Below are 140,426 nucleotides of genomic sequence, written 5' to 3'. Positions count from 1 at the left end.
GTTCACGTATTACCAGCCCTCCCTGCCCCCCAGTCTCCCATGCAGAACAGTCTGTGGGATAGGTACAATTATCTCTGTTTTACAGACAAGGAAACCGGGTCTGGCGGCTCACTACATCCCATACAGCTGGCAGGGGTGGAGCCCATGGCATTTGTGCTGTCACTGTCTGTGCAGAATGAAGAGGGTAGGACAGGGAGGACCCAGGGGCAGGAGAGGGTGGAAGAGACAGGACGGTCAGTCTCTCAGGCTGCAGAAATGTGGTTGCATAAAATCCCACCAGATGTGCTTTCTCGTAGGATTGGGGTGCAGCCAAATGGCACATTTTTCTCTTGACATTATAGAGGACTGTGGGATTTTATTTTTATTTTGAAAGGACAGTTCTTTCGGAAGTAGGAAGGAGTGAAGACTGGAATTTGAGAAAGCATTTTTTTTTTTTTTCCTGAGCCTGCAGAAAGAGATAGAAGAGAATCTAGTTGGGTTCATTTGTGTGTTTTGTTTAAAAGAAGATTTAGCATCCTTCAAGGGAGTAGAGCTGTGGGAATAAAAGAGGTAGCGTTAAGTCTAAGGGGCGGTTTCTGATCAGGTGTGGCTTTGCTCGGTGATCAGCTGGTTTGGGGTTCCCATGGGGTGGGCACCTGGTGGCAGGAGCAGCTGGTGGCACTGTGCCTGTCACTCAGGGGTGAAGCGGCTCGGCACGCCCAGTTTCTGCAAGGAGGCCTACTTTGTGAGTCTGAACGTGTTTTCTAGAGTCGGAAAATAGACTCAGCTAGTATCTCAGTAGCAGGAGGAGTAAATGATTCATTTTAAAAGAACCTCCTTTCCACTCATCTCAGGCAGCCCCTCGTCCCTGCCCATGTTTCAGCCATAACCTACAGGGTTTAGGTTAAACTTAGCCGGCTCTGCGTGACCTATTATTATAAGTATTTTTTTTTTTTTTGATAGAGTCTCACTCTTGCCCAGGCCAGAGTGCCGTGGCATCAGCCTAGCTCACAGCAACCTCAAATTCCTGGGCTCAAGCGATCCTCCTGCCTCAGCTTCCTGAGTAGCTGGGACTACAGGCATGCGCCACCATGCCTGGCTAATTTTTTCTATATATATTTTTAGTTGACCAATTAATTTCTATTTTTTTTTTTTACTTAGAATTTTCTTAACCAGTTGCATGCAGATTAATTTTTTTTTTTTTTTTACTAATTTCTATTTTTAGTAGAGACAGGGTCTTGCTCTTGCTCAGACTGGTCTCAAACTCCTGACCTTGAGCAATCCTCCTGCCTCGGCCTCCCAGCATGCTAGGATTACAGGTGTGAGCCACTGTGCCCGGCCAGCATTTTAATTTTTTTAATTTCCCACCCTATTTTAATTTTTAATTTATTTTTAAAAATGAAGGCTTGAGTTTTTCACCATGAGATGGGATGGGATGGCTCAGGGGCAGGGGACTGGAACCTTTCAAGTTCCTTCCAGCTCTGTGTTTTTTATTTTTTTCCTAGTTTTTCCCACCCTGCACTCTCAGGTGTTTCAAAAGCAGGATTTTGTGCAGGATCAGCTTCAAAGAGGAACCCTAGAGAAAGGTCCTATCTTTGAATAAACACATCTGTGTCCATCTGTGCCTTGCTGATTGAGACAGGAAAACGGATGAAAGTGGACGAGGACACCTCCTTCGGGAAATTTGGGCTCCCCACACTGGCCAGAGAAATGCCAGTCTCCTCTCAGAGTAAGCCACCATACAGCACAGCAGCCCTACTGCCCTCCCTCCCGGGAATGCAACTCACAAATGTCGGTTGCTATGGATACAGGCAACTGAGGCTCCCTTGGGGTGGAGGCGGAGGTGGAGGCTGCTTGTGGCAGTGATGCGGGCCTGGTGTCTAGGAGTTCCATCGTGGGGGCAGGGCCAGCTTTGCCTGAGCCGCGGAGACCCCAGGTGGGCTGGCTGGTGCTGCATCTGTCGAGCCACGCCTGGGGGTGTGTGCACCTGAGCAGGGCCACGCCTGTGCAGAGCCATTGTGCATTAAGTGGCAGGAGGGCGCAGTTCAGGGTAGGGAGGCCTGTCTATTGGTGACGGGTGTGTAGTTTTCTGATTTTAGAGCCTGCCAGGCTAATGCTAGCAGTCCCTCAGCTCCAAGAGCTGATTTTGGGATTGGAGGCACTACTGAGTCTGGCTTTATTGTGAGTGAGGCCCTGTCCTGAAGGCTGAGGGGAAGGTATCAAAAGGCAGGGGACACATAGTTTGTGCCATCAGGGAGCTCCTGGTGTGAGAGGAGAGGCGCAGCCCCTGCCCTCAAGTTCCCCCTCTCATGGGGAAATCAGAGCCACCTGAAGGACACAGGACAGTAGACAAAAGACAGAGGAGGAAAAAACCATCACTTCCTCATTTCTGATAAAGATTCTTTGCTTGACCAAGCTTCAGCCAGGCTCTTGAATCTTCTGCTGGGCCCACCTGGGCACTTCCTTGTAAAATCCAGTGTTAGCAAGAGCCCTGCTAAGTCAGCTGCTTAGCAAGAACCCCCACCCTCGACATCTGAGCATCCTCGGGGATCTGATCAGGTCCCTGTCCTCCACCGTCCCCCAGGTCATGTCTGACCCCCACCCCGGCCTGTTGTCAGCAAGACCCTGTTAGGTGGGTTCAGCCAGAATCCCCCTCACCCCTGCTGCTTCCTCTTAGTAATTTCCATCCAGTGCCCCCAGCCCTGCTCCTTGGCTATCACTTGCCACCTGCCCATACTGTACTGGGAGTTGAGCCCAGTCCAGTCTCCTCCCCCACTGCCAAATCCCAGTCCAGCGGTCTCTGTACCCATCTCGATGGGCCAGAATGAAGTCAGCCTTACCATCTTTAATAAGTGGAGTTGGTGAGTTTTCTCTGTAACATTTCAACACTCCCACCCCCACCCCTGGCCTCTCTTCATGTTTCACATAAAATCAGACTCGTCTCTGCGGCCTGTGGCACGCAGGGTCCTGTATGGCCTGGGCTTTCCCCCCTTCCGGGCTACCCCTGCCTCCTACTGCTCTTCCCCACCCTTTCCCTGCTCTGCGTGGCTGGTCTGTGGGCTTTTCCCAATACCCCAGCTGGCTGCAGCCTCGCCGGAGCTGTTCCTCATCACTTCCTGGCTCTCTCCTTCACTTTTTGTTCTGGTTTCTGCTTTGGTATCATTTCCTAACCCCGCAATGTAAACCCGGCCCTTCTTCCCTCCCGCACTCCTTATTTCTCCTCTTGCTCTGCTCCCCGTTCCTGTGCATCACTTCCCACGACCTGCACCTGTATATGGATTGTTTACGGTTCCACAGCCCGCCTGCCCCACTGGCAGTGCTGGGACAATGTCTTGTTTACCCCTGAACCCCACAGCCAAGGGCATTGCCCAGCACACGTGAGGCGCTCAGCAAATATTTGGTGAATGAGTAGACAAAACTCTGTAGCTCAGTCTCTCATTGAATTCTGGGAGAAAGTTTACAATGTGCTTTTGTATTGCTTTTGTTATAAGGACAAAACTTCTCGCTTGCAATTCTCATTTGCGATTGAAAGATATTTTTTATAAAAGTAGATTTTGGTCTCTTAGGATATTCTCTCTCTCACTGGGGCATATAGATCCCTGGGGAGGTGTCTCGCTATGCTCATAGGAGTTTGGAGATTTTTTCCTTTGGAATATGTCTCCGTATTAGTTGAGTTTGGGAAACCTGGGTGTAGCTGTTGGAAATCAAGTGCCTAAGGGTTAGCTAGCAGTCGGGTGCGTTGGAGGTGGTCTCCAGAGGACTTTCTGGAAAGCAGATCTTGAACAGTAGTTGGAAGGAAGCGTGGGTGCCAGTACAAGGTAGAAGAGCACTGGGCGACTTGCACTGAGGGCCTGGTTTATGGGAATACTGAGAAGCCACCTGGGACCAGCCCTTATGGGCCAGGGAGTGCACAGCTGCCTGGCTGAGGTGGAGTCTGACTTGAATAGAACAAGGTGAAGCCCTTAAGTCGAGGGTGCTTCATGCCCCGAGAGCTTGAGTTTGAGTGACAGCTGCACGGGGCTGGGACTACACTGGAGCGGTGACCCATAAACTCTGCTTTCTGGCCCCTTCCCCATCACTTACGTCTCACTGGAGTCACGTTGGTGTAATGGCCCTCCAGGGAGCACCGGCCCCCCTCCCGTGTGGCGTGCGCAGCTGGAGCGTGGAGTCCGTGTGCGCGGGAGTCAGCTGGCAGGTGGAAGATGACCTTGCCCTCGGGAAGATGGTCCCGGCCCACCAGCTTGCAGCCCTTTGTTTCACTGGGAACCAACCAGGCCAGAGGTCAGCAGTTCTCTTGGAAGACTGTCAGAGCTTGCCTGTGGCCGAGGGGGAGCAGGGTCGGATTCCCAGGGAGTGGGCGGGGATGAGGTCCTATCGCCCCATCAGCTCTGCGCTGTCTGCAGCCCGGCTGCTGCCAGCGGCGTGTGATTGGCAAGGCGGCCTCCACAGCCTGGCCACGGGGCTGCAGACCTGAGCAGCTGGGGGCCCTTTACGGGCCGCGCGGTGACCTCCTTGTTGTAGGGAAGAGGTGCTGAGGTCCAGAGAGTTACTGGAAGATCTGGGACCCAAATCTGGGTGTCCTGACACCTGGCTTGGGGCGCTTTCTGCCGTCTCCTGGGTCAGGACAGGGAGCCCAGGTGGGCAATGAAATACGGGCAACTGCACCTGAGCATGTCATTCTCCTCCTCTGCGTCTCACTCAGGAGTGTTCAGGTCAAGGTTGGGAGGTGGAAATAACTGCATCCTGCTCTCTGCTGGAGTGACAGTCATTCTCCTTGGACACGTGGCTGTGATGTGGCTTCCTCACCCTGTCAGGGCCTTGGGTGCTTTCAAAGGGATAGAAGGCTTAAGCTTCAGGCAGGACTGCGTTTTGGGGACTTTCAGGCCTGAGGGTGGTTGTGTGCAGGGCACCCCATAAGGAGAGGCAGCCGGGCTTTGAGGGGGAGGGGTCTGCGCCACTCAAGCTCCGCCCCTTTCTGCCAGCCTCCTTTTCCTCCACGTCCTGGATCTTCAAGGCCAGAGGTCTCCTTGGAGGTTCCTAAGATCACACCCTTTCTTTTTGTCCCTTTCCCCTTGGAGGTCAGGAAGGGAGGTGGGAGGACGGGGCTGGGATGGGGAACAGCTGAAGTGGAAGGTGAGTTGAGGGTGGTGCTCTAACGTCTTAACTCCGGGAGGAAGTGAGGTCTAATTATCAAGAGCTCTGCTTTTGGAGCCCTTCCTCTTGACCTTGAGTAGGCTACTTAACCTTTATGAGTTTCAGTTTGAAAAGTGGAGTTTCATAGCACCTTGCTGCACTGTTCTGGGGGTTAACTGAGATAACGCGTGTCAGTAGACCACATGCCCGCGTGCCTGGCACACAGTGGGCACACCTGGTAATGCCAGCACCATTGTCATCACCACGTGACAGCCGAGTGCCTACACTGTGCCCACTGCTATGCTGGGTTCTCTGGGAAATAAAGAGATTTCCACACTTCAGCCGGGCAGAAGCTCTGCGTGGCCAGTAGCCCGGGAAAAGAGCCCTTCACCTTCGCCCTCCCCTCCGCCCTGGCGGTGGGGGCTCAGTCCGATGGGCACCTCCTTCCCGAAGATCAGAACGTCGTGTGGCTAAATAGAGAAGGAATCTTCCACCCTCTTCGTTCTCACTGGACCCGGTGGGATGCTAGAAATATTTTTCAACCCACCAACAGAGAAAGAACTGACCAGGGCTGGTGCCAAAATAATTCAGTACATTCAAAAGCGTCTTTTGTTTGGAGAAGGCGCCTGGGCTGGGAGCCGCCTCTTCTGATTTGACATCACAGCCCGGTGGGTGGAGCCTTCCGCTGTCCTGTCCCCACTCCCTGGGTCACAGGGAGTTAGACCTAGTTAGGGTTCTTTAGGAGAGTTAATTTCTGGTTCCACTCTTGAGTTCTGTCACCTTAGGCAGATTCTTCAGCCCCCCTGGCCTTAGAAGCTTCAACTGTGAAAAGATGAGATAGTTCCACTCCCTTTGAAGGGTCAGTTCTTGTTCCCCAAGAACTTTCAGCCTCAGGTCTGAGCTTTGATGGGGAGAGCATTGTCTGTTTCCAGAGGGGCACTCTGCAGTGTCAAACGTGCAACTCTGTCATTATCCAAAACGGGTTTGAGCCATGCTTTGGAAGTCGCCTTTGAGCCTGCAGCACTTTCTTTGAAAACCCTCAATGATGGGTGGTTTTCTTTCTTTTAGAGCGAATTTGATTTCTGGAAGCAGCCTAATCAGGACAGTAAGTCTAGGATCAAGCTGAATGAAGACACTTTTAGTTCTAAACAAATGGAGCTGATTTTGTTCAGCTTCTAGACTGACTCAGCAGTCAGTTCCCAGTTAAAATTTCAAAAATGTTCTGAGCAAGAACTTCATCACTAGAACAATGGGTGGTAGGTGTTACAGCTTTTGAGGACAGCAGTCATTGGGATATGTTAATTTTGGTTTTTAAAAAATTAATTTGCTGGGCCAGGCGTGGTGGCTCACGCCTATACCCCTGGCACTCTGGCAGGTGGAGGTAGGAAGATTGCTTGAGCTTGGGAGTTCGAGACCAGCTTGAGCAAATGTGAGATACCATCTCTACTAAAAATAGAAAAATTATGCCGGTGCCTAGTGTGAACCTGTAGTCCCAGCTACTGGGAGGCCGAGGCAGGAGGATCTCTTGAGCCCAGGAGTTTGAGGTTGCTGAGAGCTATGATGAAGCCACTCCACACTACCTGGGGTGACAGAGTGGGACTCTGTCTCAAAAAAAAAAAAAAAAAAAAAAACACAATTAATTTGCTACTTTGTATTTATACCTCATTAAAAAAAATCAATTATCCTCTTTATTCGTATTCATCTTGGAATGCATTTTTTTATGTGTTTGGATGCTTGTGCTTTTATTTATTATTTCCTTAAAAATGTGGCTTACCCAGATCATTATTAGTTATAAAAACATTAGAATGTCCTGTCTCAGTGGTTCTCAAACCCATCTCAGCTTGTTCAAACCCAGATTGCTGTGTCCACACGCAGAGTTTCTGATTCAGTAATTCTGAGGAAGGGGTCAACAGTTTGCTTTGCTTTGCTTTTTTTTGAGATGGGGTCTTGCTGTCACCCAGGCTGGAGTGTAGTTCACTGCAACCTCCAACTCGTAGACTCAAGCAGTCCTCCTGCCTCAGCCTCCCAAAGTGCTAGAATTAGAGGCTGTTTCCAGGCGCTGCCCCAGGTCTACATTTTAAGGACCCTGGGCCTAGCTGAAAAGGGGCGTTGGTCGTCTAATCCAACCCCTTGTACAGATGGGTAAAATGAGGCCCCGGAAGAAGCAACTTCCTTGTCTAGTGTTATATAACTAGTTAGTGACAAAGCTAGACTAGAACCCAGGGATACTATATACCCATTCTGGTGCTGCTTTTTTTTTTTTATTTATTTAACTTTTTTATTTTTTTATTTTTATTTCAGAATATTATGGGGGTACAATCGTTAAGCTTACATACATTGCCCTTCCCCCCTTGGGGCAGAGCTTCAAATGTGTCCACCCCCCAGACGGTGCACATCACACTCGCTATGTGTCATTCTAGCACTTCTTAAATGGCATTTCTTGGAGACGAGTTCACGTACTACCTACGCGACTCTAGGTTTGTAAGATGTCGCAGGACCTTCTCAATTTCAAATAATCTGGCCTGCTACTATCCCCTTTGGTACCACTGTGTCATGATTTTTATTTCACCACAGGAAAAGCTTGTGTTTGATTTGCTTTTTTTAAAAAAAATTGTGGTAAAATACACATCATATAAAATTTACCTTTGTAATCATTTTAAGTGTACATTTTTATGGCATTAAGTACATTTACCTTGTTGTGCACATTTGCGTTGCCACCATCCATCTCCAGAACTTTCTCATCTTCCCCAAACTGGAACTCTACCCATTACACTGTAACTCCCTCTCCCCTCCTCCCCCCAGCCCCTGGTGGCTGTCATTCTATTTTCTGTCTCTGTGAATTTGACTCCTTTAGGGTCTTCCTATGAGTGAAATCACAGTGCTTGTCCTTTTGTGACTGGCTTTCTCACTTAGCGTGTCTTCGGGGTTCATGCATGTTGCAGCACGTGTCAGAATTTCCTTCTTTTTAAGGCTGAGCACTAGTCCTTCGTATGTGCGTGCCACGTTTTGTTTATCCGTTCATCCGTCAGTGGACATTTGGGTCGTTTCCACCTTTTGGCTGTCGGGAATGATGCTGCTAGGAATGCGGGTGTACCGGTATCTCTTCAAAGTCCCTGCTTTCTCCGTTCTTTTGGTTGTACACCTGGAAATGGAATCGCTGGATGACACGGTAATTCTAGGTGTAATTTTTTTTGCGGAAACTAATTTGCTTTTCATCCTGGGAGCTCGAGGCTGGAAATTCGGACCTGCTGTTAACTAGTGAGTGGGTAAACAGAGCCTGACCTTTGCTGCTCTCTCCCATCTGGCGGTAATGTTGGAAGGTGAATCGCTGCCCTCAGGCCTTGCGATGAAGCGACCCTATTACTCACAGTTCACCCTATTACTCACAGTTCACCCTATTACTCACAGTTCGCTACCAGAGGCTGCAAATGGTCTCTTGGGTTTTCTCTCTTCTACCCCTTGGCTCTCTTTTGATTTCCCTGTCACCGGCCTCCGTTCATGTCTGTCTGCCTCTCTGCCTTGGGCAGCTCTCTGTTTGCGCCCTGCCCACCAAGTCTAGCCAGCCCCCAAGGACTCCCGCTGCGGTACGCGGTGAAGTCTGGACCCCGGGGGTCCAACCTCATCACACCTGCCAAAAGACAGAAAACCTCAGCAGTTTTGATTTAAAGATCACGTTGGCCTTTGTCTGTGATTCTAGAATCATGTAGCACCTCATTCCATAAAGTAGGACATGTTCCCACGAGCTGGGCGGGAAGGGGCTGAAGAAGGCAGACGCTGGGAACAGAAAGCGGATTTCTCATTTCAAAGTTACTGTCCTTACGGGGTTAAAAGAGAGAGGGGACTTCCTCGTTACACCGACTCAGGTCGACTGGAGTCTTCTGGGTTTTGCAGAACTGTCCCATTTCGAAGTTCGGTTTGATCCCGTGGCACTTAGCACAAGTAACTTCCCACAAACCCTGACAGGTCAGCCCTTAAATTCTCCAGATGGAATGGGACTAATCTGCGGGGCAGCGTGCCAGGCGGTGGGGTGGGAAGACGTCACATGTGGTAGAGATTAAAAAATACAGAATTAATGAATGAGTATGACAAGAGGAAGATAAGGCTGTCGGGCAGGGTTCTAGGGCTGGGCATTTAATAAGAAATAACTGATTCTGTGGATTGGTTTTCACTACAACCCGACAGTCCCTGGGACTACGCCACCTCCAGGGCCCCTCCTGCTGCGCTGGAATGGGGGGGCTTGTGGCGATCTGCCTGCTGCTTCGGCTCGAGTGCCGTGTGCGAGTCGCAGCACGTGTCTTCCTTGGGGTCCACGCTCGTTGGGATGTGGGTGCCGTGGGATACGGGGGAGTGACTCTCGGAGACAGCAGTGTGGGGGGCTAAAGGGGAAAGGGACCAGGCTCTGGATTTGTCAACTCGAGATTCCAGCCTCAGTCTGCAGAAACCCAAATATCGTTTCAGCTGACTCCAGGGGACACTACGAAAAACTCCAAAATTATTATGTTTTTTAAGTGTAAGGAAAATGAAGACTACACTGCATTCTCTTCCTGGGTGATTTACAAGACCTTCCTGTCAAGGAAGTCAAACCAGGAGCCGAGGAGTGTGGAACCCTCATGAGGGTTGTATCAGCATCACTGTGTCACCTTTCCCAGGATCCGTTAACCGAATGGAGAGTTATTTTGAAAAAATGTTTTCAAGGCAGCATAATATTCAGCATAAACAAGCAGCATAATATTCAAAGCGCCCAATATTCGTGTCATCAAAAATTACTCTCTTGGTCCAGGGCAAGTGCTCCATTATCCTGGTTAACAGAGAGGAAAAGGGAAGCAGGGGTAGTAATTAATGCGCAGAATTCCTGCTGGGTCGAAACAGTGTCCCGATGGTGGTGTGTGACAACCGATGACACCTTTCTGGGTGGCTTTAGGGTTTGCGGTTCACTTTTACCCGCATTGTCTCCACCTATTGGTAAATGTCTTCTCAGATCAAGGACTCCGAGTTTCTCTTCCTCCGGGCCATTGTCCCCTGCAAGAGGCGTCCCAGACATCGCCCCCAGTGTCTGTGACCCTTGTTTCCTCTCCTCAGGTTAGAAACGAGGCTTCTAAGAGATCCTGGATCCCAGAAACAATCAGGGAAGGCAAATGTCCGGGGTGGTAATGGGTGACATTTATCGGTGGCTGGGAGCTGTCATCGGGTCTTCAGGGCACAAATTTGTAGAATTAACGTCAGTACTTGCTGCCGCTGCTTGTAAGGAGAGTACACCTCATCCCAGCACCGGGCTTCTGCTTCAGAGGCTAATCCCCCTCCGGCAGCGACTTCCCTTTCCCGCTGATTAGTAGGTGAAACCGAGACCACGTTTATTTCCTCAAGGCTGTAAGGGGGTCAGCAGATGAGACAGACAAGTCTTTGCAGGCCACCCCCCCCCCCCGCCCCCGGTCCCTGAGAGCTGCCCTGATGCATCTGCGGAGGGGAGGCGCAGGGCGCAGAGCACGCTGGCTGACTTGTCTGGTGGGAGACCTTCGGGAAGAGCTATGCATCCTTTTCAGTCCCCCGAGATGGAGGCCGTGAGATGCCCCCTTGGTGACACCCGTCCCTTCTTCCCTCCATTCTTCCAGCTCACACTTGCATAGCCCGTGCTCACACTGCAGCAGCCGAGGGGCCAGAGCCGTGTGCGACCTGGCGTGTGCCTTCCCAGAGCCCCCAAACCAGACTGCTCTGCACGGAAATCTTAGGCAGCAAAACAGGGCAGGCCAGGGGGGCAGCCAACCCCATCATTTTGTAGGTGGATAAAGTCAGCGTGTGAAACTCAAGCCCTTGCTCCCAAACTAGGTATGAAGACAAGTCAGGAGACAGGGAGAAGGGGGGAAGCACTTTAAGTAGCGCAAGTAAAGGTAATTGAGAAAAACAACGCCTGTGTCCTTGGAAAGCAGGGGGCACTTTATTAAGGGGACATGGTAGGGAGAGTGACAGTGGCACGGGTCTCCTGGTGCCTGCCTGGTGGACTGGTGCCCGGCTAGTGAGACAGGCCTTCTGGGGCAAGGATAGTGGGATGGGCAGAGAAGGTGTGACTGCAGTTGCCAGGAATTTGGGTCTCTATTGGAGTGGCTAGACGTAAGGTCGCCTGACTTTGTATCTGAGGGCAGAACCTCAAGATCTCTTCCCTGGGAGGGTCCTAAGGTGCTTGACATCTTGGCCTGGAGCCTCTAGAAAGCAGAGCCTCAGGCCAAGGCGTATGAGCTTCAGCTTTATCAAGGAGTATGATCCCTGACAGCAGGAGCGAAGGAAAGGCGAGAGAGGCCGGGGACAGGTGAGCCCAGGTGAGAAGGGACAGCTCGTGGTATCAAGCCCAGACATCGGCCCAGGCTTCCAGGACTGTAAATGGACTGTCCCTCGGGACAGCCCACCAGGACAAGAAGGGCCACCCTTTCCCGTTGGTCAGAGGTTCGTCCCACGGGACACTAGCTCCTCTGCGTTTCTGGTGGTTCATGCCTGGGCTCCCGGAACAGGCCCTTCTTTGACCTTTGCTGAGTTAGCTTCACCCTTCGTTACCTGCTCCAAATAGACCCCTATGACTCTCATGACTTTCAGTAATAAGCCACCCCAAAATTTAGCAGTTTAAAACAACCATTTTATTTATTTATAATTCTCTGAGCCCAATTTAAACTGGGCTCAGTTGGGAAGTTCTTCTGATGGTGACATTAGGAGTCACTCTCGTAGCTACAGTCATCTGGTGGCCCAAACGTGGCCGGACGATCTGAGACAGCCTCGCGTACCTGGCAGGTGCTGCTGTCAGCTGGTGGATCTAGGCTCTGCTGTCCCATGCGGTGGCCACTAGCCACCGTATGTGACTATCGAGCACTTGAAAGGCGCCCAGCCCAAATTGAGATGTGCTGTGAACGTAAACTACACACCGGATCTTTTTTTTTTTTTTTTTTTTTGAGACAGAGTCTCACTTTGTTGCCCAGGCTAGAGTGAGTGCCGTGGCGTCAGCCTGGCTCACAGCAACCTCAGACTCCTGGGCTCAGCGATCCTCCTGCCTCAGCCTCCCGAGTAGCTGGGACTACAGGCATGCGCCACCATGCCCGGCTAATTTTTTGTATATATATTTTTAGTTGGTCAATTAATTTCTTTCTATTTTTGGTAGAGACGGGGTCTCGATCAGGCTGGTTTCGAACTCCCGACCTTGAGCAATCCGCCCGCCTCGGCCTCCCAAAGTGCTAGGATTACAGGCGTGAGCCACCGCGCCCGGCCTACACACCAGATCTTGAAGACTCAATAACTATGTCTAATGCAAACGCCCTCGTGAATCATTTTTATATGCCGATCGCAAGTCGATCATATTTTGAATTTGGGTTAAATCAAATATATCACCAAAGCTGATGTCACCTGTTTCCTTTTCAGTCTTTAATATGACTACTAGAGAATCTTAAATTACATTTGTGTGATTTTTTTTCCAAAACTTCCCCCTGAGATTCTCCAGGGGTGGGGGCTGGGATTGTGGAGACTAAGGACGTCGTTTGAGCAAGACCCTGGGACGTGCCCGTGTTGGGAGTGCAGCAGGGAAAGCAAGCAGAACCTTGGAGGAAGGCCGAGAGGTGACCCGGCAACGGGGCCTCGTGCTCCACAATTGCTGAAGGAAAGCACGGAGGGAGATTCCACAGTGGGCCGTGTGCTGTTCGTCTTTTTATTCCCCAAAGGAGTCTCTCTGTGCTTTCGGTACAGCCGAGCAGAGGATGTGTGCGTCCTTCCTCACTGCCTGTATTCGTTCACTCCCTGATGTTTTGCTGATTGACAATGTGGCTGCAGTGACCATGACAGTGGGCAGTCGGGATTTCAGCTTACAAAGATGGACTTTAAGATGTGGGCTCCAGAGATGTGTCGCCTGTGAACGGGAACATGCGACCTATTCATTTGGCTTTAGACGTTGACTTCATGGCAATATCTCTGATTGATAGTGTTCCCTGGGGCACTGTTTAAATGCCACATCGTTACTTTTCAGTGCTATATTTTCAATATAGCACTGTACTTATAGAGTACTGGTACAATATACCAGTACTTACAGATGTCCTCATTTTTTTAAGTACTTAAGACCCCATGTTTGAATTTGAGCCTCTATTAATACGTTTCCAGCCTCCTTTATGTGAATGACCCCATAATCATCTTATTGGAAGATACAGGATCTTCTGTGACGGGTGTCCTCTCTGGGTTTCCACTTCCTTCCCTAATCTGTGGGAGGTTGAGAATGAAGGGAATGGGTTCTGCAAACGGGATAGGTGCCTAATCTATTGGTTTCCCGAGATTATTTTGTTTAGAAGCTTCTGGACTGCAAACAGCTCTGCCCACTCTCTGGCCTGAAAGAGAGAGCACGGAGTGGGCCAGAAGGAACACTATGGAGGGAGGAAGCGGGCTGGGGGTCATCAGAAGAGCTGAACGCTGAGAACTCGGGTGCGCCGCCTGAAAAGTTGCCCAGTGGGAAGGGGAACATTGCAGCCCCCGCCCGCGGCTGCTGCTCGTTGGGTTTGGTGACTGTGTTCTGAGTAGCATTTAGACTGGCATTTAGACTGGCCTAGAATGTGAATTCTTGCAGGGGAGGCAGCCAGCACAATCCTGCTTTGTTCCAGTTCTTTGAGGACTAAGGAAATAATTTTTAAAACAATAACCCTCCTTCCTGGGCTGTCGCTTGTTTGTTTGCTCTGAGGACTGCTCAGTAACTCTTTGGTCCCTGTTGTTTGTGTTTAAACTCTGTGTCCCTAACCACAAGTAGGAATTGGTAAAAGAGTGAGTTTGGGTTTATGTGAAGGGCTGGTGCTGATCGATGCATATCGTACACTCATAAAGGGCCGTGGGCCAGGGTCTCGCATTCCTTTGTTCCTTTAGTCATTCATTCATCAAACACGTTCCGGGCCTCGGTTTTGTGTCCAGGACCATTCCAGGAACTATTCAAGGTAGAAAAGAGGTAAAAGACATGGTTCTTGCCTCAAGAAGCTAGCATCGGTATATAATAAAATTATTATTAATGGCAGCTGATACTGCTTGTTGAATTCCTTTTACTCTGACCAGAAGCCAAGCTAGAGACATTGTAGATATCGGTCGGTGTCGTCATCAAACATTTCTCGAGTCTCAGCCAGGTGCTCTGCTAGGGGCTGGGATCGGGCAAAGAAGAGTGAGGGGCGCGAGTCTGGCAGGGCAGGCAGATGGCATTAAATGAGGAGTGACGGGTGTGCAAGGGAGCCCTGGCACTCCCACGGGCTCTCCTTCCAGCAGCACCCGATCACCTGGAGTGTGCTGGAGATCCCGAGCACGGGGCCCCACCCAGACGCGCCGAATGGGAACGTGCCGCTTTGTGAGGTCACAGGATGAGTCATTCGTGTGCGCATCAAAGTCGGCGAGCAGACTGGGCTTTAGCTTGGTCTAGGCGAGGGCGTCCGGGAAGGCCTCTTTGCAAGGAAGCGACTTCTCAGCCGAGACGGGATGCATGAGCCGGGCGAGACGCGGCAGGCGGAGGGTGGAGTGGAGCGAACTCCAGGCAGCCTGCGGGCGGGCGGGGACCGTGAAGTCCGGTGCCTCCAGAGCAGAGGCAGGGCCAGCTGGAGGAAGGCCTGGGAACCGGGGGAAAGAATTTAGATCCAGGGATGTCGGCAAGGGGAAGAGAAATACTGTCCCCAATTTATAGATGAGGAAACCGAAGCTCAGACAGGCTGTGTAATTTGCCCAAGGTCCCGCAGCTAGAACTCACTGGTAAGAGCTGGGGATCTTGCTGGTTCTCTAACTCTAAAGCCCATTTTCTGAATCCCTACATCGAGGTCTTTAAGAAGACCGACTATCCACATGCTATGATTTTTTTCAATACATTTCTGCATTATTTAGGATTGGAGGAATCCTATGATAAAATGCCTTAAATGAAACAAGATGATTAAATTTGGAATAAAATAATAAAACCCACGAACCAAGAGGCGATACGAGTTCCGTTTGAGCACAGATTTTCCCCAATAAGTTTCTTAGGAGACATGGTATGAAAGGAGACACTCTAAGTTATGTAGATAGCTCTTATTATCTGAAAAAATAAAGTAGTCTTCTCTCCCAGGGAGAGCCTTTTCATTTTTCCTGCCACGGAGCTGTAAGAGGATTAATTGTGAGGGCAGAGCACTGCGTTGCTCATCCAGGGCCGCTAAGCCAGCCCCGCGCCCTGTCCCGCTGGTGCGGGCGGCAGTGCTTGTGGGGCCAGGAGGGGTAGAGAGTCGCGGCAGGGAGGGGCAGGGCCAGCTGCGCTGCACGGCCAAGGCCCGTGGCACCAACAGGAATCACACGAGCCGGTTCCTGCCTCAGGAGAACAGCCGTGCCTTCCAGCTGATATTCCAGAGCACTGTCTGCGTGGCACGCGGTGTATTTGTCTGCCCTTGGCGAAAATGGAACCCTTCCTTCCCAACACCTCCCCTGGCAATGGGGAGTCTAAGGAGTTTTCTTGTAAAGGGAAGAGAAATAGGGCAGTGGCCTGAGGGGAGGGTGGGGGCCAGGGAAGGCTCTTTAGGTTGGGGTGCATCTGAGCATGTGTATAAAGGAAGAAAAGAGACAGAACGTATAGAATGAAAGAGGCGTAGGCCGGGCGTGGTGGCTCGAGCCTGTAATCCTAGCACTCTGGGAGGCCGAGGTGGGCGGATTGCTCGAGGTCAGAGGTTGAGACCAGCCTGAGCAAGAGCGAGACCCGATCTCTACTAAAAATAGAAAGAAATTAATTGGCCAACTAATATAGAGAAAATTAGCCGGGCATGGTGGCGCATGCCTGTAGTCCCAGCTACTCGGGAGGCTGAGGCAGGAGGATTGCTTGAGCCCAGGAGTTGGAGGTTGCTGTGAGCTAGGCTGATGCCACAGCACTCACTCTAGCCTGGGCAACAAAGCGAGACTCTGTCTCAAAAAAAAAAAAAAAAAAGAGGCATAATACACATACCAGCTAATGTGTGGACCTTATTTGGATTCTGATTCCAACAAACAGCAAAAAAAATAAGACATTTATGAGACAGTTGGAAATTTGGACACTGGATACATGTCCAAATGACTAATTTTGGAGGTGTGATGATGTTGAGGTTATGTTTTCTAAAGGGCCATTGTTATTTAGACGTAGATGCTGAAATAGCTACAGATGAAATTAGACAATGACATGGATTTGCTTCACAGTAATCCAGTGGAGGGGTGGGGGGAAGGGGGGCGTGTAGATCATGCGTCATTGGCTTTGGGTCTATAATTATTGACGTTGGCTGATGTGCCTACATGTAGAAGAGTCATGATACTTTTTCTACTTCTGTGATAAAAAATAAAGGAAAAAAGAAGAAGGTAGGAGATGTCGTAGGCTTCAGAGGAAAGGAATGCATGGCGGTCTGGGGGAATTCACGAGGGAGAGATGCAGCCGATTGTCAGATGCCATGAAGGGTCCGCTGGAGATTCGAGACCATGCATTTAAAGTGAGGCCAGACAGCACGGAGGTTATGTATTTCCCCAGCCGTGTCCAGCTGCACCTGCGTAGGCACAGAGTGGGTAGAGAGGCAGATTTAACCAGAGTTCTGGGTTTAGCCAACCAAATACAAGGAATTAAGAATACCATCCTCCCATGATACTGATAATGTCTTTGAGGACCACAGTGATGTCTTCGCTTCAGTGATTTCAGGCTGATTTAACTAGTTGGTCCCCAAAGTCCCTCCACAAATTTTGACCAAATTTAATGCTCTACCCCAGTACTTAAAAATGGCTTATTTGGTTGCATGAGCAAGGAGAAGGTGTTGGGGGAGGGGATTTCTTGCCAGGTCCTACTCACAGGGCTGGGAGCCAGTTGCTATGGCGTTCCTCCTTCAGCTTCCGTAGAGATGTGTCAGTTTATGAAACGTCTCTAGCTAGGTCATGTTGACCGGTACCAATTTGTCTCTGCTTCATGGTATATTTTAAAACAAAGATGCATTGAATATGCAAACTAAGTATAGCCAGTATGGTTTTCACACTTCTTTTTCCCTTGGGAATAATAACAATTTTCTAAGATAATCACAAAGGGGACTTTTAAAAGATAACCCTGTGTCATTCTCTCATCTTTGTGTCTTCACGAGGCCTTTCACCAGGTATTGATTGACCCATATATGGGTCATATATGTTGACCATGTTGCTGTATTGCTGTGTGACCCAGGTTTCAGCATGTCGTAAAGGACTCTGGAAGTGGGGGCAGCAAACCTGGGTTTGAGTTTTGGCTCTGCCACTCACTGGCTGAGAAACCCTGGGCAAGCTATTAATAACACCACTGGGCTTCAGATTTCTAAATCCTGTGACATCAGGATGGTACTGTTTCCTATACAGGGAGGTTGTAAGGATTAAAGGGATGGTTAGTGTAGGAATGGATGCCTGTTTTCACTTTCCTTCAGTGGTGCTTCCTTTTCTGAAAGATATGGCTGGGAAAGGATTAGAATGCAGGTAGCAATGTGACCTTAGACCTCTGGACGTCCCTGAGCTTCACTGACGTTGCTCATCTATCTGTGCATCCCTTTGCACGTGGCATGGAATGATGGCATTCAGTGAGAGGTTGCTGAGGTCCGTTTCGGCTTGGATAATCTAGAATTCCTTTGACCTATTGGAACAGTTGTTCTTGTATTTTTGGCCCTCAGGTGCACAGCATTGGATTAATCATAATCCTGGGGTTATGACTCACTCTCATCACGGGTCCATGCTTGTCCGGCATTTTGTCTTTCTCTTGCATTGCTGTTCCCTCCCTCCATTTCCCTTTCTGTCCCTCCCTCCCTTCCCATCTATCTATACATTTACTTATTTATTTATAATAAGTACCTGCAAACCTGCCACCCACAACAAAGCTAGGACCTTGATAATCAGCAAATATCTAATCTTATGTTTTTCCCACTGCCAGCACCCCCGAGCTTTCCTCCCTGCCTCCCCCACTGCCAGAAGTAATTATCATCTTTTTATCTTTTATTTTTTTAGTTTTTAATTGTGGTAAAACATGCAGAATGTTAAACTTACCATCTTAACCATTTTAAAGTACACAGTTCAGTGATATTAAGTATATTCACGTTGTGTGACCATCACCACCTTCCATCTGCAAAACTCTTTTCACCTTGCAAAATTGGAACTCTGTACCCATTAAACAACTCCAACATTCTCCCTTCCCTCCACCCCTAGCAACCTCTGTCTCTGTTCTACTTTCTTTCTTTCTTTTTATTTTGAGACACAGTCTCGCTTTGTTGCACAGGCTAGAGTGAGTGCCATGGTGTCAGCCTAGTTCACAGCAACCTCAAACTCCTGGGCTCATGCAATCCTCTTGCCTCAGCCTCCCAAGTAGCTGGGACTACAGGTGCTTGCCACCACGCCTAGCTAAGTTTTCTATTTTTAGTAGAGACGGCATCTCGCTCTTGCTCAGGCAGGTCTAGAACTCCTGAGCTCAAACCATCTTCCCGCCTCTGCCTCCCAGAGTGCTAGGGTTACAGGCATGAGACACCTCACCACGCTCTCTTCTAGGTTTTAACTTGACTCTTCATATGCCTCAAGGCTTTTTCCCCCCAAGTCAGGTTTATTGAGTTACAAATTACATAAAATGAATTTCACCTTTGTTGGATGTACAGTGCTATGTATTTTGCCAAACACATGCAGTGATGCAACCGCCAGCATAAGCAAGATACAGAACATTTCCCTCATTCCGAAAAGTTCTCATGTGCCCTTTTTTAGTTAATCCTTTCCCCTCAATCCCAGCCACTCACCTTGACTCTGTCCCTCGAGTTTGCATATTCTAGAATGTCATGTAGCCGAGGCTAAAGTCACATCTCGACACGGCTCTTGTCCTGGTGTGCTAGAGTCCTCGGAGAGAATCTGCTGGTCCTGATTCACTGGTGGGGGCTGTCAGTGTCCCCGCCAGTGCCTAGATCAGTAACACACCCTACCTGCAAACTCAAAAAAGAAGAGAATGTCATATAAGTGAAATCATCCAGTACATAGCCTTTTGAGACTGGCTTCTTTTGCTTAACATGATGCACGTGAGATGCCTCTACCTTGCTCCATGTATCAGTATGATCATTCTTTTCATCGCTGAATAGTATTCCACTGTATTATGTACAGCAGTTTATCTGCTCACCTGTTGACAGACATTTGGCTTGTTTCCAATTTTTGGCAATTATAAATAAACCTGTTACAAACATTCGCATGTCGGTTTTGGTAGGGATGCATATTTTCATTTCTCTTGGGTAAATACTAGGAGTGGGAATCCTGGGTCATTTGGTTAAGCGTATATGCAGCTTTCCAAGAAACGGGCAAAGTGCTTTCCAAAGTGGAGGTAACGTTTTTTATTCCCACCAGCAATATATACACCACCTTCCGGTTGCTCCACATCCTCGCTAGGACTTGGTCTTTTCAAGTTTTTTTGTTTGTTTTTATTGTGGTGTAGCTATTCTAACAGATGTGTAATGGTACCTCCTTGGGGTTTTGATTTGCATTTCCCCAATGATCAGTGATGTTGAGCATCTTTTTGTGTCCCAATTTGCCATACATACATCATCTCTGACGAAGTGTCTGTTTGAATCGTTTGCTTGTTTTTTATTAGATTGTTTTCCTATTATCCAGCTGAGGGTTTTCTATATATTCTGAGACAAGCCCTTTGTTTAGGTTTTCAAATATTCTCTCCCAGTGTAGGGCTTGTCTTTTCATTCACTTAACAGTGTCTTTCAAACAGCTATCTTGGGGTCTCCCAGCCTGTACCAGTCCTTCGTCCCCATCTAACTGTGTGGCAGGGATACCTGCAGGTGCACACTTGAGCCTGGGTGTACCAGCGTCACCAACATTGTGACGATATTGTTTTTCACGCTGTTCACTGTCCTGTTTGATGCAAGTGCTTACACCTGTTTTGAACTTTCCAGAGAGACCCGCCCGACTTCCTTGTGTTGAGAGAACCTCTTTCTCCTCCCGCTCATGGCTTCAGAATGCAAGTCCGATCGTATTGAAATAACAGTGTCCTGTTTTAGCTGAAAGTTTTGACACATTTGGAATGTGAGGGTCCACTTAGTAAAACAAGTTATCCAGGAAGCTTAATGCGTCTGCTTTCTTGGAAATGTCATTATTGAGCACTCATAATGCTCTTAGCATTGGGCGATTTATTCTAAGGAGAAATAGCTTTAAATATACGTGGGAATGTGTTATAGTTTTTAGAATCTGCAATTCATGCTTAGCCCATAATGAGAATGTATTTTAAAATTTTTTCATCTAGGCTGGGCGCGGTGGCTCACGCCTGCAATCCTAGCACTCTGGGAGGCTGAGGCGGGTGGATGGCTCTAGGTCAGGAGTTTGAAACCAGCCTGAGCAAGGGCGAGACCCTGTCTCTACTATAAATAGAAAGAAATTAATTGGCCAACTAATATATATAGAAAAAATTAGCTGGGCATGGTGGTGAATGCCTGTAGTCCCAGCTACTTGGGAGGCTGAGGCAGGAGGATTGCTTGAGCCCAGGAGTTTGAGGTTGCGGTGAGCTAGGCTGACGCCATGGCACTCACTCTAGCCTGGACAACAAAGCGAGACTCTGTTTAAAAAAAAAAAAAAAAAAATTTTTTTTTTCCATCTAATTTGTATTACTTTATGTGGTAGCAGGTTTTTCTTCCTAATAATTCATTTTTTTGTTTTATTTTGTTATAGACAGGGTCTTGCTCTGTCACCCAGGCTGGAGTGCAGTGGCATGGTCCTAGCTCACTGTAACCTCAAACTCCTGGGCTCAAGAGATCCTCCTGCCTGAGACTCACAAGTAGCTGGGACCACAGGTGTGTGTCACTGTACCCTGCCTGTTAAGAATTTTATTTCTTTATTCATGAGAGAGAATATTGATCTTTAATTTTCTTTTGTTTCATCTTCTTTTTTAAATTTTGGACTGTCTTTGTCTGGTTTTGGTATCAGGGTAACACTAACTTCCTATAATGAATTGGAAAGTGTTCCTCCTCTTCTATAAAAGAGATTTCACAGAATTGGTGTTAATTCTTCTTTAATAATTTGGTAGAAGTCTCCAGTGAAACTCTCTGGGCCTGAAGGTTTCCTATTCTGGGAGTTTTAAAACTATGAATTTAATTTCCCTTAATATTTATAAGGCGATTCGAATGATGTATTACATATTGGAGTTGTAGTAGTTTGTGTTTTTTGGGAACTTGGGCCATTTTATCTATGTTTTAAAATGTATGTGTTTAGAGTTGTTCACGGTATTTCCTTATTAAGCTTTTGTCATTTGCAGAGTCTGTGGCAACAGCCCCTTTTCATTCCTGATATTGACAATTCTGTCGTCTCTCTTTTTCTATTTCGGTTTTGCTAGAGGTTGTATTAGTCTTTTCAAAGAACCAGCTTGTTGTTTCATTGATCTTTCTCTATCGTGTTTGTCCTCTATTTTATTGATTTCTGCTCTTTATTATCTCTTTCCTTCCACTTGCTTTTAGTTTATCTTGCCCCTCTTTCTCTAGTTTCCTGAGATGGGACCTTAGATTTTGAGGCTTTTCCTGGTTTCTAATATATGGATTTATGCCATAAATTTCTCTCCAAGCAGTGTTTCAGTTGTGTCCCTCAGATTTGGATATGTTGTATTTTCATTTTTATTCAGTTCAATACATATGATTTATTTCCCTTGAAACTTTCTCTTTGAATCATGGATTATTTAGAAAAATAACATTCGGTATAGTGGGACTCAAAATTGATATGCAACAATCATTTAAAATAGCTTAGTGAAAGATCAAAGGCACAGTAATAAACATAACAAACATGTGCATAATCTGTATGAGAAAACCTTAAAATGCAATTGAAAGATTCCAAAGAGAATTTGAATTAAAATGTCTGTCAATATTCTTAAATAGGGAGATTCAACATCATAAATGTATCAATTCTAAGTTAATTTGTAATTTTAGTATGACTCCAATGTACCATTGGATTTTCTTTAAAGGACTAGAAAATCTGATTCTGGAGTTCATGTGAAAAAATAAACAAGCAAGAATAAACAGGAAAATTCTTAAAAAGAACACAGAATTGATTAAAATGTAATTAAAATGATTCGGCACCAGCACATGAAGGGAGAAACAGATGAGTGAAAGTCCAGAAGCAGATGCAAACACATAGGAGAATTTAGTGCTGTGTATGATAAAGATGACATTTCAAACTGGAGGGTAAAAGGTGAATTCTTCAATAAATGGTGTTGGGGCTGGGCGCAGTGGCTCTCACCTGCAATCCTAGCACTTTGGGAGGCTGAGGAGAGAGGATGGCCTGAGCTCAGGAGTTTGAGACCAGCCTGAGCAAGAGCGAGACCCCGTCTCTACAGAAAAAAAAGGATAACCTGGTGCCATGGCATGCACCTGTGGTCTCAGCTACTCAGGAGGCTGAGGCAGGAGGATCGCTTAAGCCCAGGAGTTTCAGGTTGCAGTGAGCTATAATGATGCCACCACTCTACCGGGAGATACAGAACAAGACTCTGTCTATAAAAAAAACAAAACAAAATGGGATCATCACCATCTTATATATAGTTAGATCCCTTCTTCACATGATTTCAAAATAAGTTCCAGATGGATAAAAGATTGAAACATAAACCATAGAAATGCTAAAAAAAAAATCCATGGAAACATAAAAATAATCTTGAAAGAAGAAGGCCTAAGTATGACACAGAATACAATGATAAAAGAAAAGATCCATTCAACTGCGAAAAACCATTTTCTGCATAGCAAAAACACCATAAAGTCAGGATAAAAATGATATGGATGATTTGCAGCTCCTCTTACAGATAACGAGGTGTACCTTCCCTAATAAATAAAGAGTTCCTTTAAACTAATAAGAAAAAAACCAACTACCCAGTAGAGAAATGGGCAAAGAATAGGAATAATTTCAAAGAAAATGAAAATATTCAACCTCACTTCATAGCAAGAGAACCACAACACAGATACCAGTTTCTGTGCATCAGATTGTCAGAGTTCAAAAAAACTAATAACATGTTGAAGAAGGAATGGGAGACGGGCACTCTCGTGCATTCGGGTGGGAGTATAATTGTCACTTCGTTCATGGAGAGCAATTTGGCTTCGTTCTCTTTGACCTAGAAATTCCGCATCCAAGAATTTATTCTAAAAGTAGTCTTGCAAGTGCAATAAATCACATTTACCCAAAGGGAGGCATTGCAGCATTTCCATGTGAAATGATTACCAACAACCGAATTGTCTGTCAGTAGAGGATGGAGTATATCAATTATGATACATTTATGCAGTAGAATCCTGTGCAAGTGTTAAAATAGCAAGGCAGTTTTATACGAACTAATATGGGAAAATTTCTAAGATACTTGTTAATGGCAAAAAGCAAAGTAGGAGAAAATATGTATAGTATGCTATATTTTAAAAAAAAATGTGTGTCTCTGTATGTACAGCCTGTCTCTGGGAAGAAACTGCTAACAGTGACTGGGCAGAGCCAGGGGCTGCGTGGAACGTGGAGCGCTGGGAGACAGGGTTGGGAAGGAGATTTACTTACAAACATACTCTGACTGTGTGCTCTTTGGTGTCTTTGGAGGTTCATAGCATAGGAAGGAATTAGCTATTCAAAAAGCAAGTAAAATAATTTTCTTTAAATGTTGGAGAATCCTGAGAGAGAGAGGGACAGAGAGACGGAGACAGGATGATGTTTGTTCTCTGAGAACAGACTAAATATTCAGGGGGAGGAGCCGCGTGAACCGGGAGTCCAGAGAATGTTGATTTTTGTATTTCTTCAGAACTATGCACTTACAGAATTCCAAGGTGAGAGAGAGTTAGAAATCACCCAGAGCGACTTTTATTCTGTAGCACCAGGAAGGACAAATCTGAGAATACACGTTTGCTGAGCAGAGATCTGTAAAGAATCCTCAGGCAAATGTTAAGCTAAGAAGGCCGAGAGAGAGACACACACAGAGAGAGAGAGACACACAGACAGAGAGACACAGACAGAGAGACACAGACAGAGAGACACAGACAGAGAGACACAGACAGAGAGACACAGACAGAGAGACACAGACAGAGAGACACAGACAGACACAGAGAGAGAGAGACACAGAGAGAGAGAGACACAGAGAGAGAGACACAGAGAGAGAGACACAGAGAGAGAGACAGAGAGAGAGAGACAGAGAGAGAGAGACACAGAGAGAGAGAGACACAGAGAGAGAGAGACACAGAGAGAGAGAGAGACAGAGAAAGGGACAGACAGAGAGAGACAGAGACAGAGAGAGACAGAGAGAGACAGAGAGAGACAGAGAGAGAGAGAGACAGAGAGAGAGAGAGAGAGAGACAGAGACAGAGAGAGAGAGAGAGAGAGACAGAGACAGAGAGAGAGAGACAGAGAGAGAGAGAGACAGACAGAGAGAGAGAGAGACAGAGAGAGAGAGACAGAGAGAGAGAGAGACAGAGAGAGAGAGAGACAGAGAGAGAGAGAGACAGAGAGAGAGAGAGAGACAGAGAGAGAGACAGAGAGAGAGAGAGAGACAGAGAGAGAGAGAGAGACAGAGAGAGAGAGAGACAGAGAGAGAGAGAGAGACAGACAGACAGACAGACAGAGAGATGTTGGAGCTGGTCAGCTCCCCAGACACTCCTTCCTGTCCCTGGTCTCAGATGCTTGGTCCTCCTCTTGGTGCTGGGAGCATCTGTCCCAACTGTGATGTCCCCTTCCGGCCCAGACGTCACTCAGAGGAAGCCAGCAAGTGTCTGCTGCCTGGACGCCGCGTCTGACCCCCGGGCATCTGGGAGCAGCGCCCGGCACACTGGCCTCGAGCTCCACCCTTCTGTGACCCAGGGCCTCTCTCCTTGCAGCCTTGGGGTATCAGGTGTCTTCTTGGTCCCTGTTCTTCCCCAGAGTGTCAGATGTCCTTCCTGGAACCTTCCTATCCATCCCTGAGTCAGGTGGAAAGTCTGTTTTTTTCCTGGATGCAAGTTTCACTTCTCATTTAACCCTGAAGTCCTGTGATGATAAAAGCATCGGTGGCAATGGTAGTCTTGCTCGTCTGTAAGGATTCTCTGTCTGCCTGTCCATCTAACTTCAAATCACAGCCCTCATTTGATCCTCACAGCAGCAAGCCTGTGGGGCAGATCTGATCTCCAGTCTTCAACTGGCAGTAAAATTTGTGTGCAAAGGTTTATTTTCCAAGTAATTTCCTATACATCATGTCACTGCAGCCCCCTGGTGCCCTCACAGGGGTAAGGAAAGTTTTATTAGCCCAGATACATAAGTGAGGATATTGAAGAGGCAACTACAGAGTAGTTGGGCCTTTGGGATATGTGGGTTCAAATCCTTACTCAGTGGATTCTTGTTTTTGTTTTTTTTTTCCCTAAGGAAAGAGTCTTGTTCTGTCACCCAGGCTGGAGTGCAGTGGCATCATTATAACTCACTGCAGCCTTGAACTCCTGGGCTCAAATGACCCTTCCACCCTAGCCTCCAGAGTAGCTGTGACTATAGGCACATGTCACCACTCCTGGCTTATTGTTTTTCTTTTTCTTTCTTTCTTTCTTTTTTTTTAGAGATGGGGGTCTCATTGTGTTATACAGACTGGTCTCAAACTCCTGGCCTCAAGCAATCCTCTCACTTTGTCCTCCCAAAGTGCTGGGATTACAGGTCTGAGCCACTGTGCCCGGCCTCAATGGATTCTTTACATCTATTTCCTCAAGTGTAAAACGGGGATAATAATATCTGTATCATCTGTCATAGTGCATTGTTGTTAGGATTAAATGACTGTGGTTCAGAAGAGTTTCAAGAATTAACATTCTAATTGTTTCCTGTTTCTTGGCCTGTTTTATCATTTAAAACCTTTTTATTTTGAAAATGTTTTACAATAGAGGAGAGAATAATAGAATGAACCTGATATATCCGTCATCCTCTTCAATTATTAATATAAGGCCAATCTGGTATCAGCTATACCCCTACCCATTTCCCCCCTTTTTTTCTTAAATAGTTTTCAAAATAGCTATTTCCCTGACATCCTCCAAAGGTTATGTAGGATTGTTTTAAAATATTATTAGCAATTCATAGATTTAAACATTTGTTGCCTGGCCACAGTGGCTACCACACCTGTAATCCTAGCACTCTGGGAGGCAGAGATAGGAAGATTGTTTGAGCTCAGGAGTTCGAGACCAGCTCGAGCAAGAGGAAGATCTGGTCTCTACTAAAAGTAGAAAAATTAGCCAGGCGTGGTGGCACACACCTGTAGTCCCAGATACTTGGGAGGCTGAGGCAAGAGAATTGCTTGAGCCCAGGAGTTGGAGGTTGCAGTGAGCTATGATGACACCATGGCACTCTAGCCAGGGCAACAGAGCGAGACTCGATCTCAAAAAACCCCCCAAAAAGCACATTTGTTATGCATGTATTATACAGTATATACTATATATTGTATTATACATTATATACTACACTATATTATATATTTGTTATATGCCAATCTATTATAATTATTATTATCCTTATTGATGTTCAGCTTGACCAGGGAAACCTTATTCTGGTTGGCTTCTGATTCCTTCTGGCATGACTCCTAGTAGTCTTTGACACTGTTTGCGTTTTTGGTATGATGAGATATTCTAGGCTCATTTTGTATATTTGCTGCATCGTATTTGGAATCAGTCATTTGTGCAAGGAAGACTGACTCCTCTGGAAGGAATGATGTTTAGAGTTCATAATCTGATTGCTAGGGGTACGCATTGCTACTAGGATGGTCGCTGTTTCTAGGCCTGACAGTGAACAGAGCTAGGAAGTGTGTGTGTGTGTGTGTATGTGTGTGACAAAACATAAGGAGTTTGTACTGATATTCCCAGTTCACTGTCAGAGCTACAGAATTTTTACCTAATCTCATTAATCTTACATTTGCATCTCCTGTTAACCAGAAAATCTTGTTTATCAGGGACATCAATACTATTATCCATTTGATTTATCCTACAATGAACATAAAAAAGTCTCATCATGATCATAATAATATAGTACCATCAATAATATGATTCTTGATAACAGTTTAGGATTTCTTGGACAGGATGGGACAGTTCTTTTTATCCTTAGGGTACATCCATCTAAAAATATACAGTCAAATTGTTATGTTTTAATTTCTCTCTGTGCAGTATGCCAACCAGCTGGACTAATAGGTTCATGTGTTTCATTTTATTTTCATTTTTTAGAGGCTTTTAAAATTTTTAATTATTTTGTAATTAGGCCAAATGTTTACATATTCCACAGCAAATCCACACAAGAAGGTCTACGCCAAGTCCAGCTTCTATCCCTGTCTCCTGGACCTCATTCTTCCCTTTCCCTAGTGATGTAAATATATTTTATGCTTTATCCTTTTATTGACTTTTTAAAAATATAAGCAATTGCATGTATGTTTTTGCTTAAGTAAATGGTAGTGTGTTAAACACTTTAAGTAAATGGTAGTGTGTTAAACACTTTTTTAATTATGTGTTTTTCACTTAATGAGAATCTTGGAGATCACAACATCGGCATGTAGGATATATTTCGAATAGATTCCTAGGTCTAGGATTTTGGGGTCAAAGTGTAAGTACTGATTTTGATAGATATTGCCACATTCTCCTCTACAAGGGTGAATTTTACCATTTTCTGCAGGCATATTTTAATGTTAAATAAATAAGAGATATTATCTCTACTGAGAAAGGTTAAGTGATTGCTCAGAAGAACTGGACTTGAACCTCCGAAATGCTAACTAGCGACCCAGTGGTCTGACCCACTCTATCATACCCTCTCCCCATTTTACAGATGAAGTTGAGACACAAATAGGGCAGTGACCCACCCTAAATGACATAACAAGCTGGAACTTAAAACCCACATCTCCTGACCCTAAAATTGAATCTCCTTCCAATACGTTAGGAATTTACTTACGGTGAACTTGCTTCGCTTAACTGTAAATAGGGAAGAAAAAGACAGCAGTTCTAGGAAGCTAAAAAATTCACAAGATAATTGGGGAAAGAAAATTCCAAGATATGGCCTAACTTCTTTAGGCGAACAGGGACTTGGCAATTACACTGTAGTGTCAGGGCACTGAAATGATCTTACGGATGAGAGAGACAGTCGCCCCTGCTTGGAGAAGCTGTCCCATTTCTCGCAGAGTGCTTTGAACTTCTTTGAACAAAGCTGCCGTTATGTTATGCAAAACTTTACAAATGAATTTAGACAAAGATGTAATTTTCCCAGTGAATGAACAAGCTGCAAGCCACAAAGCCGGTTTTTTTTTTTTCTTAGAGTAACCCTGGGGTTCTCCTTTGTGCTTGCTTTGAGACAGGTTGATTGACTTATGTGCGATTTGGGAGGCTGGAGTTTTCCTTCCCTCTGCGGACTGGGACGGAGCTGCCTCCGGTGTTGCAGGGAGGAGGCTGAATGAGGCAGAGAAGGTGAGTGGGGCTTGGGCCTGGGCACAAGTCGAAGCAGGTGGGGGGTGGGGGGGACTCTTGCGTCCTGTCTCTTCGATGAGAGAAGGCTCTTCGCCTGACCCTAACAATCTTCCGAGGGGTGTTTCCTTTCTTCTCCCCAGAGGTAGAAGCCCAGAGTCGGCCACAGAGCAGGGTCCCAAGGCTCCCCCGGCAAGGAGGCTGGTGTGGAGGGCGCTTGTGTCTTCCCAGCAGGTGCAGTCGGCCAGCATTAACATGGGCCTTGTAAGCATTAACATGGGCCTTGTCCCCACCGTCCGCCTTAACTGGAAACTTGGGAAACAGCTTTGTTTGTGGCCCATACCCTCCCTTAGCCTGGGCCTCCACAACCTGAGCCTCCTGAGTGACAGCCCTGGCATATGGGGGGCAGTCCGAGGACCCTCCTCTGGGCGGGGCGTTGGGCCCTGGCAGATGGACAGCTGTCCGGGGCGCAGTAAGCGGCCGGGGCCCACAGCTCCGAAGCCACACCCCACGTCTGCATTGTTCCCTTCTGGGTTAGAGTTTCCTGCTGCTCCCGGCAGCTCTTGTTCTACTCTCTTAGGCCAGGGTGGCAGAGGAGGACTGTGGACCATAATGTCAGCGGAGCAGTAATTGGCAGTGGATGACAGGCTGGCCTCCTGGAGGCTGCTGGGCTGGGCGAGGCTGACCTGGAGGCCTGAGCCCGGAAGTTCTTTGTGTTTGGGCGTCTCTGCCTCATTGCGTCTCTCTGTCCAGCTCCCTCTCCAGCTGTCTTCTGTCCTCCTAGAAGGAGTTGGGGGTGGGGCCTGGGGGAGGTGGGAAAGAGTTTGAAAGTTGAAAGGTAGAAGCAGAGCAGGCTGATGCCATGACGTGGGATCGGGACAAATCTGATGGACATCCGGCCCCGCTGGCTTTGAACTTCGGGAAGTTTCCTAACTGCTCTAAAGCCTCAGTTTCCTGGTTTATACAGTGGGGATAATACTGAACGTTTTGTTGTAAAGATTAAATTAAAAAGTAAACATATAGGCCGGGCGCGGTGGCTCACGCCTGTAATCCTAGCACTCTGGGAGGCCAAGGTGGGCGGATTGCTCGAGGTCAGGAGTTCGAGACCAGCCTGAGCAAGAGCGAGACCCCCGTCTCTACTATAAATAGAAAGAAATTAATTGGCCAACTAATATATATACAAAAAATTAGCCGGGCATGGTGGCGAATGCCCGTAGTCCCAGCTACTTGGGAGGCTGAGGCAGGAGGATTGCTTGAGCCAGGAGTTTGAGGTTGCCATGAGCTAGGCTGATGCCACGGCACTCACTCTAGCCTGGGCAACAAAGTGAGACTCTGTCTCAAAAAAAAAAAAAAAAAAAAAAGTAAACATATAAAGAGCCCTGCATTGGTGCCTGGCCTATAGTAGGTGTTCATTGAATGAAGTTATTATTAATTTCTCATATCAGCAGCAATTCCAATACACTTGCTTTTCATCAAGGTAGTTTCTACGTGAGCCCTTTTAGGGCTACAGTGTCAGGTCCCAGGGACCACCTGGGAAACGCACCTGACCGCAGGGCTTTTTTACCCGGATCATTGTTTGTTACTAAACGCTGAACTTGGTCTTACTGACTGGTGGTGGGGGAGGGGAGCACACCGTTCTTTTGTGTTGCCGTGTGTGGAGGACTCTGGTCCCAAAAGTGGTGTACTAGTTTATTTAAATGGGCACGTAATATATGCAAAGCTGCACGGGAACAGATGCCCAGCCTGGTGACAGATCCAGGGAGCTTGTCCAGCTTTGTGTCACCACGTCCGCTCTCTTGGCACGGTTTCACGCAGCCTCCCTGCTCTGTGATCCCTTCCCCCCAGAGTCCCTCCCTGGGCACGGGCATTCAGAGTAGCCCAATCCCCGCGTCCTGCCTGGGCAGACTCCTCCTGGCTTGCACTTCTGCACCCTTCCGGTCTAGTCGGCAATCTCGTGTACCGGTTCGGAGCTTTTTCCTTTTTGACGGTGTGTCCTCTTACCTTCATCGTGTTATTGGACTCTCACCACCATTCCGTGATGGGAGCAAAGCTGGTGTCATCTCTCCCATTTGATTGACACGTCAACTGAGGCTCCAGGAAGCAGTCCGCCCCAAGGGTCACAAAACTGATTCCTACGTAGAAGAGCCCCTAATAGAATTCCGATGCCCTGAATAGTGGGCTGTTTTTCTTGCCATGACCTCACGCTGCCTGCTCCGCTCTGAAGCACCTGCAAAGCATAAAGGGGGACCCATCAAAGGCCGTTCAGATACACAGGGCAGCCTGGAACACAGAAGGAGGGCAGAAAAGTCACTCTGGCAGGGACATATGGCTATTGAGGGGAAATAAGTTCAGAGAGAGGAGGAGCTGATCCCAGTGTCTTTGGATGGTGATAAGAGTCATGATGATGATGATGATCAGCATGGAGTACTCCCCACGCTCCAGGCACTGTGCTCCCCCTCACAGCGGCCCTGTGAGGTTGGCCCATTACTGCCCACCTTTTCCTGGTGACAGAAGAGAAGTACACAAGGGTTAAGGCGCTTACTTGCTCAAAGCCCCCTAGCTAAGAAAGCGCCAGGGCCTGGATTCGGATCTCATAGTGCAGCTCTGGGACCTGCGCGGTTGGCCATTTGGGTTTGGGCTGCAGTGTGCTTTTAGGGTGCCTTTTCGCTGGAGACGGTGCACGGCTCTTTCTGAGCAGGTGTCCCACCAGGCCCCAGATGTGGATGGGGTCTTGCAGCTCCAGCTCGGAAGCCTCGTAAGAAGCAAGCGTTCCTTCCTCTGTCCCCCTCCCTCTGGCCCTTCTCCCTGTGTTCCCAGGCCACTGCCATCTGCAGCTGCCCCAGGCCTCTGCTCCTGAGCCCACGCTACTCCTCCCACCCCAGCGTTGGCACCTTCCTGCCCCTCTCCCCTCTTCCTTCACCCCTAGTGCTCCTTTTCAGCTCAGGTCACTGGGAGCAGCCCCGGCCCTCTGACGCAAGGCAGAGAAGCCACGCAGCTTCCCCAGGCCTTGAACTTCCCCAGTGGGTCCATGTGGTTAGTTGCACTCAGACTCCTAAGCCCCTCTGCCTGTCAGTGAGAAGCTGGGCCTCCTCTCTCCAGAAACACTGCAACAGGCCACGCCAGACAACATGGGCTCAGGACACAGGCTATGAGTCGATGGGGGTGGGCCGTGGAGCTTCCTTAGGGATTGTCTTCTTTGCTTCTCCACTCTCTACCTCTGGGGCAGCCCCCATGCTCAGCCCCCTTTTCCCGTGGGCACTGAGACCTGTAAGGTAGCTGAGGGGACCTGGGTGACGACAGTGGAAGCCACGCCCCTTCATAGCTTTTGCCCTCTGCCTCCTTTCTGCCGAAGCGATGCGATCTTGTCTAGACCCCTCTCAGCCCTTCCTGCTGCCCCTCAGCCCACCTTTCCTCCAACGGGTGCTGGGCTGGAGACAGCGTGTCACCCGTGAGTCTCTGATGCACTATTACAGAGGGCCACAGATTTGGGCAGAGGCAGGCCCTTCCGGGGCGTAAGACATGGAGCTTTCCTCTGTACCACTGAAGCCAACAGGCCACTTGGCACTGAGAGCTGCCAGCACTTTGCAAGCAGACTCCTAGACATGTGGGGCATCTCATAACTTAAGAAAAACCTCACTCTCTCTTGCCTCCCCCTTTCTGCTCCCACCTCCCCTCCTCCAGGCCTCGGAAGCCTGCCGGGGTAGCAGTTGGATCCAGACTGATGTCTGTGTTGGATGTAAATGCAGAAGGCTGCAGGGAGGGAGGGCAGGAACAGATGCTGCTCCCTCCTGCTGTCTCAGTCCTTTCCTCCCTCTGCCTTGCTTATCACGTCAGACGGAATTTTTAAAATGCAACTGGGGATGTGCTATCCTCGGAATATCAGCAGCTAAACCGATATCGACAGCCGAATGGATGTCACTTGGGAAGAACTGACCCAGCTCTCTCTCTCTCCCTGGGGTTGCGTGCAGCTGTCTCGTTGACATCATAGGTCATAGGTCATGGGGGCATTGGTGGAGGAAGCTGGTGTGGAATGTTTTGATGAAGGACACCGTGGCAGAGGCAGGAGAGAGGGGGAGCCCAGAGGGACTTTGGCTGTTCTGGGATCTCCCAAGAACCTCCATCTCCCTCTGGTCCAAAGTAGACCATGCTGTGCAAATAACCGTATGTTGGCTGTGAGACAACACAGAGACAAGGTGTGGCTATCTGCCCGGCATCGCCTACTCTGTAGGTCTACAAAGCGGATTTGAAAGCCCAGCTTGTCCAAAGCCATGCAGCAAAGCAGCGCACCAGCTGTAATGTCGGGGGAAGGAGAAAGGACCGGTGGTTTTTGAGTGCCAAGTATGTGCCAAGCCTTGGGTTAGATGCTATACGTATACATTAGCTCATGAATTCATTTAGTCATTGTCACAGCAACCTTGAAAAGTAAGTGCAGTTATCCCATTCTTAAAGGCAAGAAAACATGCTCTAAGACAGAATAAACAAACTGCAGAGACCACGCAGCAGGTAGATGGCTGGGTAGGACTGAGACTCAGATGTGTGTGGCTCCAAATCCATGCCCTTCCCATCTGCCAGCAGGGTTTTACGTCACTTCCTCCTGGAGCCGAACCTCTGAATCCGTGTCTCGTGTGTTTCCCATGGTTTCCTAGGTGGTTGGCCATTCACCACTCTTTATGAAGCCCAGTCCTGTTCTGCTTTGAGCCGACCCTCCTTCCACATAGAACCGGGGAAAAAGTAGAAGACTCTTTCCTTGCCCTCGAGAAGCTCATACTCTGGTTACGGGGCTGACGGCCACCTCTCTTTGCCCCACCCCAATTTCACCTGTAGTCTCACCCTTCTTTTTTTCTCTGAGCTTAGTCTACGGTTTTCAAATGGCTATGGAAACATGCATGGTCTGTTGCAACTAAGCTCGGAATCCCCCTAATAGAGAGGGCACAATAAGCGGCTTGATGAGAGTGATCTCGCCATAAAAAAATTAATTACCTTTTGCATGAATTACCTTTTGAATTAATACCTTTTGCAACAATCTGGATGGAGCGGGAGACCATTCTCCTAAGTGAAGTATCTCAAGGATGGGAAAACAAGCACCACCTGTACTCGCTATTAAATTCATTCACTGGAAATAGCCAGTGAGCACACATGCACACAGAGGGAAGTAAAACTCAGTGGAAATCAATGCTGGGGGAGGGGCAGAACCCACCTAATGGGTACAAAGAGTGATGTCATGAGCAGATGTGTCCGGATGGTAGGTCTCAGAGGGACAGCCCTGGGGTGAGGAAGCTGGGGTTTGAAATAAGGATGGTGGGGGGGGGATTTGTACAACTGTCTTCCTTTAGGAAGGCTGCTCACAGACAGGGGTTTCCAGCTGTTCCAGAGCCCCCCTCCCTTTGTATAGCATTTTATAGTTTACTGTGGAGACAGAGACTACTCTAGGCAGTTTGTGACTTGCTCTTAGCCCTGGGTCCTTTTTCCCTAATTAACCAATATTCAATGTATTCAAATTATAAATCTTGAAACCTACTTCTTCCTTAAACTTTTTATTTCAGTTGACAGATTTGACAATTCTTTTGTAAAGAATCTCATGAAGTTTAATAATCACTTTTTAGGTCCCATTAATAAACTTAGTTGATTTGATTCCTTGGGACATTGGAAACTGAATTTGTAAATTGAATCGTTCACTTTCCTTCTTGAAGTATCAGTTTTTTTTTTTCCCCTAACAAAGTCTTCCAAATCCTTCTGTAATTCTTTTTTTCTTAATAGTTTTAAATAACAGCTTTATTAAGATATAATTCATAGAGTATGGAATTTACCCATATAAATTATATAACTCAGTCATTTTTAGTGTATTTTTAGTGCCTGCGGAGTTGGGCAGCCACCATCACGGTGTGAGCTTTAGGACATGTTCATCAGCACTTCCAGAGCCCCCAAAACCCGTACCGTTAGCGATCACTCCCCACCCCCAGCCCTAGGCAGCCACTGATCTACTTTCTGCCTCTCCAGACTTGCCTATTCTGGACATTTCATATAAATGGAAGCAAGATGGTTTCAAGGTTCATCGTGTGTAGCTTCCCCTTTATGCCTGCGTGGCACTCCACTCTGTGGCTATCCCACGTTTTGTCTATCCACTCACCTGCCAGAACCACCTGCCATGGTAACCCTTTGAAGAGCTCGGGTCTTCTATTACTAATTGCGAGGCCCCCTCCCCGGCCTTCTACCTCAGTCTCCTCCGTCTTCCCTCCCGCCCAGGTCCCTCCTTCTTACTCTTCCCAAATCTCGGGCCCCCACCCTCGGGGACTGTCACACAGGATTCTTGTCACCTCCCCCTCCACGGCCTCCTCTGAGCAGTCCTCTTCCCCCACAGGCCCTGGGGAGATAGCTGCTGCCTGGCGCCCTGATACCCCCAGTGCCTTCTCCACCAGCTTGGAGAGGGGGCTGGGAACTTCACAAGCCTCCCCCCAGCTGCGAAGAAAGATGTGGGTCTAATTGCTGTGAAAACTTTCTCCCCCGGGGGAAGAGAGAGCGCCAAGGCAAGTGAGAAGCCAGGTTCTTGGGTTGCCGGGAGGTGCTGGTGGCAGAATTCCTTGCTAGACCAGGGAGTGTGTTTCTCGCTCTTCCTTCCCTTCAGGCGCCTTCCCTGCCGCAGGCTGAGCTGCGTTACTTCTCTTTCCTTTTCGACCTCTGCTGATCCGGAAGGAGACTGGCGAGAGCTCGGTCCCTCGCAGGGCCGGCGAGTGGGGCCCGAGTCACAGTGTGTGAGGCAGCTAAGCAGGAGGGGCTGTGATGACAACGGAGAGTCTCTTCCGGCCCAGGCGTGTTTCCTAGTCCTGCCCTCGAGGATGGAGGAGGAGGAGGCAGCAATGAGAAAATGCACAGCCTCAAGGAAGCTTGGAAAGATGGCTGGGCTGCAGCATGGGGACATCCTTCCCAGCGTCCCTGGTGACCTCAGCCCGCGTGCTGGGGCTGTCAGCAAGGCCACTGTGCACCCTGGGCCTCCCTGCTGTGCCAGGCTGGGATGTGCCGAGCTCCCGTTGGCCCTGGGTCAAAGAGAGACAGCAGGAGGCTGCAACCCTCTCCCTCCATGTAGAGGGAAATACCGTGTTTCCCCGAAAATAAGACAGGGTCTTATACTTACTTGTCCTCAAGAAGACACCCCAGGGCTTATTTTTAGGGGATATGTTATTTTTTTTTAAGTACGGTACAACCATCTACATTCATTCAAATATAGTTAAGTCGTCGTCTTCTGGAACATCATCATCACTCTCCAAACCCCCAATTCCATCCAGAATCTCTTGTGACTGTATTTCCTTTAGAACCACTGGCCCCATCTCTCATGTTGAGCAATAGAGCTCTCACGGGGCGGATAAGAAGGGCTGCTCGTCGTCTTTCCCGCTCCGCGACGAAATGCATGGGTTGTGCAGATGTGCTGCGCAGCCACGCCCATCACTAGGGCTGATTTTCGGGGTAGGGCTTGTATTGCGCAAATGCTTAGAAATCCTGCTAGGGCTTATTTTATGGGTAGGTCTTATTTTGGGGGAAACACGGTACATACAATGCAAAGATGTGCATTGCAATGCTGTTGTAATGGGGGGAAAAGAAAGAAAGAGGATCTCAACAAGCAGGCGGTTAAAAGGTTGGTAGTAGACCCACAGAGTAGTTACAACAAAGAGCGCAGGGGTCTCTGTGTCCACGCTATGTGGCTCAATAGCCCAGGCAGCGATGGCCGGGCAGTGAGCCAGGCACCGCCCACCCTACAAGTGGCTGCACTTTGCTGGTGGGGCTCTGGTCCCGCTGCGGCTTCTGAATAACACAGTGCCCCATAAAGAGCGTTTTGCCCCTAGAGAGCCCAGTGTGAACGCTGGAGATTCCCTACATCTTCAAGTCGGTCACCTGGAGGAAAGGGTGTCTTCCCCCTTCATCTTCCCCATCCCTTCCTGCTCCCCAACTTAATCAACAGCCAAGCAGTTCAGGTTTCAACCTATGGATTAGTTCTGGGTGTTGAGCAGGAAGCAGCTGGTTTTCAGCCCAGTCCCTAATCCCAAGCCCAGGTGTCCCCTCCACCTGCTCCCCAGGAGGGAGTCAGGACCACCTGATACCGTTTCTGTCCTCCTGCCCTCTGTGAACTCAGCGGAGGCAGGAGAGGAGGGCGTGCCCCCCCAGTGTTGTCGGTGGTTAAACACAGCCCCCTCCCCTCCCAGAGCTCTCCCTCCCCCCACAGCAAAAGAGAGCCAAGCGTGAAACAGAGCCACAGAGCAGATGGAGACCACCCCCTCCAGCCCTGAGAAAGGGAGGGGGAAGGGAGAGTGGAATCCCATACACAAGGCTCCTTGGCTATTCAAAAATCCTAGATGACGACTGGTTGCCCCTGGTTGCCCCGCAGGCAAGGAAGCTGGGTCTGTCCCCCAGGTATGGGGAGAGCGGCCCTGGAGCAGGCTGGTGAGTGCTTCCGCCACCCACCGAGTCCTCACCCCCGCCCCCAGAGAGCTGGGTGGAGTTACCGCCCTGCCAGGTGGGGGGAGGATAGTGTGAGCAGACTGGCTTTCTTAGAAGGTGCTGAGACATGGGTCATTTTGTTTGGGGCAACGAGGGAGAGAGAGATGGTGCGGTGTGGCTCTGCGGCAGGTGCCCTCTGAGGGGTGGGAGCCAGGAGTTCCCCCCTGCACCTTTCCCTGCTCACCCTGTCTTCTTTCAAGGACCCCTCTGTCTTCCTCCTCCTCACCTGGCATTCTGTCTCCTTGGGGCAGGCCAGCGATCATCACTGGGCGATGTCCTGAGTTTCCTGGGAGACCCACCGCCCTGGCGTCAGATGCCTGTGAACCCTGAGGAACGGAGGGCTGGGGTCGCCAATTGCCGCGTTGTTTCTTGCTTGGCAGGAGAGAGGTGGAAGGGAGGTGGCAATGGGGATAGGAGGGCGGGAGGGGGACCGGGCCCTCCTCGGTGCCCAGGTCGCCCCTCTGCTGGAGGCAGATCCCAGCACCCAGTGCCGCCAAGCCGGGGCCTCAGGGCGAGGTGGGCGGGCTGGGCGTGGAGGGGATGGCAGTTCTCAGGCTGGCGGTGGAGAAAATAGGGTGGCATTGAGAGTGGCCACCTGCCCGAGGTCAGACAGAAGGTCTGAGAGTCGGTGGGGAAAGGATTATCAGAGAAACAGGTGTGTCTGCTGAGCAGGGACAGGCTGCCAAGCGGATCTTATGGTTAGGTTATTGCTGTCGGTTTCATCGCTCAGGCTTTGCCATAACGCAGATCTCTCACATGTTACATCAGCCAGGATTGATCCTACTGACTTGTTGATAGGCTAAGTATCTCCTGTTGATAGGAAGTGTCTGATAAGATGGTCGTTCCCTTATCCCACAATTGTTTATTTATTTGTTTTTGAGACAGAGTCTCACTCTGTTGCCCGGGCTACAGTGCCCTGGCGTCAGCCTAGCTCACAGCAACCTCCATCTCCTGGGCTCAAGCGATCCTCCTGCCTCAGCCTCCCGAAGTAGCTGGGACTACAGGCACGTGCCACCATGCCCAGATAATTTTTTCTATTTTTAGTTGTTTGGCTAATTTCTTTCTATTTATAGTAGAGATGGGGTCTTGCTCTTGCTCAGGCTGGTTTTGAACTCCTGAGCTCAAGCAATCCTCCCACCTCGGCCTCCCAGAGTGCTAGGATTACAGGCGTGAGCCACCGCGCCCGGCCCCCATGGATTATTTATTGCACCGTCTCACCGCAGAGGGAGACCGGACGTGGACTCTGAGCTCGGGAAGTTCAGAGTCTGGTGCAGGAGACAGCTGTGGGAACAGCCAGTCCCCTGGGGCGGGAGGCAGTGGCCACTGGAACAGAGCACGTGGCGCGCTGCACAGCGTAAGGGAATGGCCCTCTACTTCCCGTGGGAAAGCAGGGACGGCTCCGTGGAGGAGTGGCCCGCAGAGGTCTCGGGGTGAAGAAGGGAATGGCACCGCTGAGAAGAAGGGGAACAGCAGTTCTGGCTTCGGCAAAGAGGGAACAGAGATGACGTGAGGGGCAGCCTGTGCTGGCAGCTGAGGCCTGGGGCCAGGCTGGGACACGTGGGTGCAGGTGCCCGGGGAGCAGAGGTGCCCAGGGCAGGAGCCGGGTCATTCAGGGGCTCGAGTGCCGTGCTGAGAATGTGGGTTTTTTCCCTTCGGCTCCTTGACTACTTTTTCTGCCAAGACAGAAGTGATGGAGGCTAGTCACAGGCAGGACACGCACTGGCCCTTTCTCTGTTCTTGAAGAAAAACAAACAGAATATGAGTGGGAATGTGGTTACTGTACCCATAACCTGGGCTGCTCTGATCTGTTGGTTTGTACAAGCCATTTACAAACATCATTGGTTTGTTTTAGGAACACAATTTACTTGAGAAACTACATCCACGTCCTTAGCTCCAGCTAAGGGGGACAGGCCTGCCTGCTCACATGGAACCTTCCAGCCCAGCGTGGGGTAAATCTGAGCCCTTTTCGGATCTCCCGTGTACCCACGTGCGAGCCCCTTGTTCTCATGTGCCTCAGTTTCCACCTGTCTCAGCTTCTCTCTCTGATTCCTGAACAGGTTGCTTCCAGGCAGCTATAGTAATAAACCCTGCTTTATTGTTTTTTTTAATTCCAAAATGTTAAAGAGATACAGATATTTTTGTTGCATGGATACACTGTATAATGCGGAAGGCAGGGCTTTCAGTGTGCCTGTCTCCAGGACAGTATTCATTATACCAGGTCGGTAAGTTTTTAACCCTCACTCCCCTCACATCCCCTTTTCTTGGTTTCCAGTGATCTTTACATCTCTTTGTGCCTGTGTGTACCCATCGTTTAGCTCCCACTTGTTAGTGAGGACACGTAGCGTTTGTTTTTCCATTCCTGAGATACTTCACTTAGGATAATGGTCTCCCGTTCCATTCAAGTTGCTGCGAAAGACATTATTTCATTCCTTTTTATGGCTGAGTAGTATTCCGTGCTATATATAGCCCACATTTTCTTTATTCCCTCATGAATTGATGGCACTTACATTGATTTGATATATTTGCAATTGTGAATTGTGCTGCAGTAAACATTCAAGTGCAGGCATCTTTGATAAAATGATTTCTTTCCCTGTGGGTAAATACCTCGTAGTGGGATTGCTGGATTTAATGGTAGGTCTACTTTTAGTTCTTTGAGGAATCTCCATACTGTTTTCCATAGGGGTTGTACCTGTTTGCAGTCCTACCAACAGTGTATAAATGTTCCTTTTTCTCTGCATCCACACCAGCATCTATTGTTTAAGTTTTTTAATAATGACCATTCTGACAACGGTAAGGTGATATCTCATCGTGGTTTAATTTCCCTCATGATTAATGATGTTGAACATTTTTTCCATGTTTGTTGATCATTTATCTATCTTTTGAAAAGATTCTCTTCATGTCTTTTTTCCATTTTTTGATGAAATTGTTTGTTTCTTTCTTGTTGATTTGTTTGAGTTCTTTGTAGATTCTGGATATTGGTCCTTTGTCAGATGTATAGTTTGCAAGTATTTTCTCCCATTCTGTAGGTTGCCTGTTTACTCTGTTATTTCCTTTGCCATGCAGAAGCTTTATAATTTAAGTAAGTCCCATTTATATATTTTTGTTGCTGTATTTGCCTTTGGGGTCTTAGTCATAAATTCTTTGCCTATGCCTATGTCTGGAAGAGTTTTTCCTATGTTTTCTTCTAGAGATTTTATGATCTTATGCCTTACATGAGCCTTTTATCCATCTTAAATTAATTTTCGTGTATGGCAAGAGATAGAAGTCCTGTTTCATTCCTCTGCATGTGGCTATCCAATTTTCCCCACACTTGTTGAATAGGGCTTCTTTTGCCCAGTGTATGCTGTTGTCTGCTTTGTTTAAAGATCAGTAGTTATATGGTTTTATTTCTGTGTTCTCTATTCTGTTCCATTGATCTGTCTCTACTTTTATACCAGTACTAGGCTGTTTTGGTTACTATAGCCTTGTAGTATTATTTGAAGTCAGGTAATGTGATGCCTCCTGATTTGTACTTTTAGCTTAAGATTGCTTTTGCAATTTGGGCTCTTTGGTTCCAAATGAAGCTTAGGCTTATTTTTTCTAGATCTGTGAAGTTAAATACTGGTATTTTGATGGGGATTGCATTGAATCTGTAAATCACTTTGGGCAGTATGGACATTTTAATGGTGTTGATTCTACCAATCCATGAGCATGAGATGTTTTTCCATTTTCTTGTGTCATTTACAATTTCTTTCCTCAGTGTTTTATAGTTCTCCTTATAGAGATCTTACACCTCCTTGGTTAAGTATATTCTTAAGAATTTTATTTTTGTTGTAGCTATTGTAAATGGTATGGTATGATTTGACTCTCAGCTTGACTATTATTAGTATATAGAAATGCTACTTATGTGTGTGCATTGATATTATAACCTGAGGCTTTGCTGAATTTATCAATTCTAGGAGTCTTTTTGTGGAGTCTTTAGGGTTTTCTAGACACAAGATTATATCATCAGCAAGCAGAGATAATTTGACCTCCTGTTTCCTGATTTGGATAGCCTTTATTTTTTTTTCTCTTGCCTAATTGCTCTGGCTAGAACTTCCAATACTATGTTGAATAGAAATGGTGACAGTGGGCATCCTGTCTTGTTGTTATTGTTCTTAGTGGGAATGCTTTCAACTTTTCCCCATTCAGTATGATGTTGGCTGTGGGTTTGTCGTACATGGCTTTTATAATTTTGAGGTATGTTCCTTCTGTGCCTAGTTTGTTGAGGATTTTTATCATGAAAGCATGCTGGCTGCATTTTTTTAATCCAACGCAGAAATGCTGAGTTTTTTGTTGGCTCTGTTGGGCTTTTATTATCTCTCCATTCCCCCACAATTTCCTGTGACAGTAATGTGTGACTGTATTCCTTAGTCAGTTCTTGTAGTACTATTCTAGTCATTTGATTAGTTTATTCCAAGAACTAATTGCTGGCATGTAGCCTTGGTAGCACTAATCTGTTGGTGTATCCTTAGGCATTAATTCAGGAGCACAGCCTTGGAATACCTGCACAATGATTTTATTCATGGCTCTTAGGCATTTCAAACTGAACATACTGGGTTCCACGCTATTGATCTCCTTGCACCCCAGTGACTACCAGACTTGCTTTGCCATCTTTATTCCTGATGCCAATTATTAGCTTCATCCTAGTCCAGTTTCCCAGCCTAGAAATCTTGACACCATCCTTCTCCTCACATCTGCCACCAATCAGTCATCAGATCCTATCTAACCCCGAAACAGTCCTCAAATCTCAGGGAGGCTCAGAGACCATTAACCATTCTTCTGTTATGTGGGCACTCTCCTTCTCTCTCACTCTGCCTGGAGGCACCTGTGGGATCTGAAGTCTGGGAGAAGGTAAGTGGAGTAAGGGGGAGAGGAGTGTCATGGTCTAAGCAACCTCGACCCTTGGGCTTCACTCCCAGAACAGGGGGATGGTATAGGCGGCAGAGCATGGTCTGTGGCTAAGCCCCAAACCAGCCACCCTGTGATGGGCAGATCACAGGACTCTCTTGGATTAGGTTTGCCCTATTTTCATAGAAAACATAAAGATCTTGCTTTTAGTGGAGTCACTTGAGCTCATCGGGAAGAAATGCAGTTAAGAAAGTAAAAGCAGCTTACATTTGTATTATGCGTCATGTTCCTATGCATTCTCTCATTTATTTCTCACAATGGGTGGAAGAGGAGAGGGCTGCTAACTGACTTAAACCAGTCAGAGCCCAACCCTAGAATAGGGTAGGCTCACCCTAAGCAAGGGTGAAGAGGAATTCTCCAGAGAAAACTACGGCGCTGTGGTTGGGAGGAGGATGGTATAGGTGCTAGATAAGAAGCATTGGGCAAATGTGCACCAGGTTCTCTGTGTGCTTATACTGTGCAGGTTGGTTAAGACACTGCCTCGGCCTCAAGGAACTCATGATGCAGTTGGGGAGGTGGGCAGTTCATTGGCACCAAGGTCTAGCACTCATGACGGTGAGCGGATCTCAGAATACTCTGGGGGACACACAGGACGAGGATCTGATCCAGCCTTGGTGGGCAGGGGTGGGGGTTTCCCCTTGGTGGGGAAACCAAGGGAGGCTTCCCAGAGGAGGCATCACTGGACCTGAGCCTGGAAGATGACCAAGAGTTGGGAGAGAGAAGGAGGGCAGTAAAGGCAGGTGAGGAGAGTAAGGGAAAGATAGCACGGAAGTGAACAAAAGCCACCTGAACGAGAACAGGCAGAGCTATCTCTTCAAAGCTCGCTACAGCAAGGGGGTCAGCTGCCATCATGTGCCTTTGACAGAGACTCACAGACAGGGGAGTGGGGAGGCGTTGTCTTGAAGGGAAGGACGGCTTCAGGCACGGGAAGGTGGAGGTGGGCTAACCAGCACGGCAGGAGGCGAGCCGTGTGCAAGCAGAGTTTCATCTGTATTTACAGCCGCTCCCCCAGCCGGCATCACCCCCTGAGCTCCGCCTCCCCCCACCCCCGCCCCAGGTCCAGGGAAAAAGGATCTTCCATGACAGCAGCCCCGGTGCCAAAAAGGCTGGGGACCGCTGCTCTAGATCGTTCCCACCCCCAGCTCTGCTACGTGAATGAATCCCACCCCTGTGGCCCCGGAGCCCCAGGAGGCAAAGATCTGCCAGCTGAGCTGTGGCTCGGCGCTGCCAGTCTTCTCTCCCCGCCACCTCCGATGTGCTGTGACCTCGGGGACAGCCTGCCCAGCATGGGGCTGCGGGAACGCGAGGCGCTCCCTGTGGCGACAGCTTGCGGAGCCGTGGGCATCCCGTCTGCCTGCCAGGGACAGCTGGTGGCATCAACACCAGGGGCCCCCAGTATGGGGAAAGAAAGCAAACCAGGCCCCAGAAAAGAGGGGAAGACAGACAAGCAGGCTGCGATCGCGTATGCGTGATTATCGCGACTGCTTGCTATTCGCGTTGACGATGCCGTGCGTGGAGCCGGAGCGCTTCCCTGGTCTCCGCTCCGTGGCAGCTCAGACATTCACTGAGCCTTGCCACGTGCTTTATGTAGGAACCGCGTGATATTGATAAATCCTCGCAGCAGCCCTCTAGAGTGGGTGCTGGTCCCCGTTTTTCAGATGACACATACAAAGCCCCGAAGGTTCAGTACTTGCCCAAGGTCCCCCCCCACCCCCCGCCTTATAGGTGGGGAGGGCCTCAAGCCCAGGTGGTCTGACTGCACGCCTGTGCTCTCGCCAAACTGGACCAAGACGCTGTCACGTCTGGCGGTGTCCCCTGGCGGCTGATCAGGACTGGATTCACACATGCCCCGTCTCTGACGTTTTGAATCGGAATCTCTCACAAGCCTCGCGGATTGAAAGGCCTTGCGTTCCGACAGGTTGCCCACGGACGTGGACCAGCACTATGTAAGACAACAGGTCCTGAGGGGGTGCAGATTCCAAAAGGTTTTTTTAAAAAAAACCTGCAACCTGATTTGGTCCCTGCTAGAAGCTTGAGGGTCCAGGAATCTGCACGTGTAAGTAGTGCCCAGGTGATTCCGAAAAGCGTTCAGCTTTCTTCCTCCTCCGTGGGGATGTCGTCAGTAACACACTTGGCCAAAGGCCATTTGGTTGTACACCACAGTAGCGGGACATCTCACGTTCCGGCGGCTCTATTCCTCTCCTTTCCATGTGTATATGTGTGCACGTGTGTGTGTGCATGCGTGTGTGTGTGTGCATGCGTGTGTGTGTGTGTGTGTGTGTGTGTGTGTGTGTGTGTGTGTGTGTAGGGCATGGGGTGGGTCTCAGATATCCAAGAGCTAAATCACGTTCCCCAGTACGTAGCACACCATCCGTCCGCACAGGATTTCTCTCCTGGTTGTGTTTATTTTTGTTCTTTTCCTCACTCTCCCCCACCACCTCCACCCCAGCCGTGGGGCTCCTGTACTGCATTTCATATCCTCACAGTCTACCTCTTACCTATTTGATTAGATCTGTTAGTAAAAGGATCCTTCAAACAACATTGCATCTGTAGCATGTTTAATTCCCCTGAATGGAGTGTGGGACCACCCTTCCCCATGTCTCAGGGCAGCACACGCCTCTGAAATGTCCTATTTGGTGCTGGTTTCGCCCCCGTGGAGTTAAACAGGACAATTCTACGCTCTCCTGCGGCACGTGAAGACGGGCACGGTGGCCCTTCTCCTTCGGCCCTGCCTCTCTCCCCTCCACGTTCCCCCGTAGGACGTGGCAGGTTCCTCACCCTCCCCAGGGTGGTCTCACCAGAGCCCGCCACCCCACCCCCCACCTGAGCGTTGTATTAACACTTTTCTCGGCCTCAGTGGTCACCTCTTGTGTTGAGGGAAGGGCTGGCAGAGGACCCTGAGCCAGGGCGTGGCTGGGCTGCAGAGCAGGACCTCGAGGTCACTGTGAGCTTGACCGGCACAGGCGAGCGACCCCTGCCCTTTGCCCCCTTACCCTGGCTATTGGGGAGGGGGACTGCAAGCCTTGCCGGCATGGGCCGCCCACCCTCACCCACACTGGGCCCTTCGAGCTCAGCGCTAGAACCCCCTTGCCCGGGCGGATGGTGGACTCTCCCTTTCCTTTGACTTGGATGGGAATTTCATCGGGATGTGCAGGACGGTGGCAAACTGCACTCCAGTCTTCCAAGCTGAGCGAGCCTGGCCCGGGGAGCGGAGGCCCCTGTGTGCTCGTGTGGAATACCCTGCCCCCCTCATCTCTGCTCTTTTACCTTTATGAGCCTATTGCAGACACCAACATGACACCTTTTTTATTGACGTGAAACTCACATGACATAAACTAAACCATTTTAAAGTGCACCATTCAGTAGCATTTAGGACAGGCACAATGTGTGCAGCCACCACCTCTATCTTGCTCCAAAACATTTGCATCATCCCCAAGGGAAAAACCCCACACTCAGCACACGGTTACTCCCCATTCGCCCTTTCCCTCTGCCTCCGGTCACCACCAATCTGTGTTGTCCACATATATCTACTATTTCCAGACATTTATTTTATTTTATTTTTTTGAGACAGAGTCTCACTCTGTCACCTGGGCTAGAGTGCAGTGGCATCATCATAGTTCACAGCAACCTCGAACTCTGGGCTCAAGCAATCCTCCTGCCTCAGCCTCCCGAGTAGCTGGGACTACCGGCACTCGCCACTGCACCTGGCTAATTGTTCTATTTTTTGTAGAGACAGAGTCATGCTCTTGCTAAGGCTGGTCTCAAACTCCTGGCCTCAAGTGATCCTCCCACTTCAGCCTCCCAGAGTGCTAGGAGTACAGGTGTGAGCCACCTCTCCTGGCCTTGGACATTTCTTACATGAAGTTTATCTACGGGATCGTTCAACACGTGACCTTTTGTGTGTATGAGTTCTTTCACTGAGCATAATTTTGGGGGTTCATCCTCATTGTAGCATGTATCAGTGTTTCTTTCATTCTTATGACTGAATAGCATTTCATGGTGTGTAGATACTAAAATCTGTTTATGGACGTTTGGGCTGCTACCACCTTTTGGCTACTGTGAATGATGCTGCCATGAACACGTGTGCCCATGCACTTGTTTGAGTACCTGTTTTTAATTCTCCTGGACATATACCTAGGAGTAGAATTGCAGAGTAATATGGCAATTTTATGTTTAACTTTTTTGAGGAACTGCCAAATTACACATTTATTTTAAAAATAGCAACCTCGCTCTGGTACTTTCCTGTATATAAAAAGGCAAGGGAAGTGGGTGGAGAAGCCCTGGGCTTAGGAGTCAAGAAACCTGGGTTTGTTTTCTAGCTTTGCCACCAACCAGCCCGGTAACCTTGAGCAAGTCCTCGCTTCCCCTTCTCTGGGCTTTTGTTTCCTCATCTCAAATGAAAGGAGATTATATAAAGCTAAGTGATCTTTAAATTCTTCTTCTAAGATTTTGTTGGAAAATACTGGGTTCCAGAGAGTACAGGAGGGAGAGCATTGTTAGACAGCTAAACGTGATTATCTCAATATTCTTTTTCTGCTGTGTTGTTAAATTGTGGGTTTAAAAATGTCCCAAACGATCGGGGTTTTTTTCTTGCCAGTGTGTTCCTGGTTTAATGAATCGCTTCTGGCTTCCTAGTTCCGTCAAGATTCCCCAAATTAAATATTTCTTCCCTTTCGCATTGCTTCCTACGGCTTGGCAGCTCATAAACCAGACACGGTGGTCACAGAGCCAAGATGGAGCCGTCACCGTTGGAGGGACGCTGAGCCTTCCCCTAGCACAGTTCCCTCCAACTTTTGGCTGGATGGTCGGAGTCTGGTCCCTGGAGGCGTATGAGCCAAGGAGCGGGCATTGCCTGGCTCTTTTCGGAACAGTGTGAGGACCGTCTCAGAGAGTTAGGAAGAAGAACCAAAGCCCTCCTGTGATGCCTTCTAGCCAAAGGGTCCCTGCTTGGGAGACTTTCTACTCTCTTAACCCTCTTCCAACTGGTCGGTTTCCTAGCCAGAATGCAGCATCTGTGTAGGACGGGAGTTTTGTCCTTCTACTAATTAGTAGCCCTGGCAGTATGCAACCCCGGTCCACAGCAGGTGCTCTCCTGCGCCTCCTGGTGGTTTTCTGGGGAAACGTGAGTTTTTAAAAACATAATCCAATTGTCTTCTTACTTTGTTCATTCAGGCATTGACAGGCATTGACTCTTTGCACTCTGATGTCGAGTGTGGATAATGTTGAGTGGATGATGAGAAAAGAGCAAGCCAGTGCAAAGCCAGTGCCTTAACTTGTTCATTTTTTTCCATCCATCCGTACATCCACCCATCACATATTTTTGAGGGCCTGCTATGCTTTAGGTACTGTGATAGTATTCTAGGAGTAGAATAATAAGACAGGGCACTTCCCATTATAGAGTCTTTGTTTTTATAGGGGAGACAGACAGACAAGTGGCTTTTGGAGTAAATACAAAGTGAAAAGCGTCGGGATGGGGAGAGTAAGGCTGTGCAGGAGCGCAGACCAGGGACGTGTGAGTCAAGTCCTAACGAGAGAGGGCAGACTCGGAGCTCTCTAGGCAGAGGTTGATCTGTGCAGAAGTCAGAGCGTGGTGCATGGACGGACCTGGGAGAAGAGCAGGGTTGCTGGAACACAGGGCACGAGGGGGCGGTGAGAGCCGAGATGGCACAGGGGGCACACCCTGCAGGGCCTCTGAGCCACGCGAGGACGCTGCCTCTAACTCCTAAGCAGCAGGGAGCTATGGAGGGTTGGACTAAGGGGACTGACATGTCTACGTTCGCCCCTGAGAGATAACAGGCTCTGGTCCTGGGTGAAGAGGGAGTCACAGGGGCAAGAGTGGATGCAGAAAATATCACACGGCGCTCCTTAACATGCAGGATTATTATGTATTAATTAAAAATAATAAAAGCAAAAAAGAATACTGCAGGGGGGAGAAAGAATGGGAGCAGAGAGACCACTCAGGAAGCTGTCGCAGTCGCTCTGGCGTGAAACGATGGCCACCAAAACCAAAGTGGTGCCAGCGGGAAGGGAGGAGGCAAGTGGATGGAGCCCAGAGATACACACGAGGCTGGGGGCAGATCCAGGGAGAAACACTGCTAAGACGTGAATCAGAACGTCCTTTACCTTGCCCCGTACCCTGGCCACTCATGCTTCACAGTGATCAGTGGGTGACCTGCATTTTGCTCCAGGTCTCCAGATAGGCGGCTTTGGATCTGTTGCCCTCCCATACTACTGCAAGCCCCGCGGCCCCGTCCCTGCCCTCTGCACCCTCAGTGAGAGTGGAGGGGAGGTGGCGGGTGTGCCCAGCTGAGAGTCAGCTTCAAGTGGCTGCCAGATACAACTGCAGAATGGTATGTCCATTGGATAGGTAGCTGTCTAGTCCAGGGAAGCTGGAGGAGTTCAAGGGCAGCTCCTCCTGCCTTTCTCTTTGGCTGGGCACCAAGGTGGAACAGCAAACTGGACCAATTTTTAAGACTCCATGTTTCAGAGCCTTGGGTCATCTTGAAGCTCAGTATTTGAGTCTCAGCTGCAGGCGCTTCTTGCTCTTCTCTCTGGGGAGAGGGGGAAGAAGAAGGATTTGTCTCTTAAGGATCCATTCCAGGCTTCTTAACCCCATCCCTGTAAGCCCTGGGTTGATTTCTTGTGCTTTAGCATGTGCGCTTTGGGCTGTCATAACTGCTGCTCATTCTGCCGACCACCTGAGGCCCGCTTCTTCTGGGTCTCTGTCTCACCACTGCCATTGTCTATAAAGGGGCAACGTCAGGGGCCACTGCACCTTAGGTGTACAACATAGTTGCAAAAGTCGTTAATAAAAAATAAAGTCCTTTGGGCAGCCAAGTTTTTACCTCGCTTACCCATGATCCCCAGGGCTGGCAACATCACCCTGCCCCCGTCACCCTGGGACCCAAGGACATGGGTGTGATCTCTCTGTGCCCCTGCCCCAAACACGCTCGGCCCCAGGCACGCTCTACACACGTGTTTCAGAGAGGCTGTGAGACTGGCACATGTCTTACCCGCTCAGCTCATGGCATCTTCCGGATGCTGGCCCTGCAGGCCAGCGGGCCAGTGTTTGACTGTTCTATGCAGAGCTGCCCTTTCTGCTGTGACAGTGGCTCTCAACTGAGGGTGGTTTTGCCTAACAGGGGACAGTTGGCAACCTCTAGAGACATTTTTGATTGGTGGTGGCAGAGGGGTGAGCTCCACTAGCATCTAGCGGGTACAGGCTAGGGACGCTGCTAACCGTCCTACCATGCATAAGACAGTTTCCCATGCCGAGAATTGCTCAGTCCCAAATGTCAATAGTGTTGGGGTTAAGAAACCCCATTCTAGAACGTTCTTCTGTGACCGAGGGGACCCTTGCATCCCCTAAGGCCCTGTAGGATTGCGAGAGCAATGTTCAAGCCCAACTCACTTGCTGTTGTGTTTCTTTCCCCAGCTGAGCTCTGTCCCCAAGGCCCCGAGGCCCTGTTAAAGCGGCTGGCGGCAGCAAGACCCCGAGGGCTGGGCAGCCGGGAGCGGGGCCCGGCGCTGAGGATGGCCAGGCAGCAGCCGCCGCCCTGGGTGCACCCAGCCTTCCTCCTCTGCCTCCTCGGCCTCGGCGGAGCCATCGAGATTCCTATGGATCGTGAGTCCTGCTCCATCCTCTTCTCTTTCACTCCTGGTTTTGGGCAGAGGAGGGGGAGGGGAGCTGGGGAGAGTTAAGATCCTCCAGAGAAGGTTGGGGAGGGGCAGCAGTGGATTCTGAGATCCACAACAGGGTTTCTTTCTGGAGAACTGGTGCAGGCTCGTGTTTGGCAAGCTGAGCCGACACGCCACAGGGCTGGGCTCTCGGCTGTGGCTGAGCCGGTGCTGGGCAGGACCAGAGGTGGCAGGGCTTGGAATTCTGAGTGCCACTTGGACTTTGTCCCTCTGCCCCCACCGTCCATAGAAGCAGCTTCCAGGGTCAGGTGTGGTGGGCTGTTCTTACTTACCTTTCTAACATCTGATCTATCTAAAACTGCACCCTCCGGCCCTCCCCGCTGGATTAATCGGGAGGAATGATGGCCTGGGAAGGGCTGGGAGGGGAATCATCCTTGCAAAAGACATGGCTGAAGGAGACATTGAAGCACTACCCCATTATGATGCCTCCATGGGAGAACCAGGCACGGATTCCTTCTGTTCATTTTCGACTCTCCCATAATAAAGATGAAAAGTAAAAGCCCTGTCAATCTGTTTCCCATGGCTGGGGCGTTATCTGGCCATCAGAATCATAAAGTAAGGGGCTCACAATGCTGAGCTGTCAGCCGTGTCTCCACCAGCCGTCTCTGTTGCCAGGTCACAGACGGCCCGTGGGTTGGCAGCCGTGTTGCTTGGCCACCTTTGCCGTGGTCCTGACACTGCTGCCGGGCAGTCCTGGCATCCCGGTGCTAAGAGGTGGGCTCATTACCTCCGGCCCCTGTTCCCTGCATCAGGGAATAGATGGGACCCACGTGATGCCAGCATTGGCTTGGGCCCTCTCGGTTGACGGATGTCTGGGGGGGCGGGGCGGCTGGGAGGGTAATGCAGACTCCACAAAGTCCCCACTGAGCTCTCCAAAGCCAGGCCCGTGGTGCTGGAGTCAGCGTGGTTGGGAAAAGAGTCACAGGTGTCTCAGCCCTCCTCGCACGCCACTTCGCCAATAGCGGCCGCCCCAGAGGAGGCCTGTAGCAACTGTCCGTCACACCCAGAGGCAAGGTGGGCGGGCCCTGCCGCCCCACTGACCGCTCCAGGTATGGGGGCTTGCGTGTGTGCGCATGCACCGCGTGTGCGCGTGTACCAGGAGGAAGGCGAGGCGAGTGGTGAAAGGAACTGTTCCCATGGCTACCGTCTGCTGGTCTGGCTCAAGGAGAGTTTCTCATTAACAGTCCCAGGCAGACGCTCTAATAAGGAGCGTAGTAAGGCCGAGTCCCCGGAGAGGAGGCGGGCGCAGAGGAAATTGGGTTATCAGGGAAGTGGCGAAGGCTCATTTCTCTTCTGCCGCTTACGCTCCCTCACTCAGCCGCCACTTGGATCCCCGGGCCAGCGAGTAAGGGGCTCCCGCACAGTGGGCCCATGAATAGATGGCTTTGGCGTCCGGGTTCAGCATTGGGATTTCTAAACCTGCTGGACACAGGGACACGGCAGGACCCGGAGCAGTCGGGCTCTCCAGGGTACCACCAAGGTGCAGCGAGCCGAGAGTCCCCTGACCTCACTGCCACCCTCCCCCCTTTCCAGTGTCCCTTAGGAGGGCCGGGAGGACCCACCTCCAGCCCGTCCACGCTGTACTCACGGAAACCCAAGCCTTTGCCAGCTCAGGGTCACGCTGCAAGCGGGTGATGGAGTCAGAGAGAACCCAGGTCTCTTAACGCCCCCAGTTTGGCAGCTGACGTGCCCCGCGCCTCCCTCCTCGTCCCACTGCCTTTAGTCCTTCTTGGAACTCACTGGGATTGCAGCCGACGAGTGCCGGGCAGAGCGCGAAGTGCCGCACGTGTCTCGTTGCTCGTGTTTGTCACGGCTGATCCACGGGGGAGGTGTTGCCCTTAGCTTACGGATTAGAAAACAGGTAAGTGGCAGAGCCAGGATGTGACCACAGCACCTCTCTGATGGGGAGGCGAGTCCTTCTGCGACACCAGTCCGAGTCGGGGCAGGAGGCCCAGGCTGCCGGGAGCGAGCCGCACACACTGCACCTCCCTGGTGGCTGCAGACACGGTGGCCACAGCAACGTGTCCCAAAGTCTGCAGAAGCCGAACACAGGACAGCAGAGAGGCAAGCCCTGCAGAGAGGCCCCAGTCGCCCTGGGAGGAGGTTCTTTTCAACAGGTCTCTTCCTCCTGCCGGGACCAGCATGACAGACCTCTGTGTCACCCCAGGCCGGGGACAGATCAGGCATTCTCGGTGTTGGCTGGGAGGTCAGGCCTGCCAGGCGTGGCTTCTGCTCACTTGCCCTTGGGGCGTTATTGGTGCCTCGAGGGCAGGGGCGTCGTTGCTGCCTGGGTAGTGTGGGACAGCAGGCTCCCTAGGACAGAGCCTGGGCTCCTGCACAATCCCTCCCGGCAGGCCCGGCCTCAGCTCCCGCCGCTTTGCCAACGGAGGGAGTTGCACACACCCCTCCCTCCCGGCCCAAGGAGAACAGGACCTTTGAAAAAAGCAAAGGGTCGCCACCGCATCCGCCAGAGTGGGTTTGCCAGACAGCGAGTCTGCCGGTCTCTGTCCTCCCGGCATTGAGGAGACTCAGCAGTTTTCTCCCAGAGACCCGCAGAGGAGAGCAGGGGAGCGGAGAGACACTTGCTCCCCACCTCCCTCCTGAATACTGCTGCCCAGTGGCCTCAGCTCGCAGGCACTCCTCTGAGGGGCGGGACAGGTGCCAGAGGTCGTGAGTGTCAGAGCAGGGACAGAAAAGAGGCGTGTGAGTGAAGACACCTGGCGGCGGGGCAGGCCGCTGCCTCACGCCTGCAGAGCCTGGTCGGGGCCTTTTCCTGCCCCTTGGAAGCCAGAAGAGCACATGCATCCTCCGCTGGACAGCGTCACACTGCAAGTTCCAAAGGGGGAGACAAGGCAGGTGGTGTGACGCTGGGTGGGAGCTTGGTCGTCCTCGTCCCTAGACAGGCTGCCCCCACCGACGTCTCCCTGTGGCGGCTGGTCTCCTGGGCTGATCCTGCCCCTTGGTGGCACAGTGGTGGCCGCAGATGCCGTTACTCCTTTAGACAGGCACGTTCTCCTGGCGGTCAGAGTGGGGCTGGGCACAGCACCCAGCCAGCTCTGCCTGCCCTGAGTCTCCGGCACCCACCGCCTTACCTCTCGCTCACCTTTGTGCAACACGTCAAGGAGAACAGAGGCCTGAGGCCCCGCCCGGCTCTGGCCAAGGACGCATTTGTAAGAAGGGCTCCGGCCCAGGCGCCGGGAGAGCTGGTTCCCACGCCAGCTCTGCAGCGCACCGCCTGTGCGATCTTAGCCGCGCGACTTCCTTCCTTTGGGTTTGAGGCTCCCCGGGCGATGTCCAGGCTCTTTGCATTGGACCAGCCTCTGACTCTATAAGAGAGAGGCTTGACGGCCACGTGGGCTCCAAGGAGTCTGTTGTCAGCCTCCCCAGCTGGGGTGAGACCCCGAAGGTAGCAACTGTGTCCTGAACGAAGAAACCAGGGGCCTGGACTCGGGGTTCCAAGGAGCAGGCTCCAGTGTCGGCCCCGCCTCTCCGGAGAACGGCGCTTTCTTTGCACCCCACCCCACCCCTGTGCCCAGCCGCGCTGGCTTTGTCTCTCCAGGATTATCTTTCTTGGAGCTCTGCTGGAAAATCACATGTGGACAAAGATGCCACAGTGGCAGCTCCAGGGGTTTGTGTTCAGAAGCCATCGGTTTTTGCTTTTTCGCTGGACTTCTCACTCTTTTGGGTTTCTTGCCCAGGCAGCCCTGGGCAGACGGTGAAGCAAAGCATCTCTCCCGTGCTCTGGGGCCCGCTTGAGTGAAGTATTTTGGACCTTTTCCGGGTCTCCCTCTCGAGACTTCCCTTTACTGACGGCGTGTATGGCCGGGCGCACGTCCTGCTACCCTGCACCCTCCTCTCTGTCCCTCTTCCGCATCTCCTGGTCCTGGTTAACGCTGCTGTTCCCAGCTGTCCTCTCTGAGCCCCTGCGTCCTCCTCCGCCTCTCACTGCAGTGAGGTTGGAAGCCGTCGGGGTCGCCGCGCCCTGCCCTGATGCTGGCAGCCCCCCGCTCCCTGCAGGACGCCCTCACTCTGAGGAGTCAGCCTGCGGAGCCCTCACACCCGCTGTGCCGGCCTGAAATGAGGGCGCCACGCTGCTTCCTGACGTGATCGGGAAAGACGTTTTTAAAAGTTACGGCAACACGTGTTCTCTTTTCTGCAGACAGATTTTAGCAAAGACCTTCTCCCCTCTAAGAACTCGCCACCCAGAACCCCGTTATCATCCCGAGCACGGTGCACGCACCACCAGCGCCGGCAGCACCCAGGCGCTTGTCAGAAATGCAGAATCCGCCGGGCGCGGTGGCTCACGCCTGTCATCTTAGCGCTCTGGGAGGCCGAGGCGGGCGGATCACTCGAGGTCAGGAGTTCGAAACCAGCCTGAGCAAGAGCAAGACCCCGTCTCTACTATAAATAGAAAGAAATTAATTGGCCAACTAAAAATACATCTAGAAAATATCAGCTTGGCATGGTGGCGCATGCCTGTAGTCCCAGCTACTCGGGAGGCTGAGGCAGGAGGATTACTTGAGCCCAGGAGTTTGAGGTTGCTGTGAGCTAGGCTGACGCCATGGCACTCTAGCCTGGGCAACAAAGAGAGACTCTGTCTCAAAAAAAAAAAAAAGAAAAGAAATGCAGAATTCCAGACCCACTGAGTCAGAACCTGCGTCTTACCCAGATTCCGGGCTGTGCATGGGCTTGTTACAGCTTGAAAAGCTCTGACCCCAAACGCGTGCGCACACCTGCACAGGTGCACACCTGTGAGCACATGCACGTTTCAGCTGAACGCTGGACAGTATATGTGCCGCCCACCTCCTCCCCCCTTCGTGAAAAGCGCAGAAAGCGGCAGTCGGCTGTGCTCCTTCCCCGGAGTCTCGCGTTGAGGAGTGGGATTCCCGTACGCAGTGTACCCTGAATAGGGCAACACCAGTTCACCTCTCCCTAGAGCCTTCCAAAGGACGGAAGGGAGGAGATGGTGAGGAGCGAGGGAGCTTTCGTGTGTGGCAGGGAAGGAGGTGTAGTGGGGGAAGTGAGGCCTGGGAGCTCTGCCTTGCAGCAGGGCTCAGATCTGCCCCTGCCTGGCACCCCGGTCTTGCCCTCAGCCTCCCCTTTGCACCAAGCCCGTTTCCTCCATGGCGTCAGGTGGCAGGAAGCGCCTTCACACCCTCCTTTGCGCAGCACTGTCACTTTGCACACGTGGACTTCCCCGGCGATACCTTCCTTTGGTCGGAAGCTGCTCTTTCTGCTCCACTGTTGAGTGTTGGTCTCCCGGGGGAGGCGTCACCTCCTCCACTAAGCACTTGCGGGGTCTGTTCCCCGACCCTGCTAGGCCCTCTCACTGAGCCGTGCAGCGGGGAGGGGAACCCTGCACGGCACCGTGCGATAACCGTGTTCTTCTTCTCTCCCCCACAATGCTAACCCATCGCGGAACTAACAGCAAGCATTCAGAATGAGCGTAAGTGCCCCACGCGCCTCTCCGCACCTGTGCCTCTGGGAGGCGGGAGGGAGGAGGAGGGGTGAGGAGATGCCTGGGCGTCAGTGGCCTCTCTGCCGTGCCTGCTGGGACTCCTGCTGGGCTTGCTGGACGCCAGCGCCCTGGAGCAGGGTTGCTTACGACACAGGAAGGGAAGAGGCTTCCCACAGCGCCCCACTACTGGGGAGGAGCAGGTGGTGAGAGAGGAGGGTGTTAGAATGGAAGCTGGGGTGCCCCACAGCTGCTGCTGCCGCTGCCCCATCCTTGGGTGGCAGGCGCAGGGCCCAGGGTGGAACGCCGGAGCTCAGGACCTGGAATGAGGGGATCTGGCTCCTTGACCTGCAGACGAGTCCCTGGGAAGTTCTCAGGGGCTAAAGCCTCTCTCTGCCCTGGCCTCCCCAAAGTCTGGCCATCTCTGGAGCCTCTAGGGCTCTGAACCACCATGACCCCTAAGTTCTGGAAATGTAGCTGCTTTTGTTCCCCTATTCATTCAACAAACATGTATCAAGGACTGCTGTGCGTTGTGCTAAGCAATGGAATGTAAGAATGGGCAAAACAAAAGCCTGGCCTTCCATCTCTCCTAGGGAGAGTGTGGGATCTTCCTAAGGGATCCTTCTTATGCCTAGCCTTTGACACCCTCCTCCTCTCCTGTGGCCCCATTTAAGAAGCGGGGTCTCTGGACCGGGGCCCTGTTCAGCCCCGCTTGCCTGCTCGCGTGCACGGCCCCTGAAGCTCTCAAGCTCGGCCATTCCCCAAGCAGGGCCGGGCGGGGCCCGCAGCGCTGACCCACGTGTCACTGTTGCAGTGACCCAGCCGCCGACCATCACCAAGCAGTCGGTGAAGGACCACATCGTGGACCCCCGCGATAACATCCTGATCGAGTGTGAAGCCAAGGGGAACCCTGCCCCCAGGTGAGTGGAGGGAAAGGGGCCTCCAAAGAGGCCATGGGAGGCCCCAGCCCTCGCCCCTGGGGTCTGGTGGTGGATAAGGCAGCTGAGAAATCAGATTCATCCATTCGGCCAGCACCCACTAGGCACCCACTAGGCGGAAGGTACAATTTAGGTAACGAGGAAATTTAGCCGATAAGGAAAGCGAGGGCCAAAAACTTAAGTGGCTTAGGTTCACGCCAAGAGCCAGGACTTGATATCAAGTTTCCTGGCTTGCAGTGTAACGTTCTTTGCCCTGCCCATGTTCCCACCACCCGCCCCGTGGTTAGCTTGCAGGAAGTTCTTCTTCCCAGCCAGCTCGGGTCTGTACGCTCGTCGAGGCTAAATGACATATCAGCGGACGTGGGTCAGAAGCTGCTCTGTCCAGGCTGGTGTGAGGAGCTGTCACTGACATTGTCGTGTTCAGCCACCCACCTGCCCTCTGGGGAAGAACCGATGTCCTCGTGAAGAAGGGGTGAAACAGAGCGCAGAGGTTTTAAGTCCCTTTTCCAAAGTCCCCTGGCTTGAAAGGGGGCAGAACCCAGACTGAAACCCAGGCCTGCAAGGCCAAGTTTGTGTCTGCCAAATGATAAGCATTGGAGCTACTGCAGGTGTCACCTGTCCCCATCCTCAAAGTAGCACCCAAAGACCGGCCCTTTCAGGAGCCTCATGCAGGATTCAAACCCAGACGTGACATGCCATAAAGGGCTGATAACTAGAATCTGTATAGAACCCAGGAAAATCAGTAAGAAAAAAAATCAAACGACCCTATCAAAAAGCGGGCAAAGGACGTGAACAGAAATTTTTCAAAAGAAGATAGACTAATGGCCAGCAAATGTATGAACAAATGGTCAACGTCTCTCATTATCAGGGAAATGCAAATCAAAACCACAATGAGATACCACTTATCTCCAGTGAGAATGGCCTTTATCAAAAAGTCCCAAAACAATGAATGGCTGGCATGGAAGCAGGGAGATCGGAACACTCATACATTGCTGGTGGGAATGCAAACTAGTTCAACCTCTGTGGAAAGCACTATGGAGATACCTTAAAGCGATACAAGTAGAACTACCGTTTGATCCAGTAATCCCATTACTGGGCATCTACCCAAAGGAAAAAAAGACACTCTATAAAAAAGACATCTGCAGTAGAATGTTTATAGCAGCACAATTGCAAAGATGTGGAAACAACCCAAGTGCCCATCAATACATGAGTGGATTAATAAAATGTGGTATATGTATACCATGGAGTTCTACTCAGCCACAAAAAGCAATGGTGATCTAGCACCTCTTGTATTATCCTGGACAGAGCTGCAGCCCATTCTACTAAGTGAAGTATCCCAAGAATGGAAAAACAAGCACTACATGTACTCACCATCAAATTGGTATTAACTGATCGACACTATGTGCACATATAGTAGTAACAGTCGGGCAGATGGGAGGGGAGGAGGGCATGGGTATATTCACACCTAATGGGTGCGGTGCGCACCGTCTGGGGGATGGGCACGCTTGAAGCTCTGACTAGTGTGGGGCAAAAGCAATGTACATAACCTAAACATTTGCCCATACTATGCTGAAATTTAAGAAATAAAGTAAATCAAACCCAGACGTGACAGTGCCCCATCTGGGGTGTGTCTGTCAGCAGGAGAAGTGAGCAGGTAGGTGGCAGCCTCACTCTGGCTGTGAGCTCGGGAGCCAGCAGGGACCCCGCCCGCAGGTGGAGTCAGCATGAAGGGCCGGTCAGGGCCCCAGGGACCTTGCGTCCAAAGTTGGCTCCTTTCTCCCGTGGCTCCTTTGCAGGACAATGATTCTGTGACACCCAACAGCTACTGCTGCTCTTGCTTTTTCCTTTTTGTACCAGTTACATCACGGGCAGCTGAGGACGTGAGGCTCTGGTTGTAGCAAAAACACACACGCCCTCACACACCCTCCCGGGAGCAGCGGAGGGGCGTTCTAGCGCACTTCACCCAGGGCTCTGTTTTAGCGGGATGATTTTCCTTTAAGAGCTGCCCCTGCCGCAGGCTATGCTTTACGATCTGCACTGGCTGAGCAGGGGCACGGACAACCTACGCCACTTCACTTTGGCTGCGGAGTGGACTATAAAATGCAGGGAGCAGGAGAAGCAGAGCTAGGCTCCCTGATGGGTGAAACACGGATTTGCGTTCACATCCCCAGTAGGAGGTTGGTATTATCCTGGGGTGGAAAGGAGCAGCTGGATTTTAAAAATCGAAATCTCTGCCAAGGCCTCGAGTACGTGCTTAGAGAACATAGTCCCACAGTGGCCACTTGAGTGTCTACCCCGTGGGGCCTTGGCTGGAGGTTCGCCTGGGTGGGGCCTGGACTTTGCGTGTTGCCAAGCTCCGCAGATGGTCCTTGTGCTGAGCCAGGCGGGGACCCGTTGGCGTGGGGGTGTGGCGGTGGGGCCGAGAGCGGGAATCGCGCCCATTGGTCTCGGTGGCCCCTGCCCCTGCCGTCCACAGCTTCCACTGGACGAGAAACAGCAGGTTCTTCAACATCGCCAAGGACCCCCGGGTGTCCATGAGGAGGCGGTCCGGGACCCTGGTGATCGACTTCCGCAGTGGCGGGCGGCCGGAGGAGTACGAGGGCGAGTACCAGTGCTTCGCCCGCAACAAATTCGGCACGGCCCTGTCCAACAGGATCCGCCTGCAGGTGTCTAGTGAGTAGATGAGCTGGGGCCCACACGACCTGCTCCTGGGTAGATGGGGGGCCGTGGTAGATCATTCCAGAAGGGCCTCCCCAGCCCTTGCCGGCAGGTGCTTCGATGCTCTGCATGCATCTGCCCCGACTCGGAACGTTTTCTGGGAAGGGAAACTTCCGAAGCAGAGCCTGCGGTGACGACCCTGCCCACTCTGGGCACAGGAGAAAGGGACAGGAGGAGGCACCTGTGCAGGTGCGAATCCGCCTGACAAAAGGCCCTCCTGCTGCCGCCTCTGCAGGGCTGCCCTCGAGTGGGCTCACGTGCCCGTCACCCCCCACTCCTTGCACGCCTGCCTCGGGCCCTGCTCCTCGCCCCGGCCCAGCGGCTCCCTCACCCCATCCCCCCTGTCTGCCTCTCCCCAGAATCTCCCCTGTGGCCCAAGGAAAACCTGGACCCTGTCGTGGTCCAAGAAGGCGCCCCCTTGACGCTGCAGTGCAACCCGCCGCCCGGACTTCCGTCCCCGGTCATCTTCTGGATGAGCAGCTGTGAGTCTGGGGACCTGGCGGTTTATTTGTAGTTTAATCTCAGGGAGAGGGGACAAGTGTGTTGAATGGGGGGGGGGGTTGCCCAGGCTGGAAGACCTTGACTTGTAAGAAGCAGGTGCACAGTGGCCGTGAGTGTCGTTCAGCCTCTCTGGACCTCAGTTTCCCCTCACATTTCCAACTAAAATAAAAGGAGAGGCGTGATGGAGGTAAACAGAGGCCTGCTGCCTGCCTCTCTGCGTGTCAGTCTCTATGTGCCCCTGCCTGTCACCGTCACGCTGTCCCTCCCTGAGTGCTCACCAGCCTGCTTCCCGGAGAGGCTGCCCTGTCCGTGGGGCGGCGTCATGAGCCGTCCTGCTGTTCTGAGGGTGGCTTTGTGCTCGGTCACGGTGCACGTGGTGGGGAAGGCTGCCCGGCTGCCGGCCGGCGGCTCAGTGTGCCAGTTCACGGTTCAGACTCCCTCTCCCATGCCACGTCACACTCGACACCAAGTTGCATCCACGCTCCCTAGCAGATCTCAGACCCTCTTCCTCTTTCCATCCTCCCTGACATCTCCCCAGCCCAGGCCACCGTCATTATTTCCTTCAGTTACAGCAGTGGTCCACAACAGGCCTCCCTGGTCTTTCTGAAAACGTGAATCTGATAGTTCCACTCATCTGCTTAAAGTCCTTCATGGGCTCCTCCATCACCTTAAAAGAAGTCCAGACCCCTTTCCCTGGCATATAGTCCCCCTCCTGATCTGGTCCCCCTGCTTCTCCCAGCCTTCCCCCAGACCCCTGAACGGACTCTGTGCTCTTAGCCCTGAGCACACACTCTTCCTGCTGCTTGCAAGCCTCTTGGCTCCCGTCTCTCCTGCCTGCACAAGACATGCAGCCTTCAAGCCTCAGGTTAAGAAAAGTGTGGCCTGCTGGGCACTGTGGCTCACACCTGTAACCCTAGCACGCTGGGAGGCTGAGGCAGGAGGATCGCTTTAGCTCAGGTGTTTGAGACCAGCCTGAGCAAGAGCGAGACCCCATCTCTAGAAGAAAGAAAAGAAAAGAAAGGGAAAGGAAAGGAAGAAGGAAGGAAGGAAGGGAAGGGGGGAGGGGAGGAGGAAAGAGAGAGAGAGGGAGGGAAGGGAAAGGAAGGAAGGAAGGAAGAAAAGAAAGAAAGGGAAGGAAATCAGGGAAAAAAAAGTGTGGTTGCGGCATGCTGAGCAGGCAGGTCTGCAACTAAAATCCTGCTCTCCCCGCGCTGCCTTGGCAACCCCGGACACCTTACATCCTCTGCTTTCTTACCTGTAAAATGGGAATAAGCCCGACTTCAGAGTTGAGAGGATGGGACTAAAAAATGTCAAGTCCCTGGCCGCCACCCGGCCTGCTGCGAGTGCTCAGTCGGCCGAGCATGGTGGCGACTGCGACCGTTGTCACTGCCGCTAACCTCCCCGCGCACCTCTGCTTCCTCGCAGCCATGGAGCCCATCACCCAAGACAAGCGCGTCTCCCAGGGCCACAGCGGAGACCTGTACTTCTCCAACGTGATGCTGCAGGACATGCAGACCGACTACAGCTGTAACGCCCGCTTCCACTTCACCCACACCATCCAGCAGAAGAACCCCTTCACCCTCAAGGTCCTCACCAGTAAGTGCGGGCCCCTGCCCGGGGCTGGGCGCCAGGGGGAGGAAGCCCACTGAGCCCAAGCAGCCCCGGGGACGTGAGTCTGGGGGGGAGGGGACACTTGTCCCTGAGGCTGACCTCAAACTTGGTCCAGTTGTCAGTGCCTCTCAAACAGTGGCGACAGTCAGACTCACACTGGAACTCGGCAGACACACCCAGGCCTGGCTGTCTTACCTGGGCAGCCCTAGTCCTCTTCCTTCCTGGTTAGCTGTCCAGGTGATTCCGATGCACAGCAGAGTCTGAGGGCCACTCACGTGCGTGCTCATCTGGCATTCCGAGCAGGACTCGGCTCGATGATCTCTTTTGTTCCCAGCCATTGCTTGGCTGCCTTTATTTCTAGCAGCAAGCCATAGCGGCAAATATCCAGCTGCGTGGCTACCTCACAATACGGTTCGGTTCTGTAGGACGTTAGATGCCGAACCATATGGAATCACTGTGTTTGTAAGTTGCAGACTTATGTTTTAGTTTCGTTTGCTTTCGTTTCCATTCCCCGATTCTGTGTGGCTGGCATAAGAGCAAATCGGCATTTCCCGGCCCATTGTCATTGCCGGCCCTCCACGGAGGGGGGAGAGGCTTAGCCAGAGACACGCGTCTTGGCGGGGACGAGCCAGCCTGGAGCTGGCGCCGTGAACCCGCAGCCCACTCGGCACGTTGCGAGTTGTCTGTGTTGTGTGCACCGTGGACTGGTGCCGTGGATTGGTAGTGTGTCTTCCGCAGAGGAGCCCCCAAAAGAGATCTTAATCCGTCTGACTCGGGCTGCGAGTGTTGTTTTCGATGCTGCGGACAGTGAGGATGGGGGCGGGGCAGGCAGAGAGCACCAGGTGGGTGCTGGAAGTTTCTACGGGTTGGAGAAAAGAGGCTGATCCCCACCTTCTGGGAGCCCCCCTGGGTGGGTGTGGTCAGGAGAGGCTTGGGGGAGTCACTCCTCACTCAGGACAAGCGGGGGCCCACACCCCTCGGCGTTCTTTTCCTCCTCCATCAATCCCTGCTGAGGATGGAGGCGGGGGTCCCGGCCCCCACACTCCGTTCCCAGCACGGCACAGAGGCGGGTCCTCGAGGAAGCAGCTTCCTTTTTCATTCCCCTTCTCACGTTTTCTTTTTCCTTCCTATTTTTCCTTTCTCTCTGTATTTCTTCCTTTTTCTGTTTCCCTTCCTTCCTCTCTATTCCCCTCTCGGTTTCTTTCTTCTTTTCTCTCTCTCTACTCTTCTTTCCTTCTTTGAACTCCATTCTTGCCCTCCTCTGACCACCTCCCTCCTTCCTCTGCTCTGTCCCCACGCACTGTTCCGAGTCGGTGTTGAGCTGCCCCTAAGGTGACAGCCGACAGGATTGCCCAAAACCTGCCCGAGCCCCACGTGCTCCTGGCAGGGTGACCCAGCCTGTCGCTGCCCGCTCCCCGTCCCTGGCTGCCTTAGTCCTGACCCAGGCCCGGGGAGGCGCCCAGGAGAAGGAAGTTGCTTGCCTGCAGGGTCCCCATGGAGCACATCAGGTGACCGCCTGCCAACTGGCCGCGCTGGGGAGGACACTGTGCTCTGCCCAGGACCTCGGTGGCCTCAGCAGCCAAGACAGGGCTGGCAGGGCTGGCCGCAGGAGGAACAGAGACGTGAAGAGCGAGGTGCTCGCTGAGCTGACCCTGGACGCCCCTCGCTGTCCTCGCCTGGGCCCCTCTCTCCTCGCCTGCACGAGGCCAGAAGGCAGCCTGCTGCTTCTGGAATTGAGTCAGTGACCTTCTGCCGTGCTGGGCAGAGGCCATCACTCGGGTGGAGCAGAGGCCAGGAGATCGAGGTGGGGGGAGAGTCTTCCTCTGTAGAATTAAGCAGCTGGAGATTTAAGCAACATTTAGGAGCTGGACTTTTCCAGAAACATTTTTTCCCCAACCAGAGGCTGTAGGAGATGGTTGTTTCCACTTCATTTCTGCATTCCCTGTTATTGAAAACTTTCCTCCAAATGCCGAGAAACCGTCTAGGCGATCGAAACAGACCCCTGGCAGCTTCCTGACGTTCTCCCAGGGGCAGCTTTGGCTGGGAGCAAGTGCTGGGCATCTGACCCAGCCCAGAATTGGGCACAGTTGCTTAAAATAGCACAGTTGTGCTCTGTCTGCTTTCCTGTCTGGAAGGACACGGCTTTCTCTTGAACCTTCAGAACCAGGCCTGGTGGCAGGAGGCAAAGCAGTCAAGCGGGGACAGCTTCAAAAGCCCTGTTCTCGCCAGGGGCTCCTGCTGCGGTTTGCTCGTTGGGGAAGAAATAGATCTCATCACGCCCAATTTTTTATTACCTGCATTAAAGGAAAGGGATAAAGGTATATAGTATAAAATACTGCATAATCTGGAATCATTTTTAAGATCTGTTTGGGATGCAGTCAGAGATAAACAGTGGAGTCAGACTAGCAAAGAGGTACCTGTCCCATTTCGCCCTCAGGTACCGGGTGGGTCCTCCCTGGTGCCTCCTGGCAAGAGGCAGGTGAGAGAGGAGGGCTCTCCCCGAGGCAGACAGGGGAGCACAGCCCCTGCTTCCTTCTGGTGTCTAAGCGCTAGTCTTAGAGGAGTCAGAGCGTCTCCCTGAACGTCTCGTCTGTGCTCCAGAGCCCACGAGCAGGGAGGTCGGTTCTGAGCACGGGTCACTTCTCTGGAAGGAAACGGGCTCCGTTTCACCTTGGCGGCGTGGGGGCATGAAAGAAGGGCCCTGTCACCTGTGCATGCCACCATGCATCCCCAGGAGAGGAGCAGAATGTTGCCGCACAAGCCCAGCTGCACTCCCCACCCCACCCCCCAGGCCACCACCCTGCGTCCTCACTCCGTGATGGATCCGCCCCCACCTTTAGCTCCAGACGGACCCAAGCAGACTCCCAAACAGGCCAGGTCTTTCACCATAAACCCCCTCTTAAGAGCGAGTTCTGAATGAGGAAAACTTCCCACCAGGTGTCGGGCAGACTTAGGATGCAGCGCACTGCCAGTCCCAGAAAGGAACCCACATACTCTCTTGCAATTAATTAGTTGTGCCAGGAATGGGTCTGTCTTCAAATATGCAAATGCTTTGGCAAAGCACCTCTCCTCCCTCACGCAGTCGGGCCGTGGTCTGGGCTTCTGGGACTGTCTGCTTGGCTTCCAGTCAACAGCACCCCCCCCCCAGCCCTTGTTGGTGTGTCAAAACTTGAACCCAGTAGCTGGAAGGGCCGGTGGTAGACAGCGAAAAGCTACTTAAGGATGCTGGCATGATCATGTGTCCTATTCCAGAATGTCTCCCTCGCTAAGGATGGAATGCCCAAGGGTTTTAATTGCCTGACATTGGCACTGTAGCCACTGAGCTCGCTCCTGATGCCGGAATGTCTTCATCCCCACACGGGCTAGGGAGCTCGAGTCTCCAGCGCAGCCAGCAGAGCTTTCCTGGCCCAGAGTGTAGAACACATGGCTCATGCTTTCTTTCTCCTGTCCCAGGCTCCCTTTCCAAATCCCAAAACCTGAACTTCAGCCGAGCTCTCCCTGCCTCGCCGGACCACTCCCAGCCTCCTCCACCTGGTCAGATCAGAGGGGTGCTTGACCCTGCGTCCCACTCTCTTTGTTGACGACTGGCTTCCCCCACTCATCGTCTCCCTCCAGCCCCCCACCCGCAGCTTAGCTTCTGCCCAGGCAGGACTTTGCTGTTCCCCAGCGCTCACTAACGCTCCTTTCTCTTTAGCTGTCCCAAGAGCTGGCCTGACCCAGGGTCCTGGAAACCGAGGACTTTGATGAGAAGGAGTTGTTCAAAAGAAGCCTACAGGATACCACTAATCCTTATCTCATTTGTTTGAACATATAGTACTAGGAGCAAGCAATTAAAGTTCAAGCCTAATTTCTTTAATTTTCAAAGAAACTTACTTTGTTATTGCCTTCTTTTGCAGGATTTAACCTTTTTCTTCCCTCTCGTGGGCTTTGTGTTGCTTGTTCTTCACCAAGCGTATTTCCTTCCCCAAAACGCCACTTGTTTCCTTTGCAAGAGACCGCTGGTGCGCTCCTCGGCTGTTTTTTTGTGGCTTTGCAATTTCTGTTTTTTCTGTCCCCGTTTATGCCTCTGTGACTTCTCCATGGCCTCCTGTTCGCTCACCCTCTTTTGTTTATTGCAGACAACCCCTATAATGACTCGTCCTTAAGAAACCACCCTGACATGTACAGTGGTGAGTTGCCGCGGTAACCTTGGGAGTCACCTGCCTGTCCTAACCCCAGTTTGCCTAACCCGACTGACACCGTGTCATTAACTCCTGCTTGGGGGCAGGTCCGACAGCTGGCCTGGCCAGGGTGCCCCGCTGACACCCCCACAAGGCTGCCAGAAGTGTGGGGGCTGGAGGGCTCTCATCGGTGGTGTGGTCTCCTCCAACGTGCGCGCCCCAAGGTGGCGAATCCTCCACAAGTTCTTTGACCCAGGGTAGGACTCCAAAAGAGCTTCTTGAAAAGTAGAAGCTTAGGGATTCGTGGTGGATGGGTGGAGAATAGGTGAGTTCCCACAGTGAGGAGGAAACAGGAAGTGTGGTTCCTATTGGAAGAGGAAACACAGAAAGCGGTTAAGCGTGTGTTTAGTTAGCTCTTAAGTGTCTGGATAGGAACTGCCTGCTTTGTAATCTAGCCTTAGTTACCGGGAATACCTGAGTATCACATTTCACAGTGATGTCCCGTGTCTCTTTAAAACCCATTTAGGGGGCCAGGCATGGTGGCTCATACCTGTAACCCCAGCACTTTGAGAGGTTGAGGAAGGGAGGATTGCTTGAGGCCAGGAGCTCGAGACCAGCCTGGCAACATAGCAAGACCTCATCTCTACAAAAAATTTAAAAGCTAGCCGGGCATGGTGGCGCATGCCTGTAGTCCCAGGTACTCGGGAGGCTGAGGCAGGAGGATCGCTTGAGCCCAGGAGTTCGAGGTTACAGGCAGCTATGATCGTGCCACTGCACTCCAGCCTTGGGCCACAAAGTGAGACCCTGTCTCTAACAAAATAAATTCATCTTGGAAATAAGGGTGAGGGTCCAGCCCTGAGTTGTCTTTGAAGGTAAGTGTAAGTGAAGGTGGACTCTCGCCTGTGCCTCCTCTCTCCTCTGGTAGCACGTGCAGACCCAGCGCCCAGCAGGCCCTGCCTGCCAGGTGGGGGAGCAGTTACAGCGAGGCATATTCATAACTCACCGCACAACTGGCTGCTCAGTCTGATTAATAGGGTAATTGGCTGTTTCCGCACCTGAGTCACCCGTCGCCGCAGCTCAAGAATGTCTTACTTTCCCTCAGCAGCCAGAAGAGTCACCATGTGCTGGCTTTGGCGCGGCAGCCGGCCCCGCCATTAGTTATGCCTCGGCAGCGGAGGCTGCAGGTCCCCAAGGGCGTCACTGTGGGCCCGCGTAGCTAGGAAGCAGCTGTGCTGTGATGTGTGATATGAACGATGATCGGTGACGGGGGGACGGGATGAGGGGGCGCCAGAGCCAGGGAGAAGAGGCAGAGGCTCTAACTCGGCTCCAAGCAGCTAGAACCACACTGAGATTCTGCAAAGAGATTTACTGCCCCAGGAAGGCAGGGGACTTTTGTTGGATTCTGCGCGTCGTTTTCAAGATAATGGGCCAACCACTGTTGTGTCAAAAGCCCCAGAGCACTGGTGGCAGAATGTGCCTTTTTCTAAACTGGGTTCCAGGTAACCTAGGGTAGGAAGTGTTCTGAAAGCTGGAGTGTATCTGAGCCAGAAGGTCCCTTCTGGTCCAAGCTGCTCACTTTATGTAAGATAAACGACACAGGGGAGCATGCACATACAGCGGTTTTATCAGTGGAGTGAGTGTGCACGATTCTAGCCACTTAAACCACTCTGTGACCTGTGGTGGATATGATTATAAGAGAACAGGTGGGAGTTATGGGAACCACCCAGGTTCCCAGCAGCCAAGCAAAGCTTACAAGAGCTCACGTGGAAGATCCCTTGTCTTCAATCCAAGGTAGAGCAGGGCTGACCCAAGCATGAAGCTACTGGAAAATATACAAAAGCCAAAGTGAGGCAAGAAATAGAGAGTAAAAAGGAAGGAAGGAGGATGTCTTCCCTCCTAAATGCAAAGAGCTGGACAGAGAGACACCGTCGATGAAAAATGCCCAGTGCTTCTCTCTGGCTTTGAAATACGGCATGTCTCTTTTGTGGCAGTAGGACCACCCCATGCTTGTATTTTGTTCTGGTGATTTCTGGAGTGGGTTGGTGTCCTCGGAACATATGCCCGGTGCCCCCCAACCTGCTAAGTGGCTGGGGAGGCTGGTCCGAGAGTGTGACTTTGCCACTTAGGACTCACCCAGGCAAGGAGACCAGGCGGTCAAGAGTGTGCTCCCTAAGGTAGACTGCCTGGAGTTAAATCCAGCGTGCAGGACACACCATTGAGGGATGTGTTGGGCAAGTCATTTAGTGTCTCAGAGCTTTAATTTTCTCATCTGCCAAATGGGTATATTATTGTGAAGATTAAACAACAGTATGTGGTTCCCGGTACGGTGTTTGACACAGTATCGGTGCTTCATAGATGTCACTCATTATCCGTTTGAATGGGGATGGTTCACTTCGTACCATGGATAGTTCGCACGTGCTTCTGAAATGAAGAGAAGCCAAGGGAAGGAAGGTAGGCCCAATTATAGGGAGAAAGTACTCTGGAGGGAGAAATTTTAAGGCAGACTAGAGAAACAAAAGCTGCCCAGATCCTCAGCTAGGCTGAGAACTGGGTAAGAAGAAAAAACTCCAACTACTGCACAGGGGATTTTGGTTAGACTTACAGAAGAAATTTCCTGGCAGGGAAAGGTATCAAATGCTGCTAGACAAAGAGTGTTTCTCAAATTCTGGGGTGGTTCGCTCAGCCGTTCCCAGAGCCAGAGAGGTGGACGAGATGCCACCAATAATCAGCCCCCATGAGTCTCTGGTTCTCAATTCTGAGAATCAAAAGCAGCAAAGTGTAGGGTTCAGCTGCCCCTAAAAGCTGTCTTTGGCAAAGGTCCTCGCATACATCTGATTCATTAAATTCTGTCTGCTAACATGCAGCACGTGACAGAGGGGAGGGACGGGGGTCGTCAGCTACCTTGACCTATCCTCCGGCAGGAGATTGTCAACAGGCATTTTTGGCCAGGCGCAGTGGCTCACGCTTATAATCCTAGCTCTCTGGGAGGCCGAGACGGGAGGATTGCTCATGGTCAGGAGTTCAAAACCAGCCTGAGCAAGAGCGAGACCCCATCTCTACTAAAAATAGAAAGAAAGTAATTGGCCAACTAAAAATATATAGAAAAAATTAGCTGGGCATGGTGGCACATGCCTGTAGTCCTAGTTACTCAGGAGGCTGAGGCAGGAGGATTGCTTGAGCCCAGGAGTTTGAGGTTGCTGTGAGCTAGGCTGACACCATGGCACTCTAGCCTGGGCAACAAAGTAAGACTCTGTCTCAAAAAAAAAAAAAGGCATTTTTTTATTGGACCCTTAAAGCCGGTGTGGCTGAGTCAGTGTCATCTCCTGATGTCCCCTAGCTGGCCATGTTCCCCTGGAAACCCATGAGCCCCCTCTGGCTCACGAGCGCAGGAGAAGACCAGCTGTCCTCGGGCTGTCAGATGTGTCCACGTGGCAAGCTCTTCCCGAGTCCACGCAGACGTGAGCTTTGGCGTCAGGATTCTGAGTTCGATCAGGCGTTAGGTCAGACCCCGCCCCGAAGATCAGAGACAGAAACCTCGTTGGGGAGGCCAGGCTCTCCAGGGATCCTGCCTCCACGGCAAAGGGGAGGGTGTCCTGTGACGTCCACAAAGAGATGGTCACCTTCCACCATTTAGAATCTCATATAGGAATCACCTTTGTCTCAGAGAGTCTCCCTGTGTCTAACTTCTCCAGGGTAGGAAATTAGGCACCGTGCCCTGCGAACAGTGGCTCCCAAAGCCACCAGCTGGATCCCCCCTCCTGAATTCTCATAGAAATTCCTCCTGCTGCACCTGACCACGTTTGGTCAAACCTCCCCGTTCCTTGAGAACAGCGTGTGTCCCCCAGCTCTTCTCGCTTCCCATGCCTCTAACAATCCGGTCGAGAGCGGCCTTTGGAGCTGCTTCATCCCCTCTCCAGCTCCTTCCTCTCCAGCTGGGGTCTGGGTTTATTCAGTAGCTGCCGAGCAGAGATGGAATCTTTGCTGAGACGGTGAGAATAGCAGAACACAGTGGAACGGTTTCACCAGCACAGCTCACTCAGACAAAAATATCTTTCTCCCTCACCTCCTCTGCCCTTGAATCTTCTTTGGCTTGAATGACAGAGAGAGTCCCGAAGCTGACAGCCGGAAGCAGGGGCAGGTAGGATGGGCGTGGAGCAAAAGTTTTTGATGCGAAGTGGTCCAGAGTCCAAAGCAGACCTAGCTGATGACCTTGGGCGGCGAGTCTGTTGACATCACTGAGCCTCGGTTTCCTCTGCTGAAAATGGGGATAAGCCACCCCCCAGGGTTTGTCTCAAGGATTCGACAGGACGAGGATGTAGCTAGCGCCGTCAGCACAGTGCTTGGTGCGTCATAAACGCTCACCAAACGGCGGTCCTGATGGTTACCTCTGACTTTTTGTCTTAGGAAACAAACTTTGGCTTGTTTCCCAGTAGCTTCTCCGTCCCTCCGCGGCTGCCAGCCCACAGCCTACAGATGCAGCGTTGCCGCGACCTTCTCATGGTCACAGCCGCGGCGCGTCACGGCACCCACAGCGGGGCTCTGTGCTGACGTCCTCCTCCCTCCCGCCCTTCGTTGCTTTGCTGGCCGTGTGCACTTGTGGCGTTGCATGCTGTGGTGTGAATTAAATGTCCACGGGGTCACAGGCTGGCATCTGCAGATCTCGTCCCCTCTCGGAGGGAGCAGGACAGCTGAGCTGGGACCTCTTCCATAGGGTCCCGGGGTTCCCAGCTCTTGGCAGATTCACCAACCCGACGCCAGAGCCTCCTGCCCGAGAACCGCCCTCTCCCCGTAGCACCCTTGACCTTGTGCCGCCCTGTGTCGGCGGTTCTCTGACAGTGGCTGGGAGGAAGCTGGCGTCCGGCTTCCTGGGTGCTGGGAGTTGGGCGCAGCAGGAGCTGTAGGTAGAGATGGTGACCAATTAACCACGTAATGGATTAACCCCTCCCTAGCCGCTGTTGTGTGTGTGTGTGCTGGTGGGACAGATGAGGACCTCTACAGAGAGAGACATAGCACGCGGGGTGAACGGCTGCCTGCCTGCTTCTTCTCCCTGTTCAGTCCACGTATCCCACACACACTCTCGAGCGCTCGCTGTGTGCTGTGTACTGCGCCAGCAGCCCGATTACCTCTGTGTGGGGTCCATCCTTTCTTCCCCCGACAAATAGGTAAAATAGGTGCAGACTCTATGACAGGCGCTTTGCCGGTGGCCAGTGGGGGGAAACTGAGTCCCCCTAAAACAAGAGCCTTGATGTGGCCCAGCCAGGCCCCATTGAACCCAGCAAGCTCTTTCAGGAAACACCAGTGGCGCGGTGACAAGAGCCCCCCATGACGCCGTCCTCGCTCTGCCAGCGCCAGTTAGGCCCCAGGAGAAGTGCCTTTGTCCTCAGCCCGGGCAGCTCTGCCGTCCCTCCACCTCTCACTGCCCAGCTGAGTCCAAGGCCCGTGAATGTCACTCGGGGGCCCAGCTTACATTTTTGTTTTTGAACCCTCCGTGTGTCTTTTGGGCAGGAGGTGCCTCCTCCGGCTTCCCTTTCGCCTTGAGGTTGCTGGGTGGAAGATCCTTCTCCCTTCCACCGCCCCCATTTCCGTAGACTGTAGGAAGAGCTCTGGGGGAGAGGCGAGGCTCAGGTTAGGCAGGGTCCCCTCTGCTCTGGGTGGACCTGGAGTGGCATGACCCCTTCCACGGGGAGACAGCCACCCTGAAAATGCCAATCTCACCGAGCCGCCTGGCCTTTCAACCTGCGAGAATTCCATCCATCTCACGTCCGGGACGGCTCCAGCCTCGTTAAACTGTAGATCCCCGGCCCCAACGTGGCTGACCCTTCCTCTCCCCCCCTCCCCCGTTTCTCGCATGAAATCACCACCTGCCTTCCCAGACCCCTTCCAAAGTCATTAGCAAGGAGGCAGAGTGGCCTTGGCTCACAGAGTGATTTCCTGTCATCTCTGCTCGTTAATTCTCACTGTGTCTTTGCTAAACCATTAATAACTCCCGCTGCATCTTTGACTCTGTGGGGCTTTGTGGCTCCACCCCAGCTGCTTGTCTTCAGGGTCCCAAAGAGCAGGCTGTCTGTCCCATGGCCCTAACACATGCCCCCACCCCCACTGTCTTCCACATCCCTATCTGGGGGGAGGACTGCTGCTGAGATGTCCTGCCCCGGGGGGCCACCACGAGGGCCTCTGGGATCCCTACACAAAATCCTCGGGGACTAGACCTCTCACTGCTCTGATAGCCCCTGCCCTGTTGCAGGGCAGGGGAGGTTTCCTGAGCTCTGAGGGGAGCCAGGCTCCTCCCGGCAGATCCTCTCGGAACCTCGAGCCGCTCACACTCACACTCGGGAGCCCCGAGCTTCCTAACACTCTTCGTTTAATGACGCCCAGGTCCTCGGGGGCGGTTTCAGTGGGGCGGGTCCGGCAGGAGGCGTGTGATGGCGTTTCTCTCTAGCCCGACAGCGTCGGCCCGGCTGGGTCAGCCCTCTGGAAGGGGCTCACGGGAGTCCGTTCTGTCCTGTTTCAGCCCGAGGAGTTGCAGAAAGAACACCCAGCTTCATGTATCCCCAGGGCACGGCGAGCAGTCAGATGGTGCTCCGCGGCATGGACCTCCTGCTGGAGTGCATCGCCTCCGGGGTGTACGTACTGTTCGCCCCAGCCACCCCACCACCCTCCCTGCTCCACGGTGGCCACCACGTCTGGGGGTGTGTTGTTAGGACAGCAGGAAGAGAAGCCAGTGGTCCTGAGCGGGCAGGACTTTGAGTTCATAGTCCTCTCCACCCCATCCATCCTGGCCCTCTCCGTTCTGGACGATGAGAAGGGAGGTGGTCGGGCAACCTGTGTGTATGCTAGAATCTCACGGGCTTCTCCAAGTCCCCCGGCTCTCTGGCCAAGCGTGCTCTGGAGAAAGATCAGCTCCTAGAGGGCAGCGTCCTCCTGGGCCCAGGAATGCTTCTAGGACACCTGGGCGTCCCAGGCTCTGTAGAAGAAGAGAAGGGCCGCGTTCCGTGATGAGTCCTTCGTTTCCCACCAGCCCGACACCAGACATCGCGTGGTACAAGAAAGGTGGGGACCTCCCATCCGACAAGGCCAAGTTTGAGAACTTCAACAAGGCCCTGCGCATCACCAACGTCTCCGAGGAAGACTCCGGGGAGTACTTCTGCCTGGCCTCCAACAAGATGGGCAGCATCCGGCACACGATCTCGGTGAGAGTAAAGGGTACGTTGTGTGTATTTCTCATTATGATTATTTTGCCAACCCTAAACACCATGACCGCCCTCCCCTCTGAGGGTGGTTGGGGCCAGAGCAAGTGGGGTCAACTTCCAACGCACAGGTGGGTGGCCACAGTGACCTGCCATGGACGGTGCCACCCTGGAGGTGAGAGTGTGTGTGCATGCACGAGTGTGGGGGGGGGAGGGAGAGGGAGACCCACCCTGACCCTCCTCCAGCTCCGCTCGGTGCCCTCAGCAGGTGAATTTCCTCCCGTGGTCCCTTCGGGTCATACCCAGAGCCTTTCCTGTCTTTCGTTCTGCATTCCCGTCCGTGACGTGTCGTCTGAGCCCCGTGCTGTCTGTGTACTTGTGCATGGTGCTGTGCTTCTTTTTTAAAGATGGGGAGTCATCATGACCAAAGTTACTTTTTTAAATCACTTCCCTCCCCCAAAAGCAAGGGGGAGGGGGGGCCCACCTGAGCTGTCGCAGGCAATAGACACCTGTCTGTAGGGCCCCGGCCACGCATGGTGGGCTACGCCGGTCACTTCTCAGCCCGGGGCTGCTCGGATGACTGGGATGATGAAGTCTAAGACTAGCGTACGGGAACCTTCTTAGCACACGGCCGATCCATCCCGTGACCTTGGCTTCAGCACCACACACAAACTGGGGGTGTTCTTAGCCTTTGGGGGGGAATATCAAAAAGATCAGATTCTCGGTGAAAATCCACATTTCCACATATTCACAAAATTATCCAAACAACTGGAAAGGGTGGCCGGCTAAGAACGGCTCTAATCAAAGTCCACTGCCTAAAGGAACGGGTACGAGGCCTTTGCCAAGTGGTCTGATGCTACGACAACGGAAATCCAGAGGGACCAGCCCAGTGCCTGCCTCGCCACCTTCCCTGGCCGTGGAGCCCCTGGGCACACGTCAGAAACTCCTGTTGCCTCTGAAAGCGTTGGCCACGCAGGCCACCCCTGGGTTCTGATTTAGTTGGCCTCGTCCAGGCCCTCGCATCCCTGTTTTTTAAAAGCTCTTCAGGGGATTCTAATGAGCAGCCCCAGTTTGGAAGTATTGTTCTGTGGACTCGAAATAGGTCCGCATCTGTGCAGCCAACCGGCCCGGTGCAGGTGCAGGCTGGACCGAGCCACCCCAGGAGGGTGGGCCCTGGGGCAGGTGGTGGCGAGGGCCTCATGCTGAGACCCGGGGGCTCCTGCCATCCCACAGGGAGCCTGTCCGGTTCCTTCTGCCTGCCCCATGCCGTCTAATTCCCCTGCCCGTGCCTGTCCTTGTCTTCCAGCTGCTCCCTACTGGCTGGACGAACCCAAGAACCTTATCCTGGCTCCTGGCGAGGATGGGAGACTGGTGTGTCGAGCCAATGGGAACCCCAAACCCACCGTCCAGTGGATGGTGAACGGGGAGCCTTTGCAGTGTAAGTAACAAGCCGCCGCCGTCCCACCTGACTCTCCTCCGTCTCCTGTCGGAGGCTCCAGATCCCGTCCCTGTGGCCGGCGCTGGTCTCACGGGAAGTGAAGGAAAGGAGTAGCCTGCCGGCAGCTGCTGCTTGGCAGCTCCGGACGTCTCAAGAGACAGGAACCTAGCTCGTCCTTGTGCGAGAGAGAGCAGGGGGCCGGGGGCCAGCCTGTGGTCATGTTCCCGTGGTTAGGGGAGTTCTGCTCCCTCGGGATTTTCTTAACTCTCTGCTTTCTGCCCCTTAACCATTACAGAGCCCTGGGTCAGGGTCTGGGGGCCTGTGGCTGCATCTCCGCGGGTTTGGGCTCTGAGTGATAGCTGGGGCCTGGAAGGGAGAGCAGAGCTCAGCAACCCGTCGTTGCTGGTTACCCGAGTCCCACTCTCTGCGGAGAGCAAAGGAAGAAGCAGAGTTGTATGATAATGATAGTGAAAGATTATGGTTGGCTACGAGGAAGAACTTCCCCACGAGAGCAGGTGCACAGGTGTGGTTTATGGAGTATGCATAGACTTTTGGGAAATTTCATCCGGCCCGGATGGATGGAGTGGGTAACTCCAGGGCCCCCTCCAGCCAGTGGTCTTGGTCCGGTTTTCATATCATATTCCCTCCCAGTTGCATTTACTCTTAAATGTCCTGTCATTACTTTCTCTAAGGGTCAGAGGGAACGTAAACAATGGCGTTGACCAAATGGGACAAAAGAGAGATGGAGAGAAGTCAGAATCGAACTCAAGATCAGCAGCTGGAGGGGCAGGGCAGACAGGTAGAGGAGAGGGTGAGGACTTAGCTTTTTAGACATTTATCGTGCGCCAGGCACTGTGCTGGGGGCTACCTCCCCCCCCCCCCCCGTTATTGCTTTAACCTTGAACATGAAAGGCAAGGAAACAAGGCTCTGGTTGGTGCAGCGAATTAATCGCCCGAGATCAGATGGCCGGTGAGTGGTGAAGCTGCGGGTTCCTGTGAGTCTGCAACACCCCTCTGCCAGCTAGCACGGAGCCTGGTTGTCCCCAGGAAGTACTATTGCCCTGGCTACGAGCGGGGATATATGGGCACTGCCGGCCTGCTGGGCTGGTCTCCGTCCCGGCAGCACTCTGGGGCTGAGGCAGGCAGTGGTGCTGACCTCCACAGCACCACTAAGTAAGTGCAGCCCAGGACTCGCAGCTCAGCCTTGGCCCTGGGAAGGTCCCCTGGGAACTGCCAGGCAAGGGAGGTGTTCAGGCTGCTGGCGTTGCCTGCCCGGTGCCTTGTTGCTGAGTGGGGACCCGGGGACCGATGATAAGGACGCTGCCCTCGTCTCCGTTTACCGTGGGCTGACACCCCAGTTCCGGGAGCAGACTCGCTGTCTGCGGAGTGGCGCCCGCAAGCCCGACTCCTCCGTCCCACTCTACCGACCCCCCTTTGTAGGGCTGAGTGATGCTGAGCCAGTTCGTGGACTCTGCACGCCAAATCTCCTGCTTCCTAGTCCGGAAATCTTATGGAGGGAAACACCTAGCGGTTAAAGATGAGGAAAGTGGCAGTTGTTCACGTTTCTAGAAATTTTTTTCATTTTGCAGCTCATTATCATTCTCTTATCTCAGCCTTCCTCAGAGTAGGGGAAAGATGGAAATCATTCTTCTCTGTTTTTCAGATGAAAGAAATGAGGTTCAGAAAGATTTACTGACTTGCCCCAGATTCCGGAGTGATGGGTGGACGGAACCAAGACCCCCCCCAGCCCGTCCCCAGCCCCTGCTCTCTGCTCCCCCGGAGCCAGCAGTACTGGGAGAACCATGGGGGGAAATGTCCCTCTCAGCTTAGGGATACGTATTTTGGGAAGACCTGGGAGTTTGGGCAAATATAAGGGCTCTTTCAGTTTTCAGCAGGCGTTGGCTCTCGAGTTTACCTTCGTGAATGTTTGGAGAAGGTTCTGCTCGGAGGATGGGAAGGTGGCAGGCCCGTCTGTCTGTATATTGCCTCATCCTTTTCAAAACACGTTTATGTATACATGTATTGGATGATGATGACAATAATCAGTGTGTGCTAGGCCTTCTGCGAATCGGTTTATACGTGCGTAAAATCTCAGGCGTCATCACGGCATTGCCACGAGGCGGTATGTTCTTCCCATTCTGCAGACAAGGAGATGGAACTGGTAGGGGATTGAGTGGGGCTGTAGGTGATGTGGTCGGGATTCAAACCCCTCTCCGTTTCCAGACTGTACATTCTCAGCCACACCTGCCCGGCTGTTACGTAGGTCGAGCGGGAATTCGTATTCCCAATATGCTAGACTAGAGATAAACTCCAGCGGGTTCGGCAGAGGGCCAAGATCACACAGGCCGGCAGGGGTGAGGCCAGAAGCCGGGCCGTCTGGGACCTCCCCCCCCTCCCCCCGTGCCCTGCACAGCACCCCAGTCGTCCTCGGGAGCCGTGGCCTGAGCCCTAAGCGCCCCTCGCCCGACACAGGGAGTGTCTCTTTCTCATCTGTAGCGGCACCACCCAACCCAAACCGCGAGGTGGCCGGGGACACCATCATCTTCCGGGACACGCAGATCAGCAGCAGGGCGGTGTACCAGTGCAACACCTCCAACGAGCACGGCTACCTGCTGGCCAACGCCTTCGTCAGCGTGCTGGGTGAGTGCACCCCTCCTCGCTGCCTGCTCTCCTGCCGTGGGGCCGCCCCGGGCTTGGTTGTGTCATGGGGCACAGTTTCTTCTCCAGAGACTGGCCAGGCCGGGCGAGGTCAGAGGATGTGGGGTTGGGGAAGAGCCCACTGAAGGTGAGCTTTGTAGGAAGCGTGCAGCACTTAAAATGCACGGAGCTTGGCTCACGCCTGTAATCCCAGCACTCTGGGAGGCCGAGGCGGGCGGATTGCTTGAGGTCAGGAGTTCGAAACCAGCCTGAGCAAGAGCAAGACCCCGTCTCTACTATAAATAGAAATTAATTGGCCAACTAATATATATAGAAAAATTAGCCAGGCATGGTGGCGCATGCCTGTAGTCCCAGCTACTCAGGAGGCTGAGGCAGGAGGATCACTTGAGCCCAGGAGTCTGAGGTTGCTGTGAGCGAGGCTGACGCCACGGCACTCACTCTAGCCTGGGCAACAAAGCGAGACTCTGTCTCAAAAAAAAAAAAAGAAATGCCCAGAGCTGGATGAGCAGACAGACTCAATTCCACCGGAGTCAGTCTTCATCCTTGCCTTCCCTGGGGATCGAGAGTGGGTCTGTCCCATGTCCTTGCCGCATCCATGGTGACTTTGCCCAGCTTCTCAGTTGGATCCCAGGGTGGGAAATGGTTCTGAGTGTGTGCACTGCACCCCCTGAGCAGGGAGACAGTGGTGGAAAGGGAGCCAGGAGATGTCTTAGGGCTGTGCAGGGGCAGCCACAGAACCTGCTGGGCAGTGCGGGGAAAGTTTTTGCAAAAGCTGGATGGGATGTTGTAGGGTAGGTTGAGGACGGATGGACAAACTCACCCTTCCTCACCTAATGCCTAGAGCCTTCTTGATGGTGGGGAGGTTGGTGGGAGAGGAGTCTTGGTGCGTGGAGAGCCGCTGTAAGGAGAAAACTAGGCAAGACCGAAGGGGAAGATATGGAAGAATTAGACTCCGCACCCAAGATCGGTTTCCTGGGAATTTCAGATGTGCCTCCTCGGATGCTGTCGCCACGGAACCAGCTCATCAGGGTGATCCTTTACAACCGGACACGGCTGGACTGCCCGTTCTTTGGGTCTCCCATCCCCACGCTCCGATGGTAAGTTCCAGAAGGCCAGGCTGTCCCCAGCGAAGGGTCACCTGTCTCACGTTCTAGCTCCCTCCTGGCCCATGATAGCTGTTCAGCAAGACCTGGGAACCTTAAAGGGTTGAAGCTGGGAGGAACTGGCAGGTCACCTTGGTCAACCCCCTTATTGTCCAGAAAGGGAAACCAAGGTCCAGAAAGGGGCAGAGACTTGCCAGGGCCACCTAGTGGTTGGAGGCAGGCCTACAAGGCTCAGGGCTCCAGACTCCAAACTTGGAGCTGTTTCCACTGCCCCTCCGCCCCCCGAGGTCCCTCTTGATTGGTTACTCGGCCGGCCCCTTCTCAGTATGCTGTGTGTCCTGCTGCTCTGTTGTGAGGTTTAAGAATGGGCAAGGAAGCAACCTGGATGGTGGCAACTACCATGTTTACGAGAACGGCAGTCTGGAAATCAAGATGATCCGCAAAGAGGACCAAGGCATCTACACCTGTGTCGCCACCAACATCCTGGGCAAAGCTGAAAACCAAGTCCGCCTGGAGGTCAAAGGTACAGGAGAGGTTTGAGGGTGGGAGTCCAGACTGTGGCAGGGAAGCCCTGCTTGCCGTGACCCCCATGCGGTGTCACTTTGAAAATGCACCACACGCCTGATGTTTAATCCTGTGTGGGCTCCTCAGTGTGTGCATGTGTGCGTGCATGCATGCTTATGTGTGTGTGCGTGTGTGTGTGTGTGTGCATGTGTGCGTGTCTGTGTGTCTTCCTTGCTGACGCAGGTGCTGGGACCACCAAGGCATTTTATTATCAGCCTGGTCTCGAGGGAATTAGGAAGGGAAACCTGCTACCCACGCCAACTCCTCATGACTGCCCCAGAAATTGCATCATATGTTCCCAAGGGGATTTGTGGGATTCATAGCTATTGGGGGGCTACCCAGCCCGAGACTCCCCTCCATTTGTACAGCTGCATTCTACTTATGCCACCTTCCGTGGCTGGTCCGGCGTGTCCCACTGTGTGGGGGATGGGGAGCCGGGCAGAGAACGGGTCGGTGACAAGCTCCCTGGGCTTCTCCACAGACCCCACCAGGATCTACCGGATGCCTGAGGACCAGACTGCCAAGAGGGGCACCACGGTGCAGCTGGAGTGCCGCGTGAAGCACGACCCGTCCCTGAAACTCACCGTCTCCTGGCTGAAGGATGACGAGCCACTCTACATTGGAAACAGGTTCCTCTGCCTCCCCTCCCTCTCTCTCCCTGGTGCTAGCTCGAGGGACGTTCTCCTTTCCCCTTGCTCTTGGTGACACACTGAAGAGCCCAGAGTCAGGGAACCCGTGCCTTGCATGTCACCGATGAGCCGCGAGGATGTCCTGGGTGACTCCTCCAACTCAGGGGCCACCTCCCCCCTGCGTCCCTCTCCCTCCCTGCCTCCAGCTCCCTGCTTCTCTCACCTTTGTCTGTGTTCTTCCCCTTCTCTCTTCCCCAGTCCTGTCTCTCTTCACTTCCTCCCTCTCACTCTGCCCTCACTTCTCCCTTCTCTTTTTTCTGCCCCATCCCAGTCTCCTGTCCTCTTTTACTTCCTCCTCTGCTACGTCACAGCCCCCACCTGCGGCCCTGCCTGCAGTACCGCTGTCCTCCATCAGAGGGCAGGGCTGGCCCGAGCCGACTGTGTTCATTGCACGATGGTTAGCGGGGTCCTCCGTCCTTCCTGCACCTGGACCCCCACGCCTGCCCCTCCCCTCGCCCCGGATTCTGATAATATCACTGTGGTAGGGCCTTGGTAGCGCTTAAAAGCCCCCCTGGGGGTTTCTAATGTGCAGCCTTGGTGGAGAACCGCTAGTTGGAGCCTCTGTCCCTGCAACTGTCTCTGCTGTACCTGCTCCATCCCGGGGGCTAGGCAGGACAGGGCCCTGCAGCTGGACATAGGACCAGCTGTTTCCAGCCATCTCCTGACATTTGCAGGGGGTGCAGGTGGGCACAGGCCTTCCAGCGCTCGCCCAGCTGGTGCTGACAGCACTACAGCCCATCCTGCTCGGGGCGCCCTCCTCCCGCTGTGGGAGACAGTTCCAGGCAGCCCTGGGGCGGGCCGGCCTAAGCCTGGGCGCAGAGAAGATGAGTCTGAGTTGAGGATGCACGAGCTGTAAGAAGAGGAGCACTGATCTGCATTTTAGGGGGGGTCAGCCTAGCAGTGCCCTAATTTGGGAGGGGGGCACAGAACAACAGAAGAAGACACAAGGTGGAATTGGAAGGCACCAAACACGGTTCAGGGCCACCTAAGTTTCGCCCGCTTTCTTTTCCCCTCCGTCGAGTACTGGAAGTGCTCCCAGTGACTGAGAAGATGCCTCATGGAGCTGGGACCTCACATTCCCCTGGGAGGCGCTGAGCCTTCCGAGCCCAGCCTGTGACACGCCCCTCTTCCTTCTGACTGGAGAGTCCCCCTCTAGGGAGCACGCAGTGGGCAGAGCCCAGCACCCACCCCCACACGCTCCTAAGCCCTCTGCGGTCCCCTTGCAGGATGAAGAAAGAGGACGACTCCCTGACCATCTTTGGCGTGGCAGAGCGGGACCAGGGCAGCTACACGTGTGTCGCCAGCACTGAGCTGGACCAGGACCTGGCCAAGGCCTCCCTCACCGTGCTAGGTAACTGTCGCTGCTCGCCCTGGCGCTGACCGCCCCGGCCGGCCTCCCAGCAGCCAGAGCAGCAGTGGCCCCGGACAGTCCCGAGGGCCCTGCCTGCGCCCAGAGGGCCGGCTAGGCATGGTGACCTCCCGCCTTTTGATCTCAGGATTTAGGGAGCCACCGCTTCCAGAGCAAGCTTGGGGGGGCACAGCTTACAGCCCAGGTGGAATCACTAACTCCCCCAGGTCTTAGCTGGAGGGTGCCTGAGTGACAGAGAGTGGAAAGGAGTTGCTTGTTGTGATCATTTCTACCTTTCTTACAGCTAACTCTAAACCACTAAGTCGATTAAAACGATCCATCATTAAAACAAGACTGAGTTTGGTGTTTGTGCTTCCAACGACCTCCGCCAGCTTTCCTCCCCCTCCCACCCTGTTCCCGGTTTTTGGTGGCATTTCACGGTGCGCTGTGCCCTGAACAAGATGAGGCTGTCTCTTCCTGTCCTTGTGTCCAGACTGGACTGTGATCACTCAGCTGTCCCAAACCAAGGGGAAGGAGGCCTCTCCCTTCCGGGGAAGCAGGCCCCTGCTGTCTGTCCCCTGTCACCTCCGTCCTCCCGCTGGGTGCCCTGCTGCCATTAGCATTGGTGCAGTGGAGAGGCACAACTGCTGGAAGGGGGGGGCGCAGTATCGGGGTGGGGAGGAAACAGAGGTTCCGCCCCAGCCCATGGAGGAAACACAAGATGGCCTCTGTAAGGTGGGGGTTCTCCGTGGAAGGGAGAGCGAAGCCATGCCTGGAACACCTTGGCCCAGGGGCAGCTGCTCAGGCCTCGGCTACCTATTTGCATCCTTCTAGAACACCTTTAACCCTGGCTAACCTGCTAACCTGGATAACCCGTCTTACTTTTGCAGCTGAGCAGACCACTACAACTAACGGTTTGGCTGCCCTGCCCAAAGGTAATTCGTACTAATCCCGGGCCCTCGCCAGCACCTCCCCGGCTGCTTATGGGAGGGGACTAGGAGGAGGAGGTCCCTTCAAAAGACGATTGCAGCCCACGGGCTCCTGGGCGACACCCCCAACTCCCCGCCATGTTTCACTTCCTTTCCACCTCCCCGAGCCCATGGCTCAGCCCTGCCCTGGTCTTCCTGCTCCTGGTACACACTGAGCTCCCAGGTCCTGGGCTGCCCCACCCCATCCCTTACCCCTAGCCACGCTCACCACTCCCGTGGGGTGGCCTGTTCTCCCCAGAGTGTTTAGGGGCCAGGCAGAAGAGCCCACCCCCTTCAGATCGTCTGTAGGCCCCTCATGCTGCAGCCTCCCGCGTCTGTTACGATGTGTCTCTTGCAATCTGCACGCACGTGGCGCGCACACGTGAATGGGTTCGTGGGACTCCCCTTCTGGGTCCTTCCAGAGCCCAGCTGAAAAACAAGCACAGCTGGACTCAGGGAGTCACTCTCAGGGAGAACAAATCTTACCTGCCCCACCCCCGTCAGTGCCAGGATGGCTGCATCCCAGGCCGGGATGGCACCCACTAAAGCACACCCAGTGAGGTGAGCGCCCCAAAGAGGCGCTGCCCTCCCCCCTGCTTGCAAGCCTGCTGGGGCCGCCTCCGTCCATCACTGAAACTTCTAGACCCAGCCTCCTCCTGCCTGGCCTGGTCCTCTGTCTTTGTTGCCCCCTTCCCAGAACCTGTCTGCCCGGTTCAGCTCTCCAAACCCCTCCCTGGGCTCCGGTCCCCTCGGAGCCTTGGCACACAGAGTAGAGGATAACTATCATGAGAAAATGGGACCAAATGGCTCACCTCCCCATCACCTTCCTAAACGTAGTGAGCACGGGTCTCAGGAGAAAGGCAGCGATTCCAAACTCGCTCGCTCTTGACCCACAGAGCTGGGTGGCCGCGCCCTGTCCCCTGGGACCCACGGAGTCTGCTTCATTCTCTTGCTCTGCGCCCTTTGATACCCCTTCGGTGGGGGGTTGGAATTTGGAGGTTCCCCTTTGTTCTTCCTCCGCCTCCCCTGAGGGAAGGGGGTGGTCCCTGTGCTCGCCCCTCTGGGCGGGCTGGGGTTGGGTCCCGCTGGGAGTGAAGACCTGAGCCCCTCGGGGACCTGTCATGGGGCAAGGGCCCGCACAAGGCCGGGCCAGCTTGACTCAGGAGCCCTGCGTGGTGTCTCCTCCCTCTGCCGCCAGGACGGCCAGACCGGCCCCGGGACCTGGAGCTCACCGACCTGGCCGAGAGGAGCGTGAGGCTGACCTGGATCCCGGGGGACGCCAACAACAGCCCCATCACAGGTCAGCTCGGGGGCCCTGCGCTCCACAGCCGGAAGAGAGGGATGGTGACATCCGTGAACCCGAGACCTGCCTCGGTTTCTGGTCCTGCCTCCGCATCACTCGACGTGCGTCCTGGGCTCTAGTCTCAGGATGCACGAAGCCTGGGCTATGCCCCAGAATGCTCAGAATGCACTGATTCCCCCTCCCCTGTCCCGGGACGACTTCTCCCCGCGCCTTTGGCTCCATCAGGGAGACGCGTGGCAGGCAGGGAAGAGGTGCTTTTAAAGAAGAGCACCGCTAACTCGGCTCCCGAAACCGCTCTGTCTTCCCTGCCCACTCAGACTACGTCGTCCAGTTTGAAGAGGACCAGTTCCAACCCGGGGTCTGGCACGACCATTCCAAGTTCCCGGGCAGCGTCAACTCGGCCGTCCTCCGGCTGTCCCCGTATGTCAACTACCAGTTCCGGGTCATTGCCATCAACGAGGTTGGGAGCAGCCACCCCAGCCTCCCATCCGAGCGCTACCGGACCAGTGGAGCACGTGAGTACTTGAGGGCCACCAGAGAAGGTTCTAGAACCAGGCGTCCGCACTCAAACCGGGTTCCCCCAGTTCCCAGCCATGTGAGCTGAGGCAGGTTAAGTGACTTCCCCATAGCTCAGCCTCCTCGTCTGCAAAGCAGAGGACAGTAACAACACCTACGTCACGGAGCCTTTGTGACAACTTGAAAATGTGTGTCAGGCGCTTAACCACGATGCCTGGCACACAGCAAGTACACAGTAAACGCTAACTGCCATCTTTAGTGCTGCTAAAATTATTAATAATTCCTGATGGTCTGCTTTAAAGGGAAGAGCTACAACAAAGACACGCAGCAGAAATGTATAATCCGGTGTTACGATCGGATTTCTTTTCCTGACGCACTTGGGTGGCGTTTAGATTTCTGAAATCACACCAGCTCATAGAAGATGCTCCCCAGATGCTAAATGCCAGGGGTGAACCCGTCTGGCAGGAAACATATTGAGCGGATAACCCACAAAGGGGATGATCCCCAGAGAGTTGGCTTACTGACCACCCACGGTGTGCAAGCCCGACGACAAATGCTGCCTGGTGAGGGATTAAAACTCAAAAGAAATGAGCCCTGCTCTGGGGGGTTAAAGCTTGGCTAGCAAGACACACCACGCACACGAGAACAAGGCAGGGTGGGCCCAGCCGCACGTGGGGCGTGGTGTGGATACAGAGGCCGAGAAAGCACAGAGAAGGAACCCACTGCGCGGGAGGAGAAGGGCTGCTTACCGTGCCCTGGCGAGGCACAGATTGGACTTGAACTTGAGCTTTGCGTCTCTTTGGGTTTCAGCCCCCGAGTCCAATCCCGGCGACGTGAGGGGAGAGGGGACCAGGAAGAACAACATGGAGATCACCTGGACGGTAAGAGCCCGCCCGGCCCCCCCCCTGCCGTGGGTCTGCTCACCTGGCACCTGGGAGCCGTCCCTGCATACCTGAGTCACCCCCGAGGCCGCCGTGTGCTTCAGACTCTCTGGCTGGTCTTGGTGGCCACCCTTCTGTAAGAAACCAAGCTCCTCTCTGCGCTGGGCACCAACCAGGACAAATGTCTAAGAGCACGATAGCAGAGAAGAGACAGGAGCAGAGGTGACCCAGTTGTGCACAGACTGCCGGCCAGGCAAAATTCATAGAGCATGCAGCAAAATCCAATGGACTTTTGCTGAAGAAGGAGGGATTCAGGTTAGACTTTAGGAAAGATCTAGCAAAACACCATGCCAAGAAGGTGTGGTGTGTCCTGGGGCACTTTCGTTGGAGGGCGTTGGGAGGGAGCAGAGACCAGCTTCTGAGATGTGTCCGGTGGGGACCTTTCTTTCGTTCAGGGAATGGACTCAATGACTATAAAAGCCACCACCACCAGGTTAGGATTGTAAGATCCCATCTTCATCTTGGCTCACTGAGTAGACTTGCTAAACCAAAATTGGGGTATGTGGTCTCAAAATGGCACTTTTTCCCAACCACTTCCAACCCTGAGAGATGCAAATGCAGCTGCTAAAATATTAACATTTCTGAGCTGCTGCCCCAGGAATGGCAATGGGAGACGCGCTGTGTGGAAGCAGAGCCACCCCGTCTCTCCGAGGGCCTGGTCTCACGACACAGCCGGGGCCAACAGAGCAACAGCAACAGGCCAAGCCCAGACCCAAGGCAGCTGGTCTCGGGCTCTGCAGGGCAGCTCCCAGGGGACTGACCCAGAGCCAGGACAAAAACAGAATTAGACCCACCTTTAAAGAACTCTGGTCCAGGCTGGGTGTGGTAGCTCATGCCTGTAATCCTAGCACTCTTGGAGCCTGAGGCAGGGGGATATCGCTCAAGGTCAGGAGTTTAAGACCAGCCTGAGCAAGAGCGAGACCCCATCTCTACTAAAAAAAAAAAAAATAGAAACTAATTGGCCAATTAAAAATATATAGAAAAAAGTAGCCGGGCATGGTGGCGCATGCCTGTAGTCCCAGCCACTCGGGAGGCTGAGGCAGGAGGATCACTTGAGCCCAGGAGTTTGAGGTTGCTGTGAGCAAAGCTGACGCCACGGCACTCTAGCCCGGGCAGCAGAGGTGAGACTCTGTCTCAAAAATAAAGAAAGTAAGAAAGAACTCTGGCCTGTGGGAAGGTCAGGACAGACACGTAGGATTCGGCGGTAGAAGTCAAGTCAGTTCTGGAATTTGAGTTCATCGGCAGGAGGAGCGCTGCGGTTAACCAGAACCCATCCTTTCTGACTTTGGAGATTTTATTGTGTTTTGTTGTTGCTCCTGGCATGGGACGGAGTTCTGCTGGAAATACAGCTTGGCACCTGCGAATGTGGGTGGCTCTCAGAGCCAAAGGAACGAGGTCTTGGGTGAAGCCTTCATTACAGAAAACCTTCATGCTGCTGGGGTCATGGGACTCTGGGCTTTGGGGACCCATCGGGGAAGGGGGTGTGCTGTCCCCTCCCCTGCACGGGGCCGGCTGGTGTCGGGCGGACCTGGAAGGGGGGGTGCCTGGCTCGGAGAGAGGGCAAGCTCTGGGCGGATCCGCACGCCTCCCCTGCAGCCTCTCCACCCCGTCTGTCTGTCTCTCTGCCCAGCCCATGAACGCCACGTCTGCCTTCGGCCCCAACCTGCGCTACATTGTCAAGTGGCGGCGGAGAGAGACCCGAGAGGCCTGGAACAACGCCACGGTGTGGGGCTCTCGCTATGTGGTGGGGCAGACCCCCGTCTACGTGCCCTATGAGATCCGAGTCCAGGCCGAAAATGACTTTGGGAAGGGCCCTGAGCCAGACACTGTCATTGGTTACTCCGGAGAAGATTGTGAGTAACCTCCTCCCCGTCCCCCATGCAGGACCCTCCCGGCTAGGCCGGATAAGGCCACTCTCACAGGCCAGGAACCTTGGGGTGGGTTGTGAGGGGACAGCCACGTCCCAGGAAAGAGAAGTCCCCCTGTGGTGACCTGGAGTGGACAGGCACCTGATGACGTCAGGAGTGGAAATGTTACCATCCTAAACTGGTTAGGAATCCTGACAGCGTCACCTAGCCTGGCACTGTCATTGTCCAGATGTGCAAACGGGGGCCCTGGAAGGGAGACCCGGTGGCCGCGCTAGGTGACAGTAAGCAGAGCCCAGGCCTTCACACCCCCGGGGCTGGCTGCCTTACTGCCGAGCCATGCCCGTGCCAAGAAAGGCCTCGGGACTACCCGTCCCAAACAGCTATAACTGGACGCCTCCACGGGAAGGAGGGCCACAGGCCAGAGTCCCCGACGGGCTTCCAGGGACAGCCTTGAGGGGTGTAGCAGGTCCCCAGGGCACCAGCCACTGCCAGCGTTCCCACCGCTGCTCCCAGCCCTTGGACTTGAGCCTAAGAAGAGAAGGTGTTTGGAGGCTGGGGCCGGGAAAGCAATGGGATTCCGGGCTTGTGTGTGGAAGCGTGCGCCTGGCTGCCCAGACGGTGGTGGCCTCTTTGTCCCCAGCACGTGAGTCCCACAGGCGGCTGAGCCTAGCAGGAGGGTCCGTGGAGTCCCCTCCTGGCTCAGGATGATCCGTGCCCTGTCGGGTCTGGGTGTGATCTAAGTGGCGATCGTGTAGGTGGATGCAGTGAGCAGAGGAAAGGAGGAGGGACAGAATTGGGGACGAGGGGACTCAGAAGGGCAGTGCTGGGGTCAAGAGCAGAGACACCGTGTCCACAATGGTGAGATGGGAGGAGCGAGGGCTGGGCCCTCCTTCCCGGAGGTGATTATGACTGGACTCCCGAGGGAGATGAGCAGGAGTCTGTCCCGCTCCTCCCCTCCACGGTGCCGGCACTTGCAGGTAGGAGCCCGGTGGGGACCACGGGGTTGTGAGTGGAAAGGCAGCATCCAGCTTTGTGGACCCCCCCAGTTTCTGTCGCGGGGTCTGCCCCTGGGGCTGTGCTCCGATGGATCAGAGAGTGTGCCGAGCTGCCCTGCAGCGGAGTGTGGCAAACGGGGGCAGGAGTCAGTTATGGGGGACGGCATGGGCTGCCTTCTCCAGGCAGCCGGGCTCAGAATCGCTTCCTGATCTCGGCGAGGGTGCCTTCGATCTGTGGGTAAGGTTCCTGCCAGGTGCTGGCAGGAAACAGATGCACTCTCGAAAGGGACTCCTCGTGATGTGTGGGCGGGGCTAGAGGGAACACAGCGAGGTGCGTGGACCGTCTGAGGGTTCCAGCAGCAGCAGCAGGAGCCACTGTACCCCTCGAGCCTTGAAGGAGCGGGGCATGGAGGAGTCACCACAACCCACAAGGACCACCTTCAGGAGCCGTGGCCTTGGGTGCAAGGGTGCAAAAAAGCTGTCAACCTTGGCCCAGCAAAGAGGAAGCCAGGGGAACCGACACCCCCTTGCCCTCGGCTCCTGCTCCGGGGTCTCCTCTTGGTGCCTCCTATTGGCCAAACCCTCTGGAGGCCTGAGAACAGGGAGTGCAGCTGATACGGTCCACAGAGGGCAGCCTCCCAGGACATGGAGCAGGTGGGGAAGGGCGGAGGATGGCATGGAAGGGCAGATGGAAACTGCAGCACAGGTGGGTAGCAAGCAGGTCCTTGCCCTTTAAACGCATAGGCAGAGTCCCTCCCACCTGGACTGGCTGGCACCCTTTTGTCCTGAGCCTCCCCCCGACTCTTTCAAGTACAGTATGATGGAGGAGGCACAGCCCCTGCCCTCGTGGAGTGCTGAGTGCAGTGGGGGTCCAGGCCAGCAGAGAACAAGGCAGGAAGGGCCCCTAGAGTCCTGGGGCCAGCTCTGCCCGGGTAACCGGCTCTCTGTCCCAACACCTTGCAGATCCCAGGGCTGCACCCACTGAAGTTAAAGTCCGGGTCACGAACAGCACAGCCATCAGCCTTCAGTGGAACCGCGTCTACCCCGACACGGTCCAGGGCCAGCTCAGAGAGTACCGAGTGAGGAAGCCAGCCCCCAGCCCCACCTAACCACCCCGCTCACTAACCAGGGCAAGGGGTAGCATAGTTGGAAGGGATCCTAAGGGGGTATGTTGGATCCAGAGTTGGTTCAAGAAGGTGACATCTAGGGTGAGCTATTCAAAAATGTGCCCAGAAAAACAAACAAAAAAATATGTAAATCTAGATGTGTCCCACCACAGATATGCTGAGAGATTCTGCTCAGCAAAAAAATCCCATGAAGGGTGGTGGGTTTGGGCTGGTCGCACAGCAGGTGGTGTTTGCAATGCACGCGGGAGTGGACACAGCTGGATGTTCAGAAGCCGAGTCGAGGCAGCGCTGGGCTGCACCCCGCCCCTCTCCCGGTGGCCCCTCCTGGGCTGCTTGCCTCACCCAGTCTGGTTTCACAAAGCCACGGGTGACAGGCAAGGCCACTGAACGGGTGCAGACACCCTCCCTGTTGCCACAGCCAACTCTGGATTGTGCGGGATGTGAATTTCGAGGCCCTTGACTTCTCTCGCTCCCCCTGCCTGTGGGCAGTTCCTGCTCAGCCATCTCTCCTCTTTGAAAGGGTGGGCTGAGATGGGAAGGGGGCAGAGAAAACTCAGGGTCCACAAGGCCGTCCCTTGGGAGTAGCCTTAGAGGTTGGCGGGGAAGTGGGGCAGGCTGCAACTGTGACTGACGCCGGCCGCGTGGCCTCAGAGGTCGCCAGGAGTTGGCTGATAGACAGCTGGGGGCAGAGCAGAAGAGGCCAGTCTCTTCTTGGGAAGTGAATGTGGCAAGCTTGGGGAGGCCAGGCGATGTGTCCTCTTGCCCAGCGGTTGACTTACGCCCTTAACCTGCCCGCTTGGAGAGTGTTCTGGCTAAAGCTTCCACTGGGTCCCCCTGTAAGTCTGGACTCCCCCTTGCCTTGCGGGGGAGCCTGGGTGACACTGGTGGGGCAGCCTGACCCGTGGCTTTGTCCCCACTGCTAATTTGACCTCCTGTGGCAAACTCACTCCGCCGTCCCGTGCACCACACCACCTTCCTTAGCCGACCTGTCCCATCCACGCTCCGCCAGCACCCCCTCACCTGGGCCTGTGACTGTCTCTCGGACGTGAACCTGTCTCATCCCTAAATGTCTTCAAACCACGTGAAAAGAAACCATTTAACTTCCAAGGATTAAATCAACCCTTTCCCATATTCAGACTTCTGGGGGGGCAACCCGCTACTTTTCAACGCCTGCCTGCTGCCCGTCTAAACCGTACTAATCCAGCTCCAGTGACGCGGTCTGTGAGCGCCGAGCGGAGCTCTCCATGCCTGGACCCTTGGCCCGCGTGCGGTCCTGGCACGGACTCCCCGAGCAACCCGCCACCCACCCTGGAGATGAGCCTGGTGATGGAGCAGCAGCTCAGATGTCAGTTGGGCCGCCGCGCCGTCCCCCAGAGAGGTGGCACGGGTCAGGAACGATTGGAACCAAACAGCCTATTTCTCGTTTGCCGTAAATTCGTATTCACTAGTGACCAAGGAGTGGGGACGGCGGGGCTGCTCCCCCAGCCCTGTGTGGGACCCACGGGGTCATCTGGGACTTGGAGCCCGTATCGAGCGGAGGGAAGGCCAGTCACCGCCAGCAGCACTAACAACTAACCCGGCCCCGCCCGCCCGCCCGCCCGCCCGCGCTCACCAGCCTGCTCTGTCCCCAAGGCCTACTACTGGCGGGAGAGCAGCTTGCTGAAGAACCTGTGGGTGTCTCAGAAGAGACAGCAAGCCAGCTTCCCTGGTGACCGCCTCCGGGGCGTGGTGTCCCGCCTCTTCCCCTACAGCAACTACAAGCTGGAGATGGTTGTGGTCAATGGCAGAGGCGATGGGCCTCGCAGTGAGACCAAGGAGTTCACCACCCCGGAAGGAGGTAGGTCTGGCCGCAGCTCTTCAGGGTGGGGCAGGACGAGGCTAGCACTCAGGCGGGCCCGGAGCAGCCCCCGCGTGGCTCGGCACGGACGACCCAGGTGACCTCTTCAAGGCCCCGAGGAGCCGAGGACCTGCAAGCTGAGCAGCTGCCACCATCCCAACAGAGCACCGTTGCCTCGGTGACCTGCCCAGACGGGAGGTTGTGTCTCAAGAGAAGACCTGCATGGTCTGGTGACATAATTGCAGACAGGCTATGCAGACTGACCCCTGAGGGCACTGCCCCTCCACCGCCCGAGGCAGAGCGCAGCACGGCCAGCCTGCCCACTGGAGCCGTCCGATTTGTCCGCCGTGTCCACCCAAGACCCTCACAGTCCTCACCCCACGTCGCCAAGGAGCTTTTGTTGAGATGTTCGGCCCGTGGGTGAGGGGTGGCTCTGCAGAGGGTGCCCGGATGTAGCCCCTGCCTTCTGCAGGTGCATGGCTGGAGGTCCCAGGTACAGGCGCCTGCAGAGTTCCTGGTCCTCCTGTCCGCTGTCACAGCCATTTTTTTTTTTTTCTGAGACAGAGTCTCACTCTGTTGCCCGGGCTAGAGTGCCGTGGCGTCAGCCTAGCTCACAGCAACCTCCATCTCCTGGGCTCAAGCGATCCTCCTGCCTCAGCCTCCTGAGTAGCTGGGACTAAGGCATGTGCCACCATGCCTGGCTAATTTTTTCTATATATTTTAAGTTGGCCAATTAATTTCTTTCTATTTTTAGTAGAGACAGGGTCTTGCTCTTGCTCAAACTGGTTTCGAACTCCTGACCTTGAGCGATTGTCCCGCCTCGGCCTCCCAGAATGCTAGGATTACAGGCGTGAGCCACCGCGCCCGGCCTCTTGCCAGCCTTGTATCTGCTTTGCCTTTGCTTGGCCCTTTCTGTTTCTCCCCCTCCCTTCTTAACTGTTATTTTCCCCATTTCTCTTCTTCTTCCTTTCTCCTCTCCTTTGTTCTTCCCTCTTGTTTTCTTTATTCCTGTCTTTCCCTCCCCCTCCGTTTGGTTTTCCTCATCAGCCTCTCCCCATCACTCCTGCCCGCGCCCCCTTCCCAAGTGTTCCATCCTGGGTTTCTTTCCGCCCAGCCCTGAGCCCGCACTCTCAGCTCGGCAGCCCGGGCCGGCGGTGAGCATCCTCGACTGGGCGCTGCACCCTCCATACAAAACAGCCACCAGTGGTTCCCTGCCTAGGACGGCTCTGCCCCATTGGGAGGTCTCTGTGCAGGCTCAGAGCCTAACGTGTGCTGAATCCAGAGTGGTTGCTAAAGAAGAGTTTCATCTACGTCTTCCCCATCTAAACAGTAGACTCTGAGCCAGTCTCGTCCTCACACCTGGGGGAATCGACATCCTGGATGGGGCCGTGAGCTCTGGCCACCTCAGGTCCTCCCGGGCCCGAGTGTGGCAGTGTCCGGCATGGGGCGCCCGAGGTCAATGCCTTCATACTGTGCTTTGTTTTTGTGTTTTCCTCATCCTCCCCACTCCGCTCCCCTCCTTCCCCCCTCATCTCCCCTGCTCTCTCCTCCTTCCCCAAGTACCCAGCGCCCCCAGGCGTCTCCGAGTCCGGCAGCCCAACCTGGAGACAATCAACCTCGAGTGGGATCATCCGGAACACCCCAACGGGATCCTGACCGGATACACTCTCAGATACGTCGCCTGTGCGTTCCTTCCGCCCTTCTCCCTCTCTCTCTCCCTTAGGTAGTCTGAGAGCAGGGAACCCCATTCTCACCACTTTTCCTAAGACTCATGGTAGGAAGCCCGTGGGTGCAGAGAGCACTGCGAGGGCATGGAGGGGCGGAGGAAGGAGTTCCCCACTGGACTGGGGGAGGCAGACGAGATCCAAGCCCTGTTCTTACTCAGCTCTGCCAGCAGGGAGCTTTCTAGTCTGATAGGTGAGACGACCACGGCCTTTAGGGATCTTATGGTCTCCAGCAACCACAGTCTAGGAGGGATAGTTCCTCACCAATAGAGCTTCCATCCAGTGGGGTCAACAGTATACTCACAGGAGTCCCTGGACAGTTGGGGGACACCTTAACAAGATGTCATTTATGACAAGTAACTGGAGTGACATGAATCAGAAGCCTGGGTTAGGAGGACCTAGGTCCCCATTCAGGGAGTGCCACCACATCTGAAAAGCTTTAAGCCACTAAAGCAGGTGGTGTACCTCACTGGGACCCTCAAAGGGCCAGGCGTTGTGTCGTTAATAATTCTAATAGCCAGCCGTGTGCCTGCTTGCGGTTCTGAATCCATCTCTGGGCCTGACCCTTTCACCCTTCGAGGTTTACTAAATAGGCCTTATACAAAGAAGGTGTCAACAGTCAAAAGCCCTCGTGGTGTTTCCCTAGTTCTGTTTGAAAGGGAGAAAGGAACTCAAAAGTTTTGTTGTTGAAAGGGCTTGGGAATTATAAGCTAAATCTTTTCAGCATGGCACGTAACTTTGCAGGGAGCTAGGGACAAACAGGATCGGTGAGGAAGCATTAACCCTGCAGGATCATCAAAGAGCTGGGAGAGTTTTCAGATCACCAGGCAGGCGCCACCGTCTCTCTTCCCAGCAAAGTCAGGAAGGTGTTCTCCTTCCAGCTGCAGATTATATAACTCGTCGCTATAAATGTCGCTGATGTTCAATCCCGCTTAACTCTCTCTCCCCAGTTAATGGAACCAAAGTAGGAAAGCAGATAGTGGAAAACTTCTCTCCCAATCAGACCAAGTTCACGGTGCAGAGAACGGACCCTGTGTCTCGCTACCGCTTCACCCTCAGCGCCAGGACGCAGGTGGGCTCTGGGGAAACGGTCACGGAGGAGTCCCCGGCGCCCCCGAACGAAGGTAGGTGCCTGGCGGCGGACCCCGGGGCGAAAGGGCCTGGCCAGTTCAGATGCCCAGAGAAGCACCCTGAGCACGCGGCTCCCTGGGCGGGAGAGGGAATGAGGCTGCGCGGCCTCGGGCGCTCCCCAGGAGAGAGCCCGCCTTGCGTGCTCAGAGGTAGGTGCTGGCACTGCGTCCAGAAAACCCAGATCTCCTTAGGCTGCTGCTGTCCGACCTGGTTCCCCTTTGCTCTTGATTTGCTGAGCTACTTAACGTCCATCCACTCTCCTTCTTGGAGAGGAATAAGGGAGGGAGCATGGGAACCATGTGGTCGTAAATATGCTAATGAAGCCGGAGAACAGTGAAAAGGTTCCCCTATCATCGCAGGAGGCAGGGATGTGACTGAGGGTGCCCCAAGCCCCTCTTTCCCCAAGGCCTTGTGGGTTCATGGCGGTAGGGGAGCCGCCGGGATTAGAGCTGCTTGCTGAGCCCAGGAGGACAGCAGGGAGCGTGGTCCCTCCTTGCAGCCTGAAGTGGAATGGCTGTCAGGCTGTGCAGAGGAGAGGGGGAGCTGGGAAATGGTTTGACAAGCCAGCTTCGCAAAGAGCAAATGAGTTCACGTCCCTCCCGCCCACCCGGGGCCTGGCATCCTCCCACTGGCCGAGTTTCCCCTCGCACCGGCCCGCACCTGCCCGGGGGCTCCACGAGAGGGCGCCCGCGCTCGCCCGCGCAGGCCCCGCGGGGAAGTGAGACTGCAAACCTCGACGTTGGCAGACCCCTGTGAACAGCTGGGGGTCTCTCTCTGCCTCTCTGGGGGTGCAGTGGTTTATTCAGCCATTTCTTGAGCACCCACAAAACAAGGGATACACAGGCGATAAGAAGCTCACGCTGTCTAGAAGGGGAGACGGCCATAAGAATATCTAACTCTGCCAGAATGGGGGAAGACTCCGCAGAAAAGGGGTGCTAGGAGCCGCATCCTTGAGGCTGGCCGTGAGATACCAAGGCTAGTGCCTTCCCCAGAAGCCTCAGGCCCCGTGGCCTGGCCCTGGCCCAGGTGGGGTCTCCTGCGCACCCCCTCACCCCCACCCAGGAGAGCGCCAGCGCGTCCTTTGCCTCTGCCGCCCCACCCCAGGCTCCCGCTGTAGCTGCCTAAGCAGCCCTGGCCAGCGCCGGGGCAGGGGCCACACAGAAGCTGGAGAAAGGCTGACAGTCCTCCCTGTGTCCCTCTCCGGTCTCCTACACCAGGAGTCACACAGCAGGCCCTCCTCCTGGTGCCCCCTTCCGATGCCCCGGGCTCTCGGGACGTTTATTAGGGCTGGGGCACTTTGGGTAAGTGACTAATGTATGCCGGTTACCAAAGGCCTGGCCAGGATGTGATGCACTGTCTTGATCACTCAGTTCTGTTGATGTAGGGAGATGTGTGGAGAGCCTCTTCTCCCTCCCCACCTCTACCCGGGACAGAACACCAGAAGAACAAAGCCCCGTTGTCCAGCCCTGGTGACCACCACAGGGCAAGTTCTGCAGCCGCAGGGAACAAGAGGACAAAGAGAGACTTTCTTCTTAGGGATTCACAGAAAATTCAGGAATTCCATTTCGGGCTGTCAGTCCATAGAAACTGGGTTTCTAATTCCATAACGTTTCTAACTGGGACCGCAGAATGCCGGGACAGGGGCTTCGGGGCTCCAGTCCTTGCGAGTTTCCAGGACTTCCAAGGCCGAGATGGTGTGGGGCGGCTTCAGCTGAGCACGCTCCCCCCCACACACACCAGCGCTGTGCGACCCCACCCCCAAAGATAGAGGAGACACCCTTTTGACTGGGGTGCTGGGATCCTCCTACACCCCATACCCTCAGCTCCTGGCACCATGGAGGTCACCCAACCGGCTTAGTGGTCATGCAGCCCAGCCAGGGCAGGGCAGGCCATCAGGGAAAGAACCGGGAACATAGCACCCCGTGTGGACTGTCCCTGCGGCCACCTCTTAGGTGACTAGTCCTTGAATAGAGGTGGTAGAAACTGTGTTTATTTAAAAAGGTCTCCGAGACCGGGGTGGCAAGTCTGCCTTAGGAACATGCCCCACTCCAGCGGAGTTGGCTGTGAACCCCCAAGTGCCAGCTGGCGTCCTCAGGGCGGCGGCCAGCACCTGGCCACGCCGTCTGCATCGGGTCCCAGCCAGAGCCCTCTCTGCTCGCTTGTCCCATGGTTTCACTTGTGCTCTGTTTTCTCTTCCCTCTCTCATCCTTTCTTCCCCTCTGTGGCCAACTTGGGCGCCGCGTTCTGAAGCTACTCCAACCGCAGGTACCGTACCGGCAGCGGAGGTAACGGGCTCGCTCTTTCGGGGGTGGCAAGCCGGACTGTTGGGGGGGCTGTGTGCGGAGGATGGGACCGGAGGACACCACGCACGTTATCTGCCCCCTGCTGAGCAGCAGGGTGGCCTAGAAGGGTCCCCCACACACACAGCCTCCTGACCTGCTCGCTGGAGCTGCAGTTTTCTGTGACACCGAGGAGATTACTTCCCGTGAACCACCTGAGCCCTTGCCTGGGCTTGACGTCCCGGAGCACAGAGAGGGCGACCACAGCCTTCGGGCGGCCAGCTGTGGCCCTGGAAGGCATGCTGCAGCAGGAGCAGGGACAGCCGGCTCTTGGCTCCCGGCCGGGCTGCCGTCCCTGGAAAGGGCGGGCGCGCGGTGCATGTGGTCGTGCATGCTGCATGGGGGGCCGCCGCCAGCTCTGCCGCTGCCGTGGGTTCTGGTCGGCGCGGACGAGCACGCATGTCCTTGGGCAGGGCCAGGTGCCCCAGGACCGGAGTCTCAGCGGGTGCCGTGGGCCGGTTGTGCCCTCACCCCTCAAAAATGCAGCTCCTCAAAGTCTTCAGCATTAAGAAAACAGTCTCCACTCTCGGGGGGCCGGGAGGGAGGTGCACGGGCAGCAGTGGGAAGCCGGGCAGGCAGGTCCCGGCCTAGGGGGTGACCCGCTCACCACGTCCCTCCTCTCCGGTCCTCTTGTCATGGGTTTGAGGCCTACCAAAGGGCTGTGCACCGCAGAAGGCCTGGCCCCAAACTGGAGAATCAAGGCAGGGACCCCAGGGTTCTTTTCCTGGGCCTCTTCTGAGCCTGAGTTACATCAGGTGGGAATGAGAGCAGGGCTCACCTCTGGCAGAGCAAAGGCAAGTCTTTGAGCAAGGTCAAGCTCCGGGCAGCTGGGGGCCTGGGGACAGGCGAGAGGCAACTGAGGGCGGGCTTAGGGAGACAATGCCACCTTGCCCCGTTTGGTTTCCTCCCCACCTTCGCTCATTTCTCTCCCATGCCATCCTAGGTTGATTCTATTTCTGTTGCACGCCCTGCTTCCTTCAGTTTGCGTTATGTTTTGCCAGCCAGAGCTGTGGGTGCCGCCACCGTCCTTCCCTACCCCCTGTCCTCCCCACTCCCCCCACCCCCAAGAACTCGAGCTGGCCGGGCCCAGGTCCTCTCCCACGGGGCCTGAACTCCCCGGCTAGGGTGTAGGGGGGGAGAGGTCATCCTGGGCCTGGGGACAGGGAGAGAGCCATCCTTGCCACGCTGCAGCTTTCCCTGACTTCCTGGCTCAAGTTTACATAAGAGCCTCTCCTGGGGCCGTTATGGCAGGTGCTGGGGTGGCCTAAGGGGAGACGCAGGGAGGGCACAGGTGCATCAGCTGGAAGCTCACTGGCAAAGTGGCTCCCCACCCGCCTTGTACCCCATCCTGGCACTCTGGGACCTAGGGCAGGTGGCTCTGGTGGCAGGGAGTCTGCCTTGATCCGTGGGCATCCGTGCCAGCCTGTGCTGCCCCTCTCCTGAGCGGGTGAGAGGTGTTCCTTTCAAGCACCCCACTTCCTATTTCCTTCCCGTTTAGAAAAGCCCCAAACCCGTCGTGTCCTGCAGAATGAGCTCAGGGTCTCGGCCATCAGTCAAATGTGCTTGCTAGGCTGCTGCTGCCACGTGACACGGTGGTGTGGGCAGGTCACACTGTTTGTGCAATGAGACGCGCTGATCACATCTCCTGTCCTCAGCTCTAAATGCACACGAACCTTCTGCATGCCCTGCGGGAGCCAGGGAGCTCAGGTTCCACGTTTTTGACGTGAGCCCAGCCTCCAGCCCTCGTCCCTCTCATCCTCTCCAAACCTGGACGCTTTCCCCCACCACACTGGTCTGTTTCTGTCTCACCCAGCGCAGATAATCCCTGTCCTCCACCTGTATCTGCAGTCTCCCAGGACTGCGGCCCATCTGCCCGGCAATCTGTGGTTTGGCCCGTGAGTCCACGCGCCACGCGGGCGGTTTTGGACTGAACCTCCCACCTTGGAATGTACGGAAACTGCCGTCCTCCTCTTCCACTCGGCTTTGCTCTGCTAATGTTTGGTGCCCAGCGCCTTAGGGACAGAGAGACGAAGGCCACTCTAGGTCATCTCTCTTCAGTGTTCCCCGTCTCGTAGGTGGGGCTCCCTGAGATGTTGGTGGAAACCCTTGGCCCAGGCTAGAGGGCCTTCTAGTGTCCTGCATTTTAGTGGGGGCCCTGTGTTCCCAGCTCTGGCCCCCCCGGGACCCCCGTTAGGTAATGGAGAGGTCCCCATCCCCTCCTCTCAGGCGCCGGGCTGGTGGTCTCCACGAAGCACTGACCAGCGTTGTTCCCAAACCCGTGGTTCCTGTTGTGGCTGGGAGTTACGTCCTAGCCCAGGAAAGTGTCTGCCTAGCCTGTGGTCACTCTGCTGGTGAGCTCCACTTCTGGACTTCACAGCCCTTCTGTCCTCTCCCCCAGCTCCAAACGATCTGAATCTCCTTTGACCCGAGCGGTGGACGGTTTCCCCCACGGACAACCCCTGCTCTATTCCTCTGACCCTTCCACACCTTCCTCCGTTGGAGCCTTTTATTCTTTCCTCTGCCCAACCTGTCTCGCTGGTGGCCCTGCCTCGCCTGGGGACAATAGACGCAGCTAATGGGCAGGTCGGAGACAGCGCTGATTGGCTAACGGCGACTTCAGCCAGCCGAGGTCTCGTTCCCCCCATGGTCACTCTGATGGCAGGCGCCCTGGGGAGTCCTCCTGGGAAGGAGCTCCTTTCCGCGCTCTCCTCTTGCTCCCCGTTGCTAACCCTGAGCCAGAGAAAGCAGCGAGGTAGCCGCCATCAGCGAGAAACGCTTCCTTCCTGCCACGCTGGGCAGAAGTGGCCGTCAGAGGGAGGGGACGGTGCAGGGTGGAAGTATCCTCAGGGCCGTTTCCGGTCCTCGCCTCTGACCGGCGGGGCGGGTGAGGAGAACGCTGCCACCTGGCCTCTCTGGGCATCTCTGTCCCCGGGGCTACTCGCTGGAGCACCCTGGGGAGCACGCGGGCCTGGCCGTGGCCGTGTGGGAGTGTGAGTGTGTGTTTCCGCATGTGCGAGAACCGTGGGGCCACAGGGCAGCGTGTCTGGCTGTGGGGAGACTGACTTGAATTCCGGGGGCCTGGGGAAGGCGACAGCCACCGCACCTGCAGGGAGACAAGCCCGGGCCCCTGCACTACACGCTGTGTGATGACTCACGTTAAAAGGGAGTATTTTCTAATGACACCTTGTAGGCAGTCATGGGAAAGGGGCGCCCTGTGAACATTTCACTTGCCAGGAATTATCCGAAAATAGACTAAAGACAAGGAACTAACTTGAAGCAGCCCCGCCCGGGTGGACAGGATGATCTCTCCGGTTCCTTCCAGCAGCGCAGAGCGGTGTGGCCGTGGCAGCTGCAGAGACCAGGCCGGGACGGAACTGGCCGTTGCCTCCTGGGTCTCTCGGGCTGTGCCGTGTGTGTGTGTGTGTGTGTGCGTGTGTGTGTGAGCACGTGTGTGCGCGCGCACACGTCTTGGTGGTTGAGGATAAGCGAATCCCTTTGTGTTGAGCATTTACAGCACGGAGCTGACATTCTAGGCCTGGGGCCGCTTGGACTGGGCGCATCCCTGCATAGAGAATATGAGACAGGGCCGTTCCCACCCCCCACCCCTCCCCACGCCTTCCCGATGTCTGTGGGTCGATAGGGCTTGGGGAATACAGCACTGTCGGCTTCGAACTTGCCCAGGACTCTCTGGCACGTAGGAGGCATAGCCAGTGCCCGGCGTGACTTCTGTGCATAGCACCCTCAGCACCTCTGACCTTCCAAGTAGGGAAGTGGCCGGAACCCCAGGAACATTCCCTGCTTCTCTACGGGGGCTGGGGGTGGGGTTGTGATATTGGAGAGCCAGGGAAACGAAAGGGCTTTGGTTGTCAGGCTCTGGTTGAGAAGGCTCAGGATATCACTCCATCCCGCCCTGAGAAAAGCTCTCGGGCAGTTCCCTCTCTGATGCCCCTCCCTGCCCCAGCCCGCTTCTGCGCTGGGGGGGGGGGGGTTTGGGGCGCCAGGCAAGGAAGGTGATTTGCTTTAACTTCTGCTGGAGACTTGAGGCAGGGTGGGATTGCTTGGGAGTGTGGTTGCCTGCTTATGTCTCAAGGTCCCTCCTTACTCCCCGATTAGCATCGACCCTATGGAGTGGGCCTTGGTCAGATCACAGGAGATGGGGTTCAAGGAGGAGAAGTGGCTGTGTCTCTCTGACTTATCCCATCATTTTCCCACCCTCAGCTTTAGCAAATAATGGAGCTGCAGAGTAAGGGTAGCGCAGCCCTTTGCTAGCTTCCACGGACCCTTCTATAGAAGGAAAGAGGGCCTGTGAAAAAATTGTCGCGTATGTAGACTTAGTCCCCCAGGGATGACGGATGTCAAAGGGTAGCTTTGGATGGGGGACAGGGAGGACATGAGAGGGTTAGCTCAGATCTGAACCGCTCAAAAGAAGCCCAGCAGGTTCCTCGCTCTCAGCCTGGGACTTCTCTGTGTGCCGGGGCAGGGAGCTGGTGCTGCCGGGCACAGCCATGCTGGATCCCATCAGTGCCCTTTGCCCACGTCCTAAATGAGACAGACAGGCCTTGGGGCGCCTGGACCCTAGATTTCCTAGAGAGGCAGGCCGTTACTAGAAGTCAGGGTGGGTTGGGGTAATTGCAGGCAGAGCCACCATTGGGCAGGGAAGAGAGGAGAGGCAGGGGGAGAGGCAGGAGGGGAAGAAGAAGGGTGGTGGATAGGCAGCGGGGGAGAGGGAATGAGCAAGAAGGGCGGAGACTGGGGAGTGTGAGCACAGGCAGAGAGACGCGTGGGGCTTGGCATGGAGAGTGGAGATTGTCCCCCTTCTGTTGGGTCTGGGTGGCTGTCTGGGCTCAAGCAGGTGTGACGGGGTGACTCTGGAGGGAATGGTTGGGAATGGCAGGCTGCCCTGTGCCCCATGGGGCAGGGTCCAGCCGCCTGCCCACCTCTAGGCCGGGGCTCCAGGGCTGGACCCAGCTGGTGCCCTTGGTCTATGTCTGGGCGGCGTTGGGCCTGGGACTCCACCCCCGGGGTCCGAGCCACCAGCGCGCGCCCCCTTCCCATCCTCACCCTCACCCCCGGCTGGGTGCATGCTGGGCGCTTCGAGCCACACAGACCATGAGAAGAAAATGAAACGCGCGCAGGGCTTCATTCTCTTCGGGTCCCATGGTTGTGTCTCCGACGCTGGGACCCGCCTGCCCCAGAACGCGGTGCTTGGGGAGGCTTCTGACGCCCAGGCCACACCTCCGCGCGGCTGCCAGCCTCGCACGCACGTGGGGCCGCGTCCAGGCAGGGCGCAGACAAACCAACCGGCCTCGGCTGTTTTGCGTTTCCCTCTCAGCTCCGCCCACGTTGCCCCCGACTACCATGGGTGCGACAGGCGCTGTGAGCAGTACCGATGCTACTGCCATTGCTGCCACCGCCGAAGCCACAGCAGTCCCCACCATCCCAACTGTCGCTCCTACCACCATCGCCACCACCACCACCGTCGCCACGACTACCACAACCACTGCCGCCACCACCACCACGGAGAGCCCTCCCACCACCTCCTCCGGGACTAAGATACACGGATCCGGTACTGCGCACTGCCCACGCTGCCCCGCCCCTCCCGGCCTGCTCCCCAGCGGTGTCCACACACGCACACGCGGGCCCCCCAGATGGGAGGTGGGGTCTGGGCTGGTGTTTGCCAACACCTCCCTTTGTTTCTCCTTCCGGGAGAGTCACACGCGGCTACACTGCCAGTCCAGTGGCCTGGAGGCTCAGAGCAGCCCGCGTGTCCTGCCCACATCCGCGCCTCGGGTGGCCCTGCGCCACTTGGCACCTTCGTTGCGGCCCCGGGTCCCCGTTCTTCAGCAGACAGCTGACTCCTTGGGCGGGACCCCCGGTCCCAAATGTGGAGGCTGCCTCCAGCGACGTGTGGGCCAGCCCGCTAGCTCAGGGCCGAGCACACGGGAAGGGAGACAGTGTGAGGGAGGAACGAGCACCTGGCACCGTGCAGCCGGCCACGTCCGCGTCCCTCCTGGCAGGGGAGAGGCTGACAGCGGGGGTGGCTGCCCGTGCCTGGCCGCTGTGTCTCCAGGACCCCTGCCCCTCTTCCCCCGAGGAACCACTTACAGGCTTTTCTTTTAAAAAGAGCTTCAAGGAAACAGTATTGCCAAGGAGTCCCCCAACGCCCAGAGTGCTCCATCGGTCTTCCCTCTCTCAGTCCCCGGGCCCCTAAATGCGGGCGTGGGGGGACCGCGGCATGCCCAGGGCTGGCCAGGAGGATGTGCCGTTTCTACGCCACGCAACCCAGGCCAGGGTGGCTGTGTTCTCCCAGCCTGAGGACCTCCTGGGGAATTCAGGGACACTTCTAAGCGCTGAGCATCGGTCTTTTATTACCCAGGTCTTTTATTCCTGAGCCCACAGGCCAGCGGGCAGGTGAGCGTGAGGCAGCCGGCAGGGCTGGCAGGAAGCACCTGGCGCTCTCCTCCGGCAGTTGTAGAGTGGTAGGCCCCTGCCCGTCACTGCCCCTTGGGACAGTCCCTCCACCTTCGGGGGCCTCACTGTCGCCCGCCCTGCCCCACCTTTCTCGGCCACCTGAGTGAGGATGGAGGCTTAGCGTACACGTGAGGGTTTTGTTAGGCTCAGTGTCGTGGAGTTAAGTGGCCATGCGAGGAGACAGGTGGCGCACAGCGGACATGGCGCTCCTCAGGCCCCGGAAGCGCGGCCCTGCTTCACAGTGAGATCCAGAACTTACTCGGCCTGCGCTTTGGGAACGAGCTGGCTGCAGGGAGACCCGGTAGGCTGTTAGAAGCCGCCGCCACCGGTGGTTTGGTGATTGCTGTTCTTTGGGGCCACCCGGAGGCATCTTTTCCATGAAAGTGGGGCTTCTTGTCCTTATAAGTACTTTCTGAGTTCACAGAAGAGATGCACCAAAAAAATTAAGAAAGGGAGCTGCTTCCCAGCAAAGAGTTGTCTGTCTGCTGGAAGGGTCCACCTTGCTGCCACGTAGAGCCGGCCCCGCGGACTCTCACGCCAGGTTCGCACTGTGCCTGAGGCGCTGCGGGGGGCCTGGCCGTGGCCTCGGTCTCATCTAGACCCTGGGGACACCCCTCGAACATCCTGGCCTCCCTAATGCAACTGAATTGCTCTGCCACCCAGGATTTTAAAGACGAATTTTCATCTTTATTGTTCCTTACATCTTGGGGGAAAAATTTTCACAAGTTTACTTCTGTCGGGGTGAGCGAGGCCCTTTTATATCTGTTCTTAACTTGTCCTTTTCAGATTTCGAGGGATACTCCCTAATCCTTACACTGCAGGAGTCGGGGGAACATTCCACATTTTCCCTCAAGGACCCTTTTTGCGTTTCCAGGTGTTGACAGCTCACATTCTGGGTCCTTTTTGAACATCTCAGCTCACTCGGGTCTTGATATGTCTCTCCACGGCAGTGCCTTCCTCCGATTCCCACCTCTGAAATCGTTTTGGCTTCGCATTGCTTGACCTTTTTGCTAAAAGCGCCCCAATCTTCATTTCCTTTAAGACAGCCAGATTTGGGTCAGTATCGTCCTGGCGGCCAAATGGTTTTAAACACAGATTCTCTAGCTGTTGACAGGGCTCAGAGGCAAGGAGGAAGAAACTCAGGTCTCCACATCATGACTAATCATAATTGATTCCCACTGGCGAGAGGCATGAAATTCCAAGGCACTGGGGTTTGCGGCGGCCTAAAGCAGCCCGCACAATTGAAGCATCTGGCGGATGAGTAAGGAAGCCTACCTTCTGCCCTCCCCGCGGTGCCATCAGTGGGACCCCTCACTTCACGTGAACGTACCTGGGGCAGCCAGCACCTGACAAGGCTGTAGTGGAGCAGGCACTTCTTTGAAGTGAAAACCAGGGGATCTTTTATCCCTTCCCCAGCCCTGCAGACTCAGTCACATGTCAAGCAGATAATGAATAAATGCATCGCCCATGTACTCTATTCATTTATTTTTGACAAGTGAGTTGGTGACAGTGCCCCTTTGCATGCTGATAAAATATACAGGAGCCACAGTTGTAAAGTCTTTGAAATACAAGGCTTCATGCTAGTACTCCACTATTAAACCTTTGCTGGAAAATGGGGTAATCAGACTGCCGGGACTCCTGAAAAATGATTACGTTTGAAGATCAGTGCCATCCTCCCGCACGCGGGCTGTGGCTTCAGACAGCGCCACGGCTTTGATAAAGTAGCTCCCAGCTCCTAGGAACTAGATAATTAATGTCTTCTGTGTTGCCTGGCCATCAAGCCTCAAACACTCGGTGGTGGTTGAGAGGCCAACAGAATAGGATTTTTCTGGAACCTGGACCACTGAGGGCTGGTTGTCGAGGAGTTATCTTCTCTTGGTCCTGCCTGCCTGTGACAGGGAGGGGAAGGGTCCACCCTGTCTTTACTGGGGACCCTGAGGTTCTAGGCCCCAAGTCACCTTGGACGATCTGAGGCTGTTTTACGGTTCGTCCAGGCTCACCAAGGACAAGGACAGGGGCTCCTTAGACCAGAGTCACCTGTCTGGATTTCCTTTCTTCTCCAGCTTCAAAAGCCCATTAAGGTTTTCTCACATTTGGTGCTGTCCTTTCGGCAACTTGGATCACGACTCTTGCTTGGCTTTTAAAGATAACACTCTCCTTCCCATAGAACTTCGTGGTGGAGGGGAAAGGAGCTGGCACATGTCCCCATCTGTCTGCGTCCTGGCCACAGGACCTTTTCCCGGGCCCATTTCCTTACACTATTCAAATCCATGACAAGGGATCTGAAAAAGGGAACAAGCCCAGGTTTAGAGCCTCTTACGGCGTGGATCGAAACCCACTCTTTTGTTCTTAACCCCACGTGTGCAGACATGCAGTTCCCAGCTCTCCTTCACAGCCGAGTCCTGACCGCACACGCCCATCCCTGGACGGCGGCCCCTGGCCTGGCCACCAAGGCTGCAGCTTGGAGTCCTGGCGGCCCCGTGCACAGCCACTCCTGACTCTGCCCATCCCCGCGGTGACCGTGTGTGCGCGTGGGCTCGTGTGCATGTGTGTGTGCGTCTCCGTGTCTCCGGTGCTGCCCCCTCCCCGCCACTAACTCCTCTTCTAACCCGTCCACCAGCCCCCGACGAGCAGTCCATATGGAACGTCACGGTGCTCCCCAACAGTAAATGGGCCAACATCACCTGGAAGCACAATTTCGGGCCCGGAACTGACTTTGTGGTTGAGTACATCGACAGTAAGCATTGCTGTGCGGGGTGGCGGCGGGTAGTGGTAGATGCCATTAAAGAGAATCCGTGAACTCCCCGGGGCCCAGAGAGGCCTTTTAGCCCGGCTTAATTATGGCCTAACGAAATCGACACGCGCGGGCGGGCGGCAGCGAGGGGGGCGGAGCAGCTCTCGGGGAAGGAAGGGGCTTCCGCAGCCATTAGTGCAGGGCCAGGGCTGCGTGTCGGTGAGGACCACTGCCTGCCCAGGACGAGGGCTCTGAACAGCCCCACACGCGCGGAATCTCACCTGGCATTGGTCTCCTTAACCACTTTGGTCCGGCGCTCCCGCTCCGCACGGTAGCTCGTGCTGTGCATGGACGACGCGTCCGTTTTGCTCATGTGATGAGGAAAGCTTGAAAGCACTGAAGGCTGGTTTTACTTTACAGGCAGCTTTCCTTGTAATGTAAATCAGAATACGTAACATATACATCTATGTTTTTACAATGTTATTTTTAAACGTTCACAATTTTATTTTGATAAGTGAAAAATTAGAAAAGTCACATCACAGCCGTCGGCTAAAGTCGACGCTCGGCTGTGCACGTTCATCTGTGGCTGCCAACTATAGTCGACGCTCGGACCGAAGTGGTTAACTCAGGTTGCACGTGGGCTGGTGTCTCCACTGGACAGACGGGGCCAGGTCACAGGCTTGGGCTTCAACTGTGCTTTGCTCCCGGGGGGGGGGGGGCCAGTGGGCCACGGTCAGAGGCAAGACCGGAGCCACTTGAGCTCTGGCTCTGGCTTCAGCTGAGCTGTGCACCCTTCCCTGGATCTTGGGACCAAGGGTACAGACTGGGTGGACTGCAGAGCGCGGTCAGGATAGCTCCCTTCCCCTCTGGGTGAAGGTCCCTGCTCCTGCAGGCTCAAACCCCGCATCTTGGCCTCTTTTGCACGTGCTCTAAGCGATTTAACTAACTAACCCAGCCAGGAAATCTCCCCGGGCCAGGTCCACAAAGTCACCTCTTGGGAAAGAGCAAAGCCAGCCAGAAGTTCTCAGTGGTTGGAGGAGTCCACATCCACAGCGCCCGGACTCCCCGACGGGGTCCACACTTTGGGCTGAGAGTTTAAAGAAGTAGGTCGTCATCTGTTTGGGGTGAAGACCGGTGGAGGACAGGGAACTTCAGGGGGAGGAGCAGTGTCCTCCACCGAAGGGTCCCCGTTTAAGAGCGTGTTGCGTGGACAGGCGCGGGGGAGCTGCTGGGAAACCTGGGCCGTGCGGTGAACTAGACCCGCGGTCCCCTGGTCCCTCCGTCGGACAGGTGACCAGGAACCCAAGCAAGCACGGTCTCTCTAGCTCCTGGCGCCTGGCTCTAGGCTGACTGAGGTTTCTGTTCCCCAGGCAACCATACGAAAAAAACTGTCCCTGTTAAGGGCCAGGCTCAGCCTATACAGCTGACAGACCTCTATCCCGGGATGACATACACGTTGCGGGTTTATTCCCGGGACAACGAGGGCATCAGCAGTACCGTCATCACCTTTATGACCAGTACAGGTGAGAGGGGATCCGGCCTGGCCGTCCCCTGCGAGCATGGGGCGTTTCATTCTCATCCTCGGCTGCCTGCTTGCCTCTCCTCCTCGGGAAGAAGACTCGCCCCGCCCCGCCCCCCCTTGCATGGCGTGTCTCGGCCCTCACCGTGCGCCGGCCTCGGGCTCCCGGGAAGCCAAGAGGAGCCCAGTGTGGGCGCACAGTGGAGAGGAAGCAGCGATTCTGACCCGTGGGGCTGAGTAGTGGGGGTCAGAAGGAAACAAAGGATTGGGTAATGAGGACAGAAAACGCTCGGCCCTGCTTGGTATCTGTGCAGGCTCGGCCACTGCGGCGGGTCTGGGGGCTGCTGGAGGGCAGTGCGGCCCGCCCTGTGTGCACAGGGTCTTGCCGCCTGCACGTGGGACTAGGGCACGGGGCCATCCCCGGGTCTGGATCCAGAAAATCTCCCCAGGAACCAAACCGAGGGTCAGTACGTATGGGACAAACTTGCTACCGTTACCTATTGTTAAAAATTCCGAAGCGAGTGACACGACTTATTTAGGGCTTTGTTTTTGTTCCAAGTTTGTCTTGGCCTAAAAAAAAAAAAAAATAGGTGCCTTTTTGTCATACAGGGAGAGAGGGGAAGTCGCTCTCCCATCCCAGAGTGGTTCTGGCTCTGTCTTGCTTGGGCTGTGGGCGCAGAAGCGTCTTCATCACGCCCATGAACAGGACAACTGGGGCTCGGGGCAGGGCAGGAGGTTCAGAAGCGTCTCTGCCGTCGGGGTGGCTGGCGGGCTGGAGACGGGGGGCTTTTGCTCGTCTGAGTGTTTGGATGGAGCCTTAGTCGGCCAGGCAGGCTGCCAAGTGGCCTGTGTGCTAAGCCCTGGGGCTAAGGGCAAGGGTGGGGGAAAGAGATTAAGAGAAAAAAGGATCGGTCCCTACCCCAAGGGATAGCCTAATTAGATGCAGGTCATTAGACACACAGGATTGGGGGGTGGGACCCGCAATAATTTATATGAACTTCTGGACGTTGGCTTAAATATTCATTACTCTTCCTGCGCCTGGCCTGGCGAGCCCGATCCTGGTGGCTCACATCTCGGGAGTCTCTGCCCTTCTGTGTCAGGGTCTCACCCACCCCCTCTGGCCGAGTCCCTCCTTGTATGGCGTCCTTTCCTCCTCCCTGTGTCTCCTCCTGTCCTGCACGTTTCATGCCGCCAAGTCTGGCCGCCTTCTTGCCTTGCGGCTCGCCAGGCCAGCTCAGGCAGGGCATCTGGGTGGTGGCCAGGCCGTCCTGCTCCAAGGGGAGCCGGGCAGGGAACTGGACAGTTGACCGAGCAGAGCAGGTGGCCGGACTCTGTCTGGCCCAGTTGGGGTCCCAAGCTGTCGCTCGCGAGTACACGCGTTTGATTTTGCCTCGTTACAAACTTGAGTGCAGGTCAGGAACGAGAAGCAGAGTTGGCATTTGAGGACAGAGCTCGGTGGTGGGGACGTGGCCACGCAGGCTGCTTTGAGAGCTGTGACTTCCGGGGCTGTGGGCGAGGGTTGAGGAGAGAGAACCAGAGGGGTAAAACCAGTCCCTGCCCTCAGGGGTGTCCTCATCTGCTTGGAGGAATTGCATACACACTCTAGAAAAACAACTATTGATACTGCGTATGCATTTGACTTAAATACTCAGTTCTCTTTTCCTGTGCTTGGTCTTGGTAGCTCGCTAAGTCTTCCCAGACTCCTCCCAGGGCTAGCCGGAGTGGGCAGGCTCATGACCCTAGCTCTGAGTACAAACTGTCCTCTTCCCTCCCGGGCTGGCTGGAAATGCCTACGTGCAAACCGCATAGGGAGAGAAAATATTTTCACTTTCTGAAGTCTGTGCGTGTGCGCCTGTACTGTTTGAAAACACACACCGTCTTTCGTGTGGGTGGACTCCAGAGCCAAGTCCACACAATCCCCCGGATGCCTGTGTCCCACCAAAGCAAGAATGTGTGGGCATCTCTGGGCCCCGACCACTGGTCATTTAGACAGCCACAGGCCATCGCTTTAGTCCACAGGCTCGAACATGCTACAGTGGGGTTCAGGCAGGGAATGGAAAAGGAAACCACCGGGAAGGGTAACAAGCTCTCTGCCCTCGCCAGAAAGATCCCGGTGGGAACTTAATGGCCTCCTCGAAGCTTTCAAAGCCCAAGAGACCTGGGCAGCTGCAGACACATCTCCCTGAACTCCAAGAGGCCCAGCAGCTCTTCTGTGCTGGAGGGCAGGGTGGCGCAAGGCCACAGGATGGCGGTGCTGACGGTGGCCGTAGTCGGGCAGCAGGAGAGTGGGGAGGGGGCTCTAGGGGGTCCTGCTGTGTTAGGGAGAAGCATCTCTTGAGTCAACCCAGGACAGACAAGGTGGGTGTGGAGAGGTGTCAGACGGTGCTTAAGTGAGAGCCGCTGAGCCAAATTGTGTGCTATATTTGTTTAGCCCTGTTTGTAGACTATAATTCTTCTGCAGCCCTTGAGTAACTGGCCTTTCTTCCATGGCCAAATCAAATTCCTCCCAGTTGGAATTAGGAGTGGTCGGAGCCATCTGCATTGCAGGGGAGCTGTCGGTTTCCAGGTGGGGTTAGGGTGCGGTGTGGAAGGTACACAAAACACAGGTTCTAGTCCGGAGGAAGGGGCACTTGGACCCGTGTTTGCCCCGCCGGTGGCCCGGACGAGAGGATGCCGCTCTGGGCCCCCGTCAGTCCCAGCCGAGGTGGGGAATGGAAACACACCCCGGCCTTTGTGTGCAGATACTACTGGCTCCGTCCATTAGGAATCTCGAAATGGGTTTCATCGATTGAGCATGGTGTTGGCAGTCAGATGTAGCTGCCCCAGAGCCTTGCTAAATGCCTTCCTCTCGGAGCCAAAGCCATGGGGTCACCTCATAAGTGAGATCCTTGTGTCCTAAATTTCTTTTGGTTCTTGAGACAGTAAATCATTTTGAATGGGGTGTGGTTGAGCCCACCTTACCCTAGATCCCACTTGGTGGTTTTGTTGTTTTGAGACAGGTTCTCACTCTGGTTCCCATTCCAGTCCAGGCTGGAGTGCAGTGGCATCATCATAGCTTACTACAACCTCAAACTCTTGGGCTCAAGTAATCTGCCCATCTCAGGCTCCCCAGTAGCTGGGACCACAGGTGTGCACCACCACACCTGGCTAATTTTTCTGTTTTTTGTAGAGATGGGGTCTCGTTCTTACGCAGGCTGGTTTTGAACTCCTGACCTCAAGAGATCCTCCTGCCTCGGCCTCCTAAAGTGCTGGGATTACAGGTGTGAGTGACCATGCCTGGCCCCCACTGGATTTTGAACATCATTCTGTGTCCAAACATCACAGGAAATTCTTCAAGCTTTTCAGTAAGGACTGAAGGTAACATTTGAACTTCACCTGGCACCGTCAGGAATAGAAAGCTACATTTGCTTTTTCAGTTGCTCATGTGGCCACGTTCCCCTGGAATTGTGACTTTCTTTCCCAAGAGAAAGGTAGTCTCATGGCGACAGCTGTCAGAGCGCATCAGAACAAGTACCAGGAAGGTCGCTGCCGAAGGTGATGCCAGTATCCAAACACAAGTTCAAGTAATTCCTCCATCCCTGTGCACAGGTGTGGCAACTGGGCCAGACAACATCCACATGACCCCTAGCTGGTACCAGAGAAAACCAAAACCAGTATCCCAGGTTAACCATATATTAGGATTAAATTGATCCATTAATCCTGTGGTCCCCAACCCCCAGGCTATGGCCCAGTACTAGTCCATGGCCTCTTAGGAAACAGGATGTGCATCACCACCTAAGCTCTGCACCACCCTCCCCCCACCCATGACACCCCACTCCCCCACCCTCGGTCTGTGGAAAAATTATGTTCCATGAAACCGGTCCCTGATGCCAAAAAGGTTGGGACTGCTGCATTTATCAGTAAGTTGTCACTGCTTACTTGTTAATGTTACTTAGCAGCATTGTGCTAAGAACTTAGGGGCTCAGAGAGACCCCCTGGCCCCAAGACTTTAATAGTATAATTGGAAACCAGGACCCAGGAAATAGAACACTTAAAATGTTATACTGCGTGGTGTGGCTGGGAGTGAAATCAGAGTTCAGAGGTGGAGCAATCAGAGATGCGTGAAAAAGGGCTAGAAAGAGCAAAGGTGGCCAGCAACGAGGGTGACAGCCCAGGCTCTCTTGGGCAGGGGCGAGACTGGAGAGCCCAGAAGGCCAGGCTGGGAAGTTGAGCCCAGGGTGGTAGGAAGTGAGGAATGGCGGCACATCCTTAAGAAGGCACTTGGGGACAGAGGGAAGCGTCCTAGGAACCGGTGACTTAATGTCTCATTGCATCCACGGGCACTGACAAGCACGGTGAGGCACCCCTGGAATAGAACGAAGCAGCGAGGCGAGTATGAGGCATCTGAGGAGGAGAGGCGGAGGCCCTTAGAGGTGGAAAGAGCGGCGAGGGCTCTGGCGGAGGTGGGGAGTTGGGAGAGACGCGGGAGGGAGTGGGAAGACACAGGCTGAGTTTCCAGCACAGACATCCGAGCAGAGCTACCAGGAGGAAGGCGGGGCTGGAGGGAGGATGGAGATGAGTAAGGGTCAGGACAAGACGGTGACAGTTAGCGAGCCAGAGGGAGGTTTGGGAGAGGCTGGCTCAGGGATGGCAGCTGAAGCCCTGAGTGTAGACCGGCTTGAAGTCAGCTTGCCGGGGTGGAGACAGGAGTTGGTTGGCAGGAGCTGGGGAGGGTGGAAGATTATGGAGTTTACTTACAAAAGGACAATGCATGAGCTGGAGCTGAAAAGTCTAGCAGATTCCTCAAGGGCTTTTGCTTAAAGTCATAGCAAACCTCAACGTGCTTAGCAGCAGAAGGCAAGGGGACAGCTAAGGGGGGAGGTTGAGACTGCTGGGAGGGCGGGGATCCTTACAGGAATGAGGGACCTGGGGGGGGACCCTGCCTCTGACACTGGGGGAAGGGCCGGCTGTAGAGGCTGCAAGGTTTCAGTGGGCTCCAGAGTGCCCATGGGGTAGGTGAGGTCAACCATGGACAGGGAGACAGAGCGACACGGGAGCTGTGCAGGAGGTCAGAGGGCAGCGGTTCTGGACAGACAGCTCAGGGTGGATAGGACAGTGAGCGATGAGTAAGAGGGAGGCTGGGCAGCAGTGGCAGTCCAGGAGACGTGTGACGCCGTGAGTCTGTGACAGGCCGGGGCTGGCATCTCCCCCATGCAGGATCTATGGAAATGCAGCAAGGCCGCAGAGACCCCGGGCTGGGGACCCAGCCCAGTGCAGGAATGGGTGATGCCGGAGGGGGCGGGGTTTAAGGTTCAGCAGCGCCCCAGCAAGCAGGGAGCCGACTGAATGAAGCGGGGAAAGTCCATGATTCTTTGCTGAGCAAACACAGATTGCTGTGCTTCAAACATGGTCCGTCCCTGCAAGGAGCTCACCCCCTGGGTGGAGGGACAAGAATGCAGTGGAAAAGGGCACAGAGTGTGGAGCCAGGCAGCCTGGTTGCACCCCAACTCTGCCACTTACAGCTTAGCAACCTCGAGCCAGTCAGCCTCCCTCTGCTACAACAGAGAAGGGTAAAACCTGTCTTGGGCAGCTGTGGTGAGGATTAAATTAGATAATGTGTGGAAAAGTACTTAGAGCAGATAGGAAGTGCTGATACATAAATTAATAGCAGTATTAATAATGTCAAATGCTTGTGTGTACTATGAGCCCTCGGAGTGACTGGGTGGGTCGGCGGAGAGGGACTTTAAACTGGGAGACCCAAGATGGCCTTTCTGAGGGGTGACTTTTGCCAAGGCAGTATCTGAAGAAAGAGCAGGCCGGGCGCGGTGGCTCACACCTGTAATCCTAGCATTCTGGGAGGCCGAGGCAGGAGGATCGCTTGAGGTCAGGAGTTTCAAGATCAGCCTGAGCAAGACCTGGTCTCTACTAAAAATAGAAAAATTAGCCAGGCATGGTGGCGCATGCCTGTAGTCCCAGCTACTTGGGTGGCTGAGGGAGGAGGATGGCTTGAGCCCAGGAGTTGGAGGTTGCTGTGAGCTGTGATGATGCCACTGCACTATACCCAGGGTAACAGAGCAAGACCCTGTCAAAAAAAAAGAGAGAAAGAAAAAGGGAAGGAGGAAGGAAAGAAAGAGCAGAGCAGCAGATGCCAAGGCCCTGGGGCAGGAATGAGAGCAGCCAGTGTGGCTGGGGCACAGAGGGTGAGGAGAGGGCGGTGGGAGACAGGTAGCCAGGGCCAGCTCCGGCAGAGCCTGGCAGGTCAGGATAAGGGGCGGAGAGTTTTCTGCAATGAGAGTTTAGGAAAGGACGTGATTGGCTCCTAAGTGGGGTTTGGAAAGATCTCTGACGCAGCGTGGGCAACGGCTCGCCGAGCGCAGGAGCGGAAGCAGGCCTGGGCCTCTCCCCGCAGCGTACAGAAGCCAGGCTGATCACACACCATGCTCTTCTGGGGTGTGACTGCTTTTCAGCCCAGGGCCACCCGGGGCAGCCAGCACACAGAATCGCTTGTCTGTCTGTCTTTACCACTGACTGCGAGCTGTCTTGGTGCGATGGCCCGGGCTGGGCACTGGGAAGGCTGTGAACTGTTCCTGCCCCGAGAAGAGCAAGGAGTGGAGTTGCACCCCGACACCGGCCCCACAGCACCGCGCATGATGCAGACCCGGGAGCACCAGGGCTGTGGGTCCCCCCCTCCCGCCACCCCCGTGCTGCTCCAGGGAGGGGCCCGAGCCTCCCGCTCCGGCTCCAGGGCTGGTGGGGCTCCCAGGGCTTCTCTGGGCTGGGCTGGCTCCTGGGCCATGTTCCGTCCCTCTGATTCCTTCCCCGCTGAGTCGTCTTTCCCACGACAGGCTGCGTTTCTGCAAGGGTTGTTTTCGTTCTCCCGTCCATAGAGAGTAGCAGGGCAGGTGGGTCCTGGCTGTACCCAAAGCGCAGCCACTGGACCGCCAAGAGCACCACCAGCTGGCTCCCGTGCGCCCCTCACGTCTCGGTGGGGTCTGCCCACTTTGAGACAGGTCTCCGCACACACCAGGCGAGGACAGAGAGGGACGCACTGTCGGGGGGAGGGAGGGGCAAGTCCCCGTGTGGAAGTAGTCTGGAAGTGGAGCGGAGTGACTGGCAGGCACAGCCCCAGCGTCAGTGCTGGCCTGTCTGCGGGTACCCGCGCCGGGACACTTCGCTGCCACACGGCGCAGTCCTGCTGGGGAGACAGAAAAAGACACAGGGACACCCTGGGCCTCCACCAGGTCTGGGGCCCACTGATGGCTCCAGAGCCACGCCGGAGGGGGGGGGGCAAGGATGCCGCTCTGCACCTGTGCAGGCCCCATGGGCGTTCTCACAGCAGGGTTTTGCAGTGTGGCCGCAGCCCCCACTCCCCAAGGCGTGGCTCACAGGCACCTAGTTCTTCACCCTGTGTGGACCCATGGGGAATCCTACTTGCTTGGCCAATCCCTGGCCTTCCCTCCATCCCCACTAGGCTGCGACCAGCTCTGTGGTTTGCAGAATGCCCCGCCCCTTCCTAAAGGTCCTGTTCAGCCTTCCGCTGCTTCTCTGCTCCCCATCCTTTGCCTCTCTTCTGACCCTTCCACCTTGGCTCCTTAATTATTTTCTTTTTGTCCCTTTAGCCGGGGTAGCGTGGGCCAGAGGGCTGCTGCTAGGTGGTGGCGTTAGGCTCCAGGAGAAGCACCCACTTGACATAGCTGCAGTCCTTCCCTCGCATCGCCCTCCCCACCTTCTCCCGGCCGAGCCACTCACCGTCTGCTTCCCGCCCTCCCTCCCCGCCAGCCTACACCAACAACCAGGCGGACATCGCCACCCAGGGCTGGTTCATCGGGCTCATGTGCGCCATCGCCCTCCTGGTGCTGATCCTGCTCATCGTCTGTTTCATCAAGCGGAGTCGCGGCGGCAAGTACCCAGGTGAGAGACGGGAGAGGGGAACCCAGCCCTCGCCAGGCCTAGAAACGGGGTCCTCTTGCCTGGTCCGTGCGTCGTCTTTGAGCTGCCAGCGAGCGCTGCAGCTAATTAAGTTCACCTCGGGTGGGCGGGCGCCCCAGGAGGCTCCAGCGAGGGGCAGTGGGGAGCCCTGGCCCCCATTAAGCGTGACCTTTCCTCTCCTTGACTCACCGCCCATCTGCTCAGCAAATTGGCTTTTTTCAGCCTGAATCTCATTAGGATCCTGTGGCCCAGGGAGGGGAAAGGAAGAGAGAGGCGTTTCTCTACCCACGTCCAGAGCGCGGGGACCGGAGGGGTCTGGGCGGAAGCGGCACGCCCGTGGGAGAGGCCGCAGGGTTGGGCTCTCGGCGGGCGAGGGTATGATGGCAGACACCTCTAACGGAGGGCCAGAGCTCCCAGGTGAGGAGCTCCCAGGGACCCCCATGGCCGGGAGGGGCTCTGGCTTCCCTGGGGTCCCGAAGAGGCCTTGCTCTTCTGTCGGCCTCAAGATCCTCCAGCCCAGACAGACCAAGGTCAAGGACAAGGACCTCTGGCATTCTTGTTTCTGGAAATATTGATTGTTTTCCAAACGGGGGCAGGAGCCATCTGTCCGTAGTGGGGCGGGCAGGGAGACAGGATAATGGATAACCTCGAGAGCAAAGATCCCCCTGGGCCGCGGCATGAACTCGCTCCCTGCCCCCAGAGCCCCGTCGCCAAACTCGCCCCACACCCCCATCTTAGAACAGATCCCCCTCCCCAGGGTCCCCCTAAAAGCCAACACAAAGGACAGAGGAGAGGAGATTCTGTCTGATTTGCTTTCCCCTGCCCAAGTGCCCACAGACTCTGGGATTCTGAAGAGTTATCTGTCCCTGCCTGTAAGCGAGGGAGGGCGACTCGTTCTGATGAGTGACGTTTCCCGTCACTTTGTTTTGCCCTGTCGGGACTGTTTCCTTCCGAGAGAGAGAGACAGCCTGAGCTTGTCGGGGGCCCTCCCTGGGAGGACTCGGCTCATTCCCCCGTCCCAGGCAGAACTGGAACAACTGATGAACTCGTCAGATAAACTGTGAGCCTTCCATTGCCCATTCTAGAAAGTTCTTCAGAGCTAACCTCTTTCCCTCCTGCTACCGGGTAAGCCTGTGTACATTGAAAAGATGAGTGAACCACGGCTCTCCTGGAGCCATGAGGCCTGGCTCTAGTCTCCACTCCAGTCTTTGTTCAGTTACTAATTAGATTAGTTATTCGATGCTTTCTTCACCCCTCAAGGCCTCAGTTTCCCTCACTGAATATAGGGGTGGTTATCCTGCATTATGCCCCAAAAAGAGGCATAGTCTTGGCCGGGCACGGTGGTTCACACCTATAATCCTAGCACTCTGGGATGCCAAGGCAGGAGGATTGCTCAAGGTCAGGAGTTCGAAACCAGTCTGAGCAAGAGCGAGACCCCGTCTCGACTAAAAATATGAAGAAATTAATTGGCCGACTAAAAATATATAGAAAAAAATCAGCTGGGCATGGTGGCACATGCCTGTAGTCCCAGCTACTCGGGAGGCTGAGGCAGGAGGATCGCTTGAGCCCAGGAGTTTGAGGTTGCTGTGAGCTAGGCTGACGCCACGGCACTCTCTCTAGCCTGGGCAGCAAAGCGAGACTCTGTCTCAAAAAAAAACACGGCATACTCTTTCATGAAAGTGCCTGCTCGGCGCCAGCCTCGGTGCTGGGATACCAGGGGCAAGATCGTCTTTCCTCAAGGACAGGCAGGGCCTTGGCTGGAGGTTTGTGCACCACATACGACATCTAGGAAGAGGGGCGCGCCCCCAAGGGAGGTCTCCGAGGTGAGAGCACGTTCCGTCCTCTCTGCCCGGGGCACTCGGCTGGGGGCTTTGAGGAAGCACTCGGTCCCCCACCCTCGAGGAAAGACCTAGCGTGCTGTCCCGGGCACAGGAAGCCCGCACGAGTGACTCTAGTACACAGCGGGATGGGAGAGGTGCAGACGGTGGACTTGCCTTGGGCCAAGGAAAGGACGCGTCTATCTGACGGTTTTTTTGGGTTTGGGTTTGCTGCCCCTCGGATCTGGGCGGGCCTCTGTGTTTTCCCTCCTCGTGCTGGCACTGTCTGGTACGTTGAGAAGACCTCATGGAGTGGCGGTGGGGAGCCAGGTGGAAGGAGATTTCAGTCGTCAGCGGAGCTGTAGGGACCCTAGAGAGGAGAAGGTCGCAGAATCAGCTTAGCAACTGCTAGAGTGCAGGAAGCAAGAACATGGGGGGCATCAATGGTGCCTTCTATAAAGGCAGGGTCCCCGAGCCCAGTGTCGCTGTCCTAATCTGTATCTTCGCTTCTCTTGTTGACCAAGTACGAGAAAAGAAGGATGTTCCTCTTGGCCCCGAAGACCCTAAGGAAGAGGATGGCTCTTTTGACTACAGGTGCGTGACCTCCTCCCTCCCCCGTCAGGCGGGCTGTCCCCGAGGCAGGTTTCGTAGCTGTCCTGGGCCATTAGGGCTGTCGCTCTGCCTCTCTGAGGGCGCCTTGGCAGAGGGCGCGTGCTGCGGAGCCTGCTCAGAGAGGATTCTTGTCGCGACGGTGCCAGGCGAGGCGCCCCCCTGGGAGACGCTGCCCGGCGCACACACGCGTCCCTCTGACAAAAGGCGTCGCATTCATTCAGCTGTGCAGCTCAACTGTATCGAGCTCCTCGTCTATGTCTTTCTGCCTTTGTACTCTGAAAACGAGCCCTGGGCCCCCCTTGCCATGACATGAGCTCAGCTCCCACCCCCAGCCCTGAAGATAATGACCCAGGGGGCTGCATCGCCTTAGAGCCTTAAAGGGATGAAGGGGGGCTGGATTCTAGGCCTTTTCCCCGGGAACCTGGCGCTGTCTTTGGGCGCTCGACTGGAACAGGCCTTGGAGGCATCCGGCAGGGTGTGTCCTGTGTCCCAGAGGAGAGGACTGAGGCCCAGACTGGGAATGGCTGGCCTGAGACCCGCCCAGCTCGCCATTCGGTGGCCAGTGGCAGAGCTGAAAAGGCCAGTTCCAGGGGCTGCAGCTCTGGCTGGTGCCGCTGTGCTACCCCTGTGCTGCCCCTCGGATCTGGGCGGGCCTCTGTACCCAGGCTTATAAAGTTCTCCTCTGTCCGTTGTGATGACAGCTATATTTTTAACTCAGGAATGACACAGGGTGGGTCGTGGAGTCTCATTCCCAGGCCAAGCGGTAGGGAATGTCTGGTCAGAGCCCTCCTTCCCCACCCCCCACCCAGTGACTGTCTGGGCCCCTCGTCCTCCTCTGACCTCTCCATTTCCTGCCCTGGGCCTCCGCCACCCTGCCCATCAGCAGGCTGGCAAGCAGGGTCAGATCGATGCACACACGGCTCCCACACGGGAGCCTGTCTGGCGGCTTGTGGACCGTGACTGTCCATCATCCTCATGGGCCTCCCAAAAGGGCAAGCTCACGAAGCCCTGTCCCCCTCCCCTGGCTGGCCCCGACCACCTAGCAAGGCCCAGCTTCCCTGCGGGCTGAGAGCTACTCCCTGAGCTTTGTGGCTTCTTCCCCCCGAGCTGTTGGGCACAAGCACCTGCCTCCTCCCCCAGACGTTGGGGCTGGATCTCCACGCTCCGGCGCGTGCTTGGCACACGTGTGCAAACGCCCCTCTGCTTTGGCTCTGGGGGGCCTGCAGATTCTACCCTAGAGCCCCCACTCGGACGAGTCTAAGAATCCTAAACTGAGGAAAGGCTGAAACTAACACATCAGAGGAAGAAGTGAGTTTCTGGCGGGGACAGGCCTGGGGCAAGGGAGGCGTGTGGCTCACCGTCCCCCATCCTGCGCTGAGTTTCCCATGGTGCTCCTGCATGGCTCTCCTGCGTCTGCCCCCCTGGACCGCCAGGGTGACTCGGAAGCTCGGCTGACAGTGGCTAGATCAGGGCCACCCTGGCGGGGCCGGCGCCGTCCAGCGGGTGCATGTAGCTGGAGTAGTTGCTGGAAGCAGGGGTGGGATTCCTGCAGAGCACAGCCCTCACGCCGCTGCCGGTGGAGGGGGCCCTGGGGAAGGGGTGCATATGGGGAGACTGGCCCATGGGGTGAGGAGCCTGGCACTTAGAGCCCGCCAGTTGGCAAGGAGCAAGCTCTACTTCCTGCACAAGCCCGGCGCAGCCCTGGAGACCCACTTCCCTCACGCCAGCTCCCACAGCGCTGCCGTCCGAGAACGCAGGCCACGCTAATGGGCAGCACGGCTCGCTCGGCACTGGGGGAGCAGGCTAATAGCTTCCCCTCCGCCAGCACTCGGCTCCGGCCGCCCTCCCCTGACAGCTGTCTGCCCGACACCGCTATTAGGAGTGAGAACACTCTGCCGCTATAATGGCAACTCAGCCGGTTGTTTTCCTCACACCCGAGGAGGACTGAGTGGGGCAGGGGCGGGTGCGGGGTGTGTCTGCTCAGACTGCCTGGCTCCGCTGTGGTCCTGCCTGCTGGGCCCCAGGCTCCCCCTGCGGGTGCCGGCTGCCTCCTTCCTGGGAGCTGGGCTCACCTCTAAAGTGCAGCCAGCAGCACCTGGTCCCCACTCTGAGCCCAAAGGGCCGAGGGAGCTTTCCAGCCGGGGGCAGGGACCTGGCGCCTGAGCAGATGCTGCTGGCTCGGGGAGCAGCCTGGGGCCTCTGCGGGGGACCCCTGGGCAGGATCCTCTGAACCCTGCAGTGTCCTCAGGTGTCCCCTCCCTCCCACCACCTGCTCGCTCCTCCATTGCTAGGCCCCAAAGCAGTGGCGTCTGTTTGTAGGTCAGCCAGATACCTGAGCAGAACGACACCAAGATCGAGAGGCAGGGACAGCTTTGTTCCTTTGCTTTTTGTCAAGGCAGAGCCTTTCCCTGCGGAGTCCCAGATCATGGAAGGCCACCGCTGGCCCAGGTCACAAAACCACAGGGTGACACCCGGGACTAGAGCCGTCCTGCGTGGTCTCAGAGGCAGTGGCTCTGCCTCGCTGGGGGACGGCCGTCTCCGGCTGCCCCCACCGCTGACAGGCTCATGGAAAGGACCCCAGACCCGGAGCCCAGGAGCACGGGCTGCTCTGCACCGCCTTGCCACCTTCCCCGGTCCTCTCTAGGTCCCAGCCTCCCTTCCGTAGAACTGGCCGGGCTGGGCCATCCCTGGGTGTCCCGTCTTTGCCGAGCTAGCAGCGGGCCGCCGTGTCCCGCCCCACCTGGGTTTGGGCTGGGCTCTGATCCTCTCTCTCTCCCTGGCCAGTGACGAGGACAACAAGCCCCTGCAGGGCAGCCAGACGTCCCTGGACGGCACCATCAAGCAGCAGGAGAGCGACGACAGCCTGGTGGACTATGGCGAGGGCGGGGAGGGGCAGTTCAACGAGGACGGCTCCTTCATCGGCCAGTACACGGTCAAAAAGGACAAGGAGGAAACGGAGGGCAACGAGAGCTCAGAGGCCACGTCACCCGTCAATGCCATCTACTCTCTGGCCTAACGGGGCCCACCCGGGCACAGGCACTACTTTGCAAGTGGGAGGAAGGGAGAGGGGGAGACGAAGCCACTGCAAAGCCGCCACCTCCTTCAGGGACGAGGGTTCGGTATGGGGGTCCGCCAGGCTGTGAGGACCAGTAACACCAGACACCCACAAGCCCCCTCCCGATGACCCCCTAAACGCCGGGTGCCACCAGCGTGGGAGAGCTGGAGCCACCGCTGCGCTCAGCTGGAGGGAGCCCGGCCCCGCCCACCCTGGCCCCCACTCACCCGTTTCCCTCGGTTACGCTACTTTTCATTGTCTGTATCTTGCTTTGTGCATCTTCCCCTCCAGACCCGATGTCTCCATTTCCTTTTCGTTTTGAAGACGTGTCCCTGGAAAAAAAAAAAATAGGTGGACTCTCCCCCAGGAAACCGCAAAGATAGGCAAAAGGAGTGATCCGGACAGAACATGCAGAAAAGCTATAGTATTCACGCCACCACCGGGCCAACGTATTCCCGAAGGATGCCTTTCTCGCCATACGCCTCCCTGGTCCCAGCCCCTCCGCCCTGGCCTCATCGGTTGCTGAGCTGGGCCTGGCCCCTTTCTGGAAAATGACAGTATTTTTGGCAAGGAGAGGGCGTGCAGGCCTCCTTGCCTCTCGGGTTGGGTTGAGAGGTGAGTTTGCCTCTTGCCCCCCTTTCATGCCCTGCCCCGCCCCCTCCTCCGGAGCATCCGGGACGTGAGCTGCTCTGACTCCGGGGAAGTTGGAGGAACACGAGTGGGCACTGATAGAGGGACACCCGGCGACTGCGTACCTGAAGCAGGAGAAGGCAGAGGTCTGGCCCCGGGGGCGGCACGGTGCTGGCCTCGAGAGAGAAGAGGAAGGCTGGGTTTGGACTTCCTTCCTCCCCATTAGCGAAGTGCAGGATGTCGGAGAGAGGACCACGGCGGCTATGTCCGGAGTAGAGGGCACCTGCCCGAGAGGCGGGGCCCCACGATGCCCAAGCTTTGCTGGTGTGTTTGGGGGTGCAAAGCACTGCTCCCCCTTTCCTCTCCAGCGGATGTCGTCTCCTTGGTCAATTCTGTATGAAGCTGAGGCTCACGGTTGATAACGGTGTGTGGGGACTTGCTACCCCGAGACTGAGCCAGTCCGTCCTTCCATGAGGGCGCACACATATCAGGGGACCCCGAGGTGGCTCCGTGCTGACAGCGCTGTGACAGCCCCGCCCGGGGAGGACTCGATGCTCTTCGTATGCCTTACGCAGCTCTGCCCTATCCCTGGAGTTCCCGGGTCTCCCCAGCCCTCCCACAAGCCTTGAGGCCTCCAGCCACGTCTGTCTGTCTCGAGGAGGGCAGGGTGGCCCATGCAAGCGTCCCGCCAGGACCAGAAGCAGCCGCTCCTCCGATGCCCTCACCCCTCTGCCCCCGACGGGGACGCTCGCAGCCCTGCAGTTCTCAGACCGAAGGTGCCGCCTTCACCCTCCCCACCTAATCCATTTTTGAAACCAAAGGTACCTAGCCTCGGGGTCAGGCAGAGAGGGAGATCTTGAGCCTGGGAGTAACCCTTAGCTGGTTCTGGAGCTCAAGTCAGCGTCAGGAGGGCGAAGCTGACCCCCAGGAATGGATCAGCGGCCACAGGCACAGCCAGCTCCGCCCTGAGCCTCCAGCGGCTAGCCGGGGGCCTGGGCGGGACCAGGGCTGTGTCCTTCAGTGACTCTGTTAAAACATCATTGCCACATGTTTAAGCCGCAACGGTATTAGCAATGCTTGCATCACTTAATAATCATTCAGTTGAAGATCAAGCCCATAGACACACACACACACAGTCTGCAGGTAAGAAACCAGAGCTGAGCCAGTCAGGTGGTTTGAACCTGAGAGCATATAAAGGTGGTTTGGGCCAAGCCCTGGCCAGGGCTGATGCCTGGACACCTCAAAGGGGACAGGGTGAACAGTGGGGCTTTGGGGAGAGAGCTCAGGGGGCCCCTCCTCCAGCACCTGCTTGGCTGCAGCAGGGCCCTCCTGTAGCCCGGGCCCGCTGTCCCTGAAGGGCATGTCGGGGCAGTGTGCCCGTGTGCTGAGTTAAAGACCTGGCCTTTCCAGAAACCACTTTGGATCTGAGCAGAGTAGTCAGCATCTCAGGCACTCATTCCATACTGCACAGGACATGCAGGTGAACCTATTGCCCCGAGAACAGGCCCTTAGTGCAGGAAGGGACAGTTACATGTCATCATGGCCACACAAACTGATGCCTGAGAAGGGCTCCTTCTGTCTTAAGGGTCTGGGGAACGCTGAGTCCTCGGCCTGTCTGCGCCTCATCCCAGCGTCCTGCCAGGCTCTGAGCCACCCTCCTTTGTGTACCAAGAGAACGCCGTTAGCTCCTCTCTCGGGCTGCTGTCCTGCGGGTGCTGAGAGCTGCTCCCACCACCCATGGTCGTGACCACCCTACAGGCTGAAGAACTAAGTTTTCCGCAAGCAAAGCTGGCACATGCTCAGAGAAATCAGACTTTTGGGGCTGTGGATTGCAGGGGAAGGAGGCGATCCCTTCCTGGAAGAGGAGAGTCCGTTTTCCCCGGAGCCCATGCCAGAGGCCGGCAGTCCTGCCAGCTGGGTCTCTCGGAACATACCAACGGCGACGCCAGGAGCGGGCAAACCAATGGTGCTGCAGCCTGTCTGGCTGGGAGGGAAGAGGTGCAGGTCATCTTGCAGTGACTCGAGACGTCCCATTGCCGGGGCTCCAACCCCAGGAGCCGTGGCTTCCTGTGCTCTCACTCATCCCTTCGTTCATCTACTCTGGATTCTGCGAAGACTATTTGAACGTGTCGTCTGAAAACAGGCCTGAGCCCGAGTACCATGGTGAGGGAGTCAGATGTGGTCGCTGCCCACGTGGAGCTAGCAGTCCTGGAACCGGGTCTTGGGACATGGGGGCCACCGAGTTGGGAGCATTGTGCCCGCCATTGCTCAAGCCACTGACGGGCGCAAGCCCGCAGGGAGGGGATTCCAAGGGAGAGCTTGGTCCTCCGGGACAGGGCAGTTGGAACCACAGGGTGGGGTTGAGAAGCGCCCTGTTTCCTGAGCCTCTTTGCTTTGCCCCTTGGGGCAAGCTGCGTAACCTGTCCGTATTTTTATGCCTCTGTCTCCCCTGTTCAGTCCCTCCTTTAAATAGCTCTCCCCGCAGAGGGCAAGAGCCCACCTGAGGGTGTGGGAAGGACACTGTTGCAGGGGTTACAGCAGGTGGGACCCATCTTTCTCTACCTTGCCGTTGAGGAGTGGGTTGGACTTGAGCTAAAGGGCAGGCTAGAATGGCTGCCTTCCTTGCCCATCTCCTCTTCCCCGAGAGATTGGAGACATCTGGTCCACACCCTTCCCGGCCAGTCCCTAGGTCTGGAGAAGTGACCACATGTCCGAAAGTCAGCCAGGGCCAACCATACTTGCCCTGCAAGGTACGTCTGTAACCGGGGCCCAGAGAGTGCATGCATGGTTTCCCTGACCATGGTGAGCCTTAGGAAGGGTGGAAACAGACCTGGGGATGCTTCTGGGTTCTCCAGTAAAGGACGAGCTCCCCTGCCGAACCCAGCGCCCGGGCATGCCACCTGCAGCACACGGCAGCCCTGTTGCAGTGCAGTACTTGCAAGAGGTGACGATGACTGTCTTAGAGGGGGCTGGTCCACACGCAGGCCCCTGTGAGACGAGATGCAGAGGGCCGTGTGTGGGTGCCTGGCTTGTAGGAGGGGGAGAAGCCAGTCCACGCAGAGGGAAGCTGTCCCCCAGGCACGGCACAGGCCCTTTCCAGCCCCTCCTGGAGCAAGGTGGGGTCTTAGGGTGTCACCAACAGCCCGTTGATGGAAGGAGTTGGATTTTGCATGTTCTTGTCTCAGCCGTGTGAGGCTGCCTTGCTGACCCTCTGAGGAGGAGAAGATTCTCAGCCTTTCTGTCGGCTGTCACGTGCCAGCAGGAGGGCAGCAGGTTCCTGGGGTGCTGGCAGAGGACACCGCCCCCTACTCGTGACATGTTGGCGTAGAGGGGCCTCCTGCCCGGCCCCTGCCAAACGCACACAAGCCCATGCTTGCGGTTCGGTCCACCCATTGAGTAGAACGTCATGCTTGGGCTTTGCACAGTGGCTGAGGAGTAGCATGTAGGAGGTCCCTGATTTTAAAAAGAAAAATAGGACGTGAAGCAAAGAGCTTGAAATGTCAGGAGAAGACTCAGACCCTGGGGTACACAGGCAGAGCCCCACCTCCGGGGCAGCCCCTCCCTGACCTGGACAGGGTCACCCCCTGTGAATTCAAACCACACCCTGGGGCTGTCCCCATCCTGCACAGCCCACACCCAGGGAAATGCCCTTTTCTCTTCCCCCCGCTGCTAAGAGAACAGGCCTTCCTGAGACACGTTCGGAGGAGGACCAGAGGGAAAGCCACACCCAAACCAACGTTCCTCTCATCAGTATATGAGTATTAAGTGAGTACTCCACGAGGATAAGGATGGAGACGAAACAGGTCCAAAGGCGTCTAGCTTAGGACAGAATCAGACTCGGCACGTGAAGGGATCGCAGAGCTGATCTAATGGAAATGACTTACTGCATGGACGTGGTAAAAATCCAGGGGGGGGTAGGGGACTTGCTCAAGGTCACACAGCTGGTAAGTGGAGGTAGGGTTACAGGGCTTGAGCTTGGGCCTTCTGACTCCTTGTCCAGTGTCTTTCATCTCACCACAGCTGCCTGCTTCGAAACAGAGGTGTTACTTAAGATCCGTCCTGCCAGCTTCTCCCCCCCCCCAAAAGGAAAGACAAAACGGGATTTTTCTGAGTCCCAGATCGTTCCGTCTAACGGGCTGTGGCTAACCCAGCTGTGCAGTGAAGGGCAGACCCGGGCCAGCGGAAGAGAGTGACAAGCTGACTGGCATTTGTTACTGTGAAACCTAGACCGTACCCGCCCCTCCCTCCCCGGGAAAGGTGTCGCTTGCATTTGTCACACGCCAGGCCTTCCGCGCTCCTTGGAATCGAGGTCAGACGGGGGGGGGGGGGGGGGGTCTCTGTCCCTTCTGCCCTGGGGGGCAAGCCTGCCACCCTGGGCTTTGCAGGGCGGGGGTTCAGCAGGTGTAAAGACTTCAGTGAAGCAATAAACACAAAACTCTGGGAGACAATACCCAGAATTTTGTGCACTAGTTTCTTTTTCAAAAAGCGACGCAGATCAGATGCTGCTCTGACCTGCTCTTTTATTCTAGTTCCCCATTGCAATGTCCTCAGTGTCGTCCCCCTGCTCCTCCTGAGCTGAGTGTCGGTCACCTGCAACGTGGCCACCTTCTGTTCTGGTCCCACCACCACACACACATTATCTCCCGCCAGTCCAATTTGTTCTTGTCCTGGGAAAAATACTTTTCCCAGTGTCTCTGTCCCTCCCGCACACCCGCAAATTGGTCTGATCTGCTTCCCACTGGTTAAACATCTAACTCTCCATGGCAGCCCTTGCTTTAACCCCTCTCACACCGTGTCCTTCCCTCTTTGTGAGTTATTTTGCATTAACCAACTTCATCAGTGACAGGTGCGCTATCTGAGGGTGTCACGCACGACCTTCAGCAGGGAAGACGTCTGGGCCGTGGAGGACCGTCTAATACATGGACTTATAAACTGACTGCATGAGCAATGAAAAGGCCAAATTATTCAGAATTTTTTTTGAAATCACTGTAAAAAAGAAAAAAAAAAAAAACTGATTTCTTTTGTATAGAGAACACTAAACGTATAATAAAAGTTGTTCAAAATGGACCCGGGCCATGCGACCTGTTCATTTTGCTTGGTTAATGGGTGGGAAAGGGATGTCATGGGGTTAAAGGTGGAAGTGAATCAAAGGGCTTTTCGTGGGCGCCAGACAGCACACGCTTAATGGAATTCTGCCCTCCCAGCCACCACGTAGAAGTGGTCTTATTCTGGAAGACTCGTTTGCATAATTTGTATTTTAAACATAGAGTGACGGGTATAGGAATGTGTACAGTCACGGAGGCACCCTCCAATTCAATGTGATGTGTGTGCACATGCAACGTTTAAAAAGTGCCATGTTCCAGCCGGGTGCAGTCCTCAGGCCTATAATCCTAGGTGACTCTCCCACCTTGGCCTCCCAGAGTGCTGAGGTCAGGAGTTCGAGACCAGCCTGAGCAAGAGCAAGACTCCATCTCTACTAAAAATAGAAAAAATTACCTGAGTGGTAGTGGTGCACATCTGTAGTCCCAGCTACTCGGGAGGCTGAGGCAGGAGGATCACTTGAGCCCAGGAGTTTGAGGTCTCTGTGAGCTAGGCTGATGCCATGGCACTCTAGCCCGAGCAACAAAGCAAGACTCTGTCTCCAAAAAAATAAGAGTGCCATGTTGGAGAGGTTGGGAGGAGAGAAATCTTCGATGGCACCCCGAGTCCCAGCCCCTCACTGCACCCCTTGTGCTTAGATAGAACGTTAGCATCCGACCAGCATTGTGCCTGGAGCAAAACAGACATTGAATAGTGTTGAAAGAATGACTAAAACTGCTTACTGCAAACCACAACCCTCCTCAGTCGGCTCGAAGGAATCTCGGTCAACAAGCAAAGAGGAAAGGACGAGAGACAGAGAGGCCGTGGTGGCCCAGGACCAATGCTCACGGGCACCATGCCTCCCGACACTTCCGCCCACGGTGGTGCCGACTCCCGCCGAGCACTGGACGAAGAGCAGCATCGCCCAGGCAAGGTGGGTTGTGAGGGACCCCCAGACATCGTAACCCCCTCCCTTTCCTCAAGGGGGCTGTGGGGGTTGGGGAGAAGGCAGGGCTGGGAGGCAGTTCTGCTCCTGTGGACAGTTGCAGTTAGCTGGCAGTTGACAGGCACTAGAGCGAAATAAGGACAAAAGGATTCCGGAAGACGCGGACCCAATGCTCTCGGACAAAGCATCACCAGGAAACTACCTGGCCCACCTGTGCTTACTCTCCCCTCCAAAGTCCTCAGAGCAGATCGCTGCCCGGAGGGGTTATCGCTTCATTAGATCCAAATGAGACCTTAGTTCCAGGTCTGGTCCCTCCCACATTGTCGAGGGTATCTCACAACACCTCTGAACCTCCCTGCCTGCTCCTTGGAATATTAGGAAGGTCCTTGCTCGAGGCTCTCAAGTTCATAGGCTGTCCTCTGTGACTCACCCCTCACGTCCGTTTGCACTGTCTCATCCCCAGTCCAAGCCCTTGTGGCTTCAGTTGACAGCGTCCTTGCCACCTGTGTCTGCTCCCCATGAACTGCAGCCAGAGGGATCTTCTAAAATGTAAATCTGATCATGTAGTTCCCTTGAAACCTTCATTTGCTATAACAGGATAAAAAAATCTAAACTCCAGGGTTTGGCAGGTTAGACCTTTGGTGGTCTGACCCTCACACCTCTCCAGCCTCATTTTTCTCCACTCTCCAAATGCACCCTAAATTTTAGCCATCCTAGCTATTTCCAACTCCTCTGACATGCAAAAATTCTCACATTCCCCAGGTTTTTTAAGTTCGATTCAATTTAAAAAAAAAACGTATTAATAACTTACTCTGTGTCAATTAATGACATAAGCAGCAGGATTGAATTCTAGTCCTCAGGAAGTTCAGACTGTCACGGGAGACAAGAGTCAAGTAAACAAGGCCGGGCGTGGTGGCTCACGCCTGTAATCCTAGCACTCTGGGAGGCCAAGGCGGGCGGATGGCTGGAGGTCAGGGGTTCGAGAGCAGCCTGAGCAAGAGCAAGACCCCCGTCTCTACTATAAATAGAAAGAAATTAATTGGCCAACTAATATACATAGAAAAAATTAGCTGGGCATGGTGGCGCATGCCTGTAGTCCCAGCTACTCGGGAGGCTGAGGCAGGAGGATTGCTTGAGCCCAGGAGTTTGAGGTTGCTGTGAGCTAGGCTGACGCCATGGCACTCACTCTAGCCTGGGCGCAACAAAGTGAGACTCTGTCTCAAAAAAAAAAAAAAAAAAAGTCAAGTAAACAAAAGCAATGTCAGAGTGTCCTGGGCAAAGGGCTCAATAAACGTGGGTTCCATGAACAAATTATGGCCCAAAGGTGGGTCTGCTTGGAACATTCTCCTCTTCACCTTTCACACACACCCTTCTGGATAATTCATAATCACTGGGGTTGAGGTTCCTGCAGCTCCTGATTCCAGACTCTGTACTTTCCCATTCCAAGCCCCTCTAACCCCTTTCTCTTCATAGACCATTCCTCTTAGACTCCTTGAAGGCAGCTCAAGTGCCACCGTCTTCCCTGACACCCTTGCATGTGCGCGCACACACGCCCACACACATATACATTTGCACAGTCTGATTTAGATCCCCTTGCTGTGTCCCTGAAGCACCTATGTCTCATGAGGTTTGGCATATGACATTTATTGTCCTCTTTTTTTGTTTAAGACAGAGTCTTGCTCTATCCCCTGGCTAGAGTGCAGTGGCATGATCATAGCTCACTGCAACCTCAAGTTCCCAGACTCACACCATCCTCCTGCCTCAGCCTCCCAAGTAGCTGGGACTGCAGGCTCGCTGGCACCACTGCACCTGGCTAATTTTCCTGTTTTGAGTAGCAATGGAGCCTCCCTCTTGCTCAGGCTGGTCTCGAACTCCTGACCTCAAGCGATCCTCCCGCCTCGGCCTCCCAAAGTGCTAGCATTACAACAAGCATGAGCCACCGCGCCCAGCCTATGGTCTATTGTTTTACTAAATTGTGAACACCTGAGTACAAGACATCAGTTTTCCATCTCTGCATCTTTCAGCTCTGCAATTGGCACACAGCAAGTGCCAACCAAAGGACAAAATGAATGAATATGAATGAATGAACGAGACAACCAATCCTTTGAAAGAAGCGGCTAGGTGAATTCAAGGTTTTCATATCATCTTTGGATATTGGATATCTGGATATAGGGCTTGGACATGACATCGGGAGGGGTCCACTGGCCCAGGGTTTAGAGCAGGAGCCCCCACTCAAGGGGCCAGAAGTGGGGAGAGGAAGTGAGTGCCCTGTTTGAAGAAAGCCAGCCCGGATCCAGCAGAGGCCAGACAAAGCGACTGCCTCTATTCAGGGCCCCCGGAGACCCCGGGAATATCTGTCATCCCTCATCCCTGTCTCCCGAGGGCTGTGCCTCCCAGCCCATTAGAAATGCTAATCTCTGGCTTGGAGTTGGATTAGCAGGGCCGGTGGGGAGGGGACAAGTCATCTTCCAATCTTTATTAAGAGTGAAGGCCGTGGCCCCTCTTGCCCAGCTGCCCACAAAGGGCTGGGATCTGGGAATTAGTTAAAGCCCTTCTCATCAAGGCAGCCCGTCCTGGTGCACATTTCAGATTAGGTGGCGAAAGGCGGAGAAAGGGCCGTGGCAGCCTCCCCCTCCCCACTTAACGCATCAGGGCCCATTTGTTTGATGTCAGTCCCTGCCGGGGGAACGTGGACCAGGCAGTGGCCTCAGAGCAATTTGGAGCCACAGCTGCGGCCCAACAGCCCAGCCCCCAGCCCCCACTCCCACCCCCAGCCCCAGAACTTTCCACTGATTAGCCCCAGACCCCAACTCGGAGAAGCATGCCTTTGTGTAGACCCGTGACACAGACGTGGGCCCTGGCTTGGGATCACTCGAAGCTCACCTGACTCGCACTGAGCCCAAATGGGAACTCCAGTGGCTCAATTTCACACAGAGACTGCCACACTGAAACAAACGCAATTACAGATTATATGTTTAAAATCCCAATTGCCCTCTAAAAAGGCTGAATCCTATTAAATGCAGGGTCCGGGATTGATCTGGGCAGGGAGTTTGCGGATAGCAGCTGGGGAGAGTTCAGCATAATGGAGGGGGCAGATTTTGGAGGCCCGGGGCAATCCAGCGGGGAGCAGAGGAGGAACAGAGGCGGGCAGAAGGGAGATCACAGCAGCGGCCCTCAAAGTGTGGTCCTTGGACCAGCAGTATCAGAATCACCTGGGAACTAGTAGAAACGCACATTCTTGGGCCGCATCCCTGATCTGCTGAATCGGAAATCCTGGGATCTGTGTTTTAACCACCACCACCACCCCAGGTGATTCCGATGCAGGCTACTGCATGAGGACCCCCAGATTAGAGGGACAGAGAGAGAAAGCTGTGTGCTGGGTGTGGCCCTGCCTCCGGTCCCCCAAACTGACAGTCAAGCCTGCTCGATTCACGAATTTTGCTTTCTGTGAGTGGATGTCTCGTGCAAACCAGTCGGTGAATTTTACCTCCAAATGGCCGCAGGGAGACACAGAGACCGCACGTGAACAGCAGGGGTCAGAGCATGAGCCCCCCGCTATCGGCACAAACGCAGCGAGGAGGGCTTTGACTTTCACAGAGCGTGGGATTGGCTGGGAACAGAGCCGTGTACACATCGACACCAAAGAGGCAGGAGGGCACCAGGTGGCATTTGGGTCGCAATGCATTTACATTAAGTGACTTAAGAGGAGAAGGGGAACTAATAAGGCCGACACCAACTGCGCGAGGCACAGAGACGCTCGCTTTATGCAAACCGTCGCCTTCAGCCTGCACGCCAGCCCTTTGCGGCAGGTAGCTTTGCGTCCTGATCCGCACGAGGGAACTGTGATCCCAGTGGCTGAATAATGTGCCCACGGTACGTGGCAGAGCCAGTACTGGCTGCCAGTCGGCCTGATGGGAAACTTCAGCTTTCACGACTGCACTTGGGGTCTGAGCAAGCGTCCCTGGGCAGAATCGACCCTGGCGTCCTTTCTCGAAAGGCACCGCGCCGGAGCAGCCCGGCCGGCGCTTCAGCCCTGCAACCGTCGGCCCCTCACGCCTGCACTCTGCTGCAGCAGGACCGGCAGGCTCCCGGCTCGGCCCGGGTGGAGGGGGGGAGCCTGGAAGAGAGTGTGGGTGCCACGTGGCTCGTGCTCATGCAAGAAGGGGACAGTGAAACAAGACAGTGCTCAGCCTTCTCCACCAGTCCGCCCTGGGTACCTGCCAAGCAGGAGCCAGGACTCTGCAGACAGGTCAGGCCCTAGCTGTGTGACCCCAGGCAAGTTACTTAGACCTCTGTTTGCCTGAGTTTCCTCATCCATAAAATAGAGATTGTCACTGTAGCTACCTCTTAGGTCGCTGTAAGGATCAAATCAGTTAAAATGTGAAAAAAATTTAAGAACAGTTTCTGATGCATAGGAAGCACTATGTCATAATGTGCTAAACTTTTCAATAAGTGAACGAATCACCTTCCACTTTCCCCTCTTCTCCCTGCCTGAATGTTCTCCCAGGCTCTACTCCTTCCTTCAAAAGTCCTCCCCATCCTTCAAAGCAGGATCAGGTCCCACCTTTCATAACCACCTTGACCTTGGCCCACAGGGCTGTCTGTCTCCTGGGAGCTTCTCCTAACCTCCTTGCTCCTGCTGCCCTCAGCCTTCTGCACAAGCTCCTGGTGTGGCAGGGACTTGTCCCTCCTCTGCCCGGCCAGGCTGCAAACACCTAGAGGGCAGGACCAGCTCTTGTCTCTTGCGCCTCTGTGGCCCCCAGTCCTGGACTCCACACAGCGGGTGGTTCACAAATACAAGTCACCCATCTTTAGGCCCCAGGGGTCCCCGCGAGGTACCCAGACCTCATCTGTATTCAAACTGCCTGCATGACTGCATTTACCGCCCAGCTAGCACACACAGTTATATTGGGGCGAGGGGCAGGGACGGGGCAGCCAATATTTGTCTTCCTAAAGGCAAGTTTTTATCAGGTTCCAAGTGGCTGTATACAAGGGCCAGTGATGAGTGTTGAGAGCTGGAAGATCATTCTACAGCCCCATCTATTAACTTTCCCAAAGTCCCCTAAGTGCTCTTGTCCCTCGTTAAGGCCACTCTCATTTATCAGGAAAATCCGTCCTTCCCTTCCCTCCCTCCTGCTCCGTCTAGCTCCAGCTGGCTGTTAGGACACAGTGCGACCCTCTAGCCCCCCGACAGCCCGAGAGGCAGGAGAGCATAAGGCTAGACATCTTATCCGAGCGGCCAGAACCACCTGTCCTTGAAAAACAGAAGCTTACAAAAAGTGCTTTCTGAACCACAGTGTCAGCCTCCGCCCCAAGTCTTCCGCAGGGCCATGCCCTGGCGTGGCCGGCATGGTCGAGGCCACCTGCTCCATGCAGGGAGGGGACAAGGGCTGGCCTGGACGTGCACCGCGGCCCTCCAGGTGGTCTTTAATAGGCAGGGCCCTCAGAGAGCCCCAGTCCCCTCTCAATTACGTGCAGTGTGGCTCTGACCCGAGGAACGTCAGGCCCGGAGTGATGCCTGGTCCGCTCCCCTCATCTTGTAGGTTTCACACAGCGATTGCTAAACCCAGAACTGGCTCCCGCACCACGCAGCGAATGCACTGCCCCCCCTTCCACAGCGGCTGCCGCATCCTTGGGGAAAGCAGGCGCAGGTTGCAAATTACGGCCATCGGACCGCGTCTGAAAGGGCGGAGAGGGAGGGAATACACAAACAGAAATGTACTCGTTCCAAAGCCAAACAGAAATAGTTTGGGGTTTTTGGCTGCCCCAGACTCGCCCCAGCCCTCTAGCTGCCTACCAACAGCAGACAGCCTCGAGCTGTGCTCAGCTTGGGGAAGTTGGGGACAGAAAGAGGCAATGTATTCATGGTAATTCTCAGGAATCTCATCCTAAACAGAGGAATATGTGTGATTTTGGTTCCCAGAAGCAGGCAGATCCCAGACCAGGGCAGAGCTTCAACCCACCTCTTTCCCCCCTTCTCCCAACCCGGACAGACACCCCTTTCCATCCCCCCCCAGCTCCTCCCCCCACCCAGGGCTGTCAGACCACTCTCCTGGGTCCATCAGTGGCTTTTAACTGAGCCCCCGGCTTTCATTCTATTAGTGAGCCCGGGAGTAATTATGACTTCATTAGCCAAATAGGTTCTTGGTTCAGAGACTCCCTCCCACAAAACAAAACACACACCCGCTTCCCCCCATCTGAAGTCTGTCCCCCGAGGCTCCCGGCTAACAATGCAGCCGGCTGCAGGGACACCAGGCAGGAGACGGCAAGAAGCCGGACGGCTGGCCAATGGGAGGCAGCCCCGGCCCTCTCCCTGGCGCATCTGCCAGAGGTCCCCCGGGTCGATTTTTGACAGGGAGAGGGATGGCACGGCAGCAAATGGGGGGCCTGACCCCTCGCATCTGCCTGCCGCTCCTGCCCTCTGGCCTGGCTCGCCCTTCCAGCTAGGGGCTTAACTCTCGGCCAGGTCCACTTCTGGGAGGGACAGGCGGCCATCAGCTGAGGGGCTCTCCAGGCCTGTGTCCAGGGCCCTCCAGGATGTCAGGCGTCCCAGCTCCCCTGCCCCGTCTCCCATCCCACACTTCCACGGCTGCAGCGCCAGGGAAGCCGGGAGCCTGCCTGGCAAGGACAAAGCTGTGCCCTGGAGCCACCCAGCAGGGGATGGTGAGCCAGCCCTTGGCCACCAGACCAGGCAGGCTGGTCGCCAACACCTGGGACCTGCCTCCACAGCACACCTCTCCCCATCCCCCCACCCCCACCCCGCCACTGCTCGGTTGTCACACACGTTAGCACCAGAAAGCATTTTCTTTGGGTCTGAATTAACTCCACGTTACAATGAAAACCATTCGCACTTGGGAAATCATCGCTGCTAGTCCTTCTCTTTTCCTGTTCTCTGAATAGAGTTTAGGAGCATGGAGTCCAAATTTCCTCCTGCCCCTAGGTGGGACCCCAGAGCTCCCTCGGTTTCTCCAGCCATACAGTGCTAGTCGCGGCATCCCGCCTCTCCCGGCGGGCCGGGGAGGCGACCAGGGTGAGACCCCACCTGCTCCGATGACTCCCACTGCCCACCATCCACGAGGAGAAGGGCAGACCCCTGCAGACCCTCTGACACATGCCTCTTTGTCCACAAAGCTTCCAGAGAGTGCTGGCTGCTTCTTCTGGGGGCTTTTCAAGTAACAGCTGGTGAATTCTCATTCCTGCTGAGGGCCCCTCTGCTTGGGCCCTCCGCCGGCAAGATGCCATCTGCTGAGGCCGGACCCAGAGGCAGAGGGATAGATGAGATGACCCCAGACAGCCCTGCCACGTACAAGACTCCAAGCCATGCACAGACTTGGCCCTGCCTCTAACTTGACCCTATTCTGCCCCCAGGCCTGATAACCCAGCTTCTACCCTCCCCCCCATCCCCAAGCAGCCCAGAGCCCCGGCAGGAGGACCCCTGCTTCTCGCCCTTCAAGGAAAGGGAGTCTCCAGAGGCCAGCCCAGCTGTACACACTGCGCTCCTGCTTGTGTTCCCTGAAAGCAACCGTCCTTTTGTTAATTCTGCAATTTCCCAAAGTGCCAGGAGCATCTCATCTGACAGCCACAGCATCTGTTCTTCTCACTCTCCAGAAGGTCGGGTGGGAGAATTGCCAGCCTCTTCCCCGAGGCTCCCCCAGCCTCACGCTCCTCCCGCCTGGGTTGGGCACCCTGCTCACCTGGTCCCCCGGGAGCGCCCCTGTTCCTGTCTCTGGCCCCCGGTACCCCTCCTTACAGCCATGGCTGGCAGCCTCAATGACTACCTCCCCTTCCAGGGTCAAGCTCACCTGGCCAAGGGGACGGGCACCTATCCTGTTCCTTGGGGGAACTGCAGGGCAAGAGGCTATTTTTTCATGTGAGGCAGGTGCAAAAGCCACGGGGTGCCAAGGAGAGGGGAAGCCCCGTGCCTGGTCCTTTCCGTTGCCCCCTCCCGCTGCGCACACAGCCTCCCGGGTGCTCGGTTCCAGGGCCGTGGAGGGAGCCCGGCCCGGCCCTGCCCTGAGCTCCAGCCCCGTGCTTCTCAGCCGTGGCACTATGCACGCTTTGGGCTGGTCATTCTTAGGCGTAGGGGGACTGTCCTGTGCATTGTAGGATGTTCAGTAGCGTCCCGACCTCTACCCATCCAATGTCAGCAGCACACCTTCCACCCCCCCACGCACACCCCATTGTAATAGCCAAAGATGTCTCCGGACTTTGCCAAATGTGCCCTGGTGGAGAATCACTGAGCTAAGGCAGAAAGAAACCTAATGCCCGAGTGTCCGTGACCGACATCCCCGTTTCTGACTTCTAGGCTCCAAGTGACAGAGGGATGGCTTCAACCAGGGAGCGGCAAACACTTTCAGTAAAGGGCCAGACAACATCTCCAGCTGTGTGGCCACATAGTCGGTGGCAACTACTCAACTGCCAGCGTGGCATAAGAGCAGCCGCAGACCCTGCATAAACGAACGTGCGTGGCTGTGCTCCAGCCAACCTTTATTTATGAACACTGAAATTTGAATTGCATATCATTTTCATGGGTCACAAAATATTCTTCTGATTTCTTCCATCCATGTAAAAATGCAAAATGCATTCTTTTTTTTTTTTTTTTGAGACAGAGTCTCGCTTTGTTGCCCAGGCTAGAGTGAGTGCCGTGGCGTCAGCCTAGCTCACAGCAACCTCAAACTCCTGGGCTCAAGCGATCCTGCTGCCTCAGCCTCCCGAGTAGCTGGGACTACAGGCATGCGCCACCATGCCCGGCTAGTTTTTTCTATATATATTCGTTGGCCAATTAATTTCTTTCTATTTATTTAAGCCCAGAACAGAATCAGCGTATTCTGTCTGACATTATTGCATGTGGGCTCCTGAGGTTTTGTGGTTTCTTCATCAAACATGTAGCTAAATGTCGCAAAACGAGACCTTGAAAATTGTGTCTAGGAAAAATCCGAGTCTCTTCGGAGGTGCCAAATCCGCCTTAAAGCGACGCTGCTGGCTGGGCCAAGCCGGGACAGGTTCGTCTGCAGTTTGGTGAACTTGCTTAGGTGAGACACTGGCAATTGCATAGCTCCTGGTAAGTCTAAATTACTTGGCTACCGCGCGCGGCCTGCAAAATGCATTCTTAGCACGTGGACCGTACCCCTGGCTTAAAGGATCTTGGAGGGATCAAAACACCAGGGTCCCTTAGGAGATTAACAAAGCCAAGGACAGAGGCTGAAGCTGCAAATAGAGTCCTGCTTCTCTGGGGGAGAAGGGAGCATTCACCCCCAATAATTCCCTTTGACCCAATAATTCTAGGCACTAATGTTAGTGGGGCGGCCCCACTGCCCCCAGCAGGAACAGTTTTCTCTGTTCCTGAGCCTCACCAAGCTGAGGCAGGGACCCCTCCATGACGCTGCATGTGACCTGGGGTTACGGCATTCACCAGATTGTATGTGTCAATCCCACCATTAGACTGCGAGCTCCTCAAGAGCACATACCATCTCTTATTCTCCCCAGTACCCCCAGCATTTGGTGCAATACCCCATACAAGGGGTGCTCAGGCCAGGCGTGGTATCTCACGCCTGTAATCCTAGCACTCTGGGAGGCAGAGGTGGGCGGAACGCTCAAGGTCAGGAGTTCGAAACCAGATTGAGCAAGAACGAGACTCCGTGTCTACTAAAAATAGAAAGAAATTAATTGGCCGACTAAAAATACATAGAAAAAAATTAGCTGGGCGTGGTGGCACATGCCTGCAGTCCCAGCTACTGCTCGGGAGGCTGAGGCAGGAGGATCGCTTGAGCCCAGGAGTTTGAGGTTGCTGTGAGCTAGGCTGACGCCACGGCACTCTAACCCAGGCAACAGAGTGAGACTTTCTGTCTCAAAAAAAAAAGAGGGACTCAATATTTTCTTTTTAAATTGATGGATGGAGAGATAGATATGATATTTTCTAACAATTTCTGGCTATCATTTATGGACACTTCTTTTGTACCAGGCACTGTGCTAGAAGCTTTAAGTCCTGAATCAATCTAAGTTCTCAGCTGCAGAAACAGATTCTGGCCACAAGGAGCAGAAAAGGAATTCCTCAGAAGGTTACCCAGTGGAAGGCAGGATCACCAGGAAGGCTAAAGGAGTGGACTTAGAAAGGGGCAGGAACTGAGGGGCCGGCAGCCCGCTGAGACAGGCCAGGTCACGTCTGGGGACACAGTCTGGTCAGGACACTACCACTGGCATCACCCACACTGGACACCCCTTTTGCTGATGCCAGAGCCTTGAGATGCCCACTGCCCTCTCCACTACCGTCCAACACGGGCACGTTGCTCGCCTGACCCACATAACCCTCCCCGCCACTTTACAGGCGAGGACGCCGAGGTTGACACAGCCAATCGGTAAAGTGGGTGGAATTAGAATCAAGGTCTGTGTGACTGCAGGCCCTTCCACGCTACTCTGCACTGCCTCCTTCCAAGGGCACCAACGACATTGCTCTTACGTAAAGGGGCTCCTGTGTATCGCCCCACGTGGCCCTGAGGTTGTGCACTGAGGTGGGTGGATTGAGACTGCTTCCAGAAAGTTGCATGGGGGGGCTGGCCTAAGGCCCAAGGAGGCCCCTTCTGGCTCCCATGTTCCATGGCAGCCCATTAGCCACCCTTGGGAGGCTCAGTGAAGAACACTCAGAGGCCATCGACGCTGGGCCCGCCCATTTCCAGGGTCACAGCTGCCCCCCAAGGCTCTCATCCTCTGAATAGCATGGCTCCTCCCAGGACCAGAATATGCCCCCACCAGAAATATCCTCCTCAGACCCACACAGGGAAGTCAATGCCACAGCTCCAGGCCAGGAGCCCGAGGACCCACTCCTAGCCCCAGCCCTGCTTCCTCTGCTCTGTGACCTTGGCCCGATCGCTCCACCTTCTGGGCTTCGGTTCCCCTGTGACTCAACGCCTCTCCGAGGCCCTCCCCACCCACCCTCCCGCCTCCCACACGAGCCAAATTGTTTCATAAAAAGAGAACTCAGGGTTCTTTGAGCTCTTTGGAGAGACCACATAAATGCAGGGCATTATTAGCATCATTACTATTAAATATTAATAATGACATTAGCATTGTCTATTATAAGCCTGAAGAAAGAAGCTCCAAGAGCCCTGGGTTGAAACGGCAAAGAGAATAATTAGGCCCCTCCGGGCTACAGACCCCTCCAGGCCTCCGAGTGAAATTAGGAAGGCAAATGCAGGCGGAGCGTTGAGATTTCCCTTCTGGCACCCCCTGCTTGGGGCCACCAGGCTCCTTCAGGCCCTGCACAAATCACGCTCTTCCGAGGCCCCAGGTCGGGGCTCCTCCACACTGCATCCTCCCATGCCAGAAATGCAGCCCCCACCTCCTGTCTGTCTGTCCAGGCCCGACTCAAGGTGCACCCCACCCGCTCCCACCCCATCCTCTGAACGGTTACTGTCGTCACTCTCCTCCACTCATTCCCCCAGTCCACAGATACGTGCTGAGTCTCTACCACGCACCAGGCACTGTGCTAAGCAGGCGGGTGGGGAACCGGGAAAACAGAGACATGGATGACATGATCCCTACCTCCAGAGGCTGCACCGGCCAGGGAACGGCCGTCGGTGTTTTGCAGGGCACCTGGCAACCCGCAGAGTGCTTTAAAAAATTATCATGTTTAATCCACATACCCTCAACTCCCATCCTAAGTAGGAGAGGGATCATTCCCAGTTTACCGATGAAGAAGCGGATTCTCCGAGCAATTAAGTATCATTTAGTGACCTGCCCGATATCGTCCAGGTAGGAGTGACGGGGCTGGGACAGACTCCAGTTCTCTTGACTGCAAACCCAGAGCCACCCCAACCGCTCACTGCAGCAGCCTGGGGCAGAGCAGGGAGGGCTCAGCCTCACAGGCGCACAACTTTATGTCACAGATGGGGAGGCTGAGTCCCCATAGGGCCAAAAGGGCCGCACGGACCCGTATTGAACACCTGCTACACCAGAGCCTTCGCGTGTAATTCAACGCTCGCCCAACTCAGCGCAGTATGTGTCACCCCAATTTCTGGGTGGGGATGTAAGTGACTCCTCAGTAGCAGGACTGGGAGTCAGACTAGTCTGTCTTCAGAGCTTTACCTAATAGTCACATCACTCTTCCCTGAAGCCAGGGGACAGTCCCGCTACCACTATCCAAAAAAAGGTCACTGGCACTTTGAAAACAGACCGAGTTTCAATGGCTCGTGAATCCTCACCGTTCCCCCGGGAGTGCTAGCAAAGGGTCTGGAGTCCGAAACCAGAGGCGAAAACGCAGCTGGCTGGAGAGGCCAGGAGAGGAGACGTGAGGCTGGGGACTGGTGAGGAAAGAGACTGCAGTGCTGTGGCACCCCCGGGCCCCAGGCAGGGTCCCATCTCCGCCCCGAGGCCCCCTTCTAGCGGTTGGAGATGCGCGGCGCTCCATTGCTATTGATCTCGTGGGGCTGCGCTGGGAAGGACCAGACGGGCTGGGAAGGGTTGGGGGCCTCAAAATGCCTTCTGAGTGCCCCCCACAAGGGGCACCACATGTTTACAAGCAAATCAGTGACCCATTTGATTAGCCACCTGACCATCTTCAGCTGGCCCTTCTGTGCCCTATTTGAAAGTCTTTGGGGACTCAACTTGGAGATCAGATGTCCCAGCTCTGGACAACATGGAGTCAGCATTGATGAGCCATGGAAACGAGAGTTGTCCCTGTGGTCAACTGCACTGAGGATTCCAGGCTCTGGCAGGCACCAAAAAAGAGGATACCATCCCATCTGCTGTTTTGCCCACCCCGGAAGAGCAGAAAGTGGGTAGCTGGAGTCCCCAGCACACTGGTCACACCAGGATGCTGGAGCCAGACCCCAGGCTCTGCTTCTCCACTGGTTTACTGTTTGAGCAAGTTCCTTAATCTCCCTCAGCATCATCTATAAAATGAGGATAATAATAATACCACCACATACTCCTTGGGCGAGTGATTCAGGTAAAGTGCTTAGCAGAGCTCCTGGCATATGGAACACATTCCGAACAGATATTACTTCCATTATCATCAGGCTAATAGACCTCAGAAGCAAAACTCAGCCTAGACCCCACCAATGCCCACCCTGCTCTCTCCGCAGGAATAGGAACATCTCAGAGACTGACGTTGTGGATCCCCAATGCCCCCCCAAACTCATCTGTACCAGGCACAGCTGAGAGCTCCAGAAAAACGAGATGAAACTTTGGGGACTGTCTCCCCATCTGGGTCTAGGCTTGGTAAATATTCTTGATTTCACTTATTGCACCTGCCGGAGTCCACAGTGGGCAGGCTAGTTGCATTGAGATCAGAGAGTCTGAGACCCAAGGCACCTGTGCTAATGGCTCTCACCAGGGACCCATCCCCCCCCCCCCACACACACACACACTGCAAGGGCAGCAGCTGTCCTAAAATAGAGTCGCAAAGACAGCTGTCTCCGTCTAAAGCAATCCTTGCAAGCATTTCCAGACCGCTGGCTCCCAGGCCAGCCAATCTCCTGGCCCATCAGCCCCCCAGCAGCAGACATATCATCCCCTTTCTTGGCAAAGACCTGCTCCTGGCGCTTTCTGCTTGCAGAGAACTCACAGAGCCTCTCTTCAGGGTCTGGGCTGGCTTGGGTGGCATCAGAGGGCAAGGCTCACCTTGGGAGCTCAGGGCCAACATGCCGACCCTTAGACAGACAAGGACTGTGTGGGCAGGAGCAGGAAGGGGAAGGAAATCCCTGGAAAGGGCTTGACGCTCCTGTCTTTGCGCAGCAGCATCCAAAGTTATCCAAAAAACATCATTAGCAAAAATCAGAAGTCTCCCCGTTAGAAACAAAGAAGACTGTCTCCCAAGTTGGGGAGGGAAGGGGAGCAGAGAGAAGGGGGAGGAGTGCATGTGGGGCTTGGGCAGGCATGCTGGCAGGGAGGCTGGGCAGCAGAACTTCCCCTGGCTCCTTCTCCTTTTCCAGGCCTGGACCCTCAGGCCCCACCCCGTTCAGGAAGACACAGAGCCACGCTTGACAGATATGGCCATTTAAAACTGGGAGGCTGGCCTGGTCCTGCCAGCTGCCGCAGCATCTGGACTGCTCACCAGTCTTGCCCGTGCGAGCTGGACAGCAGGTGGACCAGAGGGGGGTGAGATGACAGTGACAGCCCGACAGGGCCGACTGGTGCCGCAGATGGCTGGTCCCTCCGCCTCCTGGCCCCAGCCTTCCTGGGCACTCCCCCACGTGACAGGAGCAGGGCAGGAGGGACACCTCACTGACCGTGGTGAGCACCTGGAGTCTCAGAGCTGAAAGGGACCTTGGCCATCTTTAACCCCTTCACGTGACCAGTGAGGCTCAGAGAGGACCCGGGCACCTCGCCAAACGCCGCCAGCCAGTCAGTAGCAGAGCCCAGAGTCTCCTTCTGATACTCAGACTCCTAATCCAAGAAGCTCTTCGTGACATCACACTGCTGGTTGATTAAAAATGGGCTTGGATCCATACGTACTGATGTGCAAAAGTGTCCAAGATCGACGATATAGTTTAAAATATTTTGCAAATCAGAATGTATTACGTGGTTCTATTTTCCTAAAATGATACTAACAACCCATGGAACTGTATACATGAAAATAATGAACCTGGAGGCACCTACTCAAATTTGTGAAAAGTGGTGGTTAAGGGACTTTCACTATCTATTTTTAAATTGCCTCTGATGTTTGGACATTTTGACAAAAAGCCCATGCTACTTTAGAGCAAGGGAAACAGTGAAGGTGGGCGCATTGTGGGCTGGGCGGCAGAGGTAGCTCCCACTTCCCGCAACCCCCCCAATTCCCCTTGCCCCCCGCAGCAAGCTGGGATTTCTGATGGGGATCCCTTCCTCTAATAGGCGATTTCTGGGGAAACAAGGAGTTTTTTGCTCCATAGGTCTCCAGGGTTTGAGGAGCAAGAGCCACTTTCCTTTTCCCTCCTCACCCCACCCCTTCAGCCCCGGGCTGGGGGAGCCAGGG

The 140,426-nt window shown here is 54.5% G+C and overlaps 1 protein-coding gene and 1 non-coding gene across 22 annotated transcripts; both read left to right on the top strand.

The window, feature by feature from the left end:
• Positions 1 to 18,892: 18,892 nt before the first annotated feature.
• On the top strand, positions 18,893 to 19,023 carry LOC142864033 (small nucleolar RNA SNORA3/SNORA45 family). Its single transcript, XR_012914629.1, has one exon. It is a non-coding gene; the product is annotated as a small nucleolar RNA SNORA3/SNORA45 family (small nucleolar RNA).
• A 30,304-nt stretch (positions 19,024 to 49,327) lies between these two features.
• Positions 49,328 to 124,518, top strand: NFASC (neurofascin). 21 transcript variants are annotated; one of them, XM_012759387.3, is made up of 31 exons: positions 49,328 to 49,512; positions 55,015 to 55,032; positions 55,856 to 55,961; positions 58,456 to 58,652; positions 59,057 to 59,179; positions 60,624 to 60,794; positions 64,928 to 64,978; positions 71,481 to 71,592; positions 71,988 to 72,172; positions 73,463 to 73,594; positions 76,091 to 76,234; positions 77,238 to 77,349; positions 77,712 to 77,878; positions 78,401 to 78,548; positions 79,835 to 79,959; positions 80,847 to 80,891; positions 82,123 to 82,224; positions 82,545 to 82,742; positions 83,554 to 83,624; positions 85,315 to 85,537; positions 87,511 to 87,626; positions 89,307 to 89,511; positions 91,072 to 91,194; positions 92,186 to 92,359; positions 94,617 to 94,631; positions 100,038 to 100,271; positions 103,797 to 103,913; positions 105,281 to 105,433; positions 113,188 to 113,319; positions 115,679 to 115,748; positions 118,551 to 124,518. In XM_012759387.3, the coding sequence occupies exons 1-31, from the start codon at positions 49,422 to 49,424 to the stop codon at positions 118,780 to 118,782; spliced, it is 4,092 nt and encodes a 1,363-aa protein (XP_012614841.2). In that variant the 5' UTR covers positions 49,328 to 49,421; the 3' UTR covers positions 118,783 to 124,518. The 21 variants fall into 21 exon arrangements, with proteins under 21 accessions (XP_012614841.2, XP_012614895.2, XP_012614914.2 ...); XM_012759441.2 differs by lacking the exon at positions 55,015 to 55,032; XM_012759460.3 differs by lacking the exon at positions 64,928 to 64,978.
• Positions 124,519 to 140,426: the final 15,908 nt, after the last annotated feature.

The sequence above is a fragment of the Microcebus murinus genome, chromosome 23 (assembly GCF_040939455.1).
Source record: "Microcebus murinus isolate Inina chromosome 23, M.murinus_Inina_mat1.0, whole genome shotgun sequence".
Classification (NCBI taxonomy): domain Eukaryota; kingdom Metazoa; phylum Chordata; class Mammalia; order Primates; family Cheirogaleidae; genus Microcebus; species Microcebus murinus.
Note: the sequence above shows the minus strand (reverse complement) of the source record. Positions and strands in the feature narration are given on the sequence as shown.

Bases quoted from the DNA above. Each gene is read 5' to 3' on its own strand.
- NFASC (XM_012759387.3), top strand. From the start codon at position 49,422: ATGGCCAGGCAGCAGCCGCCGCCCTGGGTGCACCCAGCCTTCCTCCTC. The intron at 59,180-60,623 runs GTGAGTCTGGGG...GCTTCCTCGCAG, and splicing joins CATCTTCTGGATGAGCAGCT to CCATGGAGCCCATCACCCAA. The intron at 85,538-87,510 runs GTGAGTAACCTC...AACACCTTGCAG, and splicing joins TGGTTACTCCGGAGAAGATT to ATCCCAGGGCTGCACCCACT.